Raw genomic sequence first — 125761 nt, 5'->3', positions numbered from 1 at the left:
TAGATGTGAGAATTATATATATATATATATATTATATATATAATATATATATATACAGTGGGGAGAACAAGTATTTGATACACTGCCGATTTTGAAGGTTTTCCCACTTACAAAGCATGTAGAGGTCTGTAATTTTTATCATAGGTACACTTCAACTGTGAGAGACGGAATCTAAAACAAAATCCAGAAAATCACATGTATGATTTTTTAAGTAATTAAATTGCATTTTATTGCTGACATAAGTATTTGATACATCAGAAAAGCAGAACTTAATATTTGGTACAGAAACCTTTGTTTGCAATTACAAAGATCATACGTTTCCTGTAGTTATTGACCAGGTTTGCACACACTGCAGCAGGGATTTTGGCCCACTCCTCCATACATACCTTCTCCAGATCCTTCAGGTTTCGGGGCTGTCGGTGGCAATACGGACGTTCAGCTCCCTCCAAAGATTTTCTATTGGGTTCAGGTCTGGAGACTGGCTAGGCCACTCCAGGACCTTGAGATGCTTCTTACGGAGCCACTCCTTGTTAGCCCATCTCCACTGTATATATATATATATATATATATATATATGAATGTGCAAGTAGAGATACTGGGGTGCAAAGGAGCAAGATAAATACATAAATACAGTATGGGGAGGAGGTAGTTGGATGGGCTATTTACAGATGGGCTATGTACAGGTGCAGTGATTTGTGAGCTGCTCTGACAACTGGTGCTTAAAGCTACGTAGTGAGGGAGATATGAGTCTCCAGCTTCAGTGATTTTTGCAGTTTGTTCCAGTCATTGGCAGCAGAGAACTGTAAGGAAAGGCGGCCAAAGGAAGAATTGGCTTTGGGTGTGACCAGTGAGATATACCTGCTGGAGCGTGTGCTACAGGTGGGTGCTGCTATGGTGACTAGTGAGCTGAGATAAGGTGGGGCTTTACCTAGCAGAGACTTTTAGATGACCTGGAGCCAGTGGGTTTGACGACGAGTATGAAGCGAGGACCAGCCAACGAGAGCATACAGGTCGCAGTGGTGGGTAGTATATGGGGCTTTGGTGATAAAACGGATGGCACTGTAATAGACTGCATCCAATTTGTTGACTAGAGTGTTGGAGGCTATTTTGTAAATGACATCGCCGAAGTCGAGGATCGGTAGGATGGTCAGTTTTACGAGGGCATGTTTGGCAGCATGAGTGAAGGATGCTCTGTTGCGAAATAGGAAGCTGATTCTAGATTTAATTTTAGATTGGAGATGTTTAATGTGAGTCTGGAAGGAGAGTTTACATTCTAACCAGACACTTAGAATATGTGGACAACTACAAATACCTAAGTCAGAACCGTCCAGAGTAGTGATGCTGGATGGGCGGGCAGGTGCGGAGAGCATGCATTTAATTTTACTTGCATTTAAGAGCAGTTGGAGACCACGGAAGGAGAGTTGTATGGCATTGAAGCTCGTCTGGAGGTTAGTTAACACAGTGTCCAAAGAAGGGCCAGAGGTATACAGAATGGTGTTGTCTGCGTAGAGGTGGATCAGAGAATCACCAGCAGCAAGAGCGACATCATTGATGTATACAGAGAAGAGAGTCGGCACGAAAATTGAACCCTGTGGCACCTCCATAGAGACTGCAGAGGTCCGAACAACAGGCCCTCGGATTTGACACACTGAACTCTATCAGAGAAGTAGTTGGTGAACCAGGCGAGGCAATCATTTGAGAAACCAAGGCTGTTGAGTCTGCAGATAAGAATGTGGTGATTGACAGAGTCGAAAGCCTTGGCCAGGTTGATGAATACGGCTGCTGTAATGGTTTTCCTCCTCCTCTTCATCCGAAGAGGAGGAGCAGGGATTGAACCAAGGTGCAGCGCGTTGAAATGACATGATGAATTTTATTAACAAGACAAAACGAACAAACACGAAAACGAACTATACTTGAAAATGATACAAAATAACAAAACGAAAGTAGACAGACCTGAACTACGAACTTACATACAACGTGAAGAACGAAATGAACAGGAACAGACTACATGAAATGAACAAACCGTAAACAGTCCCGTATGGTGCAAACATCGACACAGACACAGGAGACAACCACCCACAAACAAACACTGTGAACAGCCTACCTAAATATGACTCTCAATTAGAGGAACGCCAAACACCTGCCTCCAATTGAGAGCCATACCAGGCAACCCTAAACCAACATAGAAACAGACAACATAGAATGCCCACCCAAACTCACGTCCTGACCAACTAACACACAAAACTAAACAGAAAACAGGTCAGGAACGTGACAGCTGCACAGTAATGTCTCTTATCGATGGCGGTTATGATATCGTTTAGGACCTTAAGCGTGGCTGAGGTGCACCCATGACCAGCTCTGAAACCAGATTGCATAGCGGAGAAGGTACAGTGTGATTCGAAATGGTCAGTAATCTGTTTGTTAACTTGGCTTTCGAAGACCTTAGAAAGACAGGGTAGGATAGATATAGGTCTGTAGCAGTTTGGGTCTAGAGTGTCTCCCCCTTTGAAGAGGGGGATGACCGCGGCAGCTTTTCAGTATTTGGGAATCTCAGATGATACGAAAGAGAGGTTGACCAGGGTAGTGATAGGGGTTGCAACAACTTCGGCAGATCATTTTAGAAAGAGAGGGTCCAGATTGTCTAGCCCGGCTGATTTGTAGTGGTCCAGATTTTGCAGCTCTTTCAGAACATCAGCTATCTGGATTTGGGTGAAGGAGAAATGGGGAGGCTTGGGCGAGTTGCTGTGGGGAGTGGAGGGCTGTTAACCGGGTTAGGGGTAGCCAGGTGGAAAGCATGGCCAGCCGTAGAAAAATGCTTATTGAAATTCTCAATTATAGTGGATTTATCGGTGGTGACAGTGTTTCCTAGCCTCAGTGCAGTGGGCAGCTGGGAGGAGGTGCTCTTATTCTCCATGGACTTTACAGTGTCCCAGAACTTTTTTGAGTTTGTGCTACAGGATGCAAATTTCTGCTTGAAAAAGCTAGCCTTAGCTTTCCTAACTGCCTGTGTATATTGGTTCTTAACTTCCCTGAAAAGTTGCATATCACAGGGGCTTATTCGATGCTAATGCAGAACGCCACAGGATGTTTTTGTGCTGGTCAAGGGCAGTCAGGTCTGGAGAGAACCAAGGGCTATATCTGTTCTGGTTCTACATTTTTTGAATGGGGCATGCTTATTTAAGATGGTGAGGAAGGCACTTTTAAAGAATACCCAGGCATCCTTCCAGGATACATGGGCCAGGTCGATTAGAAAGGCCTGCTCACTGAAGTGTTTTAGGGAGCGTTTGACAGTGATGAGGGGTGGTCGTTTGACCGCAAACCCATTACGGATGCAGGCAATGAGGCAGTGATCGTTGAAATCTTGGTTGAAAACAGCAGAGGTGTATTTGGAGGTCAAGTTGGTTAAGATTATATCTATGAGGGTGCCCGTGTTTACAGATTTGGGGTTGTACCTGGTGGGTTCATTGATAATTTGTGTGAGATTGAGGGCATCAAGCTTAGATTGTAGGCTGTCCGGGGTGTTAAGCATGTTCCAGTTTAGGTCACCTAGCAGCACGAGCTCTGAAGATAGATGGGGGGCAATCAGTTCACATATGGTGTCCAGGGCACAGCTGGGGCAGAGGGTGGTCTAGAGCAAGCGGCAACGGTGAAAGACTTGTTTGAGGAAAGGTGGATTTTTAAAAGTAGAAGCTGGAATTGTTTGGGTACAGACCTGGATAGTAAGACATAACTCTGCATGCTATCTCTGCAGTAGATTGCAACACCGCCCCCTTTGGCAGTTCTATCTTGTCGGAAAATGTTATAGTTAGGGATGGAAATTTCAGGGTTTTTGGTGGTCTTCCTAAGCCAGGATTTAGACACGGCTAGGACATCCGGATTGGCAGAGTGTGCTAAAGCAATGAATAAAACAAACTTAAGGAGGAGGCTTCTAATGTTAACATGCATGAAACCAAGGCTTTTGCGGTTACAGAAGTCAACAAATGAGAGCACCTGGGGAGTAGGAGTGGAGCTAGGCACTGCAGGGCCTAGATAAACCTCTACATCACCAGAGGAACAGAGGAGGAGTAGGATAAGGGTACTGCTAAAGGCTATCAGAACTGGTCGTCTATTACGTTCAGAACAAAGAGTAAAAGGAGCAGGTTTTTAGGCGCGATAGAATAGATTCAAGGCATAATGTACAGACAAAGGTATGGTAGGATGTGAGTACATTGGAGGTAAACCTAGGCATTGAGTAATGATGAGAGAGATATTGTCTCTAGAGACGTTTAAACCAGGTGATGTCATCGCATATGTGGGAGGTGGAACTAAATGGTTGGTTAAGGCATATTGAGCAGGGCTAGAGGCTCTACAGTGAAATAAGACAATAATCACTAACCAGGAAAGTAATGGACAAGGCATATTGATATTAGGGAGAGGCATGCGTAGCCGGGTGATCACAGGGGTCCAGTGAGTGGTTGGGCTGGCTGGAGACACAGCGATTCAGACAGCTAGCAGGCTGGGGCTAGCAAGCTAGCAGAAGGATCTTAGAGAGACGTCTCGACGGAAGAAAGTCTGTTTTAGCCTCCGCGTGCAGTGACGTTGATAGACCAGTCGTGATGGATTAGTAGGGTTCCGAGTAGCAGAGGGGTCCAAGTCCAATTGGCAAAATAGGTATAGTGGCCCAAGATTTTGGCAGATGGATCTATTCAGCTAACAGTCCAATATGCTCTAGACAGCTAGCGGGCCGCTGCGAGCAGCTAGCGGGCCGCGGCTAGCAGGCTAGCAGATGGGCATTCAGGGGACGTCGCGATGTAGGGGCCAGTTGAGTACCCCCTCGAGCAGATTACGTCGTAATCCAGTCATGAAGGATCGGCGGGGTTCCGTGCCCCGTACCGGCAGTAAAAGGGGTCCGGGTATTGTAGCCCAGGAGTGGCTGATGGGCCTCTTCAGCTAGCCGGGAGAATGGGCCTAGCATGGGCTAGCTCCAGGCTAATTGGTGCTTGCTTCGGGACAGACGTTAGCCAGGAGTAATCACTCGGGTAGCAGCAACATTATTACCTTGCACACCATTTTTTGAGGTTCAGGGTTCAAGGTTTAGTCTACTATGTGCACTATTTCGACTATGCGTTTACTGTGACGGCCATACATTATAAAGTGGTTCATGAGGGGCATGTCATCTTGATCAAAGGCAGGACTTTGACAAGTCCTCACGTTTATGTGATTACTGGCAAAAACATTTTCCCCATGATTTGGGAGCAACGTCTCATGATTACTCTGTCTGACCCTACAGTTTCTCTAAAAACAACAAATGCTGCTCAGATTAAAAACATACTTGAATGTCACTAGTCAGGTCAGTGAAGTCAGTCAGTTTCTGCTTTTTACTTGTGAGGATGAGATGCTATTCTGGCATTATCCTTTGTGTTCTGGGTTGAAAAGCATGGCTTCTAGAGACCTTGTTTTATATGACATTCAATTACATATTTTATCCATTCTGTCTGTATGACTTTTATTTAATTTAACCTTTATTTTAGCTATAGATATAGTTGTAATTTTTTTGTCACTCAAACATCACACGAATACACATTAGACATGGCAAAATGTATAGAATTGCAAGAAAACTAGCTTTAAAACAGCAACATTTTCTTTTTACCCCATGACAAAACGTGTAGAATTGCAGAAAATAAGCTTTAAACCTGCAAAATTCAGTGCTTATTCCCATAGAAATAGACCGGGGGGGGGATATATCACATAGACATCAATTGTCAACATACAGTACAGATGTAGGGGGGGACGCGGAATGTTCCCCAATGCTGGAAGGGGGCCCCGAATGAAAAAGTTTGGGAACACCTGATCTAAGTGACAACTACATAACCCATATGTACTGTATGATGTTTTGGTCGCAAACTTCATGTTGATATATCACATAGACATCAATTGTCAACATACGGTACAGATGTAGGATCTTAATTTGAGCCATGTGCTACAGCAGGAAAATAATCCTGCAGCAACAGGAAATGTTGATTATTATGCGGATTATAATTAATGGACATTTATGTATGGGTTGATACATTTTTCTTGCTCAGGGGCAGAACAACAGACATTTATCTTGTCAGCTCTGGGATTCGATCCAGCAACCTTTCAGACACTGGCCCAACACTCTAACCACTAGGCTACCTCTAGGCTACCTGCCACCCTACAGTACATCAGCAGATGGTGAGTATGTTACTCTAATGTTTCCCTATCAGGACTCTGATTCTGGATCTGCTATGATTAATGGATAAATTATTTCTAAACAATTTCACTGAAGTCCATGGAGAGGCTGGCTTCTGTTGTGATTATCTGAGATCAGCTGTCTCACGCTCTGGTTTAGAGAGTGATACCTACTAAAGCACTCACAGGAGGAGGACCGGTGCCTACCAGCTGGCTAGCGGAACGTCTGTCCTAGACAGGTTAAAGACTCCTACACTGTAGTGAAGTTTGCATTTAAGACATGTAGGTTTGATCTAGGGAACCATTTGAGGATATTTATTTCCCTTTGAAATAAGTATTTTCCCTTTTGTATATTTAACCATGATACCAAGCATTTCTGATAACATACTAGTTAAATATGTATTGCCAGTAACAGTGTGCTACATCAATAATTCACCATGTTTTTACAAGTTCTGCTTTATGATAAAGGAGGTATAAACAGTATTTGGGGTGGGTATGATATTACAAGAAACAGCCTGTTTAAAAGGGGAGGATGATATAGCAGAATGATGACCTTTGTGTGGGATTGAGTAAAGGTACGTTATGGTAAAATCATGGGCACACATTGTGCACACACTCCTCAGGTTTCTGTGTCAGAGTGGCTGAGGCAGTGGGTATTTCACAGAGGTGGGAACCTTGGCTTGCAGAGGTGGCTGACCCAGTTAGCTGAAATAGACTTGCTTCAGATTTGGGGAGGGGGCACAGATAGGGGTTTGGGTGGGTGTGGGGGTACAGCCAGGAGTGACAGGTGTGACTGGGGTCACAGTCCCCAGAGTAACCTCATACATGGCATTGCATGGTATAATGCTCACGCCAGCTTCCCATACTCAATTCTCCTACTCAAAACAAAGCTTTCAAAACGAGACCCTCCCCACTCCCTATGCCACCCCCCAAAAACCTCTTAATAATTGTTTCTCATGATGTATCAGAAATTGCCATTGAATTTCCCTTGTAGTAATAATGGTGAATTGGATTTAAATACTATTTTAGCAGGTGTTCAAAAACCTTTATGGGGGGACCTAGTAAAGACTTGGAAAAAAAACTGGTATGGTCTATAAAGGTACAACGATCTGTGCAGTGTGACCATTTTTTACATTTTAGTCATTTAGCAGACGCTCTTATTCAGAGAGACTTACAGGAGCAATTAGGGTTAAGTGCCTTGCTCAAGGGCACATTGACAGATTTCACCTTGTCAGCTCGGGGATTCGAAACCAGCAACATTTTGGTTACTGGCCCAACTTCTTAACCACTAGGCTACCACCCAGCCCAGAATTAGTGCAACCTGTAATAGTAGAATGGTAATTTGGACCATTATAAGATGTCTGATTTAGTGAGTTCTAACAACACCTTAAAGCAGTGGTGGGCCGTCAGGGCCTGCAAGGCCTTCTCTGCTGGCCTAAACATCATCAGAATATATATATTTTTTAAATATATTTTCCCACAAATATGTATTAAATTATTCCCCAGAGTAAGAGTTATACTCTTCATTTCATAGCTTTCCTCTTGGTTGCACTGCTTCCAGCCCCAGGTTGAGATTTGGAGGGCTGGTCTTTATGTTAGATCTTTTATCCAATCATATTCAGCCATCATGTGTTGCCAGGGGTCTAAAATCTGCCCTCAGGCCTTCAGAATCAACAGTGCGGGCGCTTGTAGCTTAAAGTGAATGGAAATTAAAATTTTGTGTTGTTCAACCAATCAGCTTTAGAGTTGGCTATTGTACGCCTGCTGGCTGCTCCAGTGTTACACAGGAGCCAGCTAGCAGGCGTAGTGCGTCCACGTCTTTTGATTGGATTACCAATATTGAGAGGCAGGTCCTATGGGCAGGTCTATGCAGATCTAGGAAACTGAATTTGATAAACGAATTAATTCGCGTTCTACTAAGCTGTTTTTTCAACCCACAATGGCGGAAGGAGGAGAAGATATCGATTTGTCGAGGATATAATTATAACGCCATTCTCAAGACGAACTTTTCAAGAAAAGTTAGACATTGTAAGGAGAGGTCGCCCGAGCCACAAAGCCTGTCACAGGCGGGAAAGGGGTTCGTTCGCTCGCCATTTCAAAAGTTTCAACTACGAGCGCTGTCAATTGCTCACAGGCTCCGAGAAGCACTGCAAACTGTACTGCTGGGAATGCCTATTATTTGCAAGTGATCGATTTGGTGTTTGGAGCCACACTGGCTTTGCAAACTTGAGTTGTCTGTTAAACACTGTTTACCCAAAAATGTCAATTTGTCAATTTCAAGGTGACGCAACGCCTGGTTATACTGCGTTTCTGTCTAAATGTATAGTGTCTAGAGCCATGGCATAATGATGGTAATAAGAGGTGGATTAATTCGGGTGGGACTGTGTAGTACCTCACTGAAGGCCTAGGCCCCAGGCCCACGGCACGCCACTGCCTTAAAGTGATAGTTCTCTCTTTTTACGTTTTAGCTTCTTTTTGACTTCCCTGGGACGTTATCATTTCCTCCAACATGTTTTTAAATTCGTTAGCTTGTTATTTAGCAACGTACAAAATCTCCTGGCTAGCATTTTTGGAGAATGCCATTTTTGGAGAATGCCATTTAGTTGCTACATTGTTTAATCTACTTATAGCCAGACATTTTGCCAGATAAACAATAGGAAAGTATTATGGAAAGATTATATCACCTTTTTATACCAACAAATCCCTAATTTGCTCTTGGGGATAAAGCAACCAATTTATAGTAAAATAAAATAAAAGCTTATCCTGGTCTTTCTCTGTGAAAGCTGAATGGTTTTCAACATAGCATGTATTGATCAGATATGGGTGCGTCTTTAGCTTGCAGGTATAGATCTATAAATACCAAGAGAGTTTATGCAACAAATACTGTATGTTTTGATCTGTTAGCCAAATGGGAGTCACTCCATTGAAACAGGTCTAGTGTTTATACAAGTTCTGATGTTATTTTAGCCATGACTGTGCCCATCTGTCTTTAAAATAAATCAAATGTTATTAGTCACATACACATATTTAGCAGGTGTTATTGTGGGTGTTGCGAAATGCTTGTGTCCCTAGCTCCAACAGTGCAGTAGTATCTAACAATTCAAAACAATACACAAATCTAAAAGTAAAATAATTGAATTAAGAAATGTATAAATATTAGGACGAGCAATGTCAGAGTGGCATTGACTAAATACAGTAGAATAGAATTAAGCAATAAGGCCCAAGGGGGTGTGGTATATGGCCAATATATCACGGCTAAGGGCTGTTCTTAGGCACGGCGCATTGCGGAGTGCCTGGACACCGCCCTTAGCCGTGGTATATTGGCCATATACCACAAACCCCCAAGATGCCTTATTGCTATTATAAACTGGTTACCAACGTAATTAGAGCAGGAAAAATGAATGTTTTGTCATACCTGTGGTATACGGTCTGATATACCACTGCTGTCAGACAATCAGCATTCAGGGTTCAAACCACCCAGTTTATAATACAGTATATACATATGACATGATTAAAGCAGTATGTAAACATTATTAAAATGACTAGTGTTCCATTATTTAAGTGGCCAGTGATTCCAAGTCTATGTATATAGGTCAGCAGCCTCTAAGGTGATAGCCGGCTAGTGATGGCTATTTAACAGTCTGATGGCCTTGAGATAGAAGCTGTTTTACAGTCTCTCTGTCCCAGCTTTGATGCACATGTACTGACCTCGCCTTCTGGTTGATAGTGAGGTGAACATGCCATGGCTCAGGTGGTTGATGTCCTTGATGATGTTTAGGGCCTTCCTGTGACATCGGATGCTGTAGGTGTCCTCGAGGGCAGGCAGTGTGCCCCCGGTGATGCGTTGGGCAGACCGTACCACCCTCTAGAGAGCCCTGTGGTTGCGGGCGGTACAGTTGCCGTACCAAGCGGTGATACATCCCGACAGGATGCTCTCAATTGTGCATCTGTAAAAGTTTCTTAGGGTCTTAGGGGCCAAGCCAAATTTATTCAGCCTCCTGAGGTTTAAAGGTGCAATATGCAGAAATGTCTTTGCCATTTCCCAGTTGATAAAATTCTAATAAGTTCGCCTAATTTCAGTTTATGTGACAATTAAACAAGAAAGTATAGAGCCTTCAAACTCAACTCTGGACCTCAAAGCCAGTTCCACTTCATTTTTGAATTGTTCCCCTCTAATAAGGGACTGATTTAGACCTGGGACACCAGGTGGGTGCAATTCATGATCAAGTAGAACAGAAAACCAGCAGGCTCCGGACCTCGTAGGGTAAGAGTTGAATACCCCTGGTGTAGAGAATCGTTGTACCATCTAAACCGCTGTGAAATATATTTTCAATAACCAAAAATATTGTATTTTCAGCTGTTTTAGCTGGTGTACAAAACCAAAAGTAAAAGACACAAAAACTAAACTAAAGAATGAGAAGCATAGAAATACTGCACACAGAACAGATCTACCACTTGCTAACAATGAGAATGACAGATCTATAACTTTCTATGTGAATTTGTTTGGGTCGCCCAAAAAGTTGCATATTGCAGCTTTAAATAGTGGGTAGGTATGGTGTCCATTTCAGTAGAGTGATTTTTGCTCAACCCCAATACCTGTCAGTCAAATAGAGACCAGACGGGAAATGGGGTCACTGAGCCAAATAGGGTTTAGCCAGTAGCAACTGACAAAAAGTCAAAGCATATATCCAGATTTTCATGTATTTTCATGATCTGACATGGTCAACTTACAGTAGACATGGGACCAAGTCCCAATTATTTCAAGTTCGGAGTAACATCAAATCAGCCATGTTTTTTGGAGGGCTGTGAGATGCAACTGGTACAACTCCACAGATGTCAATGTTGCCTGCTGCATCAGTTCTGTAAGCTGCATGTTAGTGCAGCAGCGACACATGCAAGCGGACTTACATCCCTGTTGTGTGTTCCTACGTATCAAGTCTATTTTCTATGGAGCATAAATACACAGTGTCTTACACTTCAGACTCAGACAAGTTATGTCTCTGAGATTGCCTGAGGTTGTAGAAGTTTGTGTAAAACTGAACTTGATAGAATACTCACCGCATGCTAACCCAATACCTCTGCTGTAGTTAATCACAGTTAGTCTTGACCTTCAAGTCTCAAGAAGGTTCCAAGTTAAGAGGGTCAAGTCTCAAGAAGTCGTCCTGTGAACATAGTGAAAGTGGGAGGGGTATTTGTATCAAAAAAGTGTTGAAATGGCATAACTGTCATCTGTTCAGTCATCAGTTTTAGTCTTACTCAAGTCCCTTTCAGTCTTAGTGTAAGGTTTGCCGTAATTTGCTCAATCATTTAAAAAAAAGTCTTATCTTAAGTCATGAAACACTTGGTAAGTCTGGGTGGAGTGTCATGTCATATTTTTTTCTACTTTGAGTCAAGCCTACAACTCTGTTGTGTAGAATACATTAGGCTGTATTCAATATGGTCAATAATCAGGATGAAAAATTAACATGCATTATGGAACGTCATGCTTCAGATGGATGTGTTGAGTCAAATATAGGAAGACCAAGCGTTTTTGAACAGCAGACACCAGCTGTTCTTGTAGAATAATAAACAACTGTATTTTATTGGCTCTCAACATGACCTGGACTTGAATTGTTGGAGGGACAAACAGTACTCAAGAGTGAATGTGAAAAGGTGTCTATTTTTGTATGAGAGAACATCTGTGTACTCGGTTCATCTCACAGACAGACACAGAGGAAGTTCCCCAACCAACTGAAAAATAGAAGGCCCCCTACGGCTCCCTGTCCCTGTTCCTAGCTGTTTACTCAGGTGGGTAGGGGCCACTCAGTCGCTGCTCTGGGATCAGTGTTTAAGACAGGGCTCAGCAGAGCAATTTGTTCACAGGCATTGCCACTTACGATCGCCCCTTTAGATCCAAACATGCATAACAGGGGCACTGACAAAAAAGCCATCGTTATGAATGGTTAGAAGAACCCTAATAACACGAACATCGACACATCTGAGAGGTATCATTTCCATTACATCATGTCACACTTCAGCAAACGTCTTTTGCAAAGTACTTGCCTAAATTACGATTAGTCTCTTGATCAGAACATTGATTACTGTCTCCTCAACTCAGATTTGGGTGTACTTGTCATTATGTCTGGGTAATATTTGTATTCTTCATCCATGCATGCAAGCTCATTCATGCACACCAGGTTTTGATCAATGGTATAGCAATGGCTCCACAGTCTTGGTCATAAATTAAATTATACAGTAATAGGTGCCTCAGTTCAGTCCCTCTCTGTGACCATATTTTTTATTTTGGGAACTCTGGCTTGACATCAGACCATTTTCAAATTCCAGTCTCCTGTTTTCAATTTGTAAATTAATTCACATTTTTAACTACGAAAACTACTAAAGAGCTACTCCATAAACCATAGGAAGTTGTATTTATTTATACATTTTATCTGAATAATTATAGAATTGTCGATTTCAATCGGAAATTGATTACCGGTAAGACAAATTAGTTCAAATAAGTAAAACATAATAATTACACATAGCACTATGATTCCTGTCAGTCTTATGACATCTACCCAATCCATCTCGAATTGCACAGTTGGTTGCTCTGACTGTAATTCAAAAGTTGCCTAAGGGGTTTCTGCATTACACTTTCAGAAGTGTTTGATTCATACAGCATTGTATCCAGCATGGAGGAAATTGCCACCATTAGGGCATTTAGCCACCATTAGGGTTACCATTTGCCACCATTAGGGTTGCCATTTAGGCCCCATTAGGGCATTTAGGCCCCATTAGGGCATTTAGCCACCATTAGGGTTACCATTTAGCTACCATTAGAGTTACCATTTAGTCACCATTAGGGTTACCATTTAGCTACCATTAGGGCATTTAGCTACTATTAGGGTTACCTTTTAGCCACCATTAGGCTTACCATTTAGCCACCATCAGGCTTACCATTTAACCACTATCAGGCTTACCATTTAGCCACTATCAGGCTTACCATTTAGCCACCATTAGGGTTACCATTTAGCCACCATTACAGTTACCATTTATCTACCATTTGGGTTACCATTTAGCCACCATTACGGTTACCATTTAGTCACCATTTAGGGTTACCATTTAGCCACCATTAGGGCATTTAACCACCATTAGGGTTACCATTTAGCTACCATTTGGGTTACCATTTAGCCACCATTAGGGTTACCATTTAGCCAACATTAGGGTTACCATTTAGCCACCATTAGGGTTATCATTAGTCACCATTCGGGCATTTAGCCACCATTAGGGTTACCATTTAGCCAACATTAGGGTTACCATTTAGTCACCATTAGGGTTACCATTTAGTCCTCCATTCGGGCATTTAGCCACCATTAGGGTTACCATTTAGTCTCCATTCGGGCATTTAGCCACCATTAGGGTTACCATTTAGCCATGTCCTCGCAGTCTTTTAAGTGTTGTGTATTATCCTTCCAAGTTGTGTGTGTCACATCTGTCATCAACACAGTTGTGACTGACTAACAGATGACTTTCTGCTTATTCTGGTGTACATGCTGTGTGTACATCATCTGACCCCAGAATGACTGGGTTTTCTCATGTGATTGGTTGTCGTAAAATTTATGTATCACGGCCCATTGTTTTTGTACCTAGTCATTAAAATGTTAATGGTTCTGGAAGTTTCAAAACGTGTTCATTTGTAAGATCAAGCACAAACAAAACCTACCAGAGCTATAAAGCCGTCATTTTTGTGTCTTACTCTTTTGGCAACGGGATTGAATAAATGCTTGTTGTATGTTGATATGCCCTCTATGGTTAGAGCAGGTTGTGGTTTAGGTCAGCATCTGGACAAAAGGAAACAAATAGTCTCTTCAGCTAACCCTATAAGTTCAGCTGTGAGGCTACAGGTCAGTATTTGACTTTTATTTTCTCATCAAAACGATGGGCTAAGAGTATCTGCTGGGTGGGATATTTCTGTAGTATAGTCATCCTCACCTAATTCTCCTTGGACGGTAGACAATCGGCAGAATATTTTGCACTAACGGAAGATAGGATGAACGGAACCCCCAACAATATCCTCCTCTTCTCTATTTCTGGGTAATAATTATCTTTCATGGAGGGAAAAATGCTATCTGTTCTACGTCCATTGAGCCATGATGACACTTCTGTACTGTGGTGTATAGAATATTAAATTCAACAGCTAGCTGTCTCTGGGTCAGAATTAGGTCACATACATGTCTGTCCTCTAACTGTTTCTAAGTCCATTGAGGATGTCTTGTATGTTTACGGTCTAACCATGACGGGGGGGCAACAGTAAGTGTCAGTAGTCTGGAGGTCATGACTAGTTTGGGGTCATGTACTCTGAAAATACCACAGGTGAATGTTTACTGTTTTGCAGAAGTGGCAAATCTTGTCACAACATAAGGGCACCATAGAAACGTATATAATATAGTTGTTTGTCAAATGACCCTTGAACTAGTTTTCATGTCACTATTCACAACACTTTGTACCTTATCAAAATGGCCGTTCAGGTGGAATAGGCCTAACTGTCAATAGAGAGTTGTGTTGAGAGTGAAAATCATAATCCCCATTAACCAATTAGATAAGGCATATATAGCTGTTGTTATGACTGCATTTAGGCACGCTGTACCAGCCTCATTAGAGACTAACCCTTCGGAGGCCCCTGCTGTGCCTCAATGACCAGTCTGGGCACTCAATGCCAAGGTCAACTGCATAATTTCTAAATTCTTCCGCTCCTCTACCCTCTCTTTAATTGTTGAGGTCGTTATGTAAAACCCATTATGTAATCTATTTTTCAGACAGTTATTTTCCTGGCCTCTGTTCTCTAATGGGGAAGGGGTTAGAGGGTCGCATCCCTCTGTTGACGTTCACATTGCCATGATAAGAGCCCAGCTCATCTCCTGCTGTTGGGCTTCATTGACAAGGCACACAAACACGCAAACGAATGGTCAGGTCAGATTGGAGGAGCGCTGCAAAAATACACACGTGTCCAACGGAACTGTCCACAACATGCAGCAACACGTGCCAGTCTACTCTCCACATCATGACCGCCAGTAACGTGCCGATCCACAGTGCAACCAACCAACGCATGAAACTGTGTCTGCTGAAACCCGACCCAGCTCACTTTCTTACTATTTATTTGTTGTTATGAAGGACATAACAGGTGTCTCATCATACCATAAGAGGCTACATTTGTTTTGAGGCTTTATAAACATATATTAAAGAGTCTAATATTATGTAGAGCATTATGACCCTCTATGTCATGCTCATAAAAGCTTTATGAATGCTACATTATCACCAATCAGAGGTGAAGTTCACTACACCGCAGGATCACAGTCAATATACGCCTCATGGACTAGAACGTGACGGACAAAACTACTAGCACGTGATGGGATCTGAGGACAGCCGATTGGCCTTCCCACATGGTCATACAGTAAGTATAGAAAACATTAATGACACCTGCTCTTTCCATGACATAGAATGACCAGGTGAATCCAGGTGAAAGCTATGATCCCTTATTGATGCCACCTGTTAAATCCACTTCAATCAGTGTTGATGAAGGGGAGGAGACAGGTTAAAGAAGGATTTTTAAGCCTTGTGACAATTGAGACATGGATTGTGTCTGCCATTCAAAGGGTGAATGGGCAAAATGTAAGTGCCAAGGGCACTGATTTGTGTCAAGAACTGCAACGCTGCTGGGTTTTTCACGCTCAACAGTTTCCCGTGTGTGTCAAGAATGGTCCACCACCCAAAGACCATCCAGCCCACTTGACACAACTCTGGGAAGCATTGGAGTCAACATGGGCCAGCATCCCTGTGGAACGCTTTCGACACCTTGTAGAGTCCATGCCCTGACGAATTGAGGCTGTTCTGAGGGCAAAAGGGAGGGAAGGGGGAGGGGCAACTCAATATTAGTAAGGTGCTCTTAATGTTTGGTATACTCAGTGTATATACTCTGAACTTCTGTCTGGCCAGACAGGAGAGGATGAACTCCCCCTCCAGTGTTAATTTTTCATTGTCACTGTCATGTTGTTAAGCACTTCATCTCACGGGATTGATTGATGGTCTATCAAATGGTCACCATTCAAAATGTGACAAATCACTACAAAAACAAGTGTGAAGGTGACAATCCCCAAAATGAGATTAATGTGTAGGTCTACCGGCTTCACACAACCTACTGGCCTACCGGGCTATCACAAACCTACTGGCCTACCGGCTTCACACAACCTACTGACTACCGCTTCCCAACAACTACTGGCTACCGGCTTCACACAACCTACTGGCCTACCGGCTTCACACAACTTACAGGCTAACCTGGCTTCACACAACCTACTGGCCTTACCGGCTTCACACAACACTACTGGGCCTACCGGCTTCACACAACCTACTGGCTACCGGCTTTCACACCACCTACTGGCCTACCGCTTCACACAACTACTGGCCTATCCGGCTTCACACAACCTACTGGCCTAACCGGCTTTCACACAACCTACTGGCCTACCGGCTTCACACAACCTACCTGGTCCCTACCGGCTTCACACAACCTACTGGCCTACCGGTTCACACAATCTATGGCTATCGGCTTCACACAACCTACTGGCTTCACACAACCTACTGGCCTACCGGCTTCACACAACCTACTGGCCTACCGGCTCTCACACAACCTACTGGTCTTACCGCTTCACCACAACCTACTGCCTACCGGCTTCACACAACCTACTGGCCATCGGCTTCACACAACCTACTGGCCTACCGGCTTCACACAACTACTGGCCTACCGGCTTCCACACAACCTACTGGCTAATCGGCTTCACACAACCTACTCGGCCTACCGGCTTCACACAATCTACTGGCCTATCGGCTTCACACAACCTACTGGCTTCACACAACCTACTGGCTTACCGGCTTCACACAACTTACTGGCTACCGCTTCACACAACTACTGGCCTACCGGCTTCACACAAACCTACTGGCCTATCGGCTTCACACAACCTACTGGCTCCGCTTCACACAATCACTGGCCTATCGGCTTCACACAACCTACTGCGCTCACACAACCTACTGGCTTACCGGCTTCACACAACCTACTGGCTACTCGGCTTCACACAACCTACTGGCCTGCCGGCTTACACAACCTACTGGCCTACCGGCTTACACAACCTACTGGCCTACCGGCTTCACACACTACTGGCCTATCGGCTTCACACAACCTACTGGCCTCACCAACCCTACTGGCTTACCGGCTTCACACAACCTACTGTGCCACCGGCTTCACACAACCTACTGGCCTGCCGGCTTCACACAACCTACTGGCCTACCGGCTTCACACAACTACTGCCTACCGCTTCACACAACCTACTGGCTACCGGCTCACACAACCTACTGGGCCTACCGGCTTCACACAACCTACTGGCCTACGGTTCACACAATACTTGCCTACGGCTTCACACAACCTACTGGCCTACCGGCTTCACACAATCTACTGGCCTCCGGCTTCACACACTACTGCCTACCGCTTCACACAACTATCTTACTGGCCTATCGGCTCACACAACCTACTGGCCTACCGGCTTCACACAACCTTACTGGCCTACCGGCTTCACACAATCTACTGCCTACCGGCTTCACACAACTACTGGCTACGGCTTCACACAACCTACTGGCTTCACACAACCTACTGCCTCACGGCTTCACACAACCTTACTGGCCTATGGCTTCACACAACCTACTGGCCTACTCGGCCTTATCACAACCTATGCCTCGGCCTAAACAACCATACTGGCCTACCGGCTTCACACAACCTACTGGCTTACGGCTTCACACAACCTACTGGCCTACCGGCTTCACACAATCTACTGGCCTACCGGCTTCACACAACCTACTGGCCTATCGGCTTCACACAACCTACTGGCTTCACACAACCTACTGGCCTACCTACTGGCCTGCCTACTGGCATGTGAGTGTCTCACAGAAATGCTACTGACACAATCATGCGAAGTGTGTTATTATGTACCACCAGTGTAGAGGGGAGGATTTGATGCACGTGCACCCTTCTTGATCTGCAGCAAAATAGTCACTACTTCATGAACTAGCACAACTGATTGAACTGACCAATGGCGTGTTACTTTAATCAGGTGTACTAGATCAGGAATAGATCAAAACAGTGACATTAGCTAGGGGTACTTGAGAAGAGGTTTGGGAAAGACTGCTAAATCTAACTCATAGAAGATGCCTTTGGCATGGGCTACAGTGGCTGTGTGAGCGTGAGGCACTAAATGGCTTTCACAAAACTGAACAAACAGCTGTCCAACACTTCCCTGCCTAACTTAAAACTTGTTAGGGATATGGTCTAGTTTCCTGAATTTCCGCCTGACTGACGTGCCCAAAGTGGATATTGTGGGCAGATTTGGAGAGAGTTCCTCAGTGAGAGAAGAGGTATTCCGTTTTGGGAGTTTTTATGCGGTGTCACTGAGCAATTCAAGGCTGCCCCTCGTGAGGCGCTCGCACAAACAAGGACTTTGTGTAATGAGCATCATGCGCCTGTTGTTTTCATAAATTCAATTGCGCTAATTTAACAAACAGCACTGGAGATTGGGAGGCTTCAGTGGTGGTTGTAGTGGGTTGGCACTGGGTGAACGTAGCCCTATACTTCCATGAAGTAGTTGAAAAAGCGGACGTCTGTCTAGCTTCATAGCACTATCATGCTCTTTTTGAGAGCTGTATTCTGCTCTTTCATCCCACTCCTCCAAGTGAGGGGACAAGGGAGGCGACTCAGCGTGAGGTTATTATTGTTTTCTGTTTGTTGGACTGCGTGGAGCCATGGACTGTAGATTACATGCTTTTAGCTGCATCTGTGTTCAGCTCATTGTAAGGATGGGCGACCACCTGTACCCTCCATGTCCATTAGCTTCCCCTCAACATTATATTTTTGGAGTTGACCCTGTGACCCCCAAGCAGATCACAACATGAGCCATTCCCCAATCCCCTGCGCCTTTGGTTCAAAAAGCAAGCCACCAACATGTCTGGGTTTAATAATAAAAAATCAAAAAACGAAGCCAGAATCTTAGCAATACATTCAATTCTAGTTTTCAAACTGTCTCCGGTGGCGAACGTTGAAACATACTTTCCACTCACTCAAGCTATTTAACGTCAGAGTCTAATTCAAGGACTCCAGCAGTATGTTCTACCTGGAATGCAAACCCAGTGACCTCCTCCTGGGTTCACCTTTCCTTCCCTCTGACGAACAGGTCGTATTATTTACCTCTGTGTAAATACAGGATACAGGACGGGTATTTTCTGTCCCAATGGGCCAATAGAGGCAGGAGCCTATCTCCTGTTTCTGTAGTGTGAGGCAGCTTGATGTAGAAGTACACCCCTGGAAAGGACGCTAGTCTATTGCAGGGCCTTACCCTCAATCTATCTCCTTAATGCTTAGTGCCAAGCAGGTTCCACTTTTACAGTCTTTAGCATAACTCGGCCGGGGATCAAACTCCCAACCGTCCTTAATTACCTTCCAGGGCAGCAGGTAGCCTAGCGGTTAAGAGTGTTAGGCCAGTAACTGAAAGGCTGCTGGTTCAAGTCCTGACTAAGTGAAAAATCTCTGCAATGTGCCCTTGCGCAAGGCACTTAACCCTAATTGCTCCTGCAAGTTGCTCTGGATAAGAGTGTCTGATAAAATGTCAATCTCAGGGCTGACACTAACCACAATGCCACAGAATTGGTATACAGAATGGACTCATTGTGTATCTGTCTCAATACTCAGACTGTGAAAACATTGTATGAGTATAGTAGTGTTATGGACATCCTTTATGTTTCCTTTAACAACTCTGTCCAGCTCTTATCATTTGATCCGTGTTCATTTCTTAGTATTTTCTGTGTTTGTAATGTAGATAGCAACAGACAACACGAGTAAAAAGTTACATCGCATGGAAGTACATGGAGAAACCAGAAACAAAGAAATTGAGAGAACATGTTACAAGTAGCAGGACTTTGGATGTGTGCTGATTTGGTGTTTGGCGATAAAGTTTTACGATCAACAATTTGAGACTAATGACTATTTTCCTTCGGTCATGGTGAACGATTTGGGTCCTTTGATGGCAATCATTAGCAACCATGAACAGAGATTATCACAGTTACAGACTATGTCTTGTGATGCTGCAACTGGCTTGCATCTCAATATGTACAACCTCTTCTTGGTCACAAAATAGCAATCTGTAATAGTGTTACTAATGTAGCACTGAATTGGTAAGGCATCTGACTTCTTGTAAATGGTTGTTTATGTCTCCGGCTTACAGTCGGCTACATTACTATTTGGAATGGTGACTCAAATAACCTTTTTTAACCTGATTAACTGTGCTAGGCTGGACCATTTACTGTAAGCGTGCATGTCACAGGTGAGTGAAGTTGCAGGTCAGACAGCTTGTCAGTCATTCTTGATTGTACAGTACAGAGTATAAAAGCTTGCTCCCATTCAAAGTAGTGTACACACATCCAACCAGTTACACAGGCGCAGAGTACAAAACAAGACCGTGGAAAATATGCTTGACATTTAGGCGGTGAGAATTAGAAAGCTACTTCTGGTGAAGAAAAAAATGGCTTCTTAGGCCTTGCTAAGCCAACGACCTTCTGAGAGAGACAGGGAACCAGTTAAGAAAGGTCAAAAGACAGAATGCCATGAAAATCACTTGCTGCGTTGACACAATGTGAGCCATTTTCGAAGAACGCTCATGTTCTCCAACTCAACACGTGTTTGTCATCCTAATGATTTATATGCCTAATGAATAAACAAAATCAATGAATGTTAAATGATCACTGACGTATGGGAACTATGTCACCGTCACAGCCTGAGCTTGAACTGCACATACAACACTGAGATCTACTGTAGCAAACCCCTGATTTCTACAATGTGCAGAGTGAGATAGTAGGTCTATGAAGTTTACTAGTTCCATCCAGTGGCTACTCACAACCGTTACACACCCTACTCCTGAAGAAATGTGGTAGGATGACAAACCATTACCATCTCATCCATTTAAATTAGGAATTATAACTTGTCCTGAAATCTATTTGATTTTACCTTCTGGCCTGGACTGAATGAACTTGAAATAGAATATTCTTCAATTTTGTATGAGCACTTTCATAAAGTTTGTATACAAATATATTTACAGTACATATGGTATAGTATTGCCATTACCCAATTGCTATTCATTATTACCCAATAATAGCTGTAACTCAAACCCTAATGTTGTTGTGGTTTGTAGTCTATATGTTCTAAGGAATAAGCCTAACGGTACATCTCATGTCAGAACATGTGGCACCCTCAGTCAAAGCACGAGGGCGCCACTTCTCTACGGATGCCACCAATAGGTTTAAAGTACCAGAAAATACCCAATGTTACCACATCATTTCCTATCAAATACCAGGTAAATACCAGTCAAAACAGCAGTGGTCGATAAAGTACCCAATTGTCCTACCTGAGTAAAAGTCAAGAGTGAAAGTCACCCAGGACAATACTACTTGAGTAAAAGTCTAAAAGTATTTGGTTTTAAATATACTTAAGTATCAAAAGCAAATGTAATTGCTAAAATATACTTAAGTATCAAAAGTAAAACTATTAATAATTTCAAAATCATTATATTAAGCAAACCAGACTGCACCATTTTCTTGTTTTTTAAATGTACTTACTGATAGCCAGGGGCACACTTCAACACTCAGACATAATTTACAAACAAACGCATGAGTGTTTAGTGAGTCCGCCAGAGGCAGAAGGATAACCAGGGATGTTCTCTTCATAAGTGCGTGAATTGGACCATTTTCCTGTTCTGCTAAACATTCAAAATATAACAAGTACTTTTGGGTTTCAGGGAAAATGTGTTGAGTAAAAACTGAAAGTAGTCAAAAATATAAATAGTAAAGTACAGATACCCCCAAAAACTACTAAAGTAGAACTTTACACCACTGCAAAACAGTACTGCAAATGTTTTTGTGCTACAGATAAAATATGCCTACTCTACACATACAGAAGGGAGAATCATTGAGATATGATGCACTCATTACTCAAGCGCTAATAATTCATTGATATCAACAGGAAATGTGTCATTTCAGATTTGCATATCTCAAGTTGGGATTGAATAGTACACTAAACAGTGTGACATGACAGAGTTACACAGGAGTGTAAAACCTTCCCAGTATGAACAAAACAGAGGGAGAGAGCAAACCACCCACAGGGCATACACTGGTTGAATCAACGTTGTTTCCACGTCATTTCAATGAAACTTGGTTGAACCAACGTGGAATTGATGTCTGTGCCCAGTGGGCATTGTAAAGGGCAAACTTTCATGTAGTAAACATCAAGAAAACCCAGTTCTGTCAAGGGGAGCTCAGGTAGGTCACATCACAGACATGCATTAGCTGAAAAAAGAGAAAGTGGGAGTGTTCTATGATATGAAATGCACTGGATATATGGAAGTGTTTTCGATTCACTCTATTGTAGTGCTTTAATAGAATGGAAATTCAATGGTAGCTATTTTCAGGGGCGCAACTTTGGTTTTAGAAGTGGGGGGGCATGCTTTTTTTATCCAGTCGGACAAACACTCCAAACAGCCTACCCGACCGCTCGCAGGTGTCCGCATCTTCCTAAAGCACACCGTTGCCTCGTTTTGTATCACATTCCAATGATAAAATTGGGGGGGACAAAATGAAATTTCTGAATGTGGGGGAAACATGTCCCCCCCCTCCTGTCCCCAGTGAAAGTTGCACCCCTGGATATTTTGAATGATAAAACATTGAATTGCCTTGAAATGAAATGTAGGTATTCTGGAATAATTACCTTCTCTGTTATAAGGATCCTTATGCATTTGGGATCCAGATCCACCAAGACTCAAGTAAGCTTTATGCAGAAACAGCACTATGAAGTTATTTTCAGTTTATGTGAATGGAAATTACATCACTTGTAATTCTCAGAAATGCACCACTAATATATTTAGATGACATCAGTGTTTTCCCAGGAAGATTGCATCAAATGGGCTTCCAACAACTATTTCAATGATTCAAGAATTTTTTATTTAACCTTTACTTAACTAGGCAAGTCAGTTAAGAACAAATTCGTATTTACAATGATGGCTCCCGAATGGCGCAGCGGTCTAAGGCACTGCAACTCAGTGCTAGAGGCGTCACTACAGACCCTTGTTTGATTCCAGGCTGTATCACAACCGGTCGTGATTGGGAGTCCCATAGGGCAGCGCACAATTGGCCCAGCCTCGTCCGGGTTAGGGTTTGGCCGGGGTAGGCTGTCATTGTAAATAAGAATTTGTTTCTTAACTGGCTTACCTAGTTAAATAAAGGTTAAATAAAATGTAAATTAAAAAATGAAACCCCGGTCTAACCTGGATGACGCTGGGCCAATTGTGTGCCGCCCTATGGGACTCCTGATTACAGACCGTGATCAAACCCGGGTCTGTAGTGACGCCTCTAGCACTGCGATGCAGTGCCTTAGGCTGCTGAGCCACACGGGAGGCCATTCATACTCAGTCCATTCATACTGAATATTTCTGTTTTCTATCAAGGACATTTACACCAAGCACATGAAGTGTCAGTGACTCAATGTGTTAGTTTTCAATTTTCTGTTCACTTACTTATGGTTACAAAGCTAATGTGCTGCTACACTGCTAATGTTGAGAACCTTAACATTGGACTGACTGAGGGAAAAGTTGGCTTCAACAGTTACATGTATTACTTAGTTATTACAAATTAACACTTACAATCACCTGTCAACATGCCAATTTAACACACATGTACGTGTTGTAACGTGTGTATGTATTTAACAAAAATGGCCTAACGTTTTTTGTTGTTGTGTGATTGTTGTACATCATACAAATATGCTAACAGATCTCACAGGCTCATCATAGCATCCAGTCATTGACCAATAGGCTCACATACTAAACATCTCTGAGTTGTCATTATTACAGAAGCCAGGCCTAAAGTCCGTGTGGTGGTAGCTCCCTGCCAATGCTGGGAAAATGTTCCCTTTTCTACTTAGGAGAAGAAAGCCCAAATGTGAATTGTTGTTTTCACATCAGTTTGCGGGCAATGTGTGTTTTAGGGAGAACTTCAAAACCAAAAAAGACACAGTTCAGGAAATAGTACACTATGGCCATACTGTACTCTAATGTAAACTATGTAATTGCATGAGGAAATCATTTGTGAGTTGCTGTACACAAATGCTCGCCTTGTCTTGCCCCTTCATCAATGATATAACTGTCATGCAGGCAGAGTTTCATCCTACATGTTCCTCTAACTCCCCTACAGTTATGGTAATGTCAGCCAAGAGAACCGTTGTTGACATGGCTTTTCTGTCACAGTTAGCTAGACAGCACAATCTAAAATCAGATACAGCGCAAGCATCAAATCAAGAGTTGTTTGTTCTGTTCCTACAGTACAAACAGACTACAACACACAAAAGCATGATTTTTTATATTTTTTTATAAAGATCCTCTTTTCCTTTGTTGGCTGAGTGGCCTTTTGAAAGCGTTGCTAAAAGATACATTGGATGTAGCCTCACTTTTTATGGGACCACATTTCCATATAATAACCCTGAAAGGAATAACTTTTCTTTTCATCTACTTTATGGGTGGTTTGTAGCGTAGCTTATTGCTGACATTTTCCCTTTCACATGGATGGCAAATGAGCTGAGGTTTACTTAACGAGGCAATGTCAATGACCAAACAAACACTTTGCATTTAGTGAGCAAGAAAGCCTGGCATCTCTCTCAAACGTTGTTCTATTCCATGATTTAATATATTTAATTAATTCATACCTCTAAATATTGCAATACATTTGATAGCAAAAGGTTACCGTATGTTAGGAGAATGACAACTTTTGCATACATTCTGTGACAAATGAGAACAGCGTTACCCAGATAAATTAAACAAAAATCCTTCAGGTACATAGACAATTTTCATGACAAGTTTGATTCAAAACCTTTCTATATAATGCAAGACTGGCAGCATTGCTTGCATGGGAATGAGCTTGGCAATGGCAAAACATACTTAGCACACAGGAAATACAGCAGATACAACTAACAATATTCCTACCTGGAAAGTCAAGGACAAGACCATTGGTGAAAGGGCACAGGTCATGGTTGTAAAAACTAGGGATCAGATACTGTAGCTACTAGCTGGAGGTGACAAAATACCCAGGACATGACTAAAGGGGAGGACTGAGTCTTGGGAAATTGTAGTTTTACGTTCCATTTTACAAACATTCTATACCAAATGAAATACTGTACAATGAGTAGACTGAAAGCAGCTCCAAGTCCCTCGTTGTTTGCAGATCCCATGAAACCGCATAGGTGTCAACAATATGGCAGAAGCTCCCCAAAGCCCATTGAAAAGGCTAGATGAGGGCCTCCCGGGTGGCGCGGTGGTCTAGGGCACTGCATCGCAGTGCTAGCTGCGCCACCAGAGTCTCTGGGTTTGCGCCCAGGCTCTGTCGCAGCCGGCCGCGACCGGGAGGTCCGTGGGGCGACGCACAATTGGCCTAGCGTCGTCCGGGTTAGGGAGGGTTTGGCCGGTAGGGATATCCTTGTCTCATCGCGCTCCAGCGACTCCCGCGCTAACCAAGGGGGCCAGGTGCACGGTGTTTCCTCCGACACATTGGTGCGGCTGGCTTCCGGGTTGGAGGCGCGCTGTGTTAAAAAGCAGTGCGGCTTGGTTGGGTTGTGCTTCGGAGGACGCGTGGCTTTTGACCTTCGTCTCTCCCGAGCCCGTACGGGAGTTGTAGCGATGAGACAAGATAGTAATTACTAGCGATTGGATACCACGAGAAAAGGGGATAAAAAAAATTTTTAAGAAAAAAAAAGGCTAGATGGTGCCATCACCATTATTGCTTACATATATACGGCTCCTTCGGATCTGTAAACACAGAAGGGATGGGGGCTAGGGGTTCAGGTCAAACATGTATGTCCCATACATATAACTTTTATGAGGGCCTGATTACACAATTGAGTTAGAGTTCTCTGCACGAGACAACACAGCCTTAAAAACGGTCACAGATTTTAGTCCATCAGATTCCTTCTTCAGATACTTCAAATCACTAGGTTCCATCCTGATACTACATGTCTGTACAAGTCACATTTAGCTGTGGTATAACATTATACTGTGATCACGTAATACTCACAACACAGTTCGTAAAAAAAAAACAACAACCATAAAAACATGGATCTCTGGGCTTTGTCTATAAACATGTAGGTTTGGTACAGTGACCATTCAATTTGACGTGCCAAGTCACATTTGGATGCCAGTTACCTTGTCATCGGTGGGAATGGGAACCTACAGTAGTTAAATGTGTCCCCTAGAGAACTGTCAGTGGGGGGGGGATCTCGGCAATCAATTCCTGTCCACTCCATCACCTCAAAGTACGTGAACACACTTTTTAAAGCTTTATTCCATTACAGCCTAACGCTAAGATAAAATGAAGTGTTTTCTTTCTAAAAATGGTGTCTGCAAGATATAGCAGGTCTCTTGCACTGTTTCGAGATCATTTATGGATAAAAAAGCCTACTCATCTGACATGCATATATACTTAAATGAACATACAACATCAAGACAATGAAATGTAGGTCTTCTAAATGAATGTCAATATCCAAGTTAGTTCAATATATTAATACCAGCAGTAACATATCAGACCCTTCCTCACCTTCAAAAACTCTATTCACAGTCACACCTGCAAAAATAACCGAGAACAACAATAGTATATAGGTCATGGGAGGCTTGGGGCTAGAGCTGGCTAGTTCCCAGACACTGATCAGGGTCGACTGACATCTTTGTCTGAATGCATCCATTCAACCTGCATATAATACATTAAGAATACATTTACAGTGTTCGCCCTGTTATGATCATTCATAATAGCGCATGGCACCTTATGACAGACTAGGAACCTGCAAGTAAGCATTTAGATGGACAGTGTATACCACGTGTATCCTCTAATAACATTAAATTATAGATCCATGAATGCCTACATAAAGCATTTCACACAGGTGTTTCACAGAATGTATTTTCTTTTGAACTATTTCTTTATCTGCAGGTTCATATGTATAAAACGTTGACATAAAGACACCAACTACTGTTTCCATATCTATCCACACAGTAGGTATAACATTAAAAAGCAGTCTGATCACTGTTGTGCATTTTGAGAACCATGTTACAAACAGTCCATTTTGCATGGTGGGGCTTGAAGGACACACCCTGAAGGCTACGCAACGTGTTCTTCAATGACCTGCTCCAAGGCCCTGCTTCCATTCTTCAAAATGCCCTCTGTGGCTGCAGCGTCCATTACTGGGTGCTTGGCGCTGCATTTGTGGGGGTGCTCGCCCCCCGTTTCGAGGAAGGCCACCCTCTTTCCACCGGTGACCCTTCTGTCTGCGAGCTCCGCCTCCCTGGGATCTGCACAGAGGAGCATGGCACGCCCGCCGCACCCACCAACGCCCCCGGCCTTTCCACCATGGCAATGGCAGGGAGTGAGGTACAGGTAGAGGAGCACCAGGACAATGCTGACCACACAGGACGCCAGCGTGGTAAAGGCCGTGTTAAAATGCTCCCCGCCGCTGCTACGTTCCTCCCCGCTCTTGCCCAGTCCGATGGGGTTACCTACGGAGACGGTGACCTCCAAAGTCTCGTTGGAGCTCCGGTGTTGCCCGCGAACTGCAACGCATGAGTAAGTCCCTGAATCCTCCCGGAGAGCCCCTCGGATCTCCAGGGTACCGTTGGTGAGGACCGTGAGGCGGCTGCTCTGACTGTTTGTTATGCCCAGTGCCGGGGATCCATCGCCCGGGGTCACCCAGAACACCATCAACCCTTCCCGGAGGGGGAGAGAAACGCCAGGGCACGGCACCATAAGCCAATCGCCAGGCTCTGCCTGGTAAGACACTTCTACAGTTCCATGGAACCCACCCTGAGGGCTAGCAGAACAATTCAGCCACTCCTCCTGACCCAGGCTGCATGGATACTCCTCCCTGAAGTCTAGTAAGGGACGGTACTGCCTCCTCTCCCAGTACTCCAGCATGGCGCGCAGGGCACAGTCGCACACCAACGGGTTCCCCTGCAAATAGATGCCACCCTGCAGCCAGGTGGCCAGAGAGAGTAGGCTCTGCACGGGCACCTGCCTCACCATGTTCATCGACAAATCCAGGAAACGCAGACGTGGCAGAGCCCCATCTCGCTGGTAGAGCTCCAGGGGGAAGGCAGCCAGTCTGTTCCCGCCCAGATACAGCCTTTCCAGGCTGCTCAGCCCCTGGAAGGCTCCCGCCATGGTCTGACTGATGCGGTTTCCAAACAGAAGCAGCACTTCCAGTTCCCCGAGCCCATGGAAGGCAGATGCGTTGAGCCGAGACAGCCCATTGGACGAGAGGTCCAGGTGGCGAAGATGAGGGGTGGGGGCGAAGGCGTCCGGTGCCAGATGGGTAATGGCGTTTTGACTGAGGACCAGCGTGGTCAGCCTGTCCAGACACCGGTCTGGCCAATTCAAAAGCAGAGCAGAGAGGACATTGTGGCTGAGGTCCAATCGGGTGACATAGCCTGGGAGGTCAGGGGGAACGGTTGACAGATTGCGACCACTGCAGGAGACGATGTCGCTGGCACACAGGCAGGGTGGTGGGCAGGCGGCCGTGAACGTCATACGGGACAGACACATGGACAGGAGGAATGCCAAGGTAACCCTAAAGCCATGTAAGTGCCCGCCAATGGACACACACAGCGGTTGTGGCACAACGGGACACATTCTACTGTTTGATGGCTGAGTCTCAGCTTGTTGTTGAAGAAGTTGCAAACATCTTATGAGCCACTCTTAAGCGTCCCATTCAAAAAGAGCTGAGAGAGAGAGAGAGAGAGAGAGAGAGAGAGCGAGAGAGAGAGAGCGAGAGACACACAGAGAGGGAGAGATGGGTATTGGCATCCGATAATGTCATATGACAGTGATTAACTTGTTTTCTCTGCAAAATAACCTTAATGCTACAGTCCTTAATTAAAACAATAAAAGCGGCCATCCCACCTCTGTTTTGGTAAAAAACTGAGGGATGGACATGGAGAAATGTAACCACTCTCAAATTCATAGACAGAGCTGTGGATGTAAGGACTGATGATCCATTTAATTAGAATGATAGTTTTAACCATGTTTTGAGGCTTTACAGTGTTTGTTTACATTGTTTACAAACATTGGAATAAAATATGTTTACATTTTGGGTTCTGATGGGGTTAGACAGTTGAACTAAACTCATGAGGGATTAGCTATTAAATTTGATAACCATCTGGTTTATGCTCGTTTAGAAGGCAATTTCCAGTAGAATAGTACTAGTGAAACTGTTATTTTACCAGCTGAAAATTAGGCTATAAGGGAATAGATTGAGTCTCATAGAAAATACTCCCAGAGGGCTGCAGAACAAAAGAAAAGGTCCAAGCAATAGAAAGTTTAACATAACCACTTACATTTCCAAACGATGAAGATCCTCACAATAATGCGTCATCCTTTTTTCGTATTGTGACCATAACCAATGAACGTATTTCGCTCTCCTCTGGAACTGTTTTCATCTCACACAAGATGCCTAGTCTATATTCCGTTATAAGAAAAAAATGGAACCTATACTTATAATATACCTATAATAAAATACACTTTCTAGTGTATTGTCATCTCCAAACAGACTCCAAAAGCGTCCAAATGAAAGCTGAGCTTTCAGGACTCAGGAAGCGTGTTGTTCAGTTCACCTTTTGTGGGAGCGGTTGCTCACAAAATAAATATGGCACATCGATAGTAGGCTTAGGCTATTAAACCAATTAGGCGACTTGTTTTCTCGCGTCCCCGACAAATTAAACCGTTGCTTGGATGCCACGGTGTGTCTTAGTAGGTTACGCTATTGCGCAGCATCAGTTGGTCTACAACCCTCAATTGATTTTTATATATATACAACATGTGTAAACACAGAATTTGCAAATGAACATGTTTCATTTACAAATAAAACAATTGATACTGTAGGCTGATAGATGGACCTATTATTGATAATCAGGCTGCAACAATTGCATAATAATATTGGCATTGGCGTTATTGACTGAAATGTATAAAAATATAAACGCAACATGTAAAGTGTTGGTTACATTTTTCATGAGCTGAAATAAAAGATCCCCAAAATGTTCCATAATGTACAAAAAGCTTATTTCTTTCAAATTTTGCACACCAATTTGTTTACATCTCTGAAAGTGAGCCTTTCTCATCTGCCAAGTTAATCCATCCACTTGACAGGTGTGGCATATCAAGAAGCTGATTAAACAGCATGATCATTAAACAGGTGCACCTTGTGCTGGGGACAGTAAAAGGCCACTAAAATGTTTTGCCACACAACACAATGCCACAGATGTCTCAAGTTGAGGGAGCGTGCAATTGGCATGCTGACTGTAGGAATGTCCAACAGAGCTGTTGCCAGAGAATTGGATGTTCATTTCTCTACCATAAGACGCCGCCGTCATTTTAGAGAATTTGGCAGTACATCCAACCGGCCTCACAACTGCAGACCACGTATAACCACACCACTTACACATTCAGCTTCTTCATCTGTAGGATTGTCTATGGGGAGGGGGTGAGTGCTGAGGAGTATTTCTGTCTGTAATTATAGCCCTTTTGTGGGGAAAAACTCATTCTGATTGGCTGCGCCTGGCTTTCCTGTGGGTGAACATGGATCCCAAGTGGGTGGGCCTATGACCTCCCAGGGCCACCCATGGCTGTGCCCCTGCCCAGTTATGTGAAATCCATAGATTAGGGCCTAATTAATTTATTTCAATTGATTCATTTCATTTCATTCCATGAACTGTAACTCAGTAAAATCTTTGAAATTGCTGCATGTTGCGTTTATATTTTTGGTCAATATAGATAATCTTCTCCCGGGGTAGGTTAGCCTATGACATAGGGTTTCACACAAGTGTGTTAAAATCCATTTAATCAGTTTTATTTAGACACTCTTTAGTAAGTAATACTGAAAAGCTAAGTCTATTTGTCTTATTTGAATGATTTAAATAAAATATGGGGGAGAAATGGTGTTGGACATGTCACCATTAATACCCGCACTATGAGGAGATTTGATGTAAAGTCCTCTTTAACTCACCTGCACATTCATTTTCTTTGTTCTTTCTTTGTTGCTCCTTTTACATACAATCCATTATGTACCATTACACTAAATATAATTTGAATAATGCAAGATCTTAAATCCCAGCAGTCTTTAAAATGACATTCAGGAGCAAAAGGTTTTCAATAGTTGTTTTTAATTCATTAAAAAAAGATTCATTGGAATATAATATTGGAATGGAATATAAATAATAACATTAAATAACATTGGAATATAACATTTAATAACTAACTTAACTAATTAACTCAGTGTAACGATGTGGCAACTCTCTTATGTTCTGATATTGCACAATTCTAATTTGTACATGTAGGTCACAAATAAAGCTATCCCTAGTAAAATTGGAGCACAACTCATGAGCCCACCTCCTGCACTGCTCGCACCTAATCCAGTGCCCACCTGTGACTGAAAACAGGGGGAGAGATGCCAATTGAATATCTCTCTCTTAAAAATGTAGATAGCTATCTAGCTATATGACATAAAATGCTGTGTAAAATAGCTAAAAGGCTATAAAGTTGCATTAACTGTAAAGTTGCATTATCAGTCACCAGCGGAAACATTTAGAACTGACATTAAGTTGTTCTCTTTTTTTATGTATTTTACCTCAGACGATCTGGTAGTAAGGTTGCTAGCTAGAACTCCTAGTAGCTTATGCTAATTAGCGAGCTGACTAGCATTTAATGCTAGTGAAGTTGCTAGCTAGCAAGTTGGCATAAAATAGCGCTAACTGGGCTAGCCATTGTCTAAATGAGCCCCAGGGGTCGGTTACCCCCTAGTAGGGGGGAGAGTTGCCCCAACACACTCATCTTACATACTCAAAAATTATCAACACGCTTCTCTCTAAGCAAGTTGGTTATTTATCTTAAGGCTTTCCTACTTGTATATTTAACAAAAATATATAGATCTAACTTCATTGGAATATATCTACAACATTTTTGAAATGTCCAAAAATTACCACAAAATCGTTTTGTTGAAATATCTCCAAAAGTTGTACTGTATTGACATGGAAGACATTTTTTGCAAGAACAATGACAGCCAGGGAAAATGTTCGAAAAATAATTTGGTGACATCTTGTGGTCTTTATGTGAATTACAGGGGGGCGCAGTTACCCCAGGGGGCTACTACTACCATATTTACAATTATTGTTGCTAAAGGCTAATCAAATGTCATCATACAAGTCTAATCAAGAAATGTAGGCTATGAAATCATTACAGAAATCATTACAGATATCGATCAAATTTTTAATCAGTAAGTGCAATCGAAGGTTTTTTCTTGAATTATGTAGGCACATCCCACTGGACACAGACAGTTCAACATCTAGTTTTGATTTATATTTGGTTGAGTTGTGAATTCAACAACAACAAAAAATTCACCATGTCATTGGATTTAGGTTAAAAGTTGGGCGAAAACACCCCGATATACCCTTATGTTGATGACTTTTGGAAAATCCAATCAGTATTCCACTCAACCAGTTTTTGCCCAGTGGGATGTTTCTTTGGCCAAACATGTTATTCATTGAAAGGATCCTGTGTTGACACAATTAGGTGGCCTATCCCATATCTCTCAAGTCTCCACTTTTTAAACCTTTGTTTAACTAGGCAAGACAGTTAAGAACAAATTCTTATTTACAATGACAGGCTAGGAACAGTGGGTTAACGACCTTGTTCAGGTGCAGAACGACAGATTTTTACCTTGTCAGCTCGGGGATTCGATCTAGCAACCTTTTGGTTACTTGCCCAACGCTCTAACCACTAGGCTACCTGCCGCCCCACTTATAAGGCCAATCCGCTGTTGAAACAATAACAAAGCGTCAACCCTGCCTCTGTTTTGGTAAAAAGCTGAGGTTTGAGCCTGGAGAAATTTAACCATTCAAATTCATAGACAGAGGACTGACCATACGTTACATCAAAGGTGTTGTTTTAATCATTAATGCCATGATTTAACTATGTTTTGAGGCTATACAGTGTTGAGGCGATACATTTACAATGTTTACAATCATTGTAGTAAAACCAGCTTATATTTTGGGTTCAGATGGGGTGAGACAGCTGAACTAAGCTCATGAGGCATTAAGTTATATTCTTCAAGAATGGGTATATATAATTAATTTATGAGTCCAAAAAAAGATGCAGCAACTGCAGTTTGCCCCTCGTTCTACCCCTGAGCAAGGCAGTTAACCCAGTGTTCCCGGGCGACGATGACGTGGATGTCGATTAAGGCAGCCCCCCGGACCTCTCTGATTCAGAGGTTGGGCTAAATGCGGAAGACACATTTCAGCTGAATGCATTCAGTTGTACAACTGACTAGGCATCCCCGTTTCCCTTTAAGTCATACGAAGACAGTGGCCTATTTAAATCGGAATAGAGAGTAGCATGCTTATGGAAATCAGCATATGTCTTCTACCACAGTCTTTAGTGGAGAAGAATTTCAACAGACATCCACTGTAACAAACTGGTGCATTGAACTGTATTTAGCACCTGGAAAATAATTACAGGCCTACAGTATATATTAATACAAAATAATCAACACTTGTCTACTTTGGATAAAACATAATATATTTCATAATTGAATATGAGGTACTCTTATCGTCACAACAAAGGAGATACTGTATGCCATGTCTATTGAACAGCAGTGATTAGGCCTATCTGGCAATGTTTCAAGTCTTTTGGGACAATCGAAAGACCATGGAGCTTTAAATTCAGCCCATACCCCTGACTCATGTACCTCATTTCCTGTGACTGTGTGCTTCGAAAAGGTCCTTGCTGACATGACCAATGCCTGGTGGTGTTGTATTGATGTTATATGCCTCCCTCAGGGTAGTGTTACCCACATATCCTATTAGGAATAACATTATATTAACAAATTCAGTGCATGGTAAAAATCTAACTTTGAAGGGTGTGATCAGCATAACCAATATGAAACACTTCTCACCCACCTAACAGCTTTTAGCATTGAATATAAAATATCTGCTTAGCTTGAATGATACAACCCATCCTACACAGATTCCCTCCCTAAATAGGACATGCTGTGAACCGTTGTAGGCAGTGGTGTAGTGGTGCCTGGAGAAGTAGATATACTCTAACTGTGAAAGAAATATAAATCCAAATGGCCCACCCGGCAACGGAAAGGCGCCCTGTGTGAAAACTTCTATGAGAAACAGTGACATACACTCTGGATGACCTAAAATGCTAAAAATAAAAATAAATAATTGGAAGTTCTAAGTCACACTTGTCAAACTCATTCCACGGAGGACCGAGTGTCTGTGGGTTTTCGCTCCACCCTTGTACTTGATTGATGAATTAAGGTCACTAATTACAATAGTAAGGAACTCCCCTCACCTGGTTGTCTAGGTCTTAATTGAAAGGAAAAAACTAAAACCTGCAGACACTTGGCCCTCCTTGGAATGAGTTTAAACCTCCTCTTCTAAGTCCACAACAACAATGCTTAAACCACATCAGGAGACCACTTTTGAGGTCTGGGAAAAATCAAAGAAATTGTTTTTTGATTGTAGTTACCCTTTTATTCAAGTGTGCAAGCACATAGCACTGTTGTTCGGTTAGCGGTGCTTCTATAGCACCTGAGATGGAGTTTTCAAAACAAATGGCCACTGGATTGATGCAAATAATCATGATATCATTCAGCCAGGTAGGCTACTTTGTAGCTGGTTAACATTTAATTGTTCTATTGGTTTTCTTTAAACTTTCTTCCATTGTCTTGCAACCAAAGGCATAATCCTAGTCATATTAGCAACCCATGATGTTGCATCTTTAGATCTCCCCTCTTTTAAAATGTCTAACGGATATTTAGATCTCTGTCCATGAAACTGCTCGCATGTGCGGTGGGCATTTCAGAACAATGTTTTCCCGCAAATTGCATTTTGGAACAAGTAGGCCTACCACCATGTAGCCTCTGCAGACTCCCCAACAACTGGATGTTCAGTTTTGAGGGAAATAGAGCCTGTGATGCAACTTTTGGATGTTAACAAGGTGACGCTCCAGCTTAACTCCTCCTCCGCATGAACTGGATTGGTTGAACAGTGCAGAAGAGAACCTCCCCCGATAGCTTTTTCCCTTCTCGTCAAGAGCAGTATGTAGGGGATCTAGTTTTAGGCGTTTCTTTTACACCTGCTACATTAGGTTAAACTCCGTGTGCACATTGGTGCGCTTAAAATGTGAAGAAATAATTGTTTATCAACATTCTAAGATAAAATGGTCTGTTCCATCAGCATTATTATTTTATACAGCATATACTGTACCTCCACTACACTAGGCCTACTTTGATATGCATCGTGGGGATTCAAAAGTGAGTATACGTAATGCCCACTGAAAAATAAGTGGGTATAGGGGGTATACCTGCGTATACCCTCCACTACACCACTGACTGTAGGTTGATTTTTACCGTAACAGCCAAGACAAAATCTCCCTGTGTGAAGTTATATCATATAGCTTTGTTCAATCCATCACATAGCCTTTAAATGTACAATTAACTTTGTAGCTTTCAATGCTTCAATGCCATAATGATTGTCTTAACTTTTCAGAGGTTTTGGACAATGTTACAAAGAGTTAAGGGTGAACTCCTTGCCCGCTGTAAACTTGAATGCAGCCTACATCCAAATTGCTGCTAGCTTGCCAGGCAATCAGATCAGATATTCATTTAGATCAATAGCAAAACAGGTCTTACTATATAGGTAAACTGGGAAATGTAGTATCTGGGATCTACATCTGTTTATATTAGTTACTATGCTGTTACTAAGCAGTGATGTATTACGACAGTGTTACGTTACTACACCTAATAGGAAATGCACATGCGCTCTAGTGTGCCCGGGAACTGTAGAGCACGAGAGGTTTTGACTAAACGAAAACTAACTGTACTCCCGTCTCCTGCCTGATCATTTCTCCACAACACAAATATTACAGTGGCGACGAGGTGATTTAACTTCTTTAAACGGACATTGCTTGAAGGGAAGAATGTTGCGTGAGTAATGAAACTCAAAATAATTACGTAATTCGTCAGTTATTTTTTATTTTCTTTCGCCAGTAAAAAAAGGCTAAGCACTGCTAGCAGGTACAGTGTTCAGGAGCTGCCAAGTAGCAAGACTATTGGAGTCCAGAATAGCGACACTGCCCTCTGGTGGTTAAATAAATAAATAAAAACTGTCATTGAACCCATTGAAATTAGGCGATCTCGGTGGAGAAATATTGTCAACAAAAAAGAAAAAAAAAGGAAGAAGGAACGTAACACGGTGTGTACATTATTACAAATGAGTGCAGTGAACGAAGTAATTGCAGAAACTTCTGAAGTGAAGAATTAGAGAAAAATTATGCTCAAATTGAGAAGGAAGCCCTGAGCATAATATTCGGAGTGAAGAAGTTTCACAAATACCTGTACGGAAGGAAGTTCCAACTGCTGACAGATCACAAGCCTCTGTTGGCCATCCTTGGACCAAAATCAGCTATACCAACCCTTGCTGCACTTCGAATGCAACGTTGGGCTCTGATATTGTTAGCCTACGACTACGAGATTGAGTACAGACGATCCAGTGATCACGCAAATGCAGATGCACTATCAAGACTACCATGCAATAGTGACTCCGACAGTGAAGATGATAGAGCAGTCTTCCAGATCTCTCTCATTGACGAACTGCCCATATCTGCTTCAGACATAGCAGAAGAAACAAGGAAAGATCCAGTGCTTTCCAAAGTCTTGGACTTAACATTAGGAGGTTGGCCAAACTTCGTAAATGACGATAACCTTCGTCCATTCATCGACAAGAAAGACCAGTTGTCCACTGATCAAGGATGTGTTCTGTGGGATCAAGGGTGTGGTACCTCACAAATTCCAGAGGAGACTGCTATCTGACCTGCATGAGGGACATCCAGGGATCACTCGAATGAAAGCACTCGCTCGCAGTTATCTGTGGTGCCTGGACTGGATCAGGACATTCAACAGCATGTAGGCCACTGCTCACCTTGTGAAGCTGTTCGCAAACAGCCTGCTGCTGCACCTCTTCATCCATGGTCCTGGGCTGCTACACCTTGGGAACGCATCCATGTGGATTACGCCGAGATTGACAAGCAACATTTCCTTGTTGTCGTCGATGTCCATTCCAAGTGGATGGAAGTGGTTCCCTACTCAACTGACCACAGCTGAGAAGACCATCAATCTTCTCAGACACCTGTTCGCATCCTTTGGACTAGTCAAGGAGCTCGTATCGGACAATGGCCCTCCTTTCACGTCAAACGATTTGAAATGTTTCTCAAGAACAATGGAGTAAGGCACATCCGTCACCACCTTACCATCCGGCATCAAACGGAGCAGCAGAGAGAGCCGTGCAAACCTTTAAGAAGGCCTGACTAGACTCGAGGTTCAGTCTGTTCCCACCCAACAAAGGCTTCCCCGGTTCCTGTTTACTTACCGCAACACACCACACACAGTAACGGAATGTACACCAGCTGAACTGTTTCTGAGACGCCAACCACGTACCCGCCTGACATTGTTGAAACCAGACTTGTCAAGCACTGTTGGCAAAGCACCAGCTACAGCAGAAGAAAGCTCATGACAGACACTCAAAGACTGTCAGAGAATTCAAAGAGGGAGAGAGGGTGATGGTACGTGATTTCAGACACCCCAAGAGCCTGTGGAACTCAGGTGTGATCTTGCAACGCAAAGGACCTTTGACTTACCAAGTCCAAATTGGTCATCGCCAGGTCAACGTTCATGTGGATCATCTGCTACGGTCCAACGCCCCAGCAGAGAAACGCCGAGAGAACAAGAACAATAACGACCCCCAGGACTATTCTCCTGACTGTGGGACATACGGGAGAGACAGAGCCTGACCTTCCACCCGAACCTGGCCCACTACCGGAAGCCCAGGAGGAGCGGAGATATCCTATTCGACAGCGAAGGGCACCTCAAAAGCTTGACCTGTGAGTTGAGCTGTTTAAGGTAACAGACAGTAAAACAAACAAACACTTTAATATGTCCTAGATAAAATGAAAGAAAACGGACATTACCTGGGTTAGTTATTAGGACACAAACTCCATCTTCGGGGCAGAATAATCCCCTGGATTTGTGCTGGGCTCTGAAAAGTCTGCTTCAACCCAGTAGTTGAAAAATGTTAAGAATGCATTGTTCAAATATTGCATTAGTAGTTCCTTAACATATTTACCTTGTCTCTGGGAGTTAAAAACTATGGGGGGAGAGTGTAGTATCTGGGATCTACATCTGTCTATATTAGTTACTATGCTGTTACTAAGCAGTGATGTATTACGACAGTGTTACGTTCTACACCTAATAGGAAATGCACATGCGCTCTAGTGTGCCCGGTGAACTGTAGAGCACGAGAGGTTTTGACTAAACGAAAACTAACTGTACTCCCGTCTCCTGCCTGATCATTTCTCCACAACACAAATATTACAGGAAACAGCATTTTTGATAGCAGGCCTCCATTTTGGATAAAGACAAGTTTGGTCACAACACCCATTGCATGTGCACCGGCGCACCTGACACCGTTGTAGCGTCACAAGTGATGCTTTAGGAAGCAGTGACAATAGTACCTGATAAAACTACAGAGCAGCTTGAGTCCATTTAATTCCCGCACCCAAAGTGAATTCAATTTCATTAGCCATACGGGAATTGAATGGGAGGCCTACAGGGTAATCCAGACTTCCTCTATAATCACTATGCACTTGTAATTATGAGCTTCCCATCGCGGACACCGTGACAGACACACTCTGCCTTAGGGACGGTTGTCATGGAAATCATCATCAAAGGGGATGGTCTCGAGAGCTCTGCAAAATGTCCAACCACCACGACACATCGAGGAGTGAATGACAGAAATGGGATGATTTACCCCAGACACCAGCTGCATTTACAGTCTGGTCACACTGAGGGGCGTCTCACTAATCTGAACCTGTATAACTTATCTTTTGTCAGATATAACAGCTTTTTGGAAGCCTTGTTATTTCAGATGAAGTTTTACCTTTTGTTTTTCAGAAATTCAAAACTTTGGTGATGCTGACTGTACAAATATGATAGAATTTCAGGGAAATCCTAATTTTTGACTGGACAGGACCTGATTCAAGAAATCTGTTTCTCAGTTGCCCAAAGAAAAATTATTTTTGCTGCCAAGAGGCATTCAGCGTTGGTTTCCACCTCACTCACTATCTTGGCAACAATGAGTACTTGGGTTCATATACTTGTTATTACAAATGTCAACAAACTAAACAAAAGTCTTGGCACATGGACTCACCAACTCGGATGACTAGACTCTTATGGATGACTCCTCAGGCTGGGTGAGCTCAATGCTCTGGCTGCAGTAGTGGGCCTTTAAAAACAAGTAACAATGGCATATGAAATGTTCTTCCTTCAGCAAATCCACAGAGTACGTACATGTACATGGAAAAGTCAATGAAGTGGAATTAGTTGTGAGGAGTTCCTCCAAAGGAACCGTACTAGCTACAGTAAAACATGGGTTTTCCATCAAGGCTCACATCAACACCATCATCCCAGACACCCTGAACCAACTCCAATTCGCATACTGCCCCAACAGATCTACAGATGACACAATCTTTACTGCACTCCACACTGCCCTTTCCCACCTGGACAAGAGGAACACCTATGTGAGAATGCTGTTCATTGACTACAGCTCATCGTTCAACACCATAGTGCCCTACAAGCTTGTCAATAAGCTAAGGACCCTGGGACTGAACACCCCCTCTGAAACTGGATCCTGGACTTCCTGACGGGCAGCCGCCACGTGGTGAGGGTAGGCAACAACACATTCGCTACGCTGAACCTCAACACGGAGGCCCCTCAGGGTTGTTCTTAGTTCCCTCCTGTACTCTCTGTTCACCAACAACTTTGTGGCCGCACATGACTCCAACACCATCATTAAGTTTGCAGACGACACAACGGTGGAAGGCCTGATCACCGACTTTGATGAGACAGCCGATAGGGAGGAGGTCAGAGAACTGGCAGTGTGGTGCCAGGACAACAACCTCTCCCTCAACGTCAGCAAGACAAAGGAGATGATCGTGGACTACAGGAAACGGAGGGCCCAGCACACCCCGTTCACATTGACGGGCTGTAGTGGAGCGGGTCGAGAGCTTCAAATTACTTGGTGTCCACATCACTAAGGATCGATCATGGTCCACATTCATGAAGAGGGCACGACAACGCCTCTTCCCTCTCAAGAGGCTGAAAAGATTTGGCATGGGTCCGCAGATCCTCAAATTGTTCTACAGCTGCATCCCCAAGCCATAAGACTGCTAAATAGTTAGTTATATAGTTAGCCAAATAGCTATCTATATATATTGACCCTTTTTGCAATAACTTTGACTCATTACATAAGCTGCTGCTAATGTTTATTATCTGTCACTTATTCCTAGTTATACTATATGTACATATCTACCTCAAATTACCTCGTACCCCTGTACATCGACTTGGTACTGGTGCTCTGTGTATATAGCCCAAGTTATTGTTACTCACTGTGTATTTATTATTAAGTGTTTTACTTTACTATTATTTCTCAAAATTTCTTTATCTCTGCATTGTTGGGAAGGGCCTGTAAGTAAGCATTTCACTGTTAGTTTACAAAGGAGGTGGTGAATAAAAATGTATTTGGTTTATGCTGCTAACCTTTCCGATGCTTATGGTCTCCCAAGTTGTCCCTCTTTAAACACTTGACCAAATACTCCGTCCCTACATCAAAGTGGCCAAATACTCCTTCCCTAAATCAAACTGCCCACCATCTTTACCACCTGGCTCTCCTTCTTCTTCCTCTTCCTGTGTAACACTTTTTATCGTCCATGCCAAAGAAACCAAACGTCAATCAAGCCTGATTGATTGCACCTGCTGCTCATTCCTGGTACAGAGTGATTAAAGTTAGTAAACAGGACTTATTTGTGGAGGAACGTAACTGTTTTTCTGGTTTATTTGTGATGTTTTATTGGTGCTTCCCATGACTGTTTTTTTGTATTTTAATGTGTGTGTATAATGTGTATATTTATGTTGTATTACACAGGGCACATCTTCCCTGTTAAAATAAAGGTACAAATAATAGTTTAAAAAACATTCAGCGAGAAGGAGATGTATGTTTGGAAAGTAAACAAGTAAATTAACAGGTTAGTTTAGCAGGAGATTGTGAAACCGGTGTAGACAAATACATTAAAGAGTTGTTATGATGGGTCTGCATTAGCACATTTAGCCAGATCTATAATATGATATTTATTCACTTAGATTTCTTACATGCCTCCTCTGAAAGCTTTCACGTTTGGCATTTGACCATAATCTCTAAATGATATTCAGTTACATGTGCGAGAAAAGGTCAAACATGATTGGCTATGAAACTATTAAGCAGCATTTCAAAATGTCTGACTGAGAGACGCAGCACACACTCAATTATTGTTGATTTACTAAATATGGAACTAATTTCATCATTCGTTTTTTGCATAAATTTATAACAGTACCATGTGTTCTTTCAGAATGAATTCATTTGTACGGTCGGTGGACCTATTAAAGTGAGGGGAATAAGACTCTTGTTGTGACATTATTTCCTAGAACAGAACTGGTAAATGGTGCCATAACATTTCATATAAATAGAAATGGGTTCCAGGGACAAGTCAATAAATAGAATGTGGTACCTTTGACCCAGTTTCTTGTGTGGGGAAGGTGAAAAGTGGTGCACTGTTGACATAATTGCCACTTTCACAGGGACAAGCGCCAACAGATTTACCCTTAAAAATGATCCCTTTCAACGTATTGGGTGCACGCAGCAGGTCACGGTTTTGGACAGGATGAGAGTAGCTTTCCACATCATCAACCGTGTTATTAGACTACATTATTATCTATCCGCTGTTACAAGGGTTGTAGACGCACCTAAGTGTGTTGGGTGTGTGTGTGTGTGTGTGTTGTGTGTGTGTGTGTGTGTGTGTGTGTGTGTGTGTGTGTGTGTGTGTGTGAGATGGAACAGGCTGCTGTGTCGCTCCAGGCAACCAGTGAGTGTTCTTTCTCTCCCTGTAGCAGGGACAGAGGAAGACAGTCATACATCTAATCTGTTTGTGCAAACAGCCTGCAAGGAGGGCTCTTTATCAGCAACATTAGGACCGACAGCTAGGACCCTGACATTCAAGGACATGCACCATGGCACTGTCGCCACGGGAGTGCTGAAATCATTTATGATATATGATAAAAATACAAGACCAGGTTAGGAAACCAACACACATCAGTTGTGTGTTGGTGCTTTCTGTTTCTCAAAGGGCCTATGAATTATTCTGGCAAAGCTCTCACTGGGGTTGGGAAATGCCTGAGGGACCATCACTGTGTGACTCAGGTGTGCTAGAGCTTTTTCACCCTCACATTGAAGTTCTGGATCCTGACAAAATAGCTCTTACCCGTGAGCCTTGATCTTGGGGTATACAAATTTGACCATTATCAAACCCAAGTTGTCTGTGGTAGCCCACCAAGCTAAAGCCTTAGAATTAGCTCTAGGAGCTGACATGGGTTTTCAGGTATCAGGCATGGTTGATCGTTAGGCAAGAAAAATTAAAGGAACCACATAAAGCAGGGGGTCTCTTCAATTAAAATCTGAAAGTCTATATTTGAGAACTTCTATTAAATGTTATTGAACACCAATAAGTCTGGGTATAACATTATGAGACATTGTGCTTGATGTCTGAATCGTGGCTGAGACAGACTGGATAGGCAGACTGAGTAGTCCTGCATGCAAAAGTATTAGAAAATGAGTTAGAATGGATTCATTAAAAAGACTAGAGAGGGATACAAATAAAAAAAATAAAAACCCAGACGGGCCAAGGAACACTGGTCCCCGGTCTGAACAAAATGGATGAAAATTAAAATGAAGTTTTACATCCCCATCAGACAGTAGCCTGGACATAGAATGAATGAATAGATTATATTTCTATTTGACATAGCTGCCAAAATACAGGATACGAGGCCATGGCTGATATGATCGCAGATTCCTAGGATAGCCTTACGCAACTCAAAGCCGGTGTCAGGGATAATCCTCTTAGAGGAGAAAATTTGCCTTAATAGAAAACAAACACGCCATGTTTCCCCTCTCCTGTTTTTAATCATCAAAATGGAAAGTTTACGTGTGGATGGGCACCCTGCGCTAACTCCTCCACCACACCACAGTAATCCACCCTGAAGGACATGGCACAGGACTACACAGAACTTGCAGCCTCCAATTTGTAGTGATGTGCATCATGTACAAGCAATTTTTTATTTTTTACATCTGCACAGCAGATTACAAGCATTTTGCAAGGGTCAGGAGGATTAAGCATTTTGAATATAGAAAATGGAACAATATGGAAAAGTTATGAAGCTAAAAACAATGTAGAAAGACACCCTTATAGATACGGTGGTTATTAGAGGATTAGTACATCCATGTATTATTATGTAAGCTACATCTCAACGACTCAGATGCTAATGTGATTTCCAACAGCTTCCAGCTCCACATGTAACAGTTCCAGTCAAGGTCAGACAGTTAGACTAAGAAGGGATACTCTATGTAACCTCAGAATGGCTTTATAATGCTAACACAATATGACCATAGACAACATACTGTAAAAGTGGTTTTCATATAACATACAGAATGGTTTGGAACTTCCCAGTGGCATTACAAAGCCATTTTCTCAGGCTTCCAGGGTCAAGACAGTTGCAAGATGGTTATGATTCCGTTGTCAAGACAATCAACTTCCAACCAAAATGCTGTCTCTGTTCAATGACATTCAGCCAAGACATTTCCCCCCAACATCTATTGTGTATTTTGTGCTCAAACAGGAACATCCAATTTCTGCTTGAATCCAGCCCTGTGGTTGCTGCTGAAAAAGCCATTTCAGTGTGCTCTGTGTGCCAACATGACCTTGACTGGCCACTTCAGCCATCTTCTTGTTTTGTCTTATTAGACCCCTGAACCTCAATCATGAATAGGAGCTGTCACAGTTTTAAATGACATCTTATCCTCAATGTAACTGTTACCTATCACAGAAAGGGATAACAAGCTAGTTCACCTTGATAGGCTGTTGTAGCGCCAGATGTGTGAAACAAGTCTGACAATTCCTACGGATATGAAAGAAAGCGGTCGATATTGAGGCGGTGCTTGGGGAACCAACTGTTGCCCTTGGCAAAATGTGTATTAATATTATATAGACATGTAGACACTGAGAATTATATAAACGTACAGGAGAAAGCTGCCAAGCTTTAAGTATTTGACAGATATTTCATACCAATAATGGTGTAAACCAAACAAGAATTCCTCCAGGAGCACAAAAACACTCTACAATGTCCCCGCCATCATTGTATTTCCCCTAAAATAAACATAAATGAAGATACTTCTCATCTTGAAAGTATCAGAACATGACTGTGTTTATCTTTGGACACCTGACAAAAAATGTGAGAACTAACTGTACACCTACCTATTCCCTTCTCTCTCTCATTGTTTTGAGGCCTGTGGCTGCATCAGAAGATAGGTGTATTGGCGCCCCTTGGTGGCCAAGTAGGGAAATGCAGAGAGGAATCAGGTGTTACCACACTAGACACTAGAGGCAGACAGTAGCTGCAGTTACAGTTACTTGGTGGGCAGCCTCTAAACGTGCTGGAGGAGACATCAGTGTTTGTGATGTATACTGTGTTCTGACAACCTGACCTACCCGCTAAGGACGTGCTAACCTCCATGTAGATTCTCATAGTGGCACATTCTGTCAGATGGAAACATGTTGAGACGGTTTTAAAATGACATCAAAGTGCACATGGGACAATTACAAAACCGGTTTGTAATAAATATGAATTTTTATTAGTCTTGTTATTAGTATCCATTGTAAAGGAAGGCATTGGATGTTTGAGCAGTCTGTGTCCACTAACACAGATCTGATGGAACATCGTTTCAAAATAACATCTTATTGCAGCACACAATGTAAGCAGAGAACATGGCCGAAGGTTCACAACCTTGTGAAAGCAATTGATCATGATTTCTCATGAGTTTTGTCATCAAAATAAAAAGGCTAGGATTGTAAACAGGGTTTGTCATTCAACTGCACGGATGACAGAATATTTTTTTAAGTTGTGACAATAGAAATGCAAAAGTTTGTTTTTTGTGTTTCTTTGAAATCTACATTCAGGCTTTGAAGAAATGTACAGTTGTGAGTCCAAAGTGGAAGGAGCAATCTGGAAAAAAGTAGTAAACCCATTGTCAAATGTTCCAATGTATGTCCTCTTTTTCCCCCTCACCCACTGGCCTCTCTGATTCAGAATGACGTACAGTACGTTTGAACACCATGGCGAGGAGCATGCTGACGGTCCTCTTGGGGGCGCTCACCTGGTCCAGTGGGAGACGCAGACAGGCAGGACAGTCCCTGGCGTGCATGCAGCCAGTTCTCTGTCATTCCCACACACAACGCCACCGAGCAAAAATGGACACCAGCATGACCTGTGGAGTCATAGAGAGAGCGTCAGTAGATGATCACAACAGTAGTGGAACTTCTAGACAACAGGAACAAAAGGGACATTACTTATTTCACTTCCTTGCACAACCTGGTCCCTTGTCGTCCCGTGCTTCAATTGGCAAATCTTACTTCGATAGCTGATGTGTGTTGAGCGTTCAGGCATAAAATGACAGCTGTGCTTCACCCAGATGAGTGGTGCTACACATTGGTCATGCAGGCGCGTTATCCTTCCTATATATAAATGTAATTCCTATGCGCCACACTCTGCAGCCTGCAAACTGTTATAGATTGCCTGTCAGTATTCCGTGCTGGTCCCTTCAGTGCAGTGTAGTTATTTATCACCTGCTTGTGCATTCAGGGCAATGCGTTATGATGGGCCCTGTAATTCTTCTTCTTCTCGTTCTTCTCCTTCTGCAGTCTCTCTAGCTCGGCCTCGTACATCATCTCCTGGATCAGGTACTTCTCCCGCCGCATGCGGTCACGCAGGTCCTTGGGCAGGTCTGGGATCAGGTAGGCGATCAGGTTCTTGATGGTGAAAACCATGTGCTACAAAAGAACACAACACCAATAGTACAGAAATTACAGACTGTCATCTCGGCTGAATATTGTGTTACGGTTTTGTTGAATGGAATGAATTGTACAAACTAACCTCGAAGACTATGATGAAGGCCAGCCGTGCGGCCAGGACATGCCAGAACTGCAGTGTGTAGGAGTATGGTTCACCGGGCGAGTCCGGGGGCTCTCTGTAGTCACGGTACCTGGGGGGTCAAACACAGGGTCGAAAGGTCAAAGGTTATGACTTTTGTGTTCAAACAAGCACAAGCATACCAAGACTCTCTTTGGTCACCAAACCTACCTGCAGTACTTCACTGCTTCTCCAAACATATCCGATCCATCTGTCCTGGGCACCGAATTGTTCTCAAAATCAGACACTCTGAACATCGATAGACTGGCATTTACATATCCCATCATGCACCTGGACAGGAAACAATAAAATGTCAGTGCTTTGACATTGTGATGCAGGACAATGCCGCTGCCCTCTATTACTAGCCATAATAATGTCAAAGGCAGACACTTTGCCTGTGTGGTCACTGTGGTCAGGCTCGCTCACCTCTCTCCGGCCCGGCCCTGCCCGGCACACGGGCCGTACTTGTATGCATAGACAAGGCGTGGGATGAAGTCAGAGGTGACAGCGATGACAAAGGCGTTGGTGATGACGGACAAGATACCGATGCCCTCCAGAATGCCGTACCAGATCCCTGGAGAGAAAATAAAATTATGTTCTTGCTCCGATGCAAATGATTTATTACAGTTCACCAGCAAGCAGCCTGTCAGGACTTCTTCAAAGAATACTTATGAAGGGGTATGAAAATGATTCCAAAAGTATAAAGCATAATAGACTGGCCGGCTAAAATCGTCTGTCTGTGCTGAAACTAAATGAAATAGGGTTCCATTCAGTGAAAATAGCTGAGGCACGATTGTTGGCGTAAAACAATTTAGTCTATATGGCATTTTTTGCATTCCTTTGAAAATGGCCCTACAGTAGGGGATTGTCAGACCGGAAGATGAGCCTAACCTATGTCTTTGGCTTGAGAGGGCAGGGGTCTCCGCCACTGGGTGACAAACTTGTAGGCGTCCAGGCGGATCTCGATGATGTTGTTGAGGAGGGCCAGGAGCGGGGCCAGGGGGAAAGCTGCCACAAATATGGTGGTGAAGCCAAACTGTAAGACTGAAACACACAGACACAGAGAGTAAAGCGTCACCAGTAGTGCTATTCAAAACCCCATTCAAAAACCCCATTTGATTTTGTACAGATGGCCACCCCAAAGCCATATTCACTCAGAAAGGGCAATATGATTTGAGGTTATACCATTCAATGTCACAATTGTTACTGTATGTCAGTGCGTGTGGGCATTGCACAGGACAAAGTTAGCCATTAGATTTTGTGCTTCGTGAAGAGCCTCGCCAAGGAAGTCACAGACGGTAGTACATCGAGCGTAATTACAAATCAGCATTCAAAAAGCCTACAGAGACACCACATAATGGATCTATGCAGCATTATGGGTTGAAATAAACAGTGACACATGCATGTGGATATAGCTGCATGCTGTGTGCAACCACAGAATCCTAGCCTAAGCGTTGCACCGATCTGTCATTGTCATAAATGTCACGGTCATCTGGCATTGTCATACATAAATCTGTCTACACAAAACACATGTAGGAGAAATACTTCAAGTAACCATTGTGTGATTAATACATGGCATGTGCCTGCTTTATGTACACCTCACATAATCATACTTAAAGGACAACTCCACCTCAAAAACTATCTTTAGGTATTTGTTAAATTAGTCCATTGTTGACATAGTTCCTAAATGTTTTGCTTGTCAGCACTCAAGTTTTCAAGATATGCAACGTTCAAAACACAGAAATCATCCCCGTATGATGCAAAACGCAGCATCATATAATGCAAAATGCATCAAACAGTGATGATTTCTGTATTTTGAAAGTTACGTAACTTGAGTGCTGACAAGCAAAACATTTTGGGACTATGTCAACAATGGACTAATTAAATAAACACCAAAAGATAGTTTTGGGGCAGACTTTTCCTTCCATATACATGTGGAAAATCTATGTAGACATTAATGATTCACATTGCTGGTAAATAAATGTAAACATGATATATACAGTACATGGCATGTATATAATGGTTTACATGAGCAAACACAGTACGAATGCTAGTTTATGGTTGACCTCCAGCTCCCCAGGGTGGCAAAGAGGATAAATCAGTCATGTAGATCAACTTATTCTGGAATGTAACAACAGCAGGTTAGAGCCCTTACTGTCCAAACATGTTCTGGTTTTTATTCAACAGTTCTTAAATATTAGACTGTTTTAGAGGATTAGAAAATAGTGAAATATTGAAATTGACATTTCAATAATGATCTCTCCTAGTTAGTCAAGTTGGCAGAGGCTGCATGCCGTTTTAGAGGGTGTCATTCCTGTAAAGGTGAAGAGCTTACAGATTGATATGGACATTTCACATGGAGAATTGCATAGCATTATACTTCAGTTAACTATGCGATAACTTTTCAATAATGACATCATACACGGGTCATTAACCACTCATTCTTACACCAGTGTTTACTTGGTAAATTACATTCCCGGGTCATTTGTAATACTGGTATAAATTGTTAGAAATTCTGTATTCTTATGACAGGTGTTTTTAGCCTTATGTGGGCCTTGTGACATTTAATCTATGAACTGGCCACTTATTTAAGTAGGCTGTATTTCAGTCTGGAATCTCTCAGACAGAAAGGTCATTTCCACCACCCAGAAACTAGCTAGGTTAATCAACATCCTCTGAGGTGATCTATAGTCATCAATAGACTGTAGTCAGGTGTGTTATTGTCTTGGCAGCCTGGAGAAAAAGTTGCCACTAACACCAGCACTTTGCCCACTGCAGAACCACCCGCAGCCCCTCATAGGACACTGTTTTGCCAAGTGGAAATCTTTTTTCTATAGAWGTAATTAGGTCCTWAGCTAATATTCATGGTCTTTCTCCTCTCCATGTGCAGTTTGCCTGGCAAAGCAGAATAMGATGGCAAGGAGCGCAATAAACATATTTGGCACATGCATTCATGACCTAACTAGTAAACAACATTTTTTTCTACAGTACCTTTCATGTTCACTGCAAGCAATCAGGCAATCAGGGAAAAATGACAACGGAGTTGGTGTCCCACATCTGACCAATAGGTTCTCTCAACTTATTAACAATTTACATTACAGTATTCTTATTACTGTTTAATTATTATTCTAAGCAGTGTAAAAATAATTGTAATTAGTAATTGCTACACTGCACTTACTGGGGTGCTGCTAGGGTTAGTTGTGCTGCTCTAAGTTGGAGTGTAACAATGAGTAATTAAAATACTTGTAACACTGTAGCACTGTACTCACAGGAATAATAACACTGTACTCACCGGAATAATTACACTGTACTCACAGGAATAATTACACTGTACTCACAGGAATAATTACACAGTAATAAGAACCCTGTGTAAAGTGTTACCCAAATTGTTTAAGGAAATGGTTCACCCAATTTACACATTGTTTTCCTTACGCTGTAAGAAGTCTAGAGACAAGGTTAGACATCAATCCATCCTTTGGTTTTATATACCTGGCCAGTGGCCACAATTTCCAAATGCTAACATTGTAGTATTTTTGTCCAAAAACCAATGTAACTCAATATCTCCAATATTAGCATGTTTAGCATTTCATGTCAAAATCATTCCAAAGTGTCTACAATTGAGCCATTTCTAGTCAAAGCGTGTGAACATAACAAACAGAACAGTGTAAGCACCACTGATGGGAATGGGACAAACAGAAAGAACAGGATCTATCGATGAKAACATCAACACATTTTTACACCCATCTTACACAGAGGAGTTYGCTATGTTTTCTGCACTTGTGTTTTAACTGCATACAAGATGATGATGGCAATGATTCTCAGTGCTCTCAATGCAGAGCAGTGGCTTACTTGGTTGCTCACTCAGGTCTCACACAGGTCTATATGGCTCGAGGCACACTGATTTCTTCTGATTGGTCAATTGATTGATAGTGAGATAGAAATTATTTGCGGTTTAAAGTAACTGTCCAGTGTTCCAGATTTCTATGGAATATAACCTTTAATTAATTACAATACGAGATAAATATTTTTCCTTCCAAAAAATGGTAATTAAGTATGTTAAAAAGCAGCTTTTCTCTATTAGAACGGTGTAGCCCAAAAACAGAAAGGTGTGGATGTATACTGGTAAAAAAATAATTTTATATGAGTAAACCACTGATTCGCCAGCTCCTCCTTCTCAAGAGGATGACATCATCCTCTATGTGGAAATAGCAAGCATTTTTTAAACAGTCTATTTGAGGTGTTTTTTTAAGTGTTTTTTTCTCCAATGTATGCTTTGGCCACAAATACGAGTATAGGATGAGTCAGCAACATTATTTGGGTATGAGTTAACAGAATATTAAGTTTTAAAAGTGAGATTTTCATTGGACAGTTGCTTTAAACGTGGGCTCAGGGTCAAAGGGCACATACTCATCTCCAGGTATTCGTCAAACAGTCCGTAGGCATTCATGGGCTGCAGGTTGTAGTCCCTCTCCCACTGCGGGAAGCTGGCCTTGGCGTTGGGGCCGTGCTCCTGCCTCAGCCTTCGCCGCGTCCACCAGTTCTGGATCAGCCTGACAAACAACCAATTATAAAGAGTCAAGGGGGGTGACTGGTGGAGATGACACGCTAGGCGCTAGTTGCGTCTAATTGGCTAAGCCAGGCCATACTCACGGGTAGCCCAGCTCCATGAAGTTGTTCCAGGTCTGCTTGAGCACCATGATGATACCCATCTGCATGCAGAGATCTATCAAACAACCACTGGGATGGCACTGCACAGAAAGGGGAAACAGTGCCGACACTTTATTCAATCAACAACTCTTCAACTAACTATCCAGTAACCCTASWKKCWWWKCKTWWTWRWRTMYWMRKWWWRAMKYYYSMRWSWMWMKSAYWYCYYRMTWCKAYMRMYRMRWRRKKRRWWWKMWWYWCKKSRYYAACAAKRWRTMMYSYWWWMTGCYMCWWAKWCTRWWWWKYGMMSMGGGSMMAGAKGMYTTASMWWATKRWKTKKWYYGWKTWSRMWAYWSWSSWSSRSTRTKAYSTGWWWCRSMKAGYRYGTMWRTGYCWKSMCTYKSSMYSKYWKMMMSSSSWSRWRMTRCRAKKWTTGYYYMYRSKGAGCASCMYKSAYWTTMMYKTGMGKTSAGCGATCAGAAAAATCTACGTACTGGAACAAAGTTCCTAATTCATTGTGGCATCCCACAGTCTGTCGACAGATGCTACATCCATTTATGTTACGTGCATCTGTCCACGAGAGTACTTTCCACTAGAAATGTTCAACGTTGAACACATTTGAAAAGCCTCATGAAAGTTCACTCACCTCTTCCAATTTCCAGCGGTTAATGAGGCGGATATAGGCTCCTGGCCGACCAGTGAACCTGACAAAGGTGGTCACATCATTTTACTAACTAATCTCCATGAAATATAGTGTGAAATATAGCCGTGTATTACGATTTACACCATGAAGTAGAGATGTTTCCTCACCTGCCCAGGAAAAAAGCTATGTAGAAGGTAGAGCTGTTGAGATTGACAAACTGAAACAGGAACATCTTCAGGGTGAAGCTGTTCTCCCACTCTGACTCAGTCCTTGGCTGCTCTGTGGATACAGAGCCAGAGGGAGAGACAGAGAAACAGAAAGAGAGAGAAAATAGAGAGAAAGAAGAATAAAGAGAGGGAGACAGAAAGAGAGAGGGTGTGTATAAAATGACAGCCCCTGCATTATATTGACTGTAATTACCTCTGAGGATGGCATGTTACAGCATGATGACAGATGGAGGAACAGTTGTAGCTTACCTAAATTGGTGAGCAGAAGGGCAACTTTTTCATACAACTGAAAAAAACAAGGTTACCAGTTAATAGGGTTTGTTTTCCATGATTCTCTTGATTCTCATGCTGTTGTATCTAAAACACGATACGTCATGGCATTGAAGGGCGTTAAGATTCATTTTTATCAACATTTTGAGCGCAACTGTACTTAACTATATCAAAAAGCGCTACACGGCATTAGGGTTTCACCACTGATAGACATTAATATACACTGAGTGTACAAAACATTAAGAACACCTTCCTAATATTGAGTTGCACCCCCCTTTGCCCAAGGAACAGCCTCAATTCAATTCAAGGCGTCGAAAGCGTTCCACAGGGATGCTGGCCCATGTTGACTCCAATGATTCCCTCATGAATTGCTGGTAGTGGATCTCTACTCCAAATAGCTTGTTCCATCTCATCCCACAGATGCTCAATTGGATTGAGATCTGGTGACTGGGCAGGCCACTGCAGTAAGCTGAATTAATTCATGTTTGTGGAACCATTTCTGGACAATCCTAGCCTTGTGTCATGTGGCATTATCCTGCTGTAAAAAATCTATTCGCAGGCGGATACACTGCTGCCATGAAGGGATGCACCTGATTGGCAATGATGTTCAGATATCCTGTGGCATTCAAATGTTGCTCCACTTTTATCAAGGGGCCTAATGTGTGCCATGAAAACACACCCCACACCATCGCACCACCACCACCAGCCTGCAATGTTGTTACACATCAGTGTGATACAGCAGGAACCAGGATTCATCAGACCAGGCAATGTTTTTCCAATTCTCCAGTGTCTTCGTTGCTTAGCCCACTGCAACCACAGTTTCTTGTTTTTAATGAAAGAAGTGGAACTCTGTAAGGTTGTCGGCTGCCATACCCTATTCGTGTCAAGGTACGACGAGTTGTGCATTCTTTTGTGTGTTTTTGGGCACCACTGTTGTACTGGACTGTCAGCTGACTAACTGTAGCCCATCTGTTGCTCTGCACAATTTGTGTCACAGCCTCCTTTGTCCCCTTTCATCAATGACCCGTTTTTAACCACTGGCCTGCTAGTGGCTGGATGTCCTTTGGGTGGAGCAGGTGTTCCTAATGTTGTGTAAACTCAGTGTGTGTGTATATTTATACAGTTGAAGTCGGAGGTTTACATACACTTAGGTTGGAGTCATTAAAACACATTTTTCACCCACTCCACATTTCTTGTTAACAAACTATAGTTTTGGCAAGTCAGTTAGGACATCTACTGTGTGCACGACACAAGTCATTTTTCCAACAATTGTTTACAGACAGATTATTTAACTTATAATTCACTGTATCACAATTCCAGTGGGTCAGAAGTTTACATACACTAAGTTGACTGTGCCTTTAACTTCTTTGTGATAGAAGGCAGCATTTTCACTTTTGGATGAATAGCGTGCCCAAATTGAACGGCCTCCTACTCTGTCCCAGATGCTAATATATGCATATCATTATTACTATTGGATAGAAAACACTCTGAAGTTTCTAAAACTGTTTGAATGATGTCTGTGAGTATAACGGAACTCATATGGCAGGCAAAAACCTGAGAAAAAAATCCAAACAGGAAGTGAGAATTCTGAGACTGGTCGATGTTCAACTCATCGCCTATTCAATCCCCAGTAAGATATGGATCTGTTTGCACTTCCTACGCCTTCCACTAGATGTCAACAGTCTGTAGAATGAAGCTTATACTGTGTTGTGGGGCCGGATGAGAGGGGAATGAGTCAGTGGTCTGGCAGATTGCCAGATTGCGCATTCCACATGATATCGCCTTGCGTTCCATTACTTCTACAGACACGAAGGAATTCTCCGGTTGGAACGTTATTGGATATATATGATAACAACATCCTGAAGATTGATTCTCTACTTAGTTTGACCAGTTTATTCAACATGTAATATAACTTTTTGAAGTTTTCGTCCGAGTTCGCCTGCATCTGCGCGAGCATTTGGACATGTGCACTAAACGTGCTAGCTACTTGGAGATAAGTAATGGACATTATCGAACAAAACAACGATTTATTGTGGAACTAGGATTCCTGGGAGTGCATTCTGATGAAGATTATCAAAGGTAAGGGAATATTTATGATGTAATTTCGTATTTCTGTTGACTCCAACATGGCGGAGAAATGTTGTTATATCTGAGTGCCGTCTCAGATTATTGCATGGTGTGCTTTTTCCATAAAGTTTTGGGGAAATCTGACACTGCGGTTGCATTAAGAACAAGTGTATCTTTAATTCTATGTAAAACATGTATCTTTCATCAAAGTTTATGATGAGTATTTCTGTTATTTGACGTGGCTCTCTGCAATTTCTCCGGATATTTTGGAGGCATTTCTGAACATGGCGCCAATGTAAACCGAGATTTGTGGATATAAATATGCACATTATTGAACAACACATACATGTATTGTGTAACATGATGTCCTATGAGTGTCATCTGATGAAGATCATCAAAGGTTAGTGATTCATTTTAACTCTATTTCTGCTTTTTGTGACTCCTATCTTTGGCTGGGAAAATGGCTGTGTTTTTCTGTGGCTATGTACTGACCTAACATAATCGTTTGGTGTGCTTTCGCCGAAAAGCTAATTTGAAATCAGACATGTTGGCTGGATTCACAACATGTGTAGCTTTAATTTGGTATATTTCATGTGTGATTTAATGAAAGTTAGATTTTTATAGTATTTTATTTGAATTTGGCGCGCTGCATTTTCTTTGGCTTTTGGCCAAGTGAGACAGTAGCGTCCCGCCTAAATTCAGCTTTATGGATATAATATGAACTTTACCGAACGAAACATACATGTATTGTGTAACATGAAGTCCTATGAGTGTCATCTGATGAAGATCATCAAAGGTTAGTGATTCATTTTAACTCTATTTCTGCTTTTTGTTACTCCTCTCTTTGGCTGGAAAAATGGCTGTGTTTTTCTGTGGCTATGTACTGAGCTAACATAATCGCAAGGTGTGCTTTCGCCGTAAATCCTTTTTGAAATCAGACACTTTGGCTGGATTAACGAGAAGTTTATCTTTAAAATGGTGTATAATACTTGTATGTTTGAGGAATTTTAATTATGAGATTTCTGTTGTTTTGAATTTGGCGCCCTGCAATTTCACTGGCTGTCGCTAGCGTCCCACATATCCCAGAGAAGTTAAACAGCTTGGAAAATTCCAGAAAAGGATGCCATGGCTTTAGAAGCTTCTGATAGGCAGATTTACATAATTTGAGTCAATTGGAGGTGTACCTGGGGATGTATTTAAAGGCCTACCTTCACACTCAGTGCCTCTTTGCTTGACATCATGGGAAAATCAAAAGAAATAAGCCAAGACCTCAGAAAGAAAATTGTAGACCTCCACAAGTCTGGTTCATCCTTGGGAGCAATTTCCAAACGCCTGAAGGTACCACGTTCATCTGTACAAACAATAGTACGCAAGTATAAACACCATGGGACCACGCAGCCGTCATACCGCTCAGGAAGGAGACGTGTTCTGTCTCCTAGAGATGAACGTACTTTGGTGCGAAAAGTGCAAATCAATCCCAGAACAACAGCAAAGGACCTTGTGAAGATGCTGGAGGAAACAGGTACAAAAGTATCTGTATCCACAGTAAAACGAGTCCTATATTGACATAACCTGAAAGGCCGCTCAGCAAGGAAGAAGCCACTGCTCCAAAACCGCCATAAAAAGCCAGACTACGGTTTGAAACTGCACATGGGGACAAAGATCGTACTTTTTGGAGAAATGTCCTCTGGTCTGATGAAACAAAAATGGAACTGTTTGGCCATAATGACCATTGTTATGTTTCGAGGAAAAAGGGGGGGGCTTGCAAGCCGAAGAACACCATCCCAAACATGAAGCACGGGGGGTGGCAGCATCATATTGTGGGGGTGCATTGCTGCAGGAGGGACTGGTGCACTTCACAAAATAGATGGCATCATAAGGCAGGAAAATTATGTGGATATATTGAAGCAACTTCTCAAGACATCAGTCAGGAAGTTAAAGCTTGGTCGCAAATGGGTCTTCCAAATGGACAATGACCCAAGCATACTTCCAAAGTTGTGGCAAAATGGCTTAAGGACAACAAAGTCAAGGTATTGGAGTGGCCATCACAAAGCCCACCTCAATCCAATAGTAAATTTGTGGGCAGAACTGAAAAAGCGTGTGCGAGCAAGGAGGCCTACAAACCTGACTCAGTTACACCAGCTCTGTCAGGAGGAATGGGCCAAAATTCACCCAACTTATTGTGGGAAGCTTGTGGAAGGCTACCGAAACGTTTGACCCAAGTTAAACAATTTAAAGGCAATGCTACCAAATACTTATTGAGTGTATGTAAACTTCTGACCCATTGGGAATGTGATGAAAGAAATAAAAGCTGAAATAAATAATTCCTATATATTATTCTGACATTTCACACTCTTAAATGAAGTGGTGATCCAAACTAACCTAAGACAGGGAAATTTTACTAGGATTAAATGTCATGAATTTTGAAAAACTGAGTTTAAATGTATTTGGCTAAGGCGTATGTAAACTTCCGACTTCAACTGTATATTATGCCATTTTTCATCTCATAATCCTAAATGCAATTCTAAACAAAGCCCTTCCACATTGAGGAGCATGATGATGCAGAAGTTGATGCACACGGCTGTGCCGGTGGTGGCCACCTGAGAGTTATTCCTGATGAGAGCCCAGCCGAAGGCGGCAAAAGTGCTGACTGTGATCACACGGTAAATCACGATGCCGAAAACGGCAGCGATCACCACCAGGATCTGAGTATGTCAATAAAACATTATGGTCAGACACACCGATAGCAACAAGGCAAATCTGATTGATAGCTCACTGGTTTGAGTTGGCTTGCTTGCAACATCACAGTTATGGGTTTGATTCCTGCATGGGCCATTTACTAAAGATTTTAATGAATTCAAACAAAAACCAGTGGGAAACTGGTTTGACAGCAGCAAGCATGAGGCAACATGCAAACCATTTTAATGATTCTGTCCCTACTCAAATTAATTTATTATTAAATATTCACCCTACCTACTCCAGGGACTTACCATAAAGAAGATTCCAGAAGCTGAGACGATGAGTCTGCTGTACTTGTCTGTAAAGGCCTGGTACGGCTCAGGCTTTCCAGATATGGGGTTCATCCTCTCCTTTTTTGGAATATTTGGCCTCAAACTGGGGACGGATTTCCTCCTGCAGCACACAGAAAGCTGGCTGAGCCACAAACGCTCCCAGAATGTTCTGCAAACGTCTGCAAAATGTTCTAGGAAAGTGATCATGACACATCTCCTTGGCTTTCTTCAAACAGCTGTAGAACACATAACTGTGGGTATTTCAAGAACACAGCAAAGTGTTCATAACCAAGGTTGAATATATTCCTGGTATTTTACAAATGTTCCATCCCGAGAATCAAATCACTTTTCTCCCGGGTAACCCGGTATTTCCCGCCAAAACTGGAAGTGTAATTCTAAAGTGTTAAATTTTTTGAGTGTGGACTGTGTCACTGTATTATATGGACATCGCTCAAACCATGAAGTTGGGAGAGAAACTGTTATGCTGTGCAGGACATGCGGCACATTTGGAAGGAAAATAAGTGGGCAGAATGTATATATTTTTGTTATTCAATTAAAACCCACATTTTAGAAAGGGGATGTTTATAAAAAAATATTACATCAATGTACCTCAACATTAAAAATACAAAAATACAAAATTCTGTGCTCCATACTGAGACGGGCTGTCTGTCCCCAACGTGAGCGGTGATGATTGATCATGCAGATATGCGATAGCAGAAGGAAGGCTGTAGCCTAGAGAAGATTTAGACATGGCATATCATTTAACAGTTCTATTTCGCATCATGCTGTTCATAGAACTCATTTACCGGTTTCTTGTTGTTATTTATCCTGAGAAAAGGGATTGGCTTTGGGTGGAAAATCTCAGTAACCCAGTTCCTGCTTATCAACCCTAGTCATAACCCGAGTGGGAATCTCAAGGCAATGCTCCCTCTTGTAATATTTTGTATATTTCAGCAAAGTGGAATGTCCCTAGGACCTTCATGGCATGATTGTTAAAATCTTATAAGAAATGATTTTTTTTTTTTATCTGAAAAGATCTTCTTACAATACAAACACATGTTATGCCTGGGAGATTATTTCTAATTTGATGATGCTGATCATAATGAAAGTATATTTACCTCCTCTTCCTCCCAGTCAATTAGGTCCCAGTCATATGCAAGGACCGCTCGCCGCCTCTTCCAGAACTCGAGAAACACGGTTGCTAAAATACACAACTAGGTTAGTGTTTGAGGGTTGTTAGGGCTTGGTGAGTATGTGTCATATTGAATGTGGGACAAATATGTACACTTGTGTTCAAGCTATAAAACAATGTTGGCAATTACAAACAGAATAATTTAAATTCAACCATCTCTTGCATTGCTGCCAAAAACAGGAACCATTTAAATTCAACCATCGCTTTCTTAGTTGAAGGAAGGTTGTTTTGCATGACTCAAAATGATTCAATTATCACTTCAAGTAGTTCTCCACATTCAGATTGTAAGGTTCTGTATTTATTTTCTTAGTCAACCTTGTGTTCTGTTTCGTTGTGTTATTGAACGTAGCCCTGTCTTTCATTTTTGTTCATTGATTTCACCTGTGTTAGTTACTCACCTGGTCTCATCAGCTCCTTATTTAGTTCAGTTCATTCTGTTTGTGGCTTTGTGAGGTATTGTTCGTTTTGACTCTACTAAGCCTTTTCCTAGCTTTTTTTGTGAGAACCAGTTATAGCCTTCAGTCCTAGTTTTTATTCACCTGCCTGTTTGCCTTTCATACCTGTGTATGACCATTGCCTTCTGTAAAGGTGAAATAAACACCTGCTGCACTCTGCGAGTGAATCTACACCTTTTTCTTCCTGAGTATTCATTACACAGATAATACAATTATTTTGCAGCACAGTTGTTGGGTGCCAGGATTCATACTATTACTTCAGTTCACTAGTTTAGCTATTTAGGACAGACACTGTGCAATAGGTAATTTCACCAACAAGCAACTGCTGCCTTTAAAGCACTGGAGAGAGAGGGTAGGTGCTCCTGAACAAAGTCCTTGGCAATGGGTAACCCATACAAATCTGTTTACCAGTGTGTCACTTGACAATCAGAGCAATCTCTTTGCAGAGGCTGGACTAAGATCTGTTTAACTAGTAGCTCTGAATGGAAAGGCACATGTTTTAGTAGTTCAAGACAGTTAGTTTCATGAGGCTGGCCAGTGACTAGCGGGCTCTTTTGGTGGAAAGGCACATGTTTCTGCAGAGATAGCAGCAGGGGAGCACACTTCAGAAGAATGTTAATGAAGCGATTTCAATGGGTATTCTACTGTAGGTGAATGCCAAGAAATAGTCAGTGTTGGACAACAGCAAGGCCCTGCAGCAAGATCCACTGCTCTCCAGACAAACCCAGGTAGGTTGAGTTTTATACTTATTTACAGGCAGTCCAACGATACTGTATGGCAGGGATCATTTTCAGCCGCGGGACCATTTTTTTCTTGAGCGGATCGTCAGGGGATCAGAACATAATTTGTGGACTGCAAAAAGACGGTCCAAACAGATAATGTTTGACTAAAACATAATCATTCAAAACCTTGCTTGCATTAGTATATGATCACGTCGTGTCTCTCTATTATGCGTGGGAATACTTGAACAGATTCCTAAAATTTAAAAAAATCTTATAGCTGATTAACTGTTCTTTTTTTAGTCTTTTCTGTCCAACAATAATAATCCCCCCCAACATTTTTTTTGCTCAGCAAACTTTGGTGGCCAAATAAATCCACCCGTGGGCCACATTCGGCCCACGGGCCACCAGTTGGGGTACCATGCTGTATTAAGTATCTTAGGACCTATGCAGTTATTTAGCCTCGATTAATCCCAAATGTATTTTAAAATGTTTTGCTTTATTGTCATAATTGTATAGCTGTGGTTCCACTGGTATGCACCTACATGATTATAAGTGTGTCTGGATAGTGTGTCAGATAAATGACTAAAATGTGAATATAATTGCACTACAGAAAATTCTTGCAATCTACCAGCTGAATGAGCACCGAATGCAGTTAGGTTGTTTATCACTTGTAGATTTTACATAATTTGCTCTAGCAACAACTGTTTAATGTTTTCAGCTGATCTACTTTATTGTATGCATTTGAGTGAAGCACAGTTCACGCAATAAATGTGACCTTTGAAGTACCGTACTTTGTAGCAAGGAGATAACATTGCCAATTTGTGACTGATTAAAGGCAGGGTTAGATAAAACAAATATTTTTGGTAGACATTGCACTCAAGAAAATGATGAATTGTGGAGATTTAGTGTAACAATGACCTGCATTTGACCACATTAACCTATACATGAGTCTCGCTAACACATTAGATAACACGTTAGATAACACATTAGGGAAGTGATCCGCGATAGGCGAAACGGCATCACTGGACACCCCACCCGCATTTGTTATTGTTATTGTTTTGAGGAAATGAGCATCCAGCATCGTGGTAAAAGTACATCGTTGTACATACTCTGCAGTTCTCTGGCGTGTGCAATGATATCCGAGGGGAAAACAATTCGTTGTTTGAAGTCACGTCTTTGTTGTTGTAATATCGCAAACGGATGTGGCAGTTTCACCGCTGGATTCCAGCTTTAAGTACACATGAAACCCACGTAAAGTCATCACAAACAACGTCCACTGATCAACACGTGACCATTCAAAACAGTAAACAGTATGACAAAATCATGACTCATGAAGTATGCAATCAGTAACCATAGCTACTAACTTACACTGAAGAAACATGCATACCCTACTGTCACAAACTCTTATGAAATAATTATGACAGCCTCTGTCAAGTCAAATGTTATCTAAAGCAATCTGTGGTTAACACTACATGCTAATGTCTCCGTCTTGTCTAGATAGGCCCTGGTTCTGTGTAAAGGAGGTGATCGATGGGCCATCCCCAGAATGACAGCTTCTCTCTGGACCTTTCCCAGCCAGACGTCTGGGTCTGGGACACAGAACCTAAGGCAATGGCGGGTGAGTGAATCACATAGGTGACACACTCATATAAATCAAGTGCTATATTTCCACGTGAAAATGGCCTAGAATGCACCTTGGAGTATTGCTCCATTGTTTGTGTTGGTTAATTCATTCTTCTTGGTTAAACTGAATTGAAATTGTTGACTTACAGTACAGTATTATATGTATTATATGTAGTGTAATGAATACCTGATCCAAAGTATGTTGAAGTTAAATCTCTCTATCATAAATTGCTCACCATAAAAGATGAACGACAGGGACATTTCTGAGAGTGGTTTCCATTAGCCCTGAAGACAATGTCTGAATTTGCAGTGCAATCAATAATTGAAAAACTAAGAACTTCAGCTATTTTAATATGAGTCAGTCTGGCAGCGCACTCACCGCCTGAGATTTGGAAGTCACCAAGCTCTCTGAGAAGAATAGAAGATACATTACACAACTTGTATTTCTCATTTGAACTATCTGGAAAATAGAGAGGACTGGTAGTATGGATTAGTGTTTGGGCAGTTTACAGTCCGGTATCTACAGTGTATTAAAGCCATAGTTCACGCCTATTGTTCAATTGTGCACATTTCTGGAAAACAGATGGAAGAGGACTGGTGTGGAAGAGTAAATTTGATTTTTAATCTTATATGACCTGTTACACAGGTCATCCTGTTCCTCGTCTTGTCTTTAAGGTTGTTCTGTTCCCTGATATGTAATATAACCAGTCTGTTTTAGAACTGTTTCTAAACTGCCCTGTTCTAATTTCCTGTCAATCTTTCATGGTTCTTGTTATTCAAGGATGTGTGGGGGAGTGGCGATGTCCTTGATATGATTGGTCTTTCTCAAGGTCTACTATCTGTGGTGATAAGCAGAAGTACCGGACTCATTTGAAGGGCATGTGAAACACCCCATCCATCCTTGGTCTGTATAAAATGTCTGTGGAGAACAAATAGCGAGTCAAATTGGTTTTCCCTTGCATGCATACTCGTAATAAAGCTTTTTTTACATTGAGATTGGACTGCCTTTGAGTGGTTTTTCCACCACACTGGTTACAGTCTACAGCTTCTGTATGGTTACTTTGCTATATGTTGCAAAATGCTTGGCCCTGGCCATTAGGAGCTCTTGTCCACATGTGCTAGGCCTAATCTGGGTCCATTTCCCCAGGGACATTTTGGATAAACTGTAGACATGTGATCATCCCTTCCTCCACATCAGTCTACCAGCTTTGCTCTCTTCCTTTATTTCACTCACTCTTTCTCTCCCTAACTCTTTTTCCCCACCTGTCTTCTCACACAGCCGCCCAGGTCTTCATTTGGCTAGCGCTTCTGTTGGCCTTTGGCCTGCAGTTCTACCTAGCTGTGTTCTGCCTGCTGAAGTGCTGGAGTTTTGACACGAGGCTAAAGCAGGCTCTTAAAAACCTGCCCTCTACAGGGAAGCTCCTCACAACAGGTAGGCCTATTCCAGGGATGTTGCATTGACACAGTGCAGTGATCCATGAACTGACCAAGGCAAGTATGTAGTTTGACAAAAACTTGTTTTTGCTTTATCAAATCCACTGAACACTTTCGATCTCCCTACATTCTGAAATCAAAAGTTAAGCAGGTTGAAATGCGACCTTTCATTTGAATAAACAGGAGGCAATGTTAATAACACCTGTATTCCATATGTTTCAGTCCCTTCCTCCATCATTCAACTCCCAGAGGACTTGAAGAGTGTGAAACCACCGGCTTACTGTCGTTATGAAGTAGTGGCTGAATCCTCCCTGCCTAGACCCTGCTGCTATGACGATGAGGAGMCTGGGCCCTGCACTAACMCTCCCTATACACCRTTTGCCTGGGATCTTGTGCAATGCTGAGGAGYACCKTGTAACACTTCACTGTAAATACTGWKACTTAAATATAGTGWYCATGGAATGCTGARCCATWAAACTGTTGAGTYAGTTAKTTCTTAAACTTTATTTTWCAATAAAATGAGATMTGTTTTAAATTGAACCTATAYTATTTATACTAAATGATAACTCACCCCACACAGCCATGAATACAGCAAAGAAAACTGTTGCTCCGTTGTCAAAAAGATGGGTGACCTAAAGCCAAGAAACAGAGCAATTGCTTAGAGAAATGATTTCAGAAAACATGAATTCAGTACAAACACACACAGTAGTCACATTTGTATATAAAGATTACAAAGGAGGGCTGTTCGTTAGACATTTTCCAGAGCAAGCTCAAAAAGTAGTCCCGTGTAGCTCAGTTGGTAGAGCATGACGTTTGAAACGCCAGGGTTGTGGGTTCGTTTCCCATGAGGGACCAGTATGAAAATGTATGCATTCACTACTGCAAGTCACTCTGGATAAGAGCGTCTGCTAAATGACAAAAATCTAAAGTAAAAAGATTACCTTGCTAAATGTGTTACACTTATGTTACTGTGGCATAGCTCTGGAGTAAATGTTTGTCAAAAAAATTGCAATATTTTTCTAAAAAGTATAGGACAAAATCCCTGTTCCTGGAGAGCTGCAGTGTACGCAGGCTTTTGTTTCAGCCCAGCTCTAACGCAAAATAGCTGTGGTCTAATTTTATGACCATCATTAGATAATCATTTGAATCACACCCAGTGGCTCTCCAGGATCAGAATTAGCCACAACTGCCCTGATGTTTGTCAGCAMTGCTCAGTCTGGGGCAAACGTTTAACATACTCTACATGGTAGTACGGAAGTCACCTTGGCATAGATGCAGCTGTCTGAGAGTCTCAGGTAGGGGCAGTACTCGTCACATATGGGGCACATGATGATGTCAGTGGCCTGGCAGATTTCTTTACTGGAGAATCACAGACAACTTTTAGCCTGGTTCCATTCACTCATCAATTCTTAATGCATTTATCAGCCTGTGTCAGTGCTGCCACACGACTAAGGCATTGATAGCATTGGTAATAGACTTCTACCAGACTAAGGCCAAATTTACACTAGTGTAAAGCATGCGTCTGTTTGGTATTTTTTCTAGTGGAAGAACACAAGACCAAACATAGTGAAGGATAAAATATGTATAAAATACTAAGGTAAAAACAATGAGGTAAAACCTAATTGAAGAAGACCAATGAGTATTAGGTGAGCTCACATTACCTGACCTGGCAGTGGTCTAGGGTGAACCAGCCGTAGAGGAAGACCATGAGCCCAACCAGCGCCGCAGGGAACAGCATCCCAGTGTACCAACCCAGCCAGGCAAAATAGAGACCAATTTTCTCACCGAAGTACCGCCTGACAACACCGCCAGGAGACAAACGCCAACAAACAGGTCATTATGTACCACCATTGCAATGATGTTGTGGCTTCATACGATTTTTAATGATCTAGTAAATTCACTCGTTCATTGATTAATTCATGTGGCTTTAATACATGTGGCTTGTGAAGTTGTATTGCTTGCAGGATCTAGGGACAACCTGCAAGGTGCAGATAATACATTGTATTAGACCTGTGATGTCCATATAGAGCAGGAGTATTAACACAGTGTTGTACCTTATGAGGTCCAGTGGCTGGTACTTGTACCACACACCCCACCAGGCCCAGCATTCATACAGCAAGTGTCTGTGGTTCTCTGCCCCATGCGTRCGGATGGAGTTCTTACTTCTGTAGCTCCCCTGTTCACACACACACGTAATGTACCATCATAACTACAGATGTAGGACCTTAATTTGATCACTCTTTTGTTGCTGACAGGAAATGCAAACTTGTAGTGTATTTGAGTTTTAAAAATGCTTCAAAATGTGTCATTTCCACTTTGAAATATCAGACTTGATTTGCCCTAACGAAAAATGTATCAACCCCTACAAAAAAGTCCATTAATTATAAACCACATAATAATTCACATTCCTGGTTGCCGCAGGATTATTTTCCTGCTGTAGCGAACTGTCTCAAATGAAGATCCGACAAGTGATATTTCTCTTCCAAGTCAATGTGTGAAGTGTCAGTGCATTACCTCATGAAGGGGAAAAGCTGCCTCGTATGAACTATTGCTCAAAAGACGATTCAGCCCTGGAGCATAAACAAGAACATGAAGACACCGTCAAACCCTCTACACACCAGAGACATGCTGTATCTCAAACYTGGAACACATCTAGCAGTGGACTTGTACTACTTGGAGAGGCACCAGGTAACCTAGCGGTTAGTAGCATTGGGCCAGTAACTGAAAGGTCGCTGATTCGAATCTCTGAGCCGACTAGGTGAAAAATCTGTCAATGTACCCTTGAACAAGGCACTTAACCCTAATTGCTCCTGTAAATCACCCTGGATAAGAGCGTCTGCTAAATGACTACAATGTAAATGTATTATCCAGAGGCCATTTGTAACTGTGTTAGACGACGATGACAATCTCACCCATTTTGTCTTTGCCCTCCTCATATTTGACRCTTTGCAAGATATGATGGACGATGCGACTCCTGGTAGCGTTGTTGAAGAACGTGTCTTTGTTGTGAATGGTGAAACTGTAACATAATATAGATACAGAAAAGGATCCTAGATCATATTTCTTCTAGATCATTCCATTTATTGAGCTTTTGAAAAGCACACCATTTTGGCCTGATGTCATCTCAGTGCAWTCTATATCATTTTGCCTCGACGGGCGCTTGTGAGCCCCCCAAAAAGGGCCCTAAAATTGGACCACACCCACAAGGAAATTTTGTTCATTTGTTTACATTGCAAAAATGTGGTACCCTAAAACTAAGACTTGTGGTTTAAAGATGGAAGACATTGATTCATCTTCACCTTTGTGTTAGCAAGGAAAAAACATATACCAACCTGGTGGTGGACACACACACACACACTCACTGATGTATTCTGGAGCGACTGAAGGGGGCGGTAAAGCTTTCATTCTCCTCCAGGTCAGGAAGGGTGTTGTTGTCAAATTTCATGGGTTTGCGAGGCAGCCATCCTCGAAATCTGTTGATTCTCTTCTCCATCCTGGATGGTGACAGAAAACCCAAAACCACATCAAACATAGCCAGAGACCATTAACATTAGGGTTGTGCCCCAAAATTCAACCAATAAATCAATTCGCACTCACCTACTCATGAACTTGTACCGTCGATGCATGTAATAGATTTTCCTCCTGAAAACCCCCACAACATTATCAACTATTAAACTATTAAAAATCTCAGTGCATTAATGCATTGCAGTGGCCTGGGCGGTCTAGCAGTCTAGGTCACTTATGCCTCGGGAACACACGGTGCTCGCATGTGTTAGAATCTGACCCCTCTAGAGCCCCCTCACCATTCTATCTTATAAAAGTGCATTGCAAATAACTGTAGATTCATAGTGAGTGAGTGAGAGAGTGAGTGAGTGAGTGAGTGAGTGAGTGAGTGAGTGAGTGAGTGAGTGAGTGAGTGAGTGAGTGAGTGAGAGACTGAGTGAGAGAGAGAGACAGAGAGACAGAGAGACAGAGAGACAGAGAGACAGAGAGAGACAGGCAGTGTGTGTGGTGGGAACCTGTTTGTCGATGTGATTTATGTGTGTGAGTGTCTGGAACTACAGAGGCTGTGTGTTCGTCTCCCCACCTGAACGGCATCCGAATGTTCATAAGCTCTGCGTAGCGACACAGCACCTCCCAGGGAGCATGCAGCTTCAGGAAGATCACATCACTGTTGCACACAGACAACTGTTGGAGGGGAAAAGACCCAGTATTAGAAGTATTATGTCCTGTTGATACTATTTCTTAGAAGAGTTTCTTAGCACATAAATACATTTAAATAATATAAAATCTAATGTTTTAAATTAAAATGTTTCTATTCTAAATCATGTTGCCACACATGTATCCAGCTTCAGTAGAGAGGTTTATGGATTTCACAACTGGACATAAAGAGGAAAGGGACAGTTTAAATATTGATTTTCTTTTCTCTCTCATCATTTCCTGTGACATCAATTTCCTGTGACTGATCTCAGAACAGTTGACAGGCATTCGCTGTCATGGCTGCGGAAAAGTTTTTACTAGGATCTTTAAAAGATAACAAACTATGTGTGTTTGATTTCTTCAAAATCCCAGTAGCACAGTTATATTTCTCTTTTTTTTCTACCATGTTATTGACTTGTTTATTGTTTACTCCATGTGTAACTCTGTGTTGTCTGTTCACACTGCTATGCTTTATCTTGGCCAGGTCGCAGTTGCAAATGAGAACTTGTTCTCAACTAGCCTACCTGGTTAAATAAAGGTGAAATAAAATAAAAATAAAAATAAATATAGTCAGTACTGCATTTTCGGATAATTTCCAGAAGAATTCTACCTTGCATCTTGTTGTCATCATAAGCAGTCTGACTAAAAGAAAAAGCTACCCTCGCAGGACCTAAAAATAACAAAGCATCTCCATGCAGGAGAGAAGCAAATTATGATGTTAAAAGAGAGAAGAAGAGGCATAGTCTCTTTGAATGCTCCACATGATGACCTTGATGTTACTGCGTCAGCACACTAGGCGTCAGCCACTCAGACACATGCAAAAGCACACACACGCGCACACACTCAGCACAATTGCTTCCCTGCTCCTTCTAAACAGGATTGAGGGTGAAACTTGCCATCAGCACATTTGCGTTGGTTTATGAGTGACAGGCAGAGCTTCAGTGACTACTGTAATACTGTCATACTATAATATACTGTTACTGTAATACTATGTTACTGTAATACTATAATATACTGTAATACTCAGTAGTACTCGCCTCCTTCTCCATCTGCAAGCCCTCGGCCCGGATGTTGCGCTCAAATATTTCCCTCTTCTCCGACTGCGGACCAGACTTCCTGTAAACCAGGATGTAGTCGATGTGGCACTTGCCATCGCTGAAGCACAAGCCACTAGGACTAGTTTCGACTGGGAGAGAAACAGAGGGAGGGAGTAACCACTATAAGGTTTTGACCAAAGTGACTTTATATATTTTACCATTAGCAGCATAACATTTAATAGAGCGGTTAGCTAAAGTGCTTTGCTCATAAGATAATCTAATGCCCTTCAAGGTTATATTTACATTTCATTTACATTTAAGTCATTAGCAGACGCTCTTATCCAGAGCGACTACAAATGGTGCATTCACCTTATGATATCCAGTAGACACCACTTTACAATAGTGCATCTAACTCTTTTAGAGGAGGGGGGGGTTAGAAGGATTACTTTATCCTATCCTAGGTATTCCTAAAGAGGTGGGTTTCAGGTGTCTCCGGAAGTGGTGATTGACTCGCTGACCTGACGTCGTGAGGGAGTTTGTTCCACCATTGGGGTGCCAGAGCAGCGAACAGTTTTGACTGGGCGAGCGGAACTGTACTTCCTCAGAGGTAGGGAGGCGAGCAGGCCAGAGGTGGATGAACGCAGTGCCCTTGTTTGGGTGTAGGCCTGATCAGAGCCTGAAGGTACGGAGGTGCCGTTCCCCTCACAGCTCCGTAGGCAAGCACCATGGTCTTGTGCGATGCGAGCTTCAACTGGAAGCCAGTGGAGAGAGCGGAGAGAGCGGGGTGACGTGAGAGAACTTGGGAAGGTTAACACCAGACGGGCTGCGGCGTTCTGGATGAGTTGTAGGGGTTTAATAGCACAGGCAGGGAGCCCAGCCAACAGCGATTGAGTAGTCAGACGGGAGATGAGACAAGTGTGGATTAGGACCTCGCTGCTTCTGTGAGCAGGTCGTACTCTGCGAATGTGTAGAGCAGAACTACAGGAACGGGTCACCGCCTTGATGTGAGTTGAGACGACAGGTGTTGTCCAGGATCACGCAAGGTGCTAGACTGCGAGGAGGAGACACAATGGAGTGGTGTTCAAGCGTGATGGCGAGATCATGGAACGGCAGTCTCCCCGGAGAGGAGAGGAGCAGCTCCCGGGTCTGCCGAGGTTCAGCATTGAGTGGGATCCGTCATCACACTGATGATCGCCAGACATGCAGAGAATGCGATTGCCACTGGTTCAGAGGGGGGAAAGGAGAATAGTAATTGTGTGTCGTCTGCATAGCAATGATAGGAGAGACCATGTGAGGATATGACAGAGCCAAGTGACTTGGTGTATAGCGAGAATAGGAGAGGGCCTAGAACAGAGCCTGGGGACACCAGTGGTGAGAGCACGTGGTGCGGAGCAGATTCTCGCCACGCCACCTGGTAGGGACGACCTGTCAGGTGGACGCAATCCAAGCGTGGGCCGCGCCGGAGATGCCAGCTCGGAGAGGTGGAGAGGAGGATCTGATGGTTCACAGTATACAAAGGCAGCCGATAGGTCTAGAAGATGAGAGCAGAGGAGAGAGTTTAGCTTTAGCAGTGCGAGCGCCTCCGTGACACAGAGAAGAGCAGTCTCAGTTGAATGATAGTCTTGAAACCTGACTGATTTGGATCAAGAAGGCATTCTGAGAGAGATAGCAGGAGAGCTGGCCAAGGAGGCACGTTCAAGAGTTTTGGAGAGAAAAGAAAGAAGGGAACTGGTCTGTAGTTTGTTGACATCGGAGGGATCGAGTGTAGGTTTTTTCAGAAGGGGTGCAACTCTCCTCTCTTGAAGACGGAAGGGAGTCCAGAGCGGTCAAGGATGAGTTGATGAGCGAGGTGAGGTAAGGGAGAAGGTCTCCGGAAATGGTCTGGAGAAGAAGGAGAGGGATAAGGTCAAGCGGGCAGGTTGTTGGGCGGCCGGCGTCACACAGAGATTTCATCTGGAGAGAGAGGGGAAAGAGGTCAAAGCACAGGGTAGGGCAGTGGAGCAGAACCAGCAGTGTCGTTTGACTTAGCAAACGAGGATTCGGATGTCTTCGACCTTCTTTTCAAAATGTGTTGACGAAGTCCGAAGAGGGAGGAGGGAGGGAGAGGGGGGAGGATTAGCAGGAGGAGGAGAAGGTGGCAAAGAGCTTCCCTAGGGTTAGAGGCAGATGCTTGGAATTTAGAGTGGTAGAAAGTGGCTTTAGCAGCAGAGACAAGAAGAGGAGAATGTAGAGAGGAGGGAGTGAAAGGATGCCAGGTCCGCAGGGAGGCGATTTTCCTCCATTTCCGTCGGCTCCCGGAGCCCTGTTCGTGAGCTGCACAGTGAGTCGTCGAGCCAGACAGGAGGGGAGACCGGAGCCGGCCTGGAGGATAGGGACATAGACGAGTCAAAGGATGCAGAGAGGGAGAGAGGAGGTTGAGGAGGCAGAATCAGGAGATAGGTTGGTTTGAGCAGAGGAAAGAGAAGGATGGAAGAGGAGGAGTAGCGGGGAGAGAGAGCGAAGGTTGGGACGGCGCGATACATGCGAGTAGGGCAGTGTGGAAGTGTTGGATGAGAGCGAGAGGGAAGGATACAAGGTAGTGTCGGAACTTGGAGGGTGTGCAATGAGATATTGGAAGAACAGCATCTAGTAAAGATGAGGTCAAGCGTATGCCTGCCTGTGAGTGGGGGGAAGGTGAGAGGTGAGGTCAAAAGAGAGAGGATTGGAAGAAGGAGGCAGAGAGGAATGAGTCAAAGGTAGACGTGGGGAGGTATCAAGACTATACCTATACTATATACAGTGGGAGAACAAGTATTTGATACACTGCCGATTGCAGGTTTTCCCTATACAAGCATGTAGAGGTCTGTAATTTTATATCTAGGTACACTCTCAACTATGAGAGACGGAATCTAAAACAAAATCCAGAAAATCACATGTTAGATTTTTAAGTAATTAATTTGCATTTTATTGCATGACATAAGTATGTTGTACATCAGAAAAGCAGAACTTAATATTTGGTACAGAACTTCGTTGCAATTACAGAGATCAAGACTTTCCTGTAGTCTGACTAGGTTTGCACACACTGCAGCAGGGATTTTGCGCACCCTCCATACAGATCTTCTCCAGATCCTTCAGGTTTCGGGGCTGTCGCTGGGACAATACGGACTTTCAGCTCCCTCCAAAGATTTCTATTTGGGTTCAGGTCTGGAGACTGGTCAGGCCACTCCAGGACTGAGATGCTTCTTAGGACCACTCCTTGTGTCCAGTGTGTGTCCGTCGTGTCGTTGTCGCTGGAAACCAGCCACACCCCATCTTCAATGCTTCTTACGAGGGAAGGAGGTGTTGTTGGCCAAGATCTCGCGATACATGGCCCCATCCATCTCCTCAATACGGTGCAGTCGTCCTCCTTTGCAGAAAAGCATCCCAAAGAATGATGTTCCCACTCATGCTTTCAGGTTGGGATGGTGTTCTTTGGGTTGTACTCATACTTCTTTTCTCCAAAACACGCGCGAGTGGATGTAGACCAATAGCTCATATTTTTGTCTCAATCATACACATGATTCGTCGCATTCTCCTGATCATCGCGAGTATGGGTTTCCCTCTGGCAAACTTGCTCACGCGACAGAGCCTGGACAATGCGCTGGCTGAAAGGGCTGCTGCAGCGCATCTGGATTTATCCATGAGGCGGTGCTGTTATACTGGTTTCTGTGGATGACTGTGGCCCAGTTCTTCAGGAGAGTGACAGTCTGCGTGTGTTGCTGATCCTCACTTCCTCAGATCATGAGCTGCCACGATGGAATGCTTGCATGGAGCCACAGACGAAGGGATTGAACGCGCATTGATTCCAAGTTTCTGTCTAATAAGTCTGGCCAGCATTGTTATCTCACAGCTGCTTGCCGATTGTCCTAGCCCTATGCCAGCCCTTTGGCAGTCTTACAGTTGTTAGTCTCCTGGACATGTGCAAGACAGCATCCGGTCTTGGCCATTGTGGAGGGTTGGATCTGTTGATTGAGTGTGTGGAAGGGTCTGTTATCGACAGTGTAACTGATCAAAGCAGGTGCAGTTAATACAGGTATGGAGTGGAGACAAGGAGGCTTCTGAAAGAAAAACTACAGTGTCGTGAGAGCTGGAATTTCTACTGGTTTGGTCGGTATCAAATACTTATGTCAGCCCAATATAAATGCAATTCATTATTTATAAAAATCATACATGTGATTCCGGATTTTGTTGTTAGATTCCGTCTCCAGCAGTTGAAGGTGTACTTGATAAAGATGACGAGACTCTACAGCTTGTAGTAAGGAGAAACCTGCAAAATCGCGTGATCACAAAGACGTTGTTCTCCACTGACTATATCATAACTACGAGTAAGAACCAATGAGCTCACCCAAGAGAGAGAGAACAGTCTTATCAGATCCCCAAGGAGGATAAGAATAACACTGGCAGCACCAGCTTCAACCCACATCGACTAGGCTGCTTATGACACACCTGTAATTGACCTACCTCTGGTGCCGGGTCAGTCCTGGTGTTGTCGTCCAGGATGCTACTGGTCCCGGGTCAGAGGGTCGAGTCGCTCTTTTGAACGGAGTCTCAGCCCCCAAACTCTCCATTAACAACTTCACATCCTTCAAAACTGACAGAACATCAGCAGAAAACCCAGCGTCATTGTCAAACTCAATCATAGTTGTTGATTCTGTGGACACCTAGAATTTAACTCATAACTCACTTTAAAATCAAAACAAAAAATTATAAGTGCATGACTAACTCAGATTTCAACTTCACAAAAGTTTTTTTGTCTCATAAAATTGCTCTTTAAAAAGATGCTGCACAACAGTACATATGGTAATGTTATTTGGTTGAGGTACCCTTAGGAGGTGCCAAATGGCTTACCGGGGGTGGCACGCTGTTCTGTGTGCTGGGGGAATCCGGGGCCCCAGCCAAGGACCCTCCATTCTGATTGGCGACCTGTTGTGGGGGAAGGAGAATACGCAGCCTCAACCCCGAGGGCCGGGGACGCAGAACTCGCGTCTGTGGGGGCTCTGCCATTGGAGCTCAGCCCCATGTAGAGAGAAACTCACACCTGGGAGAGAGATACAGAGAGAGACAGAGAGAGAAAGAGAGAGAAAGAGAGAGAGAGAGACAGAGAAGAGACAGTGAGAGGAGAGAAAGGGAGAGCGAGACGTCGAGAGCAGAAAGAGACAGTGCTAAGGAGAAGCGTGAGAGGTAGACAGGAGAGAGACAGAGAGAAGAGACATGTGAGAGAGAGAGACATGTGCAGAGAGACAGTGAGCAGAGCGACGAGCGAAGAAGAGACAGTGGAGAGGCAGAGAGACAGTTGAGAGCGCAGACAGTGTGAGAGAGAAGGATCAGTGAGAGAGTAAGAGACAGGTGAGTGAGAGGACAGTGAGAGCGACCAGTGAGAGAGAGACGTGAGAGAGCATGAAGAGAGACTGTGAAGGACACAGTGGAGACAAGTGAGAGAGAGACAGTGAGAGACAGACAGTGAGAGAGAGACAGTGAGAGCGAGATAGTGAGAGACAGTGAGAGAGAAAGAGACAGTGTGAGAGAGAGAGAGAGAGTCAGAGAAAGACAGTGAGAGACAGAGAGGAGAGGGAGAGAATTCATCATATAATCAACCATCAGTGAAGTCTGAGGCCCCACATTTAGTGGAAAACAGAGATGACAGAAAAGAGGGTGAAAGGTATTATCAGAGCTCAGTAAATAAAGTAAAATAAAACCCACATAGTTAAATAAAGGTTCAATAAAATAAAAATAACCTAACAGTAAGGGAGCTGGAACATTTACGTTGTAACGTTTGAGACCTTATCAAACCTTCAGGAGACATCCTCTGTTGGTTAGGAAATGGGAGATGGGTGAATCCAGAGCCTTATATAGTAGGGCTGGGAATTGCCAGGGAGTTCACGATACGATGTTATCATCTCGATACTTAGGTGCCGACATGATAATGTATGGCGAATCTCACAATTCTATATGTATGGTGATTCTATATGCATTGTGATTCTATATGTATTGTCATTCTATATGCATTGTGATTCTATATGTATTGTGATTCTATATGCGATTCGATACTGTGATTTGATTGCGATTCGATACTGTGATTTGATTGTGATTCGATACTGTGATTCTATATGCGATTCGATACTGTGATTTGATTGTGATTCGATACTGTGATTTGATTGTGATTCGATGTTTCAAACATATTGCTCACCATATGTCTGCTGCAGAGAGACGAGCGCCAGCCATGACAAAACTAGTTTTGATCAGTCAGGGAAATAAAAGTGCTGAAACCATGTTGGCTTACTGTTTAAAAAGAAGAGGAGGTAAATACCAGAGTTTTGGCACAGGTTGGCCCACAGCCGATAGCGTTAGCTAACGCTACCTGTAGTAGCAATTAAAAAAATAATACTTTGTGTCAAATATTGATATAATATTGTCCCAAAATAATACACGTCCCCCCCCCCATCACTATTATACAGACATGCAAATCATGAGTAAGCTTTACAGTGGCCCCAAAGAAGATGTAGAGATATATCTATCTCTATACAGTCGGGTCTGAAATGATTGACACCCTTAATAAAGATGAGCAAAAAAGACTGTGTAAAATAAATAATACAAACACTCAGCTATATTGTTTGCACATTTTTGTTGTTGATACTAATGCAATTGATCAGAGAAATACTTTGTGTGCCCTGAAGTGATCCTGTGCGCCCACTGAGATGTGCCATTATCTAACATGGCCTAGTGAGTAGGCTAACAACAACCCCTCTGAAGAGGTCTGTGACCCACTCTTCCATCTGACGAGCCTGGGCTCTGGGGAAGGTCGTCGCTGGTCTGAATGCTGAATTTCCCTTTGTGACAGCTCCGCGACTCAGCAGAATATTTCGGAATATTTCGGAATATTTCTGCTGAGCCCCAGACATAGGAGTGCGAGGGAGAACGCTCAACGCTCACGCCCTTCCCGCAGTGGCTGAGGTATTGAAATAACAGCAGGTAATAAAACCACCATGAACTCTTTCTTCCTGGATGAAATCGATGGGCGGGTTCCCTCAATGACTTCAGTTGTAATAAACGTTTCACTCAGCCATCAGCTGCTAGGAGGTATTTTATAGCGTGAGTAGAGGTTACTGCAGCCCCAAAGGAGATGTGAGTGATAAAAGCTAGGGCACTATAGAAATCGAATGATTCCATCACATTTGAAAGAGCTGTCTAACGCAGCTCTGCCGGTCTGAATTGACACATCAAAGCATATCATTTGCACACTTTAAAATTCCATCTGTGCCCATCAAAATCCAAATGACCTGCTACTTCCAAACACGAGGTCTATATCGTGCTGTTACCACGACTACCACAGTACCCTCTAAATTCAAGATTAAGCATAAGTCACAACATTGAGAAAACCACTTTACATTTAAGATATACTTTACAGGATTTATATTAACTAGTCAGTAGATTAGACCCTGGAAAATTATAAATATTGAACATGACAAGATGATTGGCCTACTAATAGACCATTAGGTTGATCCATGTTGGATGATAAGATATGATATAAGCATAGAAGCCTAGGTGTCCATAGAGAAACATAAAGCCAATCAATAATTAACAACAGTGGTTTTGTTGCCTCTGAGTGACCACTGGGCAGCAGCACACACACATTTTAGTCATTTAGAAGATGCTCTTATCCAGAAAAACTTACAGTAGTTAGAGCATACATTTTGAATACTTTTCCCATTCTGGTCCCCCATGGGAATCAAACCCACAACCCTGGCGTTGCAAGCGCCAAGCTCTACCAAGTGAGCCACACACACACGCACACACCCACACACAACTTGTTTAGAGACACTGAAAGCACAAAACCCAAACTGATTTACACAGAGTCAGACAGTCACAGAGCAGAGTCAATGAGCATATCGGCCACAATCCTGACCCAAGGTACACACACAAAATGCCAATTGTCATCAATCCATGCCATAAGAGTGGAGGCCAAGTTGGTGCTAGCATGTTACTATGCTAGCTATCTCAGGAGGATGTTCAGGCTAAGCTAGTTGGTTTAAAGTAGTTTTCCACACAGAACCATTGTACAGTCACAAAACACATACTTCTCCTTTTCACTGAATAGTAGTATCAGAAACTTCTGATTGATAATAAGAAGTACATCACATTCAGGTGTGATGCATCACATCAACAGCTAATTACAGAACAAATAGAGTGGCTCGTGGGAAAAGTCTAAATGGGATCCTTGGGATTTCCCAACTCTGAAGATACCCCATTGAAGTTGAAATTTTAAACGGTTAATGGTTAGAGTAAGGGCAGGGAAGTTCCAAGGATCCCAGATAGCACCAACAGTGGCTCATGGCCTCTGCACATGAACAGGTAGCAGTCTTACTGTTATTAAGTTATTGGCACGTTATTATGAGTGTTATTAAGTTAGTGATCGAGTCTCCCACATGGAGGGAAAAATAGGTTTTATTCCTCCAGGAATGGGGAACATTACCAAGATGCAATGGAGTTAGCAGACAGCAAAGCAAAGTATTAAGTTACATTCAGTGGATGTAATGAAATTACACTCAGGAAATGTAACATGGGACTAAAGTGATTCTTAGGTGACATTATTTGCTAATCTGTGAGTAAAGCTGCACCATTTAGCTAACATGATTAAGCTACAGTGGCGACAAACATGGTCTCTTTTTGTTTTCTTGAGTGAGGCAGCTCCAAAATGTAGGTGTTTCAGCCTAGGTCAGTGCTTTCTGTGGTGGTGGGGCGAGCCAGCAGAAAATAGGAGCATTTCGCCGTGATTGGCTCAGTGTTCAATCACTCATGGGGACACTACGTCATCGCCAAGTTTAGGTCCATAGTAAGAGTAGACATCCAAAATTTCAGCCCTTAGGGTCCTGCCATAGAGTTATATTACAAGTCTCAAGATCATTGGCCACAGATAAAATGACGTCAAATCACGTTATATGTACAGTAGTTTTGATTGGACTGATCATGATTGGACTGATCATCATCTTACTTTGAAAGTCTTAGCTAGCAAGTCAGCCCCATGAATCAAGTCAACAATCTCCTGGCAAATCATTTTTAATCGTTGTCATATGAAGAGAAATAATGAAGAGAAATTATAGATAAAACGAATCAGTGCTCATCGGCCATTGGACATAAAGATTACACAACAAGTTGGAAATCGCAAATTCAACAATGAGTGGTTTGTAAGAAATCAGTGGCTGACTGCAACATTGCAAAGCAACCCCTAGCCTGCTATTCAATGGAGTGGCTGTGTTTTTTTTCCAGAGTTCCCACCATAAATCCAGAGAATGCCAGACTTTGATGACAAAATTTGCCCACAAAGGACCGCCGCGCCACCTTCACAAGGTGAGTCCAAAAATGTTTTGTATGCTGCTGCATAAATTATGTAATATGCAAGGGAGATATGTATACTGTAGCTAAGAACGTAATACTAAGTGTATGTTGTGTAGTAAGCTGTTAGTAGCCCATGTCCCTCACCCTAATCACTTGGTTAATTTTCACCAACACGGTATTGTAAACACATCGTTTGTGGCAGGTGTGTGGTTATTTGCTAACTTTTTTGTACAGTTTTGACAGTGCTACTGATAGTAGTGGTGGCGCTTGGCTTGCACATGCAAATTCAGCACACACAACATTCTGTAATAAAATTGTGTTATTTGACGTGTCAAATGAAAAGCTTATTTAATGCGTCAAATAGTGTTATATGACGTGTATATTTTTTGACACGCAAAGACCCAAACGGCGTTCAATGTGCCTCACCCTAATAATTTGGTCTATTTTCACCTCTTAATTTTGCCTACTGTGCACAGTAGAGAAATGTAATAATTTAATATTTGTCATGTCCTGACCATAGAGAGCATTTATTTTCTATGGTAGAGTAGGTCAGGGCGTCACTAGGGATTGTTCTAGTTTATATTTTCTATGTGGGGTTCTAGGTTTATTTTCTATGTTTGTGATTTGTATGATTCCCAATTAGAGGCAGCTGGTAATCGTTGTCTCTAATTGGGGATCATACTTAAGTAGCATTTTTTCCACCTGTGGGCTATGGGATATTGTTTATGTTTAGTTGCCTGTGAGCACTGCACTGTCGTCACGGTTCGTTTATTCTTTATTGTTTTGGTTTTTTCTAAGTTTCACTTTCTCTAATGAAATATGTGGAATTCTACGTACGCTGCGCCTTGGTCCGACCATTATTACGAACAACGTGACAATATTGTAAGAGCTTTCATTGTCTATGTGCCCCCTTTATTTATCCTACGGTTCTGACTTGTTGTACAGGGAGTACACTGTAAGAACGGCCCATGTTCTGAATTCTGTCGCTGTACATTTCAAAAGTGCTGAACAAATAGTTATATTGACTACGTCCGTCATCGCTCGCTCATTGATGTCTTAATCGAAATTACGGATTGCCTCTTATCCGCTTGTTGTCCTCTTATGCCATAGTTTGTACAACTCAATTGTCAGTAGAAACCACATTTGTTTAAGCAAGTCATCCATATCAGCTATGTTTTTTTTAAATGGCAGAAAATGAGGCTGAGTTAACTTTCTTCGCTGCCAGACAAGGCTCCGCTGAAAGCCAGGTGTAGCAGTGGTAAGGTGTTGGGACTGCTGTTGGGACTCTGCTGTTGGGACAGCTTTATGTAGGCCCTAACAGTTTGTGGGCACCGTTTGTCACCGTTACAGTGCAATTAATGTATTGTTTAGTGTTGTGTTGTGTAGTGGCTTTTCTGGCATGCATCCCACATTTTGTTTTGTTTGCCCCACCAAGATTTACCTGCTAAAATCGCCACTGTTTAGCTAACATGATTTAGCCTGGCTCACAATTCACAGCAAATTTTATTGGTCACATACACATATTTAGCAGATGTTATTGTGGGTGTAGCGAAATGCTTGTGTTCCTAGCTCCAACTGTGCAGTAATATCTAACAATTCACAACAATAGTGTTTCCTACAAAATAATAACTCTGTCAAGAGTCAAATAATTTTGGAATCTCCAATCATTTGTAACATAAGCTACTGGTGAGGTCACCTCAGCCTTGACAGCAGAGGAAAACAGACAGAGCACCGAGATATTTTGGGATGGACGCCCATTTTTGGATCTGAATGTCTGAAAATGGTGAACTCGTCAAAAACTAGACCACCTACACAATATATTTATCATGGAATCTACAAACAATCTAAAACTGTTGAACAGGACAGACAACAGCAAATGTTGCATGATACCCAGTCATACACACCGATTAACCAACAATCTAGGCTACATGAGAATATTTAAAATCAGAAGTAGGGTTCAAATAAATAGTCAAAGTTAGAAACACTCTAGTTTCGGTTGCCTTTCAAATAGCTAGTTAGCGGAAATAATTATTGGGTACAATAAAACTTTTGTTGAATATTAAGATGTTTTGCAACAAAGTGCATGAACTCCTAGTTATGCTGCAAAAATTACTTTTGAATTTAATGAAAAATGCTACAGTATAACAGTATTGATAGTTGATTTGTAACCCTGAATCATAACCACTGATGATTATCAGTAGAGAAATCTTTTTTTGCAAAAAAATATTCCCCAATGAGATCGCTAGCGCCTCCTCAGTTCATATGACATAACCTTGCCTTAGCATGACAGCTCACAGTAGGCTAGCTGGTTGGGTAAGTGAGCGGAAAATAAAAAAGGGGGAGGGGTTGCCATGGGGACCAGGTATCAGGAAGACAGAGGAGGGTTCTGGACCATTACACCAGCACAGTCAGGGGACAACAGACCTCCAGCTCCGTCAGGCCCCGGGGCAACACAATTGCTGTTTCACGCCTGCCAGATGGGCAACAGAGCTCTGACCCACTTCTCCTTCCCTGAACCATGCATAATGGAGGAGTGTTACACTTAGGACACACAGCTCATTTACAACCCCCGGAGTGAAACTGTGTGGGAGTGAGGGCAATACGGGAGAGACAGAGGGAGAAAGAGAGAGAGAAGGGGGGAACGGGAGCTAAGGAGAGATGGGAGAAAGAGGGAGAGAGTGTGTGTGTGTGTATGCGCGTGTGAAGGTCAAATGCCTGTACGGTTCAGGAACACAACAGTGTGAAAAGAGAACAGAGATGATAGACAGTAAAAGAAGAGTACATGTGGGTCATAGCATATGAGTGAGGGACAGAGAAAGAAAGAGATCGAAACAGAGAGGGGGGGGAGCGAGCGAGAGCGACAGAGAGAGAGATCACTGCAGCAAAACCACTACAGAGGGGAAAAAAAACACTGCTGTGGGTCAAGTTGCCTGCAGCACTCACCATGCAAGGTAGAGAGGGAGAGAGCTTCAACCCCTCAGAGGGCAACAGGAGGAGGGGACGACACAACCCAGGGGCCGACCCAGCGGAGGCTCTGCAAGCGTTACAGTAGCTACAACTAGCTAAACTTGGCTCCCGCACTAAAGACCCCGCAGGGGGAAAAGGAAAAGGACCTTCTGCAGAGGCAATTAGCTGCATTCCCCATGTTACTTCCACTCCCGAGCACCGCAGCGCTCTGCTCTAGCTCCTGAGCTCCCTCACACACACACACACCACTCTGCTCATCCCCAAAACATCCCTCAGATTATATAAACCTCTGTCCAGCCGGCACGAGGCAAAGCTCAGGAAGAAACAGATGCAGACCAGCTTAGATCCTCTCTCAGGGAAAAATACAAGCAGAATGTCTATGCAGAGAGAGGGAGAGAGCGAGAGCAAGAGAGCTGCAAGACAATCAGTATTCTTAATCAGTTATCCCCGTCAGCCAATCCGTGGGATAGAAGCTTTGAGGGTAGCCAATCGGAGCAGGGCTGCCTCTATCAGTGTGGTTGTTGACCAAAGGAATGACAGTTTCTGCTGCTCTGGGTGTCAATGTGTTTTTTAAAGCCAGCACCTCACACACATGTACATAAACACATTGATGCACACACACAATTGTTGTGTACAGTGTGTATATTTTAAAAGGAGGAATCCCTTAGAAAACTCTACCATTAGTTACCCTACTTGCATGCAATACTCAGAGTGAGTGAAACGCTACTGCAAATTAAACAAACCCTACATATACTATAATAGCTGGCTGCTTTCCAAAAGTGTGTTTTCAAGTCTGTTGTACGCTTTACCATGTTAGTAACACCATTTTAACAATTTGTTTTCAGGCAGGATCCAACTGGAACAGTCTGCTAACCAGTGGTGTAAAGTACTTAACTTCTTTGGAGATCGGTGTCCCTTCCACGGGACGGTTGAGGCTAATGCGATTAGCATGAGGTTGTAAGTAACAAGAACATTTCCCAGGACATAGACATATCTGATATTAGCAGAAAGCTTAGATTGTTGTTAGTCTAACAGCACTGTCCAATTTACAGTAGCTATTACAATGAAAGAATACCATGCTATTGTTTGAGTGCACAATTTTGAACATGAAAAGTTATTAATAAACAAATTAGGCACATTTGGGCATTCTTGATACAACATTTTGAACAGATATTAAATGGTTTATTGGATCGGTCTAAACCTTTGCACATACACTGCTGCCATCTAGTGGCCAAAATCTAAATTACACCTGGGCTGGAATAATACATTATGGCCTTTTTCTTGCATTTCAAAGATGATGGTACAAAAAAATACAAAATAATGTTTTTTCTTTTCTTTGTATTATCTTTTACCAGATGTATTGTTATATTCTCCTACATTCCTTTAACATTTTCACAAACTTCAGTGTTTCCTTTCAAATGGTACCAAGAATATGCATATCCTTGCTTCAGGGCCTGAGCTACAGGCAGTTAGATTTGGGTATGTCATTTTAGGCAAAATTAAATTTAAAAAAAGGGGCAGATCCCAGAACTTTAAAGTATTTTTAATTAAGACTTTTTGGGGGTATCTGTACTCTACTATATTTTTGTTGTTGTCAACTTTTACTTCACTTTCCTAAAGAAAATAAATGTACTTTTTATTCCATACATTTTCCCTGACACCCAAAAGTACTTGTTACATTTTGAATGCTTAGCAGGACAGGAAAATGGTCAAATTCACACACTTATCAAGAGAACACGTGGTCATCCCTACTGCCTCTGATCTGGCAGACTCAATAAACACAAAATGCATAATTTGTAAATAATGTCTGAGTGTTGGAGTGTGCCCCTGGCTATCCATACATTTTTAAAACAATAAAATGGTGCATCTGGTTTGCTTAATATTGTCACGCCCTGACCTTAGTTCCTTTTTTATGTCTCTATTTTGGTTTGGTCGGGGCGTGAGTTGGGGTGGGCATTCTATGTTTTGTGTTCTATGTTTTCTATTTCTGTGTGTTTGGCCGGGTGTGGTTCTCAATCAGAGGCAGCTGTCTATCGTTGTCTCTGATTGAGAACCATACTTAGGTAGCCTTTTCCCACCTGTGTTTTGTGGGTAGTTGTTTTCTGTCTCTGTGTCTGTACCAGACAGGACTGTTTCGTTTGTTCTGCTTTTGTTATTTTTTGTTCTAGTGTTCAGTGTTATTAAAAATCATGAACACGTACCACGCTGCACGTTGGTCCTCTCCTTCTTCCTCAGACAAACACCGTTACAAATAAGGAATTTGAAGAGATTTATACTTTTACTTTTGATACTTAAGCATATTTTAGCAATTACATTTCCTTGTGATACTTAAGTATATTTAGAACCAAATACTTGGACTTTTACTCAAGTAGTATTTTACTGGGTGACTAACTTTTACTTGAGTAACTTCCTATTAAGGTATCTATACTTTTACTTAAGTATCACAATTGGGTACTTTTTCCACCATTTGCCACAGCTGGTGCCAACCAGAAATACACTGTGTGTGTATTGTGTGTGTGTGTGTTTGGTTAGGTTTTGTGATGTACAGTATGGTATTTCAAATATTAGATTCACAGTCAACCAATAAGGTGGAAAGCATCCACATATTATTTCAAAAGGTCAGTGGTGGGTTGTTCCACCTCAAAAAGCACAAGAAAGAGGATTTACACCACCATCTCAGATTGTTCTGAAATGTTTCTGTTGTTAGAAACATAAGCTTAGCATTCCTGCAACATTATTTTGTTGAGATATTAAGCTAATTGATTGTCACCCAAATTGGCCATTTTAAATGTATACGATTCATATAATTTCAATAAATATAGTGCCAAACATCCAATTTGGACCAAACTTTTTTCTAACAATGAGTTAGACATGAGGAATCCAGAGAAATTGTCAAAAGCCACTCACGGACCACCAACAACCCCACGCCAATTTATTTGAGTATTATATGAATCCTATAAATTAAATTGCCAATTTGGGTGCAATCAATTAGCTTAATTTCTCAGAGTTCAAATTATATTTCAACAAAGTATATTTCAACAAAATAATGTTGCAGGACATTTGATCTGTTTCTAACTACAGAAATATTTTCAGAACAATCTGAGATAGTGGGTGTCATGGCTTGCTGAAATGACATGGAATGATCCAGGTGTGTTCATACATAATGTGATTCCAGGATACTCTCTCTTCTGTGAATCTCAGACAAACAGAATGACTCGATATAACTCATCACATTGGCACTGATAACACTGTACGGGCCTAACTCCAAAAAGCACAGACACTACTCTCATTATCACTTGAATCAGCACATCTATCTGAACAAAAATATAAACACAACATGTAAAGTGTTGATCTGATGTTTCATGAGCTGAAATAAAAGATCCCCGGAATTTTCCATATCCACAAAAATATTATTTCTCTCAAATGTTGTGCACAAATGTGTTTACATCCTATTGTGAGCATTTCTCCTTTGCCAAGATAATTCATCCACGTGACAGGTGTGGCATATCAAGAAGCTGATTAAACAGCATGATAATTACACAGGTGCACCTTGTGCTGGGACAATAAAGGCCACTCTAAAATGTGCAGTTTTGTCACACAACAAGAATGCCACAGATGTCTCAAGGTTTGAGGGAGCGTGCAATTGGCATGCTGACAGCAGGAATGTGCACCAGAGCTGTTCAGTTCTCTACCATAAGCCACCTCCAACGTTGCTGAGAATATGTCAGTACGTCCAACTGGCCTCACAACCGCAGACAACGTGTAACCACACCAGCCCAGGACCTCCACATCTGGCTTCTTCACCTGCGGGATCATCAGACCAGCCACTTGGACAGCTGATGAACTGAGGAGTATTTCTATCTGTAATATAGCCCTTTTCTGGGGAAAAAACTAATTCTGATTGGCTGGACCTCGCTCCCCAGTGGGTGAGCCTGGCTCCCCTGTGCCCTGCCCAGTCATGTGAAATCCAGAAATAGAGCCTAATGAATTTATTTCAAATGATAATAACTCAGTAAAATCGTTGAAATTCTTGCGTTTACATTTTTGTTCAGTATACATCTCCTGATGGCTCTCACTACTGCCATCTACACGCTTACAGTCAACGCCAAAGGTTCTAAGCCGTTTCTAGACGGGTTTTTGTGACCAAACCACAGAGCTGAGATAGAATGAAGTCAGGGTTCAAAGTTGAAAGGTGAAACCTTACTTGTGCTGCTGTCGCTGATGGTCTCTTGGCTGGCGCTGCAGAGGGAGATATAGGGTTGATTGACAGGGAGGCAGGACAGGACACTGGCTCTTGGTACTCAGGGAGTTGCGGGGCTGCGGCAGCGGAGGCCTCGGAGCGAACCCCATCAGGACTGTCACACAGGGGGTGACCTCTGGAAGGGAATGGACTGTTCCAATGAGAGATACCAATGGCCACTTGGCCCCCGAGATCAAACCCTGTAAGGAATATTAATATCTCAGACTGAAAGACTTTCTCAAAACATAGACTCCCTTCCTATAACACATAACCTGGAAAGCATGTGAATGTGAACACTTGTCCTTGCAACTTGCATACTTAGTCTATTTCTCTTACAGCAATGTCAGGGTTCTTTGAAAATCCTTGATATTGAATAGATCCCAGAAAGGCAGACATTGCAGAAAAATCCCATTCCTTGAAAAGGGAAATGAGTGATATTATTCAAATAATTTCCTGTTTCATAATGAAACTAAGGTTGTTGCTCTCTGGAGGATTGAGTTTCCACTTACGATTACATTTCCCATATCTCAGAAATTCAGGGTTCCGCTTCCCTAGTTGAACCATTTAGCAAAATGCTGACATATTTCGCTCTCCCAGTTCAAATAAAAAATGGGGGGGGGGGGGGGGGCTATGTCCATAACATACTGCTCTCTAGTGGTTGATGTTGCCAACTCCATGACTGTCCTTTCCGTTGTTTGATGAGTCCATCTTCGTTTCTCGTTTGTCCGTGGTTTGTCCGTACTTTCACATCTTGGGAAGTATCAGAACTAAGTATGAGGAGGCTACTTATGACAAAAAGTATGTTTTGACGGTTGACAACTAAATCTATATTAAAAGGTATGTTGTGAAACATTTCCACCTGCAAGCACCTTTGTGGAAGTCTGTAAATTCTGTAAAATTTGTAGAATTAAATAAGAAAAATATGGTAACATTGATAGCATGCTGCATAGTGTACATTTAACTTGAATTGATTTAACAGAGTTTACTTTATGCATTTGACTTTCCTTTTGAAGCATACCACATGAAAGTTGCTAACAAACCCAACAATCCTCAAGACATTGTATGAACGCAAATGTCTCTGTCCACGCTCAATGGGCATCACACCAAAGAGCAAAGAGAGGAAGGCCTTCTTTAGCTTTTCTGGAAACACAACCCCAGCACATTATAAGATACACTTCAAATGAGTGGATTTGGCTATTTCAGCCACAACCATGGCTGGCAATCTCCATAGACAAACATTGACAGTAGAATGGCCCATCTGAAGAGCTAGTAGCCTTCTTATTAATGCTGTGTAAAGCATCAGTAGACAGTAATGCATAATTCATTGCATTTTTTATTAGGCTATACATTACACTGAAGCAAGCACTAAAATGGAATTAAGAATGTAGGGGGAAAATGTATCGCCTCTACGGGTGGCAACTATATTACTACTATTTATTCATTAACATAAATCTTTATTCCTATCATTGCAAATGTAGTGGGTCCCTGGGAAATCTCAACCTCCATTGCAACTGTATGCTACTTGAAATGCTATAGCATACAAGGTAATCCACACCTGCGTGTGCTTCAGGGTGCCCTCTAAAACCATCCATGCAATGAGCTGTTTGAATGATACAGTGTGTTCTAAGCAACATCTCTGTCGCAGTCATCATAAAAATAAATGCCCTGCCTAGCTCTCTGAGGAACGTGAGGCCCAGATCACCACTGCCAGCACTTCCTGCCTCTTAGAGGGACCAAGGTACACTACAATGCAGGTGCCTAGAATTGGGCTAGATTTGTATTATTTTGTATTTATTAAGGATCCCCATTAGGCAGCAGCTACTCTTTCTGGGGTCCAGCAACAATAAATCAAATAAAATGTTATTGGTCTCATACACATATTTAGCAGATGTTATTGTGGGTGTAGCGAAATGCAAGTGTTCCTAGCTCCAACAGTGCAGTAGTATCTCACAATTCACAACAATACACAAATCTAAAAGTACAAAAATAAGCTGCATTAGGACAACATATTACATGACATTACATTTCATAACACTTTTCACAACACATTAAGTATGTTACCTCAGGCTCTACTCTACTCTACTACCACAAATCTACAATACAAAATCCATGTGTACTTGTGTGTAGAGTGGGTGTATTATCATGTGTAGGCGTGTGTCTGTGCCTGTGTGTGTCTCTTCACAGTCCCAACTGTTCCATAAAGTGTATTATTATCTGTTTTTTAAATCATCAGTTACAGTGCATTCGGAAAGTATTCAGACCCCTTCCCTTTTTCTACATGTTGTTATTCTAAAATATATTAAATTAAATGTTTTCCTCGTCAATCTACATATTGTAGCCCATAATGACAAAGCGAAAACTGGTTGACATTTTAGCAAATGTATTAAAAATAAAAAAAACAGGGGTCCCGAGGAGCGCAGCGGTCTAAGACACTGCATCGCAGCGCTACAGATCCGGGTTCGATTCCGGGCTGTGTTGCAGCCGGCTGCGACCGGGAGTCCCATGAGGCGGCGCACAATTGGTTCAGCGTCGTCCGGGTTAGGGGAGGGTTTGGCCGGCTGGGATGTCCTTGTCCCATCGTGCTCTAGCAACTCCTTGTGGCGGCCGGGCGCCTGCAAGCTGACCTCGGTCGTCAGTTAGAAGGTGTTTCCTCCGACACATTGGTGCGGCTGGCTTCTGAGTTAAGCGAGCAGTGTGTCAAGAAGCAGCGCGGCTTGGCGGGGTCGTGTTTCTTAGGACGCATGGCTCTTGACCTTCGCCTCTCCTGAGTCCGTACTGGAGTAGCAGCGATGGGACAAGACTGTAACTACCAATTGGATATCACGAAATTGGGGAGAAAAAGGGGTAAAAAGTAGTAACTTTAAAAAATATATAGTAACCCCCAAAAAATTCAGAAATACTCAGACCCTTTGCTTTGAGACTCATAATTGAGCTCAGGTGCATCATGTTTCCATTGATCATCCTTGAGATGTTTCTACAACTTGATTGGAGTCCACCTGTGGTCAATTCAATTGATTGGACATCATTTGGAAAGGCACACACCTGTCTATATAAGGTCCCACAGTTGACAGTGCATGTCAGAGCAAAAAGCGAGTTATGAGCTTGAAGGAATTATCCGTAGAGCTCCCAGACAGGATTGTGTTGAGGCACAGATCTGGGGAAGGGTAACAAAACATTGAAGGTCCCCAAGAAAAGAAAAGAAATCCAATTGTATTTGGCACATGCACTGAATACAACCTTACAATTAAATGCTTACTTACAAGTCCTTAACCAACCATGCAGTTTTAAGAAAATACCCCAAAAAGTAAGAGATAAGAATAACAAATGATTAAAGAGCAGCAGTAAATAACAATAGCGGGGCTATATACAGGGGGTACCAGTACAGAGTCAATGTGTCGAGTTAATTGAGGTAATATGCATGTACGTAGAGTTATTAAAATGACTATGCATTGATAATAACAGAGAGTAGCAGCATCGTTCCAGAGGGAGGGGGGGGGGGGGGGGTGTAAATAGTCAGGGTAGCCATTTGATTAGCTTTTCAGGAGTCTTATGGCTTGGGGGTAGAAGCTATTTAGGAGCCTCTTGGACCTAGACTTGGGGCACCGGTACCACTTGCCGTGCAGTAGCAGAGAAAACAGTCTATGACTAGGGTGACTGGAGTCTTTGACAATTTGTAGGGCCTTCCTCTGACACCACCTGTATAGAGTTCCTGGATGGCAGGAAGCTTGGTCTCGGTGATGTACTGGGCCGTACACACTACCCTCTGTAGTGCCTTGCGATCGGAGGCCAAGCAGTTGCCAAACCATACCAGGATGCAACCTGTCAGGATGCTCTCGATGGTGCAGCTGTATAACCTTTTTCAGTCTCCTGAGGGGGAATAGGTTTTGTCATGCCCTCTTCACGACTGTCTTGGTGTGCTTTGACCATGTTAGTTTGTTGGTGATGTGGACGCCAAGGAACTTGAAGCTCTCAACCTGCTCCACTACAGCCTCGTCGATGAGAATGGGGACGTGCTCGGTCCTCTTTTTCCTGTTGTCCACAATCATCTCCTTTGTCTTGATCACGTTGAGGGAGAGGTTGTTGTCCTTGCACCACACGGCCAGGTCTCTGACCTCCTCCCTATAGGCTGTCTCATCGCTGTCGGTGATCAGGCCTACCACTGTCGTGTCATCAGCAAACTTAATGATGGTGTTGGATTCTTTCCTGGCTGTGCAGTCATAAGTGAACAGGGAGTACAGGAGGGGACTGAGCATGCACCCCTGAGGGACCCCGTGTTGAGGATCAGCGTGGCGGATGTGTTGTTACCTACCCTCACCACCTGGGGGGCGGCCTGTCAGGAAGTCCAGGATCCAGTTGCAGAGGGAGGTGTTTAGTTCCAGGTCTAGGTTTTCTGGGATAATGGTGTTGGTGTGAGCAATGACCAGCCTTTCAAAGCATTTCATGGCTACAGACGTGATTGCTACGGGTTTGTAGTCATTTAGGCAGGTTACCTTAGTGTTTTGGGGCACAGGGACTATGGTGGTCTGCTTGAAACATGTTGGTATTACAGACTCAGACAGGGAGAGATTGAAAATGTCAGTGAAGACACTTGCCAGTTGGTCAGCACATGCTCGGAGTATACGTCCTGGTAATCCGTATGGCCCTGCGGCCTTGTGAATGTTGACCTGTTTAAAGGTCTTACTCACATCGGCTGCGGAGAGTGTGATCACACAGTCGTCCGGAACAGCTGATGCTCTCATGCATGTTTCAGTGTTACTTGCCTCGAAGCGAGCATATAAGTTATTTAGCTCGTCTGGTAGGCTCGTGTCACTGGGCAGCTCTCGGCTGTGCTTCCCTTTGTAGTCTGTAATAGTTTGAGGCCCTGCTACATCCGATGAGCTTCCGAGACGGTGTAGTACAATTCGATCTTAGTCCTGTATTGAGGCTTTGCCTATTTGATGGTTTGTCGGAGGGCATAGCGGGATTTCTTATGAGCTTCAGGGTTAGAGTCCAGCTCCTTGAAAGCGGCAGCTCTACCCTTTAGCTCAGTGCGAATGTTGCCTGTAATCCTTGGCTTCTGGTTGGGGTATGTATGTACAGTCACTGTGGGGACGACGTCCTCGATGCACTTATGGATAATGCCAGTGACTGATGTGGTGTACTCCTCAATGCCATCGGAAGAATCCCGGAATCATATTCCAGTCTATGTTTGCAATACAGAACACAGTGGCTTCCATCATTCTTAATTGGAAGAAGTTTGGAACAACTAAGACTCTTCCTAGAGCTGGCCGCCCGGCCAAACTGAGCAATCGGGGGAGAAGGGCCTTATTCAGGGAGGTGACCAAGAACCCAATGGTCACTCTGACAGAGCTTCAGAGTTCCTCTGTGGAGATGGGAGAACCTTCCAGAAGGACATCATCTCTGCAGCACTCCACCAATCAGGCCTTTGTGGTAGAGTTGCCAGACGGAAGCCACTCCTCAGTAATAGGCACGTGACAGTTTGCTTGGAGTTTGCCAAAAGACACCTAAAGGACTCTCAGACCACATGAGAAACAAGATTCTCTGGTCTGATGAAACCAAGATTGAACTCTTTGGCCTGACTGCCAAGTGACACGTCTGGAGGAAACCTGGCACCTTCCCTACGGTGAAGCATGGTGCTAGCAGCATCATGTTGTGGGGACGTGTTTCAGCGGCATGGACTAGAAGACTAGTCAGGATCGAGGGAAAGATGAACGGAGCAAAGTACAGAGAGATCCTTGATGGAAACCTGCTCCAGAGCGCTCAGGACCACTGGGGTGAAGGTTCACCTTCCAACAGGACAACGACCCTAAGCACACAGCCAAGACAACGCAGGAGTGACTTCGGGACACGTCTCTGAATGTCCCTGAGTGGCACAACCACAGCCCGGATTTGAACCCGATCTCTGGAGAAACCTGAAAAAAGCTGTGCAGCGACGCTCCCCATCCAACCTGACAGAGTTTGAGGATCTGCAGGGAAGAATGGGAGAAACTCCCCAGATACAGTTGTGCCAAGCTTGTAACGTCATACCCAAGAAGACTCAAGGCTGTTATCGCTGACAAAGGTGCTTCAACAAAGTACTGAGTAAAGGGTCTGAATACTTATGTAAATGTGACATCAGTTTTTTATTTTATTTGATAAATGTTCCCCCCCCAAAAAACAGTTTTTCCTTTGTCATTATGGGGTAATTTGTGTAAATTGATAGGGGCAAAAACGATTTAATCCATTTCAGAATAAGGCTGTAACTTAACAAAATGTGGAAAAAGTCAAGGGGTCTGAATACTTTCCGAATGCACTGTACCTGATGTGGAATAGAGTTCCATGTAGCCATGGCTCTACATAGTACTGTGCACCTCCCAAAGTCTGTTCTTGACTTGGGGACTGTGAAAAGACCTCTGGTGGCATGTATTTTGGGGTATGCATGGGTGTCTGAGCTGTGTGCTAGTAGTTTAAAACAGACACCTTGGTGCATTCAGCATGTCATGGATAGTATTAATGTTAGCTCTCTGTGTACATTTAAGGTCCCTGTTCTGAACCAATTGTAATTTTCTGAGGTCCCTCTTTGTGGCAACTGACCACACGACTGAACAGTAGTACAAGAGCGACAAAACTAGGGCCTGTAGGACCTGCCTTGTTGATAGTGTTGTTGAAAAGGCAGAGCAATGCTTTATTATGGACAGACTTCTCCCCATCTTAGCTACTGTTGTATCAACATGTTTTGACCATGACAATTTACAATCCAGGGTTACTCCAAGCAGTTTAGTCACCTCAACTTGATCAATTTCCACATGATTTATTACAAGATTTAGTTGAGGTTTAGGGTTTAGTGAATAATTTGTCCCAAATACAATGCTTTTAGTTTTTGAAATATTTAGGACTAACTTATTCCTTGTCACCCATTCTGAAACGAATTGCAGCTCTTTGTTAAGTGTTGCAGTGATTTCACTCGCTCTAGTAGCTGACGTGTATAGTGCTGAGTCATCCGCATACATACACACTGGCTTTACTCAAAGCCAGTGGCATATCATTAGCAAAGATTGAAAAAGAAGGGGCCAAGACAGCTGCCCTGGGGATTATGTTGGAGAGGAAGCCTCTATGTTCTGTTAGACAGGTAACTCTTTATCCACAATATAGCAGGGGGTGTAAAGCCATAACACATACGTTTTTCCGGCAGCAGACTATGATCGATAATGTCAAATGCAGTACTGAAGTCTAACAAAACAGCTCCCATAATCTTTTTATTATTAATTTCTCTCAGCCAATCGTCAGTCATTTGTGCAAGTGCTTGTTGAACGTCTTTCCCTATAAGCAGGCTGAAAGTCTTGTCAATTTGTTTACAGTAAAATAGAATTGTATCTGGATTCCTCATGGGCTGTGATCAGCTGGCCTGGTCAATAAATGAATTCAAACAATGGTGAGTGCAGCAGTCAGTATGCTTGACCAGGCAAATATTCTGCATCAATAAATCAAATCAATACATTTGATTAGATGTAGCTCATCACTTTAGAACACCCTTTGATTGTAATCCAGGAATTGTCCATGGTTATAATACACTTATTCATTTCCAATATTCAACAGCACTTACTAGAGCAGAGACTACAACAAACCAATAGAGTTGAATTAGGGGAGACTGATCGTCCATTAGCACTTTAGGGGACCCATAGTGATGCAGAGTACCCTATCCTGGCCAAACAATGGGGAAAGATTCTAAATCAGGCTCATCCAGGCGGTATATTGACTCCTCTGAAGGCAGCTTATTGAGAAAGGCTATTGATTTGTCATTTTCTGAAGACTAGAGGTGGCTCAAGGTAAAGCATGTGGGCTACATTTAGAATGATCAATCTGTGAATGACTTGTGCCTGGTCAAAAACTCCTCCATGCATCCATTAAACATGAGCTTTTTATCTAGGCTACTCTATATCAATTTCATTGTCAAGAACTCCACATACAGCACCTGAGGAATTGAAAATGTGCAGGTGTGAAAGATGCATGATATTGGATCTTGTCTACTTCTACCTGATAAAGGATAGACTCATTTTTTTAAAGTCTGATCTCTTGGCGTCGTCAGCGTTTTCACACAGGGTCTATTTTCCAAACATTTCTGAGAGTTTCAGCGTGACTTCTTCCTGCCAAACCAAATATGGCCTCCCCTTGCGGTCTCTTTTGGATATAGAGTAAGACATTCTGTAAAGTACAATTACCGATGGTGATCTGACTGACGCAGCTGTAAAAGGTTCCCGTTCCAGTGGAGACGTTGTAACTGCCACTGCTTGGTTCACGGTCTGGAAAGACAACATCATCATTGGTTGCCCTTGATCAGAGCCACTCCCACATCACACTCAACCTTCAAGAACATGTTAATTCACGCCAGATAACCTGGATTCATCCCATGCAAGGTCACACACAGTATTCGATTTACTGCTTTGGAGTTTCTTGGAGGACATTTTTGTGTTTTAGAACAGAAGACAGAAACGCCCCCATTGGTTCGATTAGCTTTTCTGGAGGAGCTAAATCTTGCCAGAGGCTGCTGAAACTTACTAAATAAATAACGTCTGTTTTTGGATGGCCTTTTGTGTCTGGGATGGGGCAAGTGCTGCAATATAATCAATACTGTACTCAGAGATACATGATTTCTTTAATTCAGGGGGATGTTTGTTGTCGCCACTGAAAATAGATAGAATTTCTTTTTGCCTAACTATCCAAAGTGTATTTAAAGTAAAGGCACACTAAATAGGTTCTAAATTGCAATACTGTCTCCACGTCCACTACAAGACCTATGTCGAGTCAGACTGCTCAAAAGATGCAATGGTCATTCATTTCCCAAAAAGGCATTAACATTTTGGAAACGTTACTAATTATATTGAGGGGAAAGGGTGCCAACATTTACAAAAAATTACTTATGCCTACTTCAGATAACATGATGCAAAATGTTTAAAAAGACTCACATCTTGTATTTCCACACTTGGTGTCATATTGGAATACTGGTGTGCATGCATGTCAATGACTCTCCATAATGGATGAATGTGAATAGGGAGCAGTTTTGCTGGCTACGATTATGAGGGTCACCCAGTCAAATAAAAAATTAACCCTGAAACCTATGGCTGATGAGCTGAGAAATAACCAATTAAATCTGGGTCATCAAGGGAAATGAAAATGTTAACGTTTTATTAACTCTCAGAGTTGGCCTATAGAAAAACAATCACATTTAGGCTTCATCAGGACTATACATGATTTATATTAAGCCTCTGTGTGCTTGCTTATGGCTGCTCTTAAATTGTTAATATAAAGTTAGTGTGGGATGTTAGTGTAAATTGTAGCACACTGTACATTTTGCTACATTGTATCACCACCCATGCACCAACACTTATCTACAGAATCAGATATAAGCGCTTCTGTGTAAAGGGGTTATTCGTTTGTTTTCATTAATCTCGTGTCGCCTACTTTGAAAACCTTACCGAAAATAATATACAACGCTTTCTTTGGACTTTACCTGCTGTGGAACAGGAGGATAGCCGCGTGTCTGTCGCCAGTGCTGGGCTTCCAGGACACACCCGTCCCGTTTCATCCTGAGATTGCAGACAAACAATATGTTCATTGACGTCTCCAGTTTTACATCCCCGTTGCTGCTCGGTCCCCCGGTTGCGTATCCCTGGTTGAATCCTCATACCCTTGTTGAGCTGACGAACCAACCGAACATCAGTACCAGAACATTCATGATCCACGAGCATCATCACCAGCAAGTTCAATTCAAAGCCTGGGATATGTTAGCCAGCCTAACGTTACATGTCTCGAGCACACGTGTAGGTAATATTTTAATGACTATAAATAAATACAGAACCTAGCCTACAACTACTCAGGATATATAACGGTTTATTATGTATAATTTAGTTTGCCATTCTGGTATCGTCCACCCTGACTTCGTCCTCCCAGAAAGCTTGGAGAATAAGGTCGATGGATTTAGCAGTGGGCGAAGAGTTTGGGACAGGCGTGGTTTTCATGCACGTCGTCCAGGTGGCACCCTGCCACACTCTCCTGACTGATCATAGGCTGCAGATCAATAGATGGACGTGTTCCTACAGCTAGAGACTTACAAAAGATGCATCTTTATAAGTTAACCGTAAGTGTAGCATATTGCTGTAGCCTAAGCCCATTAAATATATTTGAACCTTGGAGGCATTTTCTAATAAAGCACACAACCTTTTATTGAAAAGTAGCCTACATTTGACTGACATCAAATAACAAATGATGTAGCGTATAGCACACTGTGTGTATAATGCTATTATAGAACAATATGGCGGCATTAAGTAGCCTATTTTAATTTAACTAGTTCTAAAGCCAGTGTTTGAGTTTTCAACCGAAATGATAGGGTTGGGATAGGGATAGCGTAACCAGTGATACCACCCTGAGGGTGTCTCAAGGGGAGTTGGGATATGCACAAAAAATAGGACAAATAATTATAAGCACCCACCAAATGATTATTGTTGTAGATCTGTGGTTACATGCAATTACGGACTCTCTCAAAGAGGGGATTATCCTGCACAAAATGTCTACATAAAAATTTATGAATGAATCAGCAGTCAAATATAAGTAGATGAATGCATTACACATAAACTCTACATTGTGGATGGTTTGCATGGTACAGTGAGTACAGATGGCTTTTATCATTAACACAGATAAACACCTAGGTGCAGAGCTGTTACACGGCATCTTTCAGCACTGTCAGATTGTGCTATAACCTTGAGTCTCAATATTTTAGTCAGGATTTCACATTGGAGGGAGCTGTTTATTATGCAACTGTTCCAAAACCCTTATGCAATCAAATTCTCAGATGATTCTACCAATGAGGAATACCAGTGTTTATCGACCTGTGGAGTGGTGTCATCAAAATGGTATAATCCTGGATCACCAGAACTGATCTTTGGTGTTCAACAGGATATCTACAACACACCTGTCGTGATCAAATCAAATCAAAATGTATTGGGCACATACACGTGTTTACCAGATGTTATTGCGGGTGTAGCGAAATGCTTGTAAGTTTGATATGATCCACAACCAATCCATTAAGATCATGGTGCCACACCCTAAAATGTCCATGTGAATTTAATTTGCAGTAAGAGGTTAATGAGAAAATCTACTTATGGCATCTAGGCTAAGGTCAAGGTCTTTTGGGTCAAGAAGACAAATGTTGTTTCCATGTTTTTGCTCCACCATTCAGTTTCATGTAGTACAGAATGACAGTTTGATATGATATAGCAGCTTCTGCCACCCTGTACAGCTTAAAAACACCATGTTGACTCGTGCAAGTTTGTTAAAAAAAAATGTTGGCCACTTGCACTTAAAGAGTCCTTTAAAAACTAGGCTAAAACTTTTCAGTGCAGCGATGAAAAGTATGTGCACTATACATTATATGCTTGCTCAGATGCTGTGAAGTGGAATCTCAGCTAAATCGATGTCTAAAACGAACATGGAGGTATCTAAAATAGATTTTCAGCATGGGCATAAAAAACAAATTTATAGGACACAGTCTGCATTGCAACATCTTAATACAGGAAAAATGTGGAGCATGTTTAATAATTTTTTGTGTCCGTGTTTATCAACTTTGGGTGGAAAAGCTCCTCAGCAAAGCACAGCACTGTGGAGGAAGGCCCTCTGGCCCAGGGGAAATAGCCCAGTTCCGTCAGGTCATTACTCAAAGGCCGATATCCTCAATGCCATGTTCTACATTTCCAAACATAAGATGAAGGACCTGGGGACTTGAAATTAGGGTTTTGGCTTTGCAGGGAACTTCTGCAAGTATCCCTCGCTTTACCTTCACATTTTTCAGTGTAAAAGGGGAAAAAAGATAGAAAAGTTAGAGCTGGGCTGTTTTAAAGGGCCAGTGCAGTCAAAAAACTGATTTCTCTGTGTTTATATGCTATTTCTACACTATGAGGTTGAAATAATACTGTGAGATTGTGAAAATTATGATAATGCCCTTTTAGTGTAAGAGCTGTTTGAAAAGGCCGGCTGAAATTTCAGCAGGTTTTGCATGGGTGGAGTTTTGGCTTTCCTCCAGGTGGTGAAGTTAATAGATGTCACACCCTGACCTTAGTTCCTTGTTTATGTCTCTAGTTTGGTTTGGTCAGGGCGTGAGTTGGGGTGGGCATTCTATGTATTTCTATGTGTTTGGCCTGGTATGGTTCCCAATCAGAGGCAGCTGTCAATCGTTGTAGGTAGGTAGCCTGTTCCCACCTGTGTTTGTGGGTAGTTGTTTTCTGTTTTGTGTATTGCACCTTGCAGAACTGTTCGTTTGGCGTTTTGTTGTTTTTGTTCAAGTGTTCATATTTATTAAAAGTATTATGAATACTTACCACGCTGCACCTTGGTCCTCTTCTCCTTCTCCCGACGACGGTTGTTACAATAGACCAATAACAAACAAAGTTCCAAACCTCTCTGCCAATAACAGCTAGTTTTCAGGTAACATATCCTGCTGTATTGGGCCTTTAAGGGTTGAGGGATGGTCTCCCTGATCCAGATTAAGCCTAGTCCTGGACTTAAAGCGTGCTCAATGGAGAATCTCCAAGTAAAGTACTTTTTAAATTCAGGACTAATAGTCTAAATCTTTGGCTGGAAAACCATCCTTTAATGTTTGGCAGATTATGCTGCCATATACTTTGCTTCTCTTATGCTGAATTCAATCAGTACTTCACATATCAGTGTCTACTGTCACGTTCGTCGTAATGAGCGGACCAAGGCGCAGCATGAGTATAGTTCCACATATTTATAATCTCCGTGAAACAAACAAAACAATAAAGAAACAACGAAACGTGAAGTCATGACGTGCACACAGGCAACTAAACACAAACAATATCCCACAAAACACAGGTGTGGAAATGGCTACCTAAATATGATCCCCAATCAGAGGCAACGATAAACAGCTGCCTCTAATTGGGAACCATATTAGCACCAACGTAGAAATAGACATACTAGAACACCCCCTAGTCACGCCCTGACCTACTACATCATAGAGAACCAAGGGCTCTGTATGGTCAGGGCGTGACATCTACGCTCTTAGAAAAAAATGTTTTTCCTGCTGTCCCCATAGGAGAACCCTTTGAAGAACCCTTTTTGGTTCCATGTAGAACCCTTTTTCACAGAAGGTTCTACATGGAACACAAAAAAGTTCTGCCTGGAACCAAAAATGGTTCTACTTGGAACCGAAAAGGGTTCCCCTATGGGGACAGCCAAAGAACCCTTTTGGAACCCTTTTTTCTAAGAGTGTATTTCACACAATTACACATTCAATGTTATTATTCACCACGAAACAGTTATCTCTCTTCAAAGTACATTTTGAAGAGACTGTTTGGGGTCACCTGCACTGTCGCACCATCAGACCCATAAAGAGTGGGATAAGTTTACCTCTAATTTCTGTGAAACACAATACATKTTTTCTGATGAGCTACAACATTATCATAGTCATTTGATATGAATGAAACAAGACTATGGGTTCCTCTTATATCAAAAAGGGACATCAGTCAGTCACTTTTATCTGGCAACCTGGCTCTTCCCAGGGTACAGCTTCAGTAAAAGGCAACCTGACACGAAATGTGTGTGTATGTGTGTTTGTGTCAAGGTGAGAAACGATCAATGTCAGTCACTTCACACCAAGCAGCTGCATGATAAACAGCAGTGTCTTTTGTTTGCTTGAGTAGTGTTAGGCCTCACTACACAGCTGCACGTCTTCATTTCACTCACCAAGTAGCCTACAGTGCCTCCTTACAGCCAAAGAGTATAGTCTAGATACAGAAAGAGGCCCAGAAGCCATCATCCTTGAAGCTGGAAAACTAAGCAGTCACAGCTTCTTTGGCTAGCTCAGCCAAACAGGACAAAAGACATGTGACCATGTCAAGTTGCAGAACATGTGTAGTACAAGTTGTTGTGTTGGAAACTTTGACAAGAAACTTTGTTGTAGTTATTGTGTTTGAATTGAATCTGAATCTTATTAGCCACATCAACACAACACTTATGAAAGCCATCCGTTAGTAGCCCACACACATCAAGCAGGAACGTGTGTTACCTAAGGAGAGACAGAGAGTTGGACGCATCGTTGCCTTTCTATCTGGGTTCACGTGTCTGCAATCTGAGGGCTTGTTCCACTAAGGCTGTGCGGAGTGCTGACTCAGAGGCTTCCTTCCTCCCCCTCTCTCTCTGGCAGCAGGGGGTGGGGGTATGCCGGTGAGTAGATGCATAAATAGGCCATGGTGCATGATTCCCACTAAACAGATCTCCAAGGCTATCTGTAGCATGACAGATTCCCACTAAATAGATCTCCAAGGCTATCTAGCAAGTAAATGCTGTGTGCCATAGGTTATGAACACGCTTTTGCACATAGCCTACCACCAGGTACTACAGTATGACACTCGTGCCTCTTGTATTGTCATTCAGCAGAGTGATCTTAGAGTGGAATAGGTCTATTTGTATTTCTGAATCTATTCATTCATGTTCAGTTGAGAGCTCGCACTTGTATGTGTTAGCAATAGTGCTTTTTTACATTCATGCTAAAGACGCAATCATTATCTTGCTCAGTTTGTCTATAAAACACTGTTAATTAAGTTTGTAACATTTCTACCGTGTCACCATCTTGAAAGTCTCACATTCGGTGTTCTCGAAAGCGCTCTCATGCACTACTTTACCTGTGTAGTGAGCAGACATTTTTTGGGCTATGTTTTGTGTCAATTAAAATGCATTATACTAATTCCATGACCATTATACACTGACTGTACAAAACATAAAATATTCTAAGCATGTACTCTAAAAGGTGTCGAAAGCGTTCCACAGGGATGCTGGCCCATGTTGACTCCAACGCTTCCCACAGTTGTATCAAGTTGGCTGGATGTCCTTTGGGTGGTGGACCATTTTTAATACACACTGGAAACTGTTGTGCTTGAAAAACCCAGCAGCATTAATGTTCTTTACACTCAAACCTGTGCGCATGGCACCTACAACCATACCCATTCAAAGGCACTTAAATATTTTGTCTTGCCTCTTCACCCTCTGAATGGCACACACACAATCCCTGTCTTAATTTTCTCAAGGCTTAAAAATCCTTCTTTAATCTGTCTTCTCCCCTTCATCTACTCTGACTGAAGTGGATTTAACAGGTGACATCAATAAGGGATCATAGCTTTCACCTGGATTCACCTGGTCAGTCTTTCATGGAAATAACAGAACATGTTCATAATGTTTTGTAGACTCAGTGTATGTGTTGATGTCCAATTTTTTTTTATTGTATCTTGTTTTCTCAGAGGAGAAAAGCATGCATGCAATTATATAAACATAATTTGCGCTAGTGGAGAAGGAGTCTAATTTTATGCAAGCAAATTTGTTTCCATGTTTCCTCTCCTCACCTCCTCGATTACCTTTGAACTTCTTCAAAAGGAGGCAAGGAGAGGAAGGAGGGAGTGGACGTGAGGAATCGAGGAAATCCAATTGAGAAAGGGCCAAGGAGGCATCAAGAGAGGAGAGAGGATGTGAGGAATCGAGGAAAGATTAATTGAGAAACAGACAATGTCCTAACGCTCTCTATCTGTGTATTGTGATTCTAGTGCCCTCTAGTGCCAGTGCAGGCCAAGGCCCGACACCTGTTGCTCCATACCTACAGCCTGACCAGCTGCATCGAGCAGGTCCTGACTCACAGGAACAGGGCTACACACACTTGCACAAACTGCAGAGAGTCCACCGCTTAGCCTAAAACATGTGGATGCAGCCTATGTATTGGGCATGCATTCTAAGTGGTACTTAGAATGCATTCTAAGTGGTACCTCCTCCTTCCAGAGGAGGTTGGTGGGAGGAGCTACAGGAGGACAGGCTCATTGTATTGGCTGGAATGAAATAAATGGAACTGTACAGTATATGGACGCCACATGTTTGACTCAGTTCCATTTATTCCATTCCAGCCATTAAAATGAGTCCGTCCTCCTATAGCTCCTCCCACCAGGCTTCCCATTCCCTTCATAACCTCAGGATGCAGTACTGGCCAGTCATTGATCACATGATCAGCTGTTAGTTTGTGTGTGAATGAGCCTTGGTTATCAATCTTGAGTTAAATTATCACTAGACTGAGACAGAGAGAGTGAGATCTGTCTTTGTGTCTGTCACTCACGCTTTCTTTTACTAAACAATGCAGCATAACTGTCAGTCACTGTCTCACCTGGAATATATGTTAACTGGAAACATGTGAATGAAGAACCTGTTAGTACATTCTGAAATAATAAATAGTATTTTGAAAACTCACCTAGAAAGTTGATACGTTATTAGATACAAGGACCCCACTGGGCACATATTTCAAATCAACATCAATTCCATGTTTGTTCAACGTGATTTTATTGAAATGACATGGAAACAATGTTGAGTCAACCAGTGTGTGCCCAGTGGGAAGAGGCAGAGAGACGTGAGTCAGATTAACATGATTAGTTATAATATGGCAATGACAGAGGTCATACATTCGGGTTTTGACATTGACTGATATATTATAGGACAAGAGTGCTGTCTGTGGTCTCTTCTGCTTCTATGGAATACTGGAGTGGTGAGATCCTGTTTGTGCTGTTGTATTACACTAACACGACTAGATGGCGTAGTTGTCAGCAGTATGGTGTGTTCTGGCCAGACTTGAGCCTAGGTGTCACAGTTAGGAAGAAGTGAAGCAAACACTCATGGTGATAACCACTACACTTGACTAGCCTGTTTTCCTTCTATACTAATAACCACCACACTGTGACTAGTCTGGTTTCTAGGCAACAGAGCAAGTCTGTTAGTGGTTAGTTAGGCAATCTTCTTGTTTACATTTCCCTCAGACGAGAGATTTACAACCTCCACCTGACATTTTGTTCTGGAGCACCACAAAACTTTAGTACTGCACTCTGCTCTTGGCCTGGGTGATCAGTTTAGAACGGTTACAAACCCTGCCTATCCCAACAACCAAGAGGAAACACAGTCAGTGTTATGATAGTTCCGCCCTGGTTATGGAGTGGAGCGGACACCTAAGTCACAATGAGCTAGACTTCCTGATCACAAGACAGGGGTGTGAGGGGCAGGATGTGTGTATGTGAGACTGTTGTCACGTACACACACAGACCCTATTCAAACCCTTTACATGTGCACCTTTCATTTCTTTCCTCTTTCCTCTAGGTAAGTGCAGATCTCACACAATCGAATTGGTGTAAGCAAGGGTTCTGTTGTATAGCTTTCACCCATCCAGTCATATCAGATCATTGATTACCTCAAGGAGAGGAGGATGGACTATTTAGCTTCTGTGGTAATATGGACAGTCTTTTTTACTTGAGATCTCAAATTGATATGGTTATAGAGAAATATCTGTTGATATATGGGTAGCGAGGTAACACGAGTACAGACTTTGCCTCACAGGGAGTCTACCTGTCCAGGCTCACCCAGTGGTTAAATGACACATGCTCATCTGTGGTAATGGCAGCTACAGTGCCTTCAGAAAGCATTCACACCCTTGAGTTTTTCCACATTTTGTTGTGTTACAGCCTGAATTTAAATAGATTAAATAGAGATTTTGTGTCACGGGCCTACACACAATACCCCATAATGTCAAAGTGGAATTGTTTTTTAAAATGTTTACAATTTAATTAAAAATGAAAACCTGAAATGTCTTGAGTCATTAAGTATTCAACCTATGTGTTATGGTAACCCTAAATAAGTTCAGGAGTAAAAATGTGCTTAACAAGTCACATAATGAGTTGCATGGACTCACTCTGTGTGCAATAATAGTGTCTAACATGATTTTTGAATGACTACCTCATCTCTGTACCCCACACATGCACTGAGTGTACAAAACATTAGGAACACATTCCTAATATTGAGTTGCAGCCCTGTTTGCCCCCGGAACAGCCTCAATTCGTCGGGGCATGAACTCTACAAGGTGTCAAAAGCGTTCCACAGGGATACTAGTCCATGTTGACTCCAATGCTTCCCACTCATGTATGACTAGTTGTGCATTCTTTTATCGGTCCTTGGGCACAAATATTGTACTGGACTGTCAGTTGACTAACTGTAGCCCATCTGTTGCTCTGCACAATTTGTGTCACAGCCTCCTTTGTCCTCTTTCATCAATGACCACTGGCCTGCCGTTGGCTGGAAGTCCTTTAGGTGGTGGACCATTCTTGATACACACAGGAAACTGTTGAGCATGAAAAACCCAACAGCGTTGCAATTCTTGACACACCCAAACCGGTGTGCCTGGCACCTACTACCATAACCTGTTCAAAGGCACTTCAATATTTTGTCTTGCCAATTCCCCCTCTAAATGGCACACATACACAATCCATGTCTCAATTGTCTCAAGGCATAAAAAAATCCTTCTTTAACCTGTTTCCTCCATCTACACTGATTGAAGTGGATTTAACAGTTAATCAATAAGGGATCATTCACCTGGATTCCCCTGGTCAGCCTATGTTATGGAAAGAGCAGATGTTCCTAATGTTTTGTACACTCAGTGTATACGTGTAGTAAGTGGTAATATAATAATAACGCTTTATGAGAGGGACATGTAGGTGTTATTGCTCCACCAACCAGTAAGAGGACTGTCTCTGCACACAGACACAACACACACACACAGTGTCCTGAGGGTAACTCTATCCCCATCCTGCTCTCCCTCTGCCTGATTACTGTAATCAGTAATCATGTTAAGAGAGGGATTGGCTCCAAGCAGCCCAGTCTGGTGCATTAGGACTGTTCCATCAGTCAAGACAATGCATTGCCGATAATGTTTTCTGAATACTAATTCTAGACTGACATTTTGGGACACAGACAGAAGCCAGACAGAACTATGATGTCACCTTAAGGACAGTTTGGCACAAGGGCTTTCGTTACACAGGTTAATGTCTCCATCAGACACACTTCTGGGGACAGAGACAGAGAGAAGCCAGACAGAGCTGTGATAAAGTTACCTTGATGATAGTTGGGGACACAAGCTTTTGAAAACAACCACCAGAATGGACGTACTTAACTCCATGTAGACACTCCTCATTAATAACACGAGCAATGGTACATTTTTATTGCAATAATTTTTATTTCACACAGACAAACAGTTTGTTTCACAAACAAACAGCTTTGGTCACATTTAGAGTCAGCTATAGTGCAGTACAGTGCAGTTACATCACTGGGACAGACAGACAGCTTTTCCTCTTTACAGCCTGGTGATGTAAGTAACACTACAGCTGTGGACATCCTCAGTCCTGGGGACAGTGTTGAGCACAGGGATACCCCACCAGTATAGCAGAAGCGTTTCCGCCCACTAAGTATCAGGGAATCTAGTCTGGGCAGAAAGGATTCTGCTAGACTGGGAAGGGGTGCAGGAAGGGCAGGGACGCAGCCCTCATTCAGGATGGAGGGGGGAGGAAGGGGAGAGAATGGAGAGAAATAGAAAGATAGAGAGATCACTTGGTCATACTCTTCACCAGCTCCAGCTCTTCAATGGGTCTCCATTTCTGGTTGATAGTGACTAGCTGCAGTTGGGAGAAAACCACACACACTTACACAACAACAACAATAACACTACTGGTCATATGTTACTACAAATACTCACCAGCGTTGGGGTCAATTCCATTTAGATTTAGTCAATTGACAAAGTAAAGTAAAGTTCCAGTTCCAGTTTTCCTCATTGCTTGTTTAGAATTACAGTTTCAGTCAACTTCCTGAATTGACAAAATTGAAATGGAATTGACCCCAACCCTGCTAGCTTCCTACTACATCCACAGTCAATCAATCCCACAGGGCATCAAATCATCACTACTGCATCTGCCTCCTTTATCAATAGGTCCCCATGCAATGAATCAACTGTGAATACAGATGTTTAGATAACAGTTGAAATTACTTTTAGATTACAGTAGAAATGGGAGATGTCCCGCCCCCCGATGGGTGCCCAGCCCTTTATGGTAAGTTATAGTCCTACTTGGCAACGTTTCTCTGTTGTGTGACTCAGCAGAATAGAGGAGGAACCACTGCATTGGCACACAACCTATACCCATAACATTACCCACAGAGTGGTCTCAATACCCATACCAATATCAATATCAACTTAGAGTGGTCCTCTATCAGAAATAACTAGGCATATGAAGAGTGTTTATAATGTAAAGCATACAAAGTACACTAATTAAGCCAAAAAAGCAAGAAAATGTCAATACTAACATAGATAGGTAAGAAATAGACAGACATAAAAAGTGTTTATAATGTTATCAATCACCTTCTGTGGTTTAGATGGGTCCAGTCTCTCCCAGGGTTCAGGGTTTGTGCTTTTATTTAAACTGAAAGAAAGTTAGAGAAATTATTAAAACAGAATATATCTCTGCCTGCTATGCCAGGGTTTGTCTTTATCGAAATATAAAGTTAAAGGGGCAGGCTTGTCAGAGACTGATAAACAAATCCACTTAATGAAATCAGCATGGGGCTACAGTTAAAGTGAGATCATACCGGGTTAGTACTTCAAGTTTCTTATCGTACCCATTATTAGAAGCACAATGAAATAGCCACACAAGGAAATATAATGCGCATGCAAATAAGAAGAAATGTGGATTCCCCAGACCCAGATTAAATCTTACCCTGGACTAAAAATACTAAATTGAGAATCTCCACAAAAATGGTTAGTAAAGTACTAGGTTTATTTGGGTCCAGGAAGCCATAAAAATGTACAGCAAATACATGATAAAATACATAAAATCTCACATGACATCATTCTTTGTAAATAGGAAGTAGAGTGAGGCAGAGGTGGCTCCTACAGCAGCCAATGCCACGAAGCCGATCAGAGGAATGAGCTGGGAGAGAGAAACACGCAGCTGTCAGGATAAGGGCCTCATACCCTTATATGTGGATAGCATGGTTGGTCCTAACTCTATTTGAGAATTGGGGTCTACATAATTTAATTCAGGAAGCAAGGGAAATGGAATTCCCATAAATAAATACAACTTAAATTATTTATTTGTAATTTAATTTAAACTCTTGCAGGGAATAACCTTGCTAGGATAGGAATAATGAATAACCTTAATCAGAAACCATAGAAACACTGATCCAAAACAAGAAATAGAGAGAAACTCACCTCTTTCCTCTTCCTCAGCATCTGAATAAATCCAGACTTCATTTTTATTTTCAAATTCCCTTCAGGTATTTAAAAGAAAACACGTAGTATTGTTTTAAATGATTGAGTCGAATATTAATCTGGTAACAAGTATTATTCTGTCTAGCAAATATTTAATCTGTGTAGGTCCATCCTATAAGGCAACAGGTCTATAGATGCTGTCCGTCTCACCTGCTGCCGCCAGAGTCCCAAGGTCCTTGTGAGCAGAGCATCCTGAATGTCTATTGAAGTAGGCTACTATCCGACCAGAGGTGATACGAGTTGTAAAGCACGTAGACATTTTCGCTATCGAAATCCTTCACAGCGTTTCAATTGAGCCGGCGGTTGATCAACTTTCCTCTGTGAGTGTGAGCGCATCGCCCCCCTGTGGTTTCAAATGTTCAAGGTGAAAATGCCAAGTGCATTTCTGTTGCACGTTTTCTGAGCGCCCTGAAAGCAGATAACTCTTTCAAGTAAATATAATTGTTAGAACTATTTTGATAGAAAATAAAATGCGTTTAAATTGTGTATGAAATGCAAAGAGGCTATTATTTAGGGAAAATAAATATGTTTAGAAAACCCTTATATTTTGTTTATTGTGACACCTGGTGGTTACCTGTACTGGACCAACAAATTATATGTTGCAGTCAGTCGTTGATAGACACCAAGCAAACACATCGTTTTCAACTGCACTGAACAGAAATATAAACGCACCATGTAAAAAGTGTTGGTCCCATGTTTCATGAGTTGAAATAAAAAATCCCAGAAATGTTCTATACACACAAAAAGCTTATTTATCTCAAACTTTGTGCACAAATTTGTTTACATTCCTGTTAGCGAGCATTTCTCCTTTGCCAAGATAATTCATCCACCTGACAGGTCTGGCATATCAAGAAACTGATTAAACAGCATGATCATTACACAAGTGCACCTTGTGCTGGGGACAATAAAAGGCCACTTTAAAATGTGCAGTTTTGTCACACAACACAATACCACAGGTGTCTCAAGTTTTGAGGGAGCGTGCAAATGGAATGGTGACTGCAGGAATGTCGTTGTTGCCAGAGGGGAGAGGGGGGTATTTCTGTCTGTAATAAAGCCCTTTTATGGGGAAAAAAACATATTCTGATTCTGCCCAGTCATTTGAAATCCATAGATAAAGGCCTAATGAATTTATTTCAATTTACTGATTTCCTAATATGAACTGTAAACTCAGTAAAATCTTTGAAATTGTTGCATGTTGCATTTATATTTTTGTTCAGTATATGTGTATCGTGTTATCTAATCCTACTGTTTTGTTTGGAAATTGTATCATTGTATAATTTAATTTACCATTTTTACAGGATCATAGAACTTGGAATACATTGAATGCCTTCACAAACCTAGCGGACTAAACTTTATGATGATCTTCACCAATGCGGAGTGGTCGAGACCAGGGCCCATATTCACAAAGCATCTCAGAAAAGGTCTTAGGAATCCTGTTAAAACGTGTTTTAAGACAAAAAAAACGTCCAGCTCTTAGAATGACGTTAAGACACTGCCCAGACAAACACTGAGACAGAAGTAAAATCAACTCATAAAAGTTTTTCTCAGTTGGTAATCACCACCGTTTGAGTACTGCAACGTAGTGATGTTATGTTTGATACCGGAGCTCCAAGGCATTCAAAGTCGCTAAGCAGTGTACTTCAAAGCAGTGTGGCGATGCCTGTATCTCTTTATCAGAAGCAAGTGATCAATGATGTCCAAAGTTTTGTTTCGTCTAACAACCACCTGACTGGTTTGGTAATGGTTTTGGTAGAAGACAAAAAGGCTACTCTGCACACGTGCTACAGCGTGTGGGACGTCATCTATAATAATTTGGCTGTTCTAAATTATTTTGACCAGCATGTGCCACCAGTGTACACTGTGTTGTTCAAAGCCTCGAGTAATGAACCTATTTTCGACACAATAGGCTGGAAAGCCTCAATCCTCAAGAAGCTTCGTTTCCCTATAACAACTGCAATGAAAAGATAGTGATGACACTCATTGACATTGTTGTAAATTGGGGAATAACCAATCAGAGGCATAGCCAGCTGTGAACTTCTGCAACATGGTCTCAGAGCATTTCGTATTATTTTGTACATAAATCCGAGACACTCCATTTAGTATGATATGTTACGTTTCGTATGGCATGTATTAATTTGTGGATGTCCATTATCCATTTCATATGATATGTTACGAATTACAATTCGAATGACATGTTACAAATTGCAATTCGTACAATAAGTTACACATTTGGAAAATATACAGTATGTTATGAAATGCAAAGCGGGTTAGCTAACATGCTAAGTACATAGTTGCAAAGTAGCTATAAAGTAGTAAGCATTTGCTAAGTGCTAATGAGCTAAAATGCTAAATTGTACATGATGAGATTCGAACCCATCCACCCCGACCAACTACCCTCCTTTCATTGTTGCTTAATTTACATTTACTATGTTACATCTAGTCTATGAGACCAGTCTTAATATGCCAGCTACTGGAGCGAAATAAGCCTGCTATTGTTCATTTTAATACAGTACATTTCCCACACCTTAATGTTATATGTTGAAAATTATTTAAAAATAAGTAAGTTAATTCTTAGTTATTTTGCAAATTACATTCTACATTTGAGTCAATTAGCAGACACTCTTATCCAGAGTGACTTACAGGAGCAATTAGGGTTAAGTGCCTCGCAAATCGACAGATTTTTCACCTACAAAGTTTGGACACACCTACTCATTCAAGGGTTTTTCTTTATTTTTACTATTTTCTACATTGTAGAATAATTGTGAAGACATCAAAACTATGGGATAACACATATAGAATCCTGTAGTAACCAAAGAAGTGTTAAACAAATAAAAATATATTTTATATTTGAGCTTTTCAAAGTAGCCAGCCTTTGCCTTGATGACAGCTTTGCACACTCTTGGCATTCTTTCAACCAGCTTCATGAGGTAGTCACCTGGAAGGCATACATAACATAGACAGATAAATAAATACAGAAAAAAAGAACCAGAAGGTATTTGAACCAAGTCTGGCACAAAGAGAAGATTGATATGGGATACAAGACTATACACAATCTATATACACACGTGCCATTTACCACATATAGAAGCTAAATATTTGTACAATTTAATTCTAGGTATCCCTTTTTCTTTTATTCAAGGCTTTATCTAAATATTCCGCTAACGGAAATACACAATGGACAAAAAAACATTACAATTAAAAACAGCAGTAACTACACATTTGGTCAAAATTTAGTTAAGACTGAAATGAGGCTTTGTAGTATCGGTTTATCTTGTGTCAAATTTGCTTTAACTACAAAATCCAAGTAAAAATAAAGGCAAATAGCAGTAAATTAAGTTACTAGTGTTTTCACTGAAGTTACTGTGATTTGCCTTGATATTCTATTGGGCCCTGAGTTCAGGCTATACTGATCATGAGACCCTTACACACACCATGAGACAGCCAAGAAAGTTGGATAAACACATTTAGATTTTAGATAGTGCACTTTGCTTTTGCATTACCCATATAGTTGTTGAAGGCCATACAAAGGCAGAGTGCAGTATCGGCATTTTAGGGGTCATAGGTCAGATCAGTGGTCATGGTTGTTTTCCTTAAACAATTATTTTATAATAAGATAATACAGTGCCTTCAGAAAGTATTCACACTCCTTGACTTTTTCCACATTTTGTTGTGTTACAGGCTGAATTTAAAATGGATGAAATTTAGATTTTTTTGTAACTGGCCTATGTAACAGTTTAACTTTAGTCCGTCCCCTTGCCCCAACCTGGGCGCAAACCAGGGACCCTCTGCACACATCAACAACAGTCACCCACGAAGCATCGTTACCCATCGCTCCACAAAGGCCGCGGCCCTTGCAGAGCAAGGGGAACCACTACTTCAAGGTCTCAGAGCAAGTGATGTCACCGATTGAAAGGCTATTAGCGCGCACCACCGCTAACTAGCTAGCCATTTCATATCGGTTACACCTACACACATTCACAATATATAATTTTAAAGTGGAATTATGTTGTTCGAAATTTTTACAAATTAATAAAACAGGAAAAGCTGAAATTTGCTTAACAATTCACATACTAAGTTGCATGGACTCACTCTGTGTGCAATTATAGTGTTTAACATGATTTTCTGTACCCCACACATACAATTATCTGTAAGGTCCCGAGCATTGCATTTTAAAAACAGATACAACCACAAAGACCAGGGAAGTTTTCCAATGCCTCGTAAATTAGAGCACCTATTGGTAGATGTGTAAAAATGAAAAAAGCAGACATTGAATATCTGTTTGAGCATGGTGAAGTAATTCATTTACATTTTGAATTCAGGCTGTAAAACAAAAACATGTTGCATAAGTCAAGGGGTATGAATGCTTTCTGAAGGAACTATCAGTGCATATGTACTTCTATAGTACAATATATTTAGCTGGAAAGACCACCTTTTTTTAAAAGCAAATTTTCTGATGGTGGCATTGTCATCATACAGCCATTGCATTTGATTGGATCACACAGGCACAAACTCCTCATTAATCATTAATAACACAAGCAATGCCCATTTTCAATTGCAATAACTTATTTCACACTCACACTACTCACACTTATTTGGAACTACACACTACTTCTTTACCATGTATTGGTGTAGCTAACTACTGGAACTACACACTACTTCTTTACCATGGGATTGGTGGTAGCTAACTACTGGAAACTACACACTACTTCTTTACCATGTATTGGTGTAGCTAACTACTGGGACTACACACTACTTCTTTACCATGTATTGGTGTAGCTAACTACTGGAACTACACACTACTTCTTTACCATGTATTGGTGTAGCTAATACTGGAACTACACACTACTTCTTACCATTGTTAGGGTAGCTAACTACTGGAACTACACACTACTTCTTTACCATGTATTGGTGTAGCTAACTACTGGACTACACACCTACTTCTTTTACCATGTATTGGTGTAGCTAACTACGTGGAAACTACACACTACTTCTTTACCATGTATTGGTGTAGCTAACTACTGGAGCTACACACTACTTCTTTACCATGTATTGGTGTAGCTAACTACTGGAGCTACACAGTACTTTTTTTGCAGAAATAAAATAAAATATGGGTGAAGTAGGCAATCATTTAATTTCTTTTTTCTGAATAAGACCTACCTAATTCTCACTTTAAACATTGTTTTTGTGTTTAATAGGCTAAATTACCTATTCTGTTAACATATGTGATCTGTTCTTGCAATTTCTAATTTTCAGATTTAAATATGATAATTTTTCACTTTTCTACTTTTTCTACTTTTTCAAAGTTACTTTAGTTAAGTAAACTATATTTTTCACAGGGATAGCTTTAGTGTAGCTTAACTTCTTTCAGTGTGAAGTAATTGGTAGCTTGGTAAACTATATTTTCAGAGTAGCTTCCCCAACACCGTGTAACACTACTTGCGCCTGCCTCCTTTACCAATAGGTGCCCATGCAGAGAATCATCCATGAATACAGACGTTTAGATTACAGTTTAAATGACGTTTAGATGACAGTTAAAATGGGATCATTCCCGCCCACAATGAGTGAGTTATAGTTATACTTGGCAACGCTGCTCTGTTTGTTTGACTAAGCTGAATAGAGGAGGAACCACTGACACAAATGGCTACTGATGCCAATGCCAACGTAGAGAGGACATAAATAGACATAGAAATAGTGCTTATAAAGTTATCAATCACCTTCTGTGGTTTAGATGGGTCCACTCCCTCCCAGGGTTCAGGGTTTCTACTTTTATTTAAACTGAAAGAAAGTTAAAGATAAATTATTAAAACAGAATATATGCTATGCCAGGGTTTGTCTTTTATTAAACGAAAAAAGTAAAAAACGGGCAGGCCTGTCAGAGACTGTAAAGCAAATTCCCTTTAGATAAAAGTATTTTAAACTGTCAGGTTAGTACTTCTAGTTCACATTACTAGAAACAAGACAAATAGCAAGACAAGCAAATATAATCCACCATTCTGCTAGCAAACGTGCAATCTTTGGAGAATAAAATCGACGAGTTACGCGGAAGATTAAACTACCAACGGGAAATTAAAAACTGTAACATCTTATGCTTCACAGAGTCATGGCTGAACGACAACAATATCAACATACAGCTGGCTGGTTATATGATATACCGGCAGGATAGAACAGGGGCGTCTGGTAAGACAAGGCGCGGCTGTCTTTATATTTTTTTTAACAACAGCTGGTGCACGATATCTAAGGAAGTCTCGAGCTATTGCTCGCCTGAGGTAGAGTATGTCATGATAAGATGTAGACCACACTACCTACCGAGAGAGTTTTCATCTGTATTCTTTGTAGGAGTTTACATACCACCACAGTCAGAAGCTGGCAATAAGACAGCATTGAATGAGCTGTATTCTGCCATAAGCAAACAAGAAAACACTCACCCAGAGGCGGCGCTCCTAGTAGCCGGGGACTTCAATGTAGGGAAACTTAAATCCGTTTTACCAAATTTCTATCAGCATGTTAAATGTGTAACCAGAGGAAAACATTTTTCAAGCAGGAAGCACCAGTGACTAGATCAATAACAAAGTGGTCAGAGAAAGCAGAAGCTAAGCTACGGGACTGTTTTGCTAGCACAGACTGGAATATGTTCTGGAATTCCTCCGATGGCATTGAGGAGTACACCACATCAGTCATTGGCTTCATCAATAAGTGCATCGATGATGTTGTCCCCACAGTGACCGTACGTACATACCCCAACCAGAAGCCAAGGAATTACAGGTAGCATCCACACTGAGCTAAAGGCTAGAGCTGCCGCTTTCAAGGAGCGGGCCTCTAACCCGGAAGCTTATAAGAAATCCTGCTATGCCCTCCGAGAACGAACCATCAAACAGGCAAAGCATCAATACAGGACTAAGATTGAATCGTACTACACCGGCTCTGACGCTCGTCGATGTGGCAGGGCTTGCAAACTATTACAGACTACAAAAGGAAACACAGCCGAGAGCTGCACAGTGACACAAGCCTACCAGATGAGGTGAACTACTTATATGCTCGCCTCGAGGCAAATAACACTGAAATATGCATGAGAGCACCAGTGTTCCGGAAGACTGTATGATCACGCTCTCCTCAGCCGATGTGAGTAAGACCTTCAAACAGGTCAATATTCACAAGGCCGCAGGGCCAGACGGATTACCAGGACGTGTACTGCTAGCATGTGCTGAACAATTGGCAAGTGTCTTCACTGCCATTTTCAACCTCTCCCTGTCCGAGTCTGTAATACCAACGTGTTTAAGGCAGACCACCATAGTCCCTGTGCCCAAGAACACTAAGGTGAAAAGGAACACTAAGGTAAAAAGAACACCTACAGTGGGGAGAACAAGTATTTGATACACTGCCGATTTTGCAGGTTTCCCTACTTACAAAGCATGTAGAGGTCTGTAATTTTTATCATAGGTACACTTCAACTGTGAGAGACGGAATCTAAAACAAAAATCCAGAAAATCACATTGTATGATTTTAAGTAATTAATTAGCATTTTATTGCATGACATAAGTATTTGATACATCAGAAAAGCAGAACTTAATATTAGTACAGAAACTTTGTTTGCAATTACAGAGATCATACATTTCCTGTAGTTCTTGACCAGGTTTGCACGCACTGCAGCAGGGATTTTGGCCCACTCCTCCATACAGACCTTCTCCAGATCCTTCACGTTTCGGGGCTGTCGCTGGGCAATACGGACTTTCAGCTCCCTCCAAAAATGTTCTATTTGGTTCAGGTCTGGAGACTGGCTAGGCACTCCAGGACCTTGAGATGCTTCTTACGGAGCCACTCCTTAGTTGCCATGGCTGTGTGTTTCGGGTCGTTGTCATGCTGGAAGACCCAGCCACGACCCATCTTCAATGCCTCTACTGAGGGAAGGAGGTTGTTGCCAAGATCTCACGATACATGGCCCCATCCATCTCCCCTCAATACGGTGCAGTCGTCCTGTCCCCTTTGCAGAAAAGCATCCCAAAGAATGATGTTTCCACCTCCGTGCTTCACGGTTGGATGGTGTTTCTTGGGGTTGTACTCATCCTTCTTCTTCCTCCAAACACGGCGAGTGGAGTTTAGACCAAAAAGCTCTATTTTTGTCTCATCAGACCACATGACCTTCTCCCATTCCTCCTCTGGATCATCCAGATGGTATTGGCAAACTTCAGACGGGCCTGGACATGCGCTGGCTTGAGCAGGGGACCTTGTGTGCGCTGCAGGATTTTAATCCATGACGGCGTAGTGTGTTACTAATGGTTTTCTTTGAGACTGTGGTCCCAGCTCTCTTCAGGTCATTGACCAGGTCTGCCATGTAGTTCTGGGCTGATCCCTCACCTTCCTCATGATCATTGATGCCCACGAGGTGAGATCTTGCATGGAGCCCAGAACCGAGGGTGATTGGACCGTCATCTTGAACTTCTTCCATTTTCTAATAATTGCGCCAACAGTTGTTGCCTTCTCACCAAGCTCTTGCCTATTGTCCTGAGCCCATCCCAGCCTTGTGCAGGTCTACAATTTTATCCCTGATGTCCTTACACAGCTCTCTGGTCTTGGCCATTGTGGAGAGGTTGGAGTCTGTTTGATTGAGGTGTGTTGACAGGTGTCTTTTTATACAGGTAACAAGTTCAAACAGGTGCAGTTAATACAGGTAATGAGTGGAGAACAGGAGGGCTTCTTAAAGAAAAACTACAGGTCTGTGTGAGCCGGAATTCTTACTGGTTGGTAGGTGATCAAATCTTATGTCATGCAATAAAATGCTAATTAATTACTTAAAAATCATACAATTTGATATTCAGGATTTTTGTTTTAGATTCCGTCTCTCACAGTTGAAGTGTACCTATGATAAAAATTACAGACCTCTACATGCTTTGTAGTAGGAAAACCTGCAAAATCGGCAGTGTATCAAATACTTGTTCTCCCCACTGTATGTGAGAATGCTTTCATTGAATACAGCTCAGAGTTCAACACCATATAGTACCCTCAAAGCTCATCAATAAGCTAAGGACCCTGGGACTAAACACCTCCCTCTGCAACTGGATCCTGGATTTCCTGACGGGCCGCCCCCAGGAGGTAAGGTAGATAACAACATCCGCCATGCTGATCCTCAAACACAGGGGCAATTCAGGGGTGCATGCTCAGTCCCTCCTGTACTCCCTGTTCACTCATGACTGCACAGCCAGGCAGGATTCCAACACCATCATTAAATTAGCTGATGACACAACAGTGGTAGGCCTGATCACCGATAACGACGAAACAGCCTATAGGGAGGAGATCAGAGACCTGGCCATGTGGTGCCAGGACAACAACCTCTCCCTCAACGCAATCAAGACAAAGGAGATGATTGTGGACTACAGGAAAAAGAGGACCGAGCATGACCTCATTCTCATCGACGGGGCTACAGTGGAGCAGGTTGAGAGCTTCAAGTTCCTTGGTGTCCACATCACCAACAAACTAACATGGTCCAAGCACACCAAGACAGTCGTGAAGAGGGCACGAAAAAACCTATTTCCCCTCAGGAGACTGAAAAGATTTTGCATGGGTCCTCAGATCGTCAAAAGGTTCTACATCTGCACCATCGAGAGAATCCTGACTGGTTGCATCACTGCCTGGTATGGCAACTGCTCGGGCCTCTGACCGCAAGGCACTACAGAGTGTAGTGCGTACGGCCCAGTACATCACTTGGGCCAAGCTTCCTGCTTCCAGGACCTCTATACCAGGCGGTGTCAGAGGAACGGCCCTAAAAATTGCCAAAGACTCCAGCCAGCCTAGTCATAGACTGTTCTCTCAGCTACCGCACGGCAAGCGGTACCGGAGCGCCAAGTCTAGGTCCAAGAGGCTTCTAAACAGCGTCTACCCCAAGCCATAAGACTCCTGAGCATCTAGTCAGATAGCTACCCAGACTATTTGCAGTGATTTGATTTGATCAACAATCATAGTAGAAGTTGTATAGGCTTTTTTGTGTGTGTTGGGTTGTGTATAATATGTGTCCGTTCAGGTTGTTACTTTAATTTGTGTTATCATGTTCGGCCATTTATACTTTTGTTGTCTATTTCAGTGCTTCTTAAACCTCTCCTCGGGGACCCCCAGACGTTTCACAATTTTTTTGTAGTTCTGAACTAGCTCACCTGATTCAACCAGTCAAGGGCTTGATGATTAGTTGACAAGTTGAATCAGGTTTGCTGGCTCTGGAATAGATCAAATACATGGAACGGCTGGGGGTCCCCAAGGAGAGGTTTGAGAACCACTGGTCTATTTGATGCACAATACTATAGTATATTTTCTGAGGTCCCTTTAGTGCTCTGACAAGGCTTACTTTTACCCGTAATCACCACCAGAGAGAGACAAATACCTTGGTATAGAGAGGATGATATGGTCTTGGGCAAGACGACTAGGGATGACCATTTTTTATTATTATTATTATTTATTTTTTTAACTCGGCAAGTCAGATAAGAACAAATTCTTATTTAAAATGACGGCCTACCACGGCCAAAACTTAACCCGGACGACACTGAGCCAATTTGTGCGCTGCCCTATGGGACTCCCAAACACGGCCAGTTGTGATACAGCTTGGAATCGAACAAGGATCTGTATTGACGCCTCTAGCACTGAGATGCAGTGCCTTAGACAGCTGTGCCACTCGGAAGCACATACATTCATACAGCTAAAAGAAAAGAAAATGTTATTTGTCACATGCGCCGAATATAACAGCTATAGACCTTAGAGTGAAATGCTTACTTACAAGAACATTGCTACTAGTAATTACATTGTTACACATTACAGTACAGAACCCACACGGGATAATAGGATAATCACTTTGAACAGTCACTTTTGAAAGAGATGGAACAGAGCATCTACCACTGTTGACACGTTGGCTCGTCCATGAAAGGAGCTGTAGTCACACATTGTGTATCCAGTGGTTTACTATGAATGTCTTGGTATTGCCAGCTATTTCTGATTCATGAGTTATGTTAGATTGGTCTATGTGTTTCATAGATCAGTATTCAAGCGGTGTTATCAGTTTGCGGACCTACCGTCAACCTGTGTGTCTAACTCATGTCCCCATCGCAATTGATTGGGGTAATAATTGAGCTATGAGACAAAAGTAAGAGATCTGTCTCGATACTCAGACAATTTAACCAGGGGTGGACAGACCACAAGGGCAGGAAGAGCGAGAGACGGCCTGAATGCCTCATTAGGCAAAATGTCTCAAGGCCTCAAATGGCTCATTAAATTAGTTTAAAAACCTGTTCTATTTTGTCCTCATATTATGAAATGGTCATGTGGTGCTCCATAGTTAGAAGTGTGACATTTGACTGAAAAAGGTAGAAAGTCCCTCCTAAAAAATAGTTTAATTAAATGTACAGGATTCTGATGAAATACATTTCACAATTGTGAAACTGGTAGAGGATTTTCAGCCACATTGACATTGAGTGAATTTTCAAAAGAGAAAAGATCAAAGTCTGAATTAAAGTATAACAAATTATTATTTGTTATACATTATTGTTACTTTTTTGTATTATATTTTTTACTCTAATTTATTTAGTAAATATTTTCTTAGCTATATTTTCTTAACTGCATTGTTGGTTAAGGGCTTGTAAGTAAGCATTTCATGGTAAGGTTTACACCTGTTGTATTCAACGCATGTGATAAATAAAATTGGATTTGATTTGATTCAACATACCAGTAGTGAGATGAGTCAGAAATGATTCAGATAAACCAAGGCCACTATTCAATATACACCAATCTAGTTGTTAATTAATTAGATAATTTATTTAACAGGACAATGCGTCATTAGTTATTTTTGGACACTTTTGTTCATAGTCCAGGGGCAGTACCAATATGGTCCCTGAACGACAGCATGACAGCATGTTGTAATGAGGGCCTTGCGGTAATATTTTAGAACCAAGAACCCCAAGTTTGTTTGAATAGGACCTTATGACTTCAAATTAGTCACCATAGACTTAAACAGGAGACCATTCTCCTGGTTGCCCAAAGGGCTATTAAATTACTGACAGGGCTGTCTAGATTAAAACACTTTCTGTCTTTCTGCATGTCAGGAAGCCAGCAGAGTTGGGTCTTTGCACTTGGCCTCAATCGATCTCAGGTAAAACGATAAGCTGTGGTTTATCTCACCCAGGTCACCGTGATGAAAATAGGTCATTGATTCCCTTGTCGGCCACTGTAGATTGCAAACAGCCGCTCTGCCCTAGTGCCCTCCTGAACATTGAGGACATTTCAAGCCAATAAAAGAGTGAGATCTTCTGTGGCTGACCATGACGGTTGTAGGGGAGGAGGTGTATTAGGATGCAAGGGGAGCATTCATTGTGCTACAGGCAGATTCAGAAACATTTCTGACTTCCCGCTGAAAGAAACCAGGGCTAAAACATACAGTAGGAGACAGAAAATGACATCCATATCAGAATATGTCATTTTTGGTAACACTGGTAACAACAGTGAATGTAGGCCTATTAACATATTAACATATTTTTGTAATTGTATAGCAATTGAGTTTTTTTAATCATACAAGATGAATAGAGATCATAATTACAGTTGTTACTACACAGGCATTTATCTGTAAACGGGAGGGGTGTGTAGCTGGAGGGGGGGGAAAGAGACATAAGGATGACTGAGACAGTGTTAGAGTGTGTGTAGTGTGTGTGTGTGTGTGTGTTGTGTGGTGTGTGTGTGTGTGTGTGTGTGTGTGTGTGTGTGTGTGTGTGTGTGTGTGTGTGTGTGTTGTGTGTGTGTGTGTGTGTGTGTGTGTGTGTGTGTGTGTGTGTGTGTGTGTGTGTGCACAGTTTTTTTTGGGGGGGGAAAGTAGTGCGATGAGGCAGGCTGGTGCTCAGCCAGCCAAAATCCTATTGCATTCTCAGAGTTGGAGAGTGGGGGTGTGTGCAGTAATTACTTTGGGGGAGACTGTCATTGTGCTGGGGTGGAGGGAGCTTGGAGCGCGTAGCTGTGCAGCTTTGTAGCCGTGATCTTTCCATCTCATCTCATCACCTTTGTCTGGCAAATTCCCTCGACGGCTCTGTGAAGCCTGCTGCGTTCAGCGCTGTCAGTCTGGGCCGTCAAATCGATGCCCATCTCGTCCACTTCTATATTTAACCAGGTTCAACGACTCAGGCACTGATAGGGAGCCTCCCTCCTTGCCGCTCCGCTCCCTCTCTCTGAGGTTAGATTAGCAGCAGCTCCAGACTGATCAGGGCAGGATAATACACTCTGCAGCCAGATCAGATCAGGCTGAAGCTCTGAYATGCCTTCTGTTACTAAGCCAATTTGAATTTGAATTATATTGTATGCAGTGGCGACCCGTCATTCAGTGCAGGTGGGGCACCTGTTTTACATGTTATTTTGGCATTAATACGTATCACATATCAGTTTGCAAACAATGTAAAAAAAAATATATACATTCATTTAATTAATATAGCTGCATACAATTTTTTTGTTTTTTTTGTTGCTTTCTTGAGTAAGGCAGCTCCAAAATGCAGGTGTTTCAGCCTAGCTCAGTGCTTTCTGTAGTTGTGGGGCAGCCAGCGGAAAATACGGAGCATAGGGGTTGGTAATGTTCTCTAGTTGCGCCGTGATTGGCTCAGTGTTCTGTCCCTCATGGAGATACTACGTCACCGCAAAATCTATGGGTAGAGCTCGAAAATTCAAACCCCTTGGGTGCTGCCATAGAGTTGCATTAGAAGTGCCCATCCAAGAAGGCTCAAAGTCATTGGCCACAGCTAAAATGACGTCAAATCACGTTATATCTACAGTAGCTTTGATTGGACTGACATCATACTTTCAAAATCTCAGCTAGCAAGCTAGTAGTCATCATCAGGAATCAAGTCGACAATCAACTGACAAATAATTTTCAATCCTTTTCATATGAAGAGAAATAATGAAGAGAAATTATAGCTAAAATGTATCGGTGCTCATCGGCCATTGGACATAAACATTACTCAACAAGTTCGAAATCGCTAATTCAACAATGAGTGGTTTGGAAGGAACTGCAAGCATTGCAAAGCAATCACTAGCCTGCTATTCAGTGGAGTGTGTGTGTGGTCCAAGTCTGGGTTTAAGGGTCTCTTTTCCAAGCTTAAAAGGATAAACATTCAACATTTGCCATGCTGTCTATCCAGCATGACTTCAGCCGCGCTCAAAACAACAAGAAACTTGGACCTGGGACATCTCAGGCTTTAGTGCGTTCATGACAACTGGGAACTCTGAAAAAAAACAAGCTCCGACTGGGAAAATAAGTTTTGAACGGTCATCCAACTCGGAAATGCAAGTCGGGAGCTCAGGCCTCTTTCTAGAGCTCCGAACTGAAGATCACTGACGTCATCATGATTGAACTTTGTCTTGAAAGCACCATACATTCAAAGAATGCCAGACTTTGATAACAAAGTTTGATGACAAAATTTGCCCACAAAGGACCACTGCACCACCTTCCTGTTCAAGTGAGCACAGCACAACAAGGTCCAGAAATGTCTTGTATGCTGCTGCAATAAATTATGTAATCTGCCATGTAGATATGTATACAGTAGCTAAGAAAGTAATACTAAGTGTATGTTGTGTAGTAAGCTGTTAGTAGCCCATGTGCCTCACCCTAATAATTTGGTCCCTTTTCCTCTCATCATTTTGCCTACTGTTCTGATGGAACAGCCTCTTCTCCGCTCGTCATCCCCTTATGCCATAGTTTGTACATCTCAATTGTCAGTAGAAACCACATTTGTTTAAGCAAGTCAGCCATATCAGCTTTGTTTTTTTAAAAGGCAATAAATGAGGCTGAATGAACTGTTTCACTGCCAGACAAGGCTCTGCTGATGGTAAGGTGTTGGGACTGCTGTTGGGACTCTGCTGTTGGGACAGCTTTATGTAGGCCCTAACAGTTTGTGGGCACCGTTTATCACGGCTAAAGTGCAATCAATGTATTGTTTAGTGTTTTATTGTGTAGTGGCTTTACTGGCATGCGTCTAAAAAAAATTGGGGGGAGTTTGCCCCACCAAGAAGTACAGTCGTGGCCAAAAGTTTTGAGAATGACACAAATATTAATTTCCACAAAGTTTGCTGCTTCAGTGTCTAGATATTTTTGTCAGATGTTACTATGGAATACTGAAGTATAATTACAAGCATTTCATAAGTGTCAAAGGCTTTTATTGACAATTACATGAAGTTGATGCAAAGAGTCAATATTTGCAGTGTTGACCCTTCTTTTTCAAGACCTATGCAATCCACCCTGCCATGCTGTCAAATAAATTCTGGGCCACGCCCTGACTGATGACAGCCCATTCTTGCATAATCAATGCTTGGAGTTTGTCAGAATTTGTGGGTTTTGTTTGTCCACCCGCCTCTTGAGGATTGACCACAAGTTCTCAATGGGATTAAGGTCTGGGGAGTTTCCTGGCCATGGACCCAAAATATCGATGTTTTGTTCCCCGAGCCACTTAGTTATCACTTTTGCCTTATGGCAAGGTGCTCCATCATGCTGGAAAAGGCATTGTTCGTCACCAAACTGTTCCTGGATGGTTGGGAGAAGTTGCTCTCAGAGGATGTGTTGGTACCATTCATTATTAATGGCTGTGTTCTTAGGCAAAATTGTGAGTGAGCCCACTCCCTTGGCTGAGAAGCAACCCCACACATGAATGGTCTCAGGATGCTTTACTGTTGGCATGACACAGGACTGATGGTAGCGCTCACCTTGTCTTCTCTGGACAAGCTTTTTTCCGGATGCCCCAAACAATCGGATAGGCATTCATCAGAGAAAATGACTTTACCCCAGTACTCAGCAGTCCAATCCCTGTACCTTTTGCAGAATATCAGTCTGTCCCTGATGTTTTTCCTGGAGAGAAGTAGCTTCTTCGCTGCCCTTCTTGACACCAGGCCATCCTCCAAAAGTCTTCGCCTCACTGTGCGTGGAGATGCACTCACACCTGCCTGCTGCCATTCCTGAGCAAGCTCTGTACTGGTGGTGCCTCGATCCCGCAGCTGAATCAACTTTAGGAGACGGTCCTGGCGCTTGCTGGACTTTCTTGGGCACCCTGAAGCCTTCTTCACAACAATTGAACCGCTCTCCTTGAAGTTCTTGATGATCCGATAAATGGTTGATTTAGGTGCAATCTTACTGGCAGCAATATCCTTGCCTGTGAAGCCCTTTTTGTGCAAAGCAATGATGATGGCACATGTTTCCTTGCAGGTAACCATGGTAAACAGAGGAAGAACAATGATTCCAAGCACTACCGAAGCTTCCAGTCTGTTATTCAAACTCAATCAGCATGACAGAGTGATCTCCAGCCTTGTCCTCGTCAACACTCACACCTGTGTTAACGAGAGAATCACTGACATGATGTCAGCTGGTCCTTTTGTGGCAGGGCTGAAATGCAGTGGAAATGTTTTTGGGGGATTCAGTTAATTTGCATGGCAAAGAGGGACTTTGCAATTAATTGCAATTCATCTGATCAGTCTTCATAACATTCTGGAGTATATGCAAATTGCCATCATACAAACTGAGGCAGCAGACTTTGTGAAAACTAATATTTGTGTCATTCTCAAAACATTTGGCCATGAATGTACATGCTAAAATCGCCACTGATTGTATGGACACTTTACATTGCTGTAAGAATGATCAACTAAGCTATAAGCTAATGACAATACAGTTTCCTRCAAAGACACACTTGAGATGTTTGTCAGGACATTTAGAATGAAAGAGCCCAAAAGTCGAACTGTAATAAAGGACTTTATCATTATCAGTCAATGGAACATTTGTCCGTTACAGTCAAACGTGGTATTCTGCTGTAATTGCACACGGTAACGTTTGACATTTCCCTCATTAACGTGACCGAGTGTCCTTGGGAAGAATGAAAGCATATGAACAAGGTGAATTTACATCTTACGTTTAACCCTGTCGCTAAGCAATGGTGAACCCACCTGGATAAAGGGTGGCTGCTAAATTAATGAGTAACGAATGGGGGAATGAATGAAAAGCGGAGGAACGTGGTGAAGAAGCATATTTGAGACAGGTGGCACAGCCAACTTCATCAAGGGACGAAGCTTTCTCTGGCAAGAGATGGGCCGATAGTCTGCTGTGCTAATTAATCCTTGGCATCATGGAGACGGCAACAGTGTGTGTGTGTGTGTGTGTCAACTAGTTCTCACAGTCTCACGTCAGAATTAGACGTTCATCCATGTTTCTCAAAAATCTAATTTCGAAGTTGTTCCAAATGTCACATTTCAAAGTGTTTAAGGTTATGTTTAGGCATTAACTCCGGAATCTTAATGTTAGGCATTAACTCCAAACGTTCAAGGTAAGGGTTAAAGTTCGGGAAAGGCTTAAAAAMAATCTTTTTAAAAAACGTTCTATTGCTGGTTTTGAACTTGCAACCTTTTGGTATCAGAGGCAGATGCTTCAAACGTGCAATCTTTGGAATCAGAGGCAGATGCTTACGCCCATCCACCATCCCCGTCCACAACGCCCTAGCAAAACCAAAACCTACTTGAAGATAACAGCGCTCACTGTTGCCCCTAGTGGCGCTTTCCACGTCATCTCCCGACGTCCTCAGACATGGATGGACATGGAATACTGACTTGTATGACAGGTGACCTGGCTGGTGTGTGTGTGTGTTTGCACTGGTGTGTGCGTACTGTGTTGCTGGTTGCACTGAAAGCCTGTTGCTATCTGAACATAACACAGGCTTCTTTTTAGTGTCTTTTGTTTGATGAGGCCCTCCACTCTACTTTTGTCAGGCACTTTTTATAGGCTTGGAGTAAGAAAATGAGGGAGGAAATATACTTATTGATTACCAATAAAATTAAAAGATAATGTCTTTGAAACCAAGCAACGGAAATTATGATTTTACAAGTAGGCCTATTTCCGTGTTCACGTGCTAGTCGGAACTATAGGAAACTTAGAAATGTCTGACTTGCTAACTGGTTGTAGTTCTACACGTGCCGCGTTCAACCATTCAGTAAGTCAAAAATGTCTGAGTTTTATAGTTCCGACTAGCACGTGAACACGGCATATGACTGCATTCTTGTGTTAAGGAAGCATCTGTCTCGTTGTCAAAAAATATTTCTAATAAAAAAACAGTCTGATAATATAGAATGAATGTTTGAGAATATAACTTCAACTTCTTGTTAGTATTCCGAGGAAGCACCATGTCTCTGTCAATTTTTAAATTGGTTTTCCATGAACAGAGAGTACATTTACCGTGGTAGAAAAGTTCTACAAATAACTTCCTCTATGTCCTTGGCTGCACACCCAGTCAGTGCTCCTGCAGGCATTCCCATAATGATACCAATCAGTGAGACACTCCCATCTAACTAATCCCACTCTTTATGTATGATAGTGATTCTCTGTATTTACAAACCACCCAATTGCAACATAGCATCACTTCTGACTTTTCAGGATCTTGGTGGAGAAAAGTAGGGGTTCTGTGTTACGCTGAATGCTTGAGAGCAAATTACACTAATTAATTTAATCAAATGTGTACAAGGAGGGGATGGAAGTAGACCCCAGTTGTGAGCACTGTTGATCATTGTTCTACCATGCTAAATCAGATGACACCTGTAGGGAGGAACACTTGTCGAGCGTAGCAATTGCATCTTCTAATTGGGAAGACTTCAGCTGGTGCACAGACACAATCAATAGCCCACTGTGAGAGGAAAGTCAAACCCATTCATACACTGCCATGAGCATTACGAAAAGTTTGAGAGTACATTTTGTATTTTTTCACTTTGTTTCAGATCGATTGCAGAAACCAGAGAGTATATCGTAAATAGTCCAAATAGGACAAGAAAATGCTCATATGTAGGCTAACAGCTGTGAAATTATATGAGGTCAACCACATCATTTGGGACTCATTGTGGCTCCTTTAATTCCACAATGGTTAAGTTTGCCCTGTGGCATTTTGGAATGGCTGACACTCTAGGTAACACAATCTGATTGTGTTTATCATGTATGGATTCAGAAAGGTTTATTCTACACTCTTAGAATTTTTGAGTGTAGAACACCCACTCACTTTACATGCCACTGTACACTCTTACACTCACTATCTACAACCTAAAATGGTTCTTTGACTGTCCCCATAGGAGAACCCTTTTTTGTTTGATGTAAAACCCTTTTGGGTTCCATGCAGAACCCCCTGTGGAAAGGGTTTTTCATGAAACCAAAAAAGGTTCTACCTGGAACCAAAAAGGGTAATTCAAAGGATTCTCCATTTTAGGTTCTAGATAGCGAGTGTAAGAGTGTACAGTGGCATGTAAAGTGAGTGGGTGTTGCAGAATCAGCCAACAGCAGGGGGTGCTGTGTCTATTTCAGTCATTACCCAGTATTGGGTTCAGGTGTGATCACTGAGCTGCTTTACTTATGCACTACCCTAATATACAGTGTTGGGGATCTATGTTGACATTAGTCCATGCTGTAGGTAGGTGGTTGTATGTGTATGGCACGAAGGGACGAATTGTCTTCAATTGGACATTCAATCAGTTCTCATTTATCTTCAAGCACCTGTTCAATGGTGAATGCAATTTTCTTTGCAGGAAAAACTTTTTGGAGTACCTATTGGCTTGTTTTATTTAACATGGACCACAACACTGGATTGCACCAATTGTGGCTTGGCTGTGACCTGATATTTTAAGTTATTCAGACAGGTAGACAATCATATTTCATTGTTCATAGATACGATGGGTTCATCAAATGGAACTGTGTAGCTCTTATAGCAATGTCGGGTTGCAGTAATACCATTCACTTCACTGACCATTAATAGGATATACATACATGCTGTAATTCAAGTCCTGGGGAAAATGCAGATTGTGGGATTATTTGTTGTAACTAAAACATATATATATATAACCCTATATGAATACAACCCTATATGAATACAACCCTATAGGAATATAACCCTATAGAAATACAACCCTATAGAAATATAACCCTATAGTAGTATAACCCTATAATAGTATAAACCTATATAAATATAACCCTATAGTAATATAAACCTATAGGAATATAAACCTATAGGAATATAAACCTATAGGA

The 125761-nt window shown here is 42.3% G+C and overlaps 3 protein-coding genes across 3 annotated transcripts; all 3 read right to left on the bottom strand.

Moving 5' to 3' along the window:
- Window positions 1-24694: 24694 nt before the first annotated feature.
- LOC112068819 (amphoterin-induced protein 2-like) lies at window positions 24695-29028 on the bottom strand. Its single transcript, XM_024136030.2, has one exon. It carries the CDS (start codon window positions 28951-28953, stop codon window positions 27430-27432), a length of 1524 nt encoding a protein of 507 aa, XP_023991798.1. The 5' UTR covers window positions 28954-29028; the 3' UTR covers window positions 24695-27429.
- Window positions 29029-45129: 16101 nt separating this feature from the next.
- LOC112068817 (anoctamin-4-like) lies at window positions 45130-94521 on the bottom strand. Its single transcript, XM_070438313.1, is given in 31 exon segments — window positions 45130-45785; window positions 46144-46347; window positions 46451-46559; window positions 46658-46777; window positions 46913-47060; window positions 47378-47530; window positions 50894-51036; window positions 51137-51234; window positions 51780-51837; window positions 51944-52055; window positions 52253-52289; window positions 56884-57045; window positions 57331-57435; window positions 57437-57472; window positions 58470-58552; window positions 63349-63409; window positions 64040-64136; window positions 64439-64573; window positions 64832-64953; window positions 65292-65347; window positions 65690-65796; window positions 66140-66271; window positions 66375-66419; window positions 66865-66965; window positions 68015-68163; window positions 72490-72549; window positions 72990-73070; window positions 84537-84585; window positions 84588-84772; window positions 92771-92851; window positions 94060-94521. Coding segments are annotated over 30 exon segments (3258 nt in total). The 5' UTR covers window positions 94301-94521; the 3' UTR covers window positions 45130-45785; window positions 46144-46155.
- A 9096-nt stretch (window positions 94522-103617) lies between these two features.
- On the bottom strand, window positions 103618-105956 carry cunh15orf48 (chromosome unknown C15orf48 homolog). Its single transcript, XM_024136027.2, has 5 exons — window positions 105874-105956; window positions 105664-105722; window positions 105294-105382; window positions 104815-104875; window positions 103618-104077 (listed from the first exon to the last, which is right to left on the bottom strand). Exons 2-5 carry the CDS (start codon window positions 105703-105705, stop codon window positions 104009-104011), a joined length of 261 nt encoding a protein of 86 aa, XP_023991795.1. The 5' UTR covers window positions 105706-105722; window positions 105874-105956; the 3' UTR covers window positions 103618-104008.
- Between the last annotated feature and the right edge of the window lie 19805 nt (window positions 105957-125761).

The sequence above is a fragment of the Salvelinus sp. IW2-2015 genome, unplaced genomic scaffold (genome assembly GCF_002910315.2).
Source record: "Salvelinus sp. IW2-2015 unplaced genomic scaffold, ASM291031v2 Un_scaffold743, whole genome shotgun sequence".
NCBI classification, from domain to species: domain Eukaryota; kingdom Metazoa; phylum Chordata; class Actinopteri; order Salmoniformes; family Salmonidae; genus Salvelinus; species Salvelinus sp. IW2-2015.
Note: the sequence above shows the minus strand (reverse complement) of the source record. Positions and strands in the feature narration are given on the sequence as shown.

Coding starts and splice junctions, on each gene's coding strand:
- LOC112068819 (XM_024136030.2), bottom strand. CDS start 28,953: ATGTGTCCCGTTGTGCCACAACCGCTGTGTGTGTCCATTGGCGGGCAC.
- cunh15orf48 (XM_024136027.2), bottom strand. CDS start 105,705: ATGAAGTCTGGATTTATTCAGATGCTGAGGAAGAGGAAAGAG. Junction 105,383..105,663: donor TGCTGAGGAAGAGGAAAGAG/GTGAGTTTCTCT, acceptor TCTCTCTCCCAG/CTCATTCCTCTGATCGGCTT. Junction 104,078..104,814: donor ACCCATCTAAACCACAGAAG/GTGATTGATAAC, acceptor TCCCAACTGCAG/CTAGTCACTATCAACCAGAA.